The sequence below is a fragment of the Acomys russatus genome, chromosome 28 (assembly GCF_903995435.1).
Source record: "Acomys russatus chromosome 28, mAcoRus1.1, whole genome shotgun sequence".
Lineage (NCBI taxonomy): Eukaryota > Metazoa > Chordata > Mammalia > Rodentia > Muridae > Acomys > Acomys russatus.
The window spans coordinates 1,421,269-1,562,872 of record NC_067164.1 but is presented as its reverse complement, the minus strand read 5'-3'; the positions used below and the strand labels follow the sequence as shown (position 1 = coordinate 1,562,872).

The window sequence follows — 141,604 nt, the reverse complement described above, 5'->3', positions numbered from 1 at the left end:
TCTGGGCTGAAGCTCCAAGCAGGAAGCATTGCACTCTAAGTCTCTTTGAAGATCAGTAGGTGTCCTAAATCACATGTCCTCTACTGTCCTCTCCCAGGAAACTGACAGCAGATGAAACCATCCACTGTGTAAGGGGTCATGAGACCCTAAGACAACCAAGCTACAAAGAAGTACAAACTAGTCCAGTGGGGGAGGGGGGCCAGTACCAGATTGCAATTGATCCTGACAGCCTAACTTGGGTACCCAACATTTAAATTATGACAATGGTTTAACATGATAAGGTTTATATTAAGAATAAAGTAGTAATACTCATTGTCAGTGTAAAACACACTTCTTACCTCAAAGGTAAGTTTATTCTGAGCCAAAAATAAGTGACTATGGCCCACAAACCCAGATTCATGTTGCCCCCAGACACGGGGCATGTTACAGTGTGGAAGTGGCTACACAAACCTTTATAGTCACAAAACAAAAGAAAGTCATAGGTGTAGGTATATGTCAAACACTCAGGGGGGCTGGAGAGAAGACTCAGAGGTTAAGCACACTGGCTGTTCTTCCAGAGGTCCTGAGTTCAATTCCCAGCAACCACATGGTGGCTCAAAACCATCTATAATGAGATCTGGTGCCCTCTTCTGGCCTGAAGGTATACATGTGGGCAGAATACAGTATAAATAATAAATAAATAAATAAATAAATAAATCTTTAAAAAAAAAAAAAAAAAAACCAAACACTTGGGGGCGGGGGACGACATGCAGCAGCTTCCAGCAAAGCAGACAAACCCCTACATAGGTTTCAGATGTTGGCTGACAACATGCTTAGCTTTGGGGCTAGCGTTCTGCTAAGTTAATATATTCTTTTACCTAATAGTTGGGACGATGTTAGATACAGAGGTGGCGTTGAATGGCTACTGAAGATAGCCCACAAGATTCTGGGTGTGTAACCTTGGTCTTCTTACAGTCACAAAGCTCTGGTTAATCAGCTTTGTGGGGTATTCAAAGTGTAGCTGTCTTTTTTATTTTTCCTTCTGGAAACTTCAGTTTGCACCATCAGCCTTCAAGCTTGGAGAAATAGCCATGAGTCATGATGCTGCTTGGTTTGTTTATGCACAGTTAACCAGAAAATAGGTCAATATTGTTCTGGTGGATCTTGATTGCCAGCTTGCGTGGACTGGGGGTTGCCATGGAGATTAATAATGCACATCTCAAGTCTACGATTTGTCTGTGAACGCGTCTCCAGAGATGGGTCAGTCACTGAACATGAGGGTTCCGACCTCATGACTGGGCAGAGGGGAAAAAAAGAGAGGTGGGGCCTTGTTGGAGTCAGCAGGCCATTGTGGGATGCCCTCTTGAGTTTAGATCTCGCCCTGATCCATTTCCATACTCTGTTGGGGGTTGGTCTGATGTATTTTGATGTTAATTAATAAAAGGCCTTTAGATGGAAGAGAAGCACGTGGCTGGTGTGGATGGAGATTTTGCCCAGATGAAGAACACTAGCAAGTATTTGGGACTATGGATGAGAGGTAGCTTGATAGAAATTATTAAAAGCGGATGGCATGGGATTGGGGCAGGGATCCCATACTTGCCCCGCTAAGGGAAGTAGCTGAAGGTATTAATATCCGCCCTGCCCCATGTTAACTAAGGCTATTTTAAAATATAACAAGTGTCGGTGTCTTGATTGGTTGCTAGCGGGTTATACTGCCATAATAATAATTATAGGCCTGATAAGAAACAATTATGAGGACATGCTGAAAATATAACCACAACAGCACTCCTCCTCTGTGCTTCCCGTCATGCTGTGAGACGCTCTACTCCTGCCGCCATGATGGACTGAACTCTCCAAGACTGTGAACCGAAACAAATCCTCCATGCTTAGTTGTTTACCAAAGCGATGAGAAAGGCAACTAAGGCAAATATATGCAATAATAGGGTATTAAAATCAGCTCTGAGGGCGCAGCAGCCTCAAGTGCTGAGTTGGGAGCTGGGCTACGACAGAGGTACCGTTGGAAATGACCTCCTTGGCATGGATAAGGGAGCATTAACATTTACTAAATTTAGTCTCAGGTTTGCTCTCTGATGTAGCCAATACAAATCATAGTTTCCATTTATTGATTGTTGACGTTGAGGCCTGGGCTGTTGGTGTTCTGTTCAGGAAGTTGTCTCCTGTGTGGATGTGTTCCAGGCTTTCCCCCACTTTTTCTTCTAACTGATTTAGTGTCTCTGGTTTCATGTTGAGGTCTTTAATCCATTTGGACTTGAGTTTTGTGCATGGTGATAAATATGGGTCTAATAGAAATTTTCTACATATAGACATCCAGTTAGACCAGAACCATTTGTTGAAGGTGCTATCCTTTTTCCATTGAATAGATTTGGCTTCTTTGTCAAAAATTAAGTGACCATATGTGTATGTATTCATTTCTGGGTCTTCAATTTGATTCCATTGATCAACCAGCCTGTTGCTGTGCCAGTGCCATGCTGTTTTAATTACTGTTGCTCTATAGTACAGCTTGAGATCAGGTATGGAGATTCCTCCAGAGCATCTTTTATTGTACAGGATTTTTTTTTTTTTTTTAGCTATTCTGGGTTTTTTGCTTTTCCATATGAAGTTGAGAATTGATCTTTCAATGTCTTTTAAAAATTGTGTAGGTATTTTGATAGGGATTGCATTGAATGTGTAAATTGCTTTTGGTAAGATGGCCATTTTTACTATGTTAATTCTCCCAATCCACGAACAAGGGATATCTTTCCATCTTCTGATGTCATCTTCAATCTCTTTCTTCAGAGGTTTGAAGTTTCTTTCAAACAAGTCCTTTACTTGCTTGGTTAAAGTTACTCCTAGATATTTTTTTTATTGCTTGTGGCTATCGTGAAGGGTGTAGTTTCCCTAATTTTGCCCTCTGGACGATTGTCCTTTGGATATAGGAAGGCTATGGACTTTTCTGAGTTAATTTTGTATCCAGTCAATTTGCTGAATGTGTTTATCGGCTGTAGGAGTTCTTTGGTGGATTTTGGGGGTCACTTATGTACACTATCATATTCTCTGCAAATAGGAATAATTTTATTTCCTCCTTTCCCATTTAGATTCCCTTGATCTCCTTTTGTTGTCTTATTGCTCTTGCTAGAAGTTTCTGTAAAGCAGAAAACACTGTCAACAGAACAAAGCAACAGCCTACAGACTGGAAAAAGATCTTCACCAACGCTACATCTGACAGAGGTCTAACATCCAAAATATATAAATAACTCAAGAAATTAAACACCACCAAACCAAATAACCCAATTAAGAAATGGGGCTCAGAACTAAACAGAGAATTCTCAACAGAGGATTAGCGAGTGGCTGAGAAACACTTAAAGAAATGTTGAACATCTTTAGTCATCAGGAAAATGCAAATCAAAATTCCATCAGAATGGCTAAGATAAAAAACTCAAGTGATACCACATGCTGGCGCGGATGTGGAGAAAGGAGAACACTCTTTTACTGCTGGTGGGAATGCGTACTTGTACAACCACTTTGGAAATATATCTGGTGCTATCTCAGAAAACTGGGAATAGAGCTTGCTCACTCCTTGGAATATACCCAGAAGATGCTCCACCACACAACAAGGACATATGCTCAACCATGCTTATAGCAGCCTTATTCATAATATCCAGAACATGGAAGCAGCCTAAATGTCCCTCGATCGAAGAATGGATAAAGAAACTGTGGTACATTTACACTATGGAATACTACTCAGCTATTAAAAACAAGGAAATCCCGAAATTTGTGGACAAATGGATGGGTGAGTTCACCCAGAAGCAGAAAAACTCACATAGTATATACTCACTTATAAGTGGACACTAGCCCAAGGGGCATGTCCCATGAAAATCTTCACTTACCAGGAGATTGGGATAGATGTGAGGATATCCTAGTGGGACTCTAGGTGAGAGAAGTATAGGAGATGGGGAAATAGAAAGATCCAGAGGGTCCTAGAAACCGACAAGAACATCAGGATGGGCAGATCTGGGCCCAGGGGTTCTGCCAAAACTACTGCACCAACCAAGGACTATCCATACAGTAAACATCAAACCCCTACCCAGATCTAGCCAATGGACAGGACATTCTCCACAGTTGAGAGAAGAGCAGGGAATGACTCTGACACGAACTCTGGTACCCCGTATTTGACCACTTCCTCTTGGTGGGGAAGCCTGATGCCACTCAGAGAAAGAATAAGCAGGCTACCAAGATGAGACTTGATAGCTTGTGATAATACAGTGGGAGAGGAGGTCCCCCTTGGTCACAGACATCGAGGGGGGAATATGGTGAAAGCAGGAGGGAGGGAGGAACGGGAGGATACAAGGGATGGGATAATAATTGAGATGTAATCTGACTAAATTAATAAAATAAATTTTTTTAAAAATTGCAGTTTCCATCCCAGACCCTGATTTTAATTCCCTTTCTTTTATAATTTGCTAAGCCACCACTGTAAATGAAGGCTCCTGAAAAGTGCTGCATGTCCCATTGGGCCTTCTGTAAGACTGCTTAACTGACTGGAACTTCACTGTGGAGAGGTGAGAGTGTTGCGAGTCCAGAGCCACTTTACCTGGGAACATCCTTGAGACCTTTGAATTCAGCCATTGACTGTTGTCCTCTGTCTGTGCCATAGCATCTTTGTGACCATTAGGAAAATCCTTTGAAATGCGTAAACAGACCCCTAGTTTCCAATCAACCAACGGACTAAGGATTCCTATTGGTAAGAGAGCTGTGTGCTGTCACTTTTATGACAACTTGATACATGTTACAATCATGTGAGAGGAAGAAACCTTAATTGAGAAAAATTCCTCCTAAGAACCTGGCTATAGGCAACCTGTAGGGCATTTTCTTAATTAGTAATTGATGGGAGAGGGTCCAGTCCATTGTGGGTAGTGCCACCCAGGGCTGGTGGTCCTGGGTTCTATCAGGAAGCCATGGGGAGCCAGTCAGTAAGCAGCACTCCTCCATGGCCTCTATGTCAGATCCTGACTCCAGGTTTCTGCCCTGACTTCCCTGCATGATGGATAGCCTGTGTGCAATATGGAAGAGAAATAGAAACAACCCTTTCCTCCTCAGGTTGCTTTTGGTAGTAGAAACCCTAACCAAGACAGGATAAAGAGCCCAATGTTTTCCTGGGGTCAGCTACCAGGTACTTAAAACCCACTGATGCTGTGGTCCAAGAGGCCCCAGATACTGCTCAAGTTAGCAGCTGGCCTTGGCATTAGACATGTGATGCTGTTTTTGCATGGACACAGAGAGAGTTGCAGGATCATAAAAGATATTGGCAACGTGTGGCAAAGTTAAGGTCCCTGCAGCTGGGATGCATGAAGCTGTGAGGCTGAAGGCCAGCCTGCAACAGAGACCTCAGAGTGTTAAAGATACCAACAGTGTGGGAGGTCTGAAGAGGGAAGCCATGGGCAGTGAGTAGACTCAAGCAGGAGGAGACCAGGTGGAATGGGGCTGCCCACCCTCATTGGAACCCATCTCGTCACCACATGCCCCCAGATAACGGGCATGGAGCTACAGGATTGAGTGGCTGCACGACTGGGCTTGGGTGTTGCTTTTGTTCAGTTCTTCTTTCCTGTTCTCCCATCCCTCCTCTTTGGGATGGGAGTATTTACACAGCATTCTGGAAGTATTTTATAGAGACCCACAGGTTTAAAAAGAAATGTCTTAAGTCTCAGAAGAAACCCAATCTGGATTTTTTTTCCCCAGAAATGTCAGAACCATTAAGGTTTTGAATAAGGTTTTGGAGATGGCCTAAATGCATTTTGGATTATGGGATGACTAAGTGCCTTCAGTGACTGGAGGTCAGATGGATTATGACTGGAATGCAGAATATGTCCCTTGTGTTTTGGATGCTCATGCTCCAGATGCCAATACTCTGCGGGAAGGAAACAGTGAGAAGTCTGGCCTAGAAGAAGTGGTCACTAGAAGTGCACCTTGGAATGTCCATCGCGTCCCCAGTCTCCTCACTCTCTCACTCTCTACCCCTGCTTCTGTTTGCATAGCATTCTGCCCAGGTGCCGGTACTCACGGGCTGAACCTCTGAAACCAGGAGCCAAAGTAACTCAGACCCTTAAGTCCTTTCCACCTGGGTTTTTGTATCAGCAATGCAAAAGTAACAACCTGCCCATCCGCTTTCTCTAGCATATTCTGTGCTGTACTGAGAAAGGATGAAAAACATTGAAGGTGAGGGTGTTGGATCCTCTATATAGTGAGTTCAAGGTCACCCCCGAACTAGTAAAATGGCCCGTGTGCTGCTGCAATCTGTGTCCTGAGGCATGTAGATTTGGAGCTCACGGCATGTCCTGGATGTTTTTCATCAACTTGACACAAACCTAAGATGTACCTGGGGAAGAGAAAATGCTTCTGTAAGATTGGCCTGGAGGTAAATTTGTAGGGATATTTTCTTGATTAATGTTTGAGGTTTAAGAGCCCAGCCCACTGTGGGTGGTGCTGCCCCTAGGCAGGCAGTGCAGGGTTGTACAGAAGAGTGGCTGAGCAAGCCATGAGGAGAAGCAGCACGCCTCTGTGGTCTCTCCAGGTGTCTGCGAATATTGCTGCCATTTTTCGCAGCTCAGCAATGAGTTTCCCATTCGAGTTCAATGATTTGATCACTTAGAAATTGCCTGAATGCACCTATGAAGAAAACCTCGAGTTACACCTTCATTGACTGTGGCAACGCATCATGATAAAAATATCACATTCTAAGAGCCGGGACTTCCGCTGGACCACACCTTGAGGTCACTTAAGATTGCTCTCCGCTGTGTACTCAGCCTGTTTGTTTAACCTGCCGTGAGAGAACAGTGCAACAGCCCCTGGCCCAAGAGTGATGCATGTATGTTTGCATGTGTGTTATGATCACCATTTGCTGAAATCAGAGGAAACAACCCTATAAAATAAATATCCACCATAAGCTTTGAATGCAATATACGGATATTTCGTGATAAGCAATGATGTTCATAATATCATTTGTTATTTAGGCCAATTGTAGTCAGTAACTTAATCCCTTGTAAAAAAAAAAAACAAAAAAACAAAAAAAAACTCCTTTAAATATTTCTGGAAAGCATTTCTCATCCTTTCCCCGTATGATACTTCCTACCCTCTTCAATAAGAGAAAGAGTAAAGCCCTTTGTTAGTGACCGGCACACAGGGACAGAGTCACATGACAGCCTTCCAGCAGGCACAGATCCCAGCTCATAACAGACAGCCAGGGATGATGGAAGACACAGGAAGAGCTGAGAGAGTGCACAACTTGGTTGCCCTTGACGCTAAAGGGAAGCACTTTGATTTATTTCCTTAACGTAACACTAATGCATTATTGGTGACTGTGCCTTTATTATAAATCTGTTCAAAGTAACCACACAATTGACCATGTACTTTTTAAAAAAGTTATAACTGTTGTGTCACTGATGATAAAAGTCAGGCCCTCCAGGATGCAAGGCTAGCAATGGACTCTGAGTTATAGCCCCAGGACTAGGGACAGGTTTTGGATATTTCCAATTAGCATTTTTCCGGAATTTGTTTTCTTCTCTCTGAATATATTTTTCTGTCTCTGAAAAAATATTTATATAACATATACACACACACACACACACACACGCACACACACACACACACAAATGAATCTGTTTGTTTGTTTATAAAGCAGGCTTCCATCAAAATGAAAGCCATCCTCCTGTCTCAACCTCCTGGGTGCCGGGGTTACAAACATAAAGAGCTACTCCTGATTCACAAATTTGAATGTAATAAATGTTACAACACTCCTCAGATAGTGGGAGAAGATGTGCATCGCACCCAGAGCCTAGGTGAAGGCACACGCTGTCAAATATTTTCCATCTGAAACAATATTATAGGTGTTTCCGGATCCTTCGGACACCTTGTCAACAGGCTAACTGCCTCAACATCACCTCATGGATGTTTATCACATTGCCTAGGTGCCCTTCTCACACCCTCCAGCAATTAAGGAGTGCAATTGTGATGCTGGCAGGTGGAAAGAGATGTGAGGATTGTGCAGAGAGTAAGAGCACACCACCTTTCCCCTCCATGTTCTGGCCCGCCCATCTGTTCTTTCTCACAGCTGCTGTAGACTTGAGCTGCCACTGGAGTCGCATTGTTGTGCCTTGGAGCAGCTCCTAGTAAACAAGAAGCTCAGACTGAAATAAGCAGCCATTGACAAGAATGTGTTCTAGACTGTAACATTTTGTGCCCGGGTGACCTCATTAGCTCTTGTTTCCAACCAGAATTCTCTTGGGGTGCTTGGCATCAAAGGAGGTTACCCCTTATCCTCACCGCCACTGCCTTTGCTGTTTGCCTGTCCACTGGCCTTGTTAGGGAACTCCAGTACCAGGGGATTTTAAAAAGACTCTTGGCAGGATGTCGCAGCATGCTGCAGACACTCTTTCCTGGAATAAGCAGCTATCTGTGGTGGCACTTGACCCTGACTGCCCCCTCATGGCGACAGCTGGCTATATGTCCTTGCAAGTGGGTTTCAGCTACAGTTCCCAGCCTGAGCCTTCATGGTCCTGCCATCTCAGATGACCTGGTAGCGCCCACTTCAAATGTCGGGGCTTCTGCCTGCTTCTCCTCCCTCTCCATCACTCCCTTTCAGATCTGGGGAGCCTCGTGGCTCACTCCTCCCTGCTTCCTGCAATGCACCCCACTGGGTTTCCCCCAGGTTCACCTGGACACAAGCTGTACCAAGTAGCAGCTATGACCATGAATGGAGCATCAGTTGGTCCTTCCTCCTTCTCTTTTATTTTTAGCAGCTCAGGTGTGTTAGTTCCAAAATCATAACTGTCTCCATCAGCGGCAAGGCAGCCAGTGAAGGCCTTTCTCTCTAACACCCGTCTGTCTGCCTCCTGATCCTCATCTCCGCCAGCCCAGCACCACTGCTATACCCAGCCAGCCTTGCTCCCTTCCCAAGAAAAGTCCAAACAGATCAGAAGATGCCGAGAAAGGAAAATGTTCCATCCATTCCCTCCTGTTTCCTGAGGGAGACATTTAGCCAAGAGTTCTGGCTGCAGCTATTTTCTTCCCTTTAATTCATGCTGCCAGATTCAGCAAATAAAGACACAGGCTGCCCAGTTAGGTTTGTGTCTCAAGTGAACAATACTTTCTTAATATTTAAGCATGTGCTACGCATATTACATCATGTGTTGCTTATTTGAAATTCAAACTCAGCTTCGTGATCTGTATTTTATCTGGCAGCCCTATTTTTAATATTCAAACAAACAAACTGAAAAAAGAAACAAACCCTCTTGGGTGCAATGTGAGGAGCATTTCTGCACTCGCAGGGAGGGTGGAAAGGCACGAGCATCCCTCCCTGCAGAAGTGCCCAGCTGTCGATCTGCATGTGGCATCGGACACGCCTGAGCAGAAATTCACACACACACACACACACACACACACACACACACACACACACACACCTGAGAGGGGATCTCAGAATACCAAGTCCTCCCCGAAATTGCCAAAACAAAACAAAACAAAACAAAAAGGTAAAGTTGGCAAAACAGAACAGTTGTTTCTTGCCTAGAAGCAGAGTTACCCAGAGACGGGAGGGGGGTGGGAGGGAGGGGGGAAACGCGGATTAGGTAAAACTCACAGTTTGCAGAGAATTTTCATGAGATCCTTCTAATCTATTAAGTGCTAACCCAAGACATCAGAGCCTTTACCTCCCTGTGCAACTGGTGGCTTCCAAATGCATCAGCCCACCTTCCTCTATTCCATTCACTATGCAACATGCAAAAAGCTACACTGCCAGACTGGGAACATCGCTATGCTGCCAGGCTGGTGACACGGCTATGCTGCCAGGCTGGGGACATCGCTATGCTGCCAGGCTGGGGACATCGCTGCCAGGCTGGGGACATCGCTATGCTTCCAGGTTGGGGACATCGCTATGCTGCCAGGCTGGGACATCGCTATGCTGCCAGGCTGGGGACATCACTATGTTGCCAGGCTGGGGACATCACTATGCCACCAGGCTGGGGACATCGCTATGCTGCCAGGCTGGGGGACATCGCTATGCTGCCAGGTTGGGGGACATCGCTATGCTGCCAGGCTGGGGACATCGCTATGCTGCCAGGCTGGGGACATCGCTATGCTGCCAGGCTGGGACATCACTATGCCACCAGGCTGGGGACATGCTATGCTGCCAGGCCTGGGGACATCGCTATGCTTCCAGGTTGGGGGACTCGCTATGCTGCCAGGCTGGGGACATCGCTATGCTGCCAGGCTGGGGACATCGCTATGCTGCCAGGCTGGGGACATCGCTATGCTGCCAGGCTGGGGACATCGCTATGCTTCCAGGTTGGGGGACATCGCTATGCTGCCAGGCTGGGACATCGCTATGCCTGCCAGGCTGGGGGACATCGCTATGCTTCCAGGTTGGGGGACATCGCTATGCTGCCAGGCTGGGGACATCGCTATGCTGCCAGGCTGGGGACATCACTATGTTGCCAGGCTGGGGACATCACTATGCCACCAGGCTGGGGACATGGCTATGCTGCCAGGCTGGGGACATCGCTATGCTTCCAGGTTGGGGGACATCGCTATGCTGCCAGGCTGGGGACATCGATATGCTGCCAGGCTGGGGACATCGCTATGCTGCCAGGCTGGGGACATCGCTATGCTGCCAGGTTGGGGGACATCGCTATGCTGCCTGGCTGGAGACATCGCTATGCTGCCAGGCTGGGGACATCGCTATGCTGCCAGGCTGGGGACATGGCTATGCTGCCAGGCTGGTGACATCACTATGCTGCCAGGCTGGGGACATTGCTCAGCTCAGTAGTGTGCATGCCCCACCTGCAGGAAGCCCTGGATCAATTCTCAACATCACATTACCGGGAAGTGACGGTGCGTGCCTTTTAACCCCAGCACTCAGAAGATGGGGGAAAAGAAGTCCAAGATCACCCTGAACTATGTGAGAGCCCATCTCAAAGAGAAAAAGAAAGAAAACCCCTACACTACCATAAGCGTTTCTCTGGCTTGCTAAATTGTAGGGGAACACTCCGGTATTTACCATCCAATCAAGCTGAGCAGCTCTAAGGTGCACAGTGCCCATGTCCACCACACACCTGCAACCTCGGGATGCGGGTGGGATGCGAAGGAGGCAGGATGTAGGGACTGGATCAAGTCACTACCACCTCCAGAGATTTTGCATTCTTAGCATTGGTGGGAGAGATGCCTCAGAAATGCAGGCATGTGGGGCTGAGGGAGCTCAGCTTCAGGTTTGGGAAGGAAGGGATGAGTAGAGGGGAGCAGGAGTGAAAGCAAGGGGGGTGCAAGCCCATGTGCTAGACTTCTGCCCATATCTTAATATAATTCATGGATTTATGCAGAAGGAATGCCAGTGTATTGTTTAGAGCATAGATTATAAATAATAGCAGAAAATTGCATGCAGAAGAAAATGGGTTACGGGCCCACATGGGTCACTAAAGGGGAAAATCAATTTGCAAATTCATGAACAAAATCCTATTTACATTTAGTTATGAAGACCCAACAACTTAAGGCAATCTGAATCTACAGAAGGAAGCGTGCGGAAATTCTGTCTTTGTGTTGAGTTTATGTAATATTATAAAGCTCAATATGTGGGCAAAATTCAACACACTGGAAGAAATGAAAATGTGCATTCATTTGTCTTCGAATAAGATGACCATTAAGCAAGAAAGAAAAGAACCCCGTTTAGAGCATTGTGAACCCTGAGCCCGAGCACAGATGATCTTACTCTCCTCAAGAACAGCTGCGGCAGCATTTCCAGTGGGCAGCCTGAGCAAGCCCCTGCCCTGTAGAAAACCTTCTAAGTCAGCTTCTCCCACTGCCCATGATGCTCTTTGCTAGTTGCCCCGCCCATCTCTGCCCTGGCTTTATCATTTGCTGTGCTCCGGGATGCACCACTTGGGGTGAACCCACTGGCTTCTCTCTGCTCCTGGATCGTGGCAGCTGCTGCACCGTCTTCTCCACATAAAACACATCTGTCATTTCAACTACGGCTTCTCTGAGTGTGCGTTTGTGGGGGGTAGGGGTGGGGTTCGCGTGTGGGTTTGTATGTATTGTGCACATGGGGCGAGAGTCAGCCTCGAATGTCATTCCACGGGTCCTAGCCACTCTGTTTTTCGAGATGCAGTCTTTCCCTGGGATCTGGGACCCTCCAATTACATGAGGCTGGCCAGTGAGTCCTGGTGATTTTCCCGACTCTGACTCTGACGTTGCTGGGATTACAAGTTCGTGTACCACACCTGGATGTGGACCCTAGGGTTAAACTTGGGCCTAATGCTTGTGGGGCAAGCGCCTTATGAACTGAACCCCTGCTGCTCTGATTTTGTTCTTTTGGTTTTGGTTTTTTGTTTGGTTTTGTTTTAATTGTAATGAAGAGCGTAGCTCAAACCTCACTTCTGTACACGTGCCCTTCTATCCTACCCTGTCTGGGATAGTAAATCGTAAAAACACTCTCCATCTGCTTCGGTGTTTACTCTCTGCACACCCCCAAAGTGGTATACAAACTTACACTTTCTTCAGCATCTTCCCGGTAAAGACAAAACCGTTATGTCCTATAGCAGACATAAGTAAGTAAGCCAGCCAGCATTCTCAGGCCAGGGATAGTGGACATACAGTGATTACTCAATACATACTTATTGATTGAACAAATAAATCTGAATATGAATGAACCAAATAGAACCCACGCTTTTCATTGGCCAAGGGAACCCAGAGAGGAAGGAGGCTGTGTCTTCTACACCAGCGTGGTCTCTGCCTGGGGTGGTGTCACTTCATCCCTCAGGCTCCTACCTGGAAAGCGGCCCGGAACAGGGATAAGTGTCCCACCATCATCAGATGTTCAGGAAGGATTTGCAGGGAATTGCATGGCAGTCACTTCCTTCAACAAGGTCACCAAGGACTAGATTCAGAGTTTCTTCCATTGACCCAGACCACAGACTTGGCGAGGAGGGAGGATGTGGAGAGTTGGAAGTGAAAGGTCAGGAAGCTGCTCTTTCTGGGCATGGAGGATTATGGGAAATGGTAAGAAGAAGAAGAAGCCGTAGAGTGAGGTGGAGATCAGAAAAACACTGGAGGCCCCCCCGCGAGAACTCAGGGGAGGGTGTGCTGTGAATACCTCAGAATCTCTACAAACACAGCGGCCTGGGCAAGAAGAGCCCCAGCACAGATGAGAAGGCTCAATGGTGTACATGATACGGAAGGTTGGGGAGCAGGTGGAGTGTTTCCCAGCGCAGCCATTTGTTGCTCCACAATGCGGCAGCAACTCTCAGACTCAGGCAGCCCTGCAATGAATGACCGAACCAACAGGTTAGTCAGGACCTTGGTCAAAGCCAACACAAGTGACAGCCACTGGACAGCCCACCAATGTGCTTCCGGTAAAACCAGATCGGTCGGTCATTCTCCACGCCCCTCAACAGAGCCAACAGAGCATGGTCCCCATCTCCTCGGACCGAGGGGGAAATGGAGGCTGGGTGAAAGTCAAAGAGATAGAAGCCATCAGGGAGAGCCTGTCCCAGCAGTGGTGAAAGAAAGTCAATTAACTTTAAAAGATTAATTTGATGGAGAGGCCGGGTGGCATTCAGAGAAAGAATAGGCAGGCTTATGGACAAATGGATTGAACTAGAAATGATCATAATGAGTGAGTTAACCCAGAAGCAGAAAGAGTCAAATGATATATATTCACTTATGTCTGGACACTAGCCCAAGGGGCATGTCCCATGAAAGTCTTCACTTATCAGGAAAGTGGGACAGAAGGGAGGAAATCCTATTAGGACTCTAGGTGAAAGAAGCATGGGAGAATAGGGAAATAGAAGGATCCAGAGGGTCCTAGAAACTTACAAGAAGAACATTATGATGGACAGATCTGGGCACAGGGGTCCTGCTCAAACTATGGCAACAGCCAAAGATAATACATGCAGTAAACTTCAAACCCCTACCCAGATCTAGCCAATGGATAGGACACTCTTCACAGTTGAGTGGAGAGTGGGGTCTGACTTTCACACAAACTCTGGTGCCCCATATTTTATTTACCACATCCCCTGGATGGGGAGGCCTGGTGGCACTCAGAGGAAGAATAGCAGGTTACCAAGAAGAGACTTGATACCCTATGAGCATATACAGGGGGAAGAGGTCCCCCTCAGTCACAGTCATAGGGGAGGGGAGTAAGGGGAAAATGGGAGGGAAGGAGGAATGGGAGGATACAAGGGATGGGATAACAACTGAGATGTAATATGAATAAATCAAAAAAAAAAAAAAGGATAAGCAGGTTACCAAGATGAGACTTGATAGTCTATGACCATATAGTGGGGGAGGAGGTCCCCCTCAATCACAGACCTAGGGAAGGGGAATAGGGTGAAAGTGGGAGGGAAGGAGGAAAGGTAGGATACAAGTGATGGGATAACAATTTAGTTGTAATCTGAATAAATTAATTAAATTATTAAAAAACTTTTGAATAAAAAACATAATTTAGACGGAAAGATTTAGGAGCAGATTTTGGTGATTAAAGTGTGTGTGTGTGTGTGTGTGTGTGTGTGTGTGTGTGTGTGTGTGTGTGTGTGTGTTAACTAAAGTTAACATACTGTTGAAGAAATGCACCTTAGAAACAGGGCACAAGGCCCCTGAGCTGGAACTGACCTGAACACCTCCTCCCTATGGACGAGCTTTAACAGTACCAGAAGGTGCCACACCAGCTTCCAAAGGAGGGAGACAACCAATAGCCCTCCCAAGCGATGGCACTGTCTTAGTTAGAGTACCACTGCTGTGGTGAAACACCATAAACGAAAGCAACTTATGGATGAAAGGGTTCGTTTGCCCTATGCTTCTGTCATGGTCAGGACAGGAACTCAAGCAGGGCAGGAACCTGGAGGCAGGAGCTGATGCAGAGGCCATGGAGGGGTGCTGCTTGTGGCTTGCTCAGCCTGCTTTCTTATAGAACCCAGGGCCACCCCCAGCCCAGGCGTGGCCCCTCCCACAATGGGCTGGGCCCTCCCACTTGAATCACTAATGAAGAAAAAGCCTTACAGGCTTGCCTACAGCCTGATCTTACCAAGGCATTTTCTCAGCCGAGGCTCCCTCCTCTCAGATGACTCTTACTATGTCAGGATGACATAAAACTAGCCACACAGACACCTATGAACCACCACAAAGACTAGCGCAGCGCAATAACCCTAAGTAACTACATGCAAACTGGCAGTTTTCAAAACATTTTTTAATTAAAGATACTCCATAAACAGGAAAGCCAAAGTGATAGCCAGATAGAGTTCGTGGGTTTCCAGCTCGTGTTTGTCATTCCCAGAGAACTGCTTATGAGGAATCCTTGGAAAGCAATGCTTCTCTCTCTCTCTCTCTCTCTCTCTCTCTCTCTCTCTCTCTCTCTCTCTCTCTCTCTCTGTGTGTGTGTGTGTGTGTGTGTGTGTGTGTGTGTGTGTGTGTGTCCCAACCATTGCTTCCTATAGATTAGCCAAGTTGGGGTATCTGGAAACTTTTTCAGATAGATTTCCATTCCTTAAAATAGTCTCAGGTGTCTTCTGTTAGAATTACTTTCAAAATAGAAATTTACAAATCACCCAGACTAATTGGTAGCTATATATCTTTTTGCTTTCTTTTTTTTTCCATTTTCTTATTTTATTCATATTACATCTTGATTGTTAGCCCTTCCCCTGTTTCCTCCCATTCTTCCCTCCCTCCCACTTCCCCCCCTTCTCCCCTCCCCTATGTCTGTGATTGAGGGAGACCTCCTCCCCCTATATATGCTCTTAGAATATCGAGTCTCTTCTTGGTAACTTGCTATCCTTCCTCTGAGTGCCGCCAGGCCTCCCCATCCAGGGGACGTGGTCAGAAAAGGGGCACCAGAGTTCGTGTGAGAGTCAGATCTCACTCTCCACTCAACGGTGGAGAATATCATGTTCGTCGGCTAGGTCTTGGTAGGGGTTCGAAGTTTACTGCCTATATTCTCCTTGGCTGGTGCCTTAGTTTGAGGAGGACCGCAGGACCCAGATCTGCCTGTCATAAAGTTCTTCTTGTAGGTTTCCAGGACCCTGTGGGTCCTACTATTTCCCTATTCTTCCATGGGTAGCTATATAGCTTGATTTTTTTTTTTAATGGAACTGGCCATCCCTGCACTGTTCCTACCATCCTCAGCAGCTGTGGCCCTGGCTCGCTTCTAGCTATTTTCAGGACCTGATTGTGCAATGCTGTTATACCACCCAGGGAACCATTCAGGGGAAAGTGTCCCAAATCCATTGAGCTTGGCTCACAGCCTTCAAAACAACAGTATTTAAGGATACACATCAACCCACCTGTTCATGTTTTCATTAGTACAAGAACAACAACAGCAACAAAAAAGCAGTCACAATATAAGCCTTCATCTCATTCATTTTACCTGGGCTGGAGAGTCTGAGTCATGCTGTGATATTACCCCTTATAAATTCTGCCCTAGGAGATCAAATCATCTTTTATTCCGGTGCTAAGACTTGTCCACAAGGTACAGAGTTTGAATGATTAGTGCCCACAGTGGGGCAGCACCTGTAAAACAGCAGAAGCCTGAAAGGAGGATCAGCACACAGTAGGACAATAGGAGAAATATAAAAATAACAAGTGTTGGAGGGGATGTGGAGACACCAGAATGCTTGTGTGTGATCAGTATGGATATCACATGGTACAGGCACTGTGGGGAAAATGCAGGCTCCTCAAAGCACGGAAAATATAATTATCATAGGATTCAGCCATTCCACTTCTGGGTCTATAACCCAAAGAACTGAAAATGGGGACAATCATGGTAACACTCCCGCAAGAGCCCAAAGGTGGAAGCAATCCTGTTGTGTGTACGCCGATGTAGCAGCAGATAAGCAAGTTGCCCTGGTTAACTTTAAGTGTCACCTTGCATGCTTTTTTTACTCCCCAACTCCAGTCACTTGGGAAAGGACTCTCAAATGAGGAATTTTCCAGATCAGATTGGTGTCTGTGGGGAATTATCTTTAGTTTTAGTTGATGTAGAAGGGCCCAGCCCACTATGGGTGGCACCATTCCCGGCCTGTATCAACAAGAAAGCTAAGTGTGAGTCTGCAAGCCAGCCAACAAATACTGTTCCTCCAAGGTTTCTGTTTCAAGTACCTATTTGATTTCCTGCTCTAACGTATCTTGGTGATATACTATAGCCTGTAAACTGAAATAAATCCTTTCTTCCCTAGATTGCTTTTGATCAGAGTGTGTTATCACAGTCACAGGAAATCAACCTTTAAAAGGGAGGGAGCTGGGTATGGTGGCTGGCTCACACCTGTAATCCCAGTACTCTGGGAAACTGAAGCCACAGTGCTGTGGTGGTCAGCCTAGGTACATTGTGAGGTCCAAACCAGCTTGAACTATATAGTGAGGCATAGTCTCAGAGAGAGAAAGACAGACAGACAGACAGACAGACAGACAGACAGAGAGGTCCTGACAGCTTCATGAACTCGGAGGCTATCACAGTATGTAAGCTGAGATGGTAAACACAGTGGCAAATGCTACGTGATTCCACTTACACATAGTACCCAGAACAATCAAGTTCACCAAGAGGGAACATGGTGATTGGCAGGGTCTGAGTAAGGAGAGAACTGAGAATAATTTGGCGGATAAAGGGATTTGGCTTCTAACGTGAGAAGGTCCTGGAGAACCACTGCCCATGTGGTGGTTTGAATAGGTTTGGCCCTCATAGACTCTTGTGTGTGAATGCTTGGCCCATAGGGAATGACACCATCAGGAGGTGTGGCTTTGTTGGAGGAAGTGTGGCCTTGGAGGAAGTGTGTCACTATGGGGCTGAGCTTTGAGGTCTGCTATGCCTGAGCTATGTCCAGTGTGGCACAAAGTTTCCTTCAAGATCAAGATCCTGCTCCAGCACCAAGTCTGTCTGTACACAGCCACGCTTCCCACCATGATGATAACGGACTAAACCTCTGAACTGTAGCCAGCCCCAGTTAAATGTTTATAAGAGTTGCCGTGTTCATGGAACCTCTTCACAGCAATAAAACCATAACTAAGACAGCCTAACAATGTAAATACAGTAACACTACCAGCCATGTCCAGTGGCAAAGATGAAAAGTTTTATGTTGTGTGCGGTTCACAAGTAAAAACAAAACAAAATAAATAAAACCACCAGCCTCCTTTTAAAAAGTAAAACCTTACACGAGTATGTCACTCACATCACAGCAGGCTGACCAAGCCTTCCCCCAAATGGGCATTACCCCAGGGCCTGGTTGGGAACCTTTGGACCAATAGGTTTCATGCCCATGATGGGGACATGCGAAGGGACAGAGCAAAGCAACAGAAAGGAGCACGGGTGTCAGGGCAGCTCTGTGGGAGGAGCCTTGGTATGTGTCCCAGGCAGCAGAAGCATCTCAGTCTCAAGCCATCCTCGGCTCCAAATCGGCTCCAAAGATTCTGTTGATGAGAGCCTTCCAAGGAAAGAGGAGTCTGTGCACGAACGCCAAAGTCACTCACCATGGCCAGGATCTGGAATCATTAGGGTGAATACCAGTTCAACACCAGCCCTATCTTTTAGCTTCTTAACTGTGGTCCTTCTGAACTTTTCCCAGTCTGCCACTATGGACCAAGAGCACAGTCTGTTCTAGAAGGTTGGTGAGAGGAAAGAAAGTGACCTGGATGAGTACCAGGAATGAGGGAGGGAAGGGAGGCCAGTCAGCAGCTAGCCTGGCAGGAAAGCCTGGGAAGAGCAGGCAGGTCACAGTAAGGATGTGGGCAGGGAGGAGGAACTGGACCGAGAAAGTAGAAACACCTTTCCCCTACCCTTTCTCCAAGGGCACTCACACCAGCCCAGCATAAATAATTAACCTTACAAACTTTTAAACTAAGGACAGCAACTGTTTTCTCCCACCACTCTGGTAGAGCTTATACAGAATTGTAAAGCATATTTTGGAAGCCAGCAAGCCAATAAAATGTCTGGTTGCTTCAGGGAAAAGTCAACACTCATGCATATTCAGCTCACTCAACAATGTCCTGGCATCCCAGGGTTATAGCCTCATTGTGACCAATCTCTGCTTCCTCCAGAGAGAGGTGAGTACAGCGATGAGGGGAGGGCATCCTTGAAAGCCAGCTGTGGGTGGAACCCAGTGTAAGAGCTCTTGCCTGGCATGCGCAAGGCCCTAGGTTCAACCACGGCACTCACAAAGAAAGGAATGGAACATAGTATAACAGAATGCAAAGCATCCGCTACGGGGGTTGAGTGGCGCGCAGAGCACCTCCCACAGAGGAGCGCTGGGCTTCACATTCAAACCTCCTCTCGCCTAATGTGGCTGAAAGGATGCACCTCACATCTGTGTCCAATCGCATGCTTAGGCGGTAGTCAGACAGAGGCATCTAGAAACCAGCACATTGCCAGAACAGCAAAGAATTGGTGGAGAAGTGGACAGTAGCATCCAGGCTCCTGCAGTGGCGAGGCAGCCTGGCAATGCTGACTTACTAACCCTTCCTGCCGTGTGTGCTTCCTCTCTTTCCTTGATTCATTCTCCAGATTCATGATTTCTAATAGGGCTGCAATATAGTTGGGTTTGACTAGGGATAGGAACGTGGGCATAGGGGCATTACCTAGAGCATGGCAGAGCCCAGTATGATGTTTGCTGAGCCAGTGAGGCATGGGTTAGAGGAAGAACAGTGTGGAGGGCGGCTTGCTATGTCCGGGGTCTTACAACAAAGCATCACCAACCAGGTAACTTTTAATAGTTCTGACAAGACTTTGTGTCTGAAAAAGGCCGTTCTCCCTCTGCAGATGCGACACCTTCTATGGGTCTTCACTCACTGAAAGGCTCCAATCTCACTCATGTCAGAGGGCAATCCGATACTTCCAGAATTATTACTCATTGATTACAACACAGTGGGATTAAGTTCTTATCAGAGGATAACAAATAACAGTTGGATACGGTACAGACATTACCTCGTTTTGTAGGTACTATGCTCAAATGTGGGAGAGATGTAGAGGCAGTGGACTGCCGGCAATTATTTGACAGGCAACCTGGGCAAAAAGGAAATCCTGACTTGTAGTGTTCGCTAAGTTTCACAGTCTAGATAGAGTTGCTGTGACCTATTGAAGTACTTACCTCAGCTGGCACGGCCATGAGAGTTCAGATCCCACGGTACCCAAGTCAAATGCTGTGTTGGCATGGCAACTGCCTATACTTTCAGCCTCAGTGGCAGAGACAGGGATACTGAAAGCAAGCAGGCTAACAAGACTTACCATATCTGTGAGCTCTGAGTTTGACTGAGAGACCCTTCCTCAATGGATAGTTTGGAAGAGCTAAGGGGGATGATTCATGGCATCAAATGTACATGCACACATGCATATATGCCCATTTGCATACCATTCACTTGCACATACACACACACACACACACACACACACACACACACACTATGTGTATACACAAAAATGGAAAAACAGAAAAGGGCTTATTACTTACAGATTCCAGAGAGGGGAGGGAAGTCTGTCTCCAGGATCAAGGGGGACATGAGGCATATCTGGAATTGCGCCCTCAGACACTGGGCAGGAAGAAGACAAGAGATATGAGCAGAGGTCTGTGGGCTGGAGCCTTTACCAGGGGCCAAGGCCTTGCCTAGGTGGGTTCCTGTGCCAGGCTTAGATTGCTTAACCTGATTTAATTTTCAAGGCTGAGCCTGGAAACTTGGGATAAGTTAATCCAGCCTGGCTCAAAGCACAAATAAGGTGGACAAGCTGGTCAGGTAATGGCTCTGTCTCTATAGAATATGAGACCAACAACTGGGTGGAGAGTGTCTCAACCCTTCAGGTCAAGAGTGACAAGCCAAAGACAGTAGCTGGAGCCAAGCAGCTCTCTAATGAATAGGCATGTTGGCCATCAACCACTGAGATGGTGAACTTGCCCTGGTCCTTCTGTGCCAGCTAACTGACTGGCAAAGCTCTTGCCTGCTCGCTGGGGGCAGACTCAGGGCTCAAACGGAGACCTCACTTTCGTTCTTGTGGTGGTGGTGGTGGGTTTTTCTTTGTCTTTTTAATTTGTTCACTTTACATCCCAATTGTAGCCCCTTCCCTCATTGACTCCAGATCCCTCCCTCCCTCCCTCCCTTGTGTCCTCTCCCTCCCTCCCCTAGCCCTCAGAAAGGGGAGCCCTCCTCCCCTAACATCTGACCTCAGACTGTCTAGCAAGTCTCACCTGGATGGCATGTATCTTCTTCCTCTGTGGCCTGGCAAGGCCGCCCTACTGGGGGGGGGGGGATATCACCTTCTTAACCAAACACTCTAGCACTCAAAACGTAGAACTGCCCTCCGCCCCCCCCCCCCCGGGGTAGCAGCTATGTCAACGGAGAAGGGGAGGGAGGATGAGAAGCGGTTTGGTTGGTTTGTTGCTTGAGCCACCGGGAAAGACAAATATTTTTCTCATCCAGGAAGTCTGAAGAATCAGAGATCAAAGGTCAACAACCACTTCACATCCAGCTGCCCATGGCAGGCTCCTCCTGAACAGAGGTTTTCTGGGGGGATCCTGCTGCAGCCTGACAGGGTCCTCTCAGGATAATGAGGAGACTGCATGCAATGCTACCTATGCCATGGAGGGCACCACATGGAGGGGAACTCTGTGACATCTCTTGAGGTCATGGGGTTAAAGAATTAGTTTTCTGTGAGCCTTCTGAAGCCACGTCCTACGATGGTGCTGGCATAAACCCCAGATCCTTCCTCTTGCTTCACTGTGGCCTTCTGCACTCAGCCTTGGTCACTTGGGGAGATCCCAGGCTTGATTGAGGCCATGGACACCTGGTTATTTGGTGCTTGTTTTTTTTGTTTGTTTGTTTGTTTGTTTTGTTTTTTTGTTTTTAACTTTCCAGGGTTTTTAATTGTCAAACGCAGCGGTCCAGTTCATTTCAGCTCCTTCCCTGCCAAGCCAGGGGCCAGGGACTGCCTCAGCTTCTCCACAATCTCCTTATCTGTGAGGACCAGGGTGTAAGGGCGCCTCAGCTTCACCTTCTCCTCGTCTGTGAGGACCAGGGTGTAAGGGCACCTGCTGCAGCAATCCTTACCCTTCACATTCTCCCTTCTTGATCGTGACAGCTTTGGCATCCTTCCCCTGGGCTATGAGCAGAAAGTCTTTGATTTCCTCAGTTCTCCAAGGTATAGTGATGGGCCCTCAGTGTTGCCCACTGTGCAGCAGTAAGAACTAAAAAGAAGAGGAGACACTGGTGCTTGATTTAATAACCATGAAGTTCCGTGTGACTCACTAGAAGAGATTTGGATGGCATTCGAGTCACAGCCCTGACCAATGCCCAGTGACCTTGGCTCCAGGACTCTATGCTCATTTTTTATTACTCCTTGCTCCACCACCAGCTGCCCTGCTTTAAAAAGCTATGATTCTGTGACACTTAAGTATTTTCACTCCCTAAGTGATACACTTGGGGCAGAAGCTGGAGGTTATTAGTGCCAGCACTTAGCAGATGCTCTGCGCACCGTGAAGACTAAGCAGCACTCCCATCTGGGCCGCAATGTATTATGTAGCACAGGGCTTTCGGGACGTGCCTTGCCCTCAGTGACTCCATCTTGTAAGGCAACAACATGCTCTATTGTGAGTGCTCAGCAGAAAGACCCTGTATGTTGTCTCTGTGCCTGAGCAGCCACCATCTCCCCAGCACAGACCACAAGGTGCAGACTGGTTAATAACACTCACAAATGAATTATGAACACTCAGGAATCCATTCCACAGAGGACACAAACCAGGCCTATAATGGTGCTGTCCCCTCACGTGGACAGTACAAGAAGGAACATCTCTTGGGCTAGAGAGATGGCTCAGAGGTTAAGAGCACCAAGTGCTCTTCCAGAGATCCTGAGTTCAATTCCCAACAACCACATGGTGGCTCACAGCCATCTATAATATGATCTGATATGCACAGTATACATAATAAATAAACAAATCTTTAAAAAAAAAGGAACATCTCAAGATTGAGATGTGGCAAGGAGACTGACCCCTCACCTAGTCACTCATCACAAAACTCATTTAGAAAAGCCAGGCATGGTGGTGGCACACGCCATTAACCCCAGCATTTGTGGTGGGGCGCAAGCAGGGGATGTCTGTGAGTTTGAGGCCAGCCTGGTCTACAAAGCAAGTCCAGGACAGCCAGGGCTACACAGAGAAACCCTGTTTCACAAAAGAGAGAGAGAAAAAGAGAGAGAGAGAGAGAGAGAGAGAGAGAGAGAGAGAGAGAGAGAGAGAACAAAACAAAACAAAACAAAAAAACCTCATTCAGAAAATGTGCCACAAGTAAAGGGCCTCCAGCGCCTGGCCCCGATTCCAGCTCAGGTACAGTTTCTCCTATGTGGGACACACAGTCTACTTCAAACTGACACTTGAGATGGCTGCCACCCAGATGCATATTTGACAACTCTGCGCCCTAAATAACTCTAAGCCAAGTCCAAGTCCATGGAGACTGTGTCTGGACCATATTAGGAGAGGCAACTGCCCTGTGGTCTGACCTAGTGTCAAGAACACAGTCCTCTCATCTCTGTCCCAGGCAGCTCCTTTGGGATGCAATCACCAAGGAGGTGCCTGAGGAATGAAGCGACATCTTTTCCAGCAGCAGACTATGGAGGAGGCAGACTCCTTCTCTCGGAGTTCCCTGGCCGTGACACAGGCTGCTCCTCCCCTGCTGCAGGCTACCTGGTGAGCTTTTGGTAGAGCTCACTGAGACTGCTTGCCGGGCTGCTTTGCCAGCACCCTCCGGAGAGTCTGCTAATTCACTCTCACTCTTCCGCACTGTACTGGACATCTCTGTGGCATTCTCACAGATCTCAGTGGTGTCCCGAAGCAGCTCCCCTGCTCGTGCCTGCTGCTCCTCAGAAATACCAGCCTTCCTTGGGTTTCAAGTCAGCTGTTGGTCTTGCAGCCCGGGCCTTCTGATGGGACTCAAGAATAGCTGAGATTGAAGATATTTCTGTCTTTTCATCATTTACCATAAAGTCCCCAAATGTTCAAGAATTGTGCCCACAATAAACCGACGGAGTACACTAAGTCAGTAGGAAATGTAAATTGGAGAACAGATGAAGAATTGGCAAGAGAAAGCTCTTGGATATTAAAATAGGCCATGGACCAACCTGAGGGTGCAGATGGCTCTGGGTTTTCATTAAAAGACTTTGTGAAGTATGAAGTTCATTGAACCACATTCGCGTTATTTTAATAAAATGCTGGTGAAGCTATGGAAGGAACAGAAAATTTTAGTTATCACTAAGCCATCAGGAGTAAGCAAAGGACCTCAGTTATACATCACTGGTCCTCTGCTTCTGTCTGGGGATGGTGTCAGCCACTAAGAGCTTCCGGGTCAGATGCCTGTATTGCCTTCAAAGAGCCCTTTCATTCAGCAGAATTAAACTGTATAGTGCAAGCCCTGAGCACGCCCATCGCTTTAATCTCCTGCCCTTGCTTTAATCTCCATGGCTTTACCCTGAGTATGTTTAGGAATGGACTGTCCCTGTATGAACACGTGGAGGCCCCCTGACTGAAGCATCCAGGATTCCTTCATTGGAGGGGAGCATTGCTGCAAGTTTTAAATCTTTCTCCTACCCCTCCCAACTTTTTTTTCTCAGCTGTGCTTATTTCAGCTTTGTTCTTACCGATCTTTGATCTTTACCCATCTTTGGTTCCAGCTGTATCAGAACAGAGCGCAACTTGTTAAGATAATCCAAATCAACTCCTGTCCAAGAAACCAATGTAACAAAACAAAGGGTCTACAGCTTCTGCACTTGGCATTTCTAAGACTCTGTTTTATTGATTTGATGATTGAAAAAAAAAAAAAAAGGACTTGGTTGTTACACCAACTCAGCATGTTGGGGTATCTTTAAAATTAGTTGTCCTGTGATTACATTGCATGAGACAAGCCGTAAGTAGCAGGTCTTGTGTGTTGAGATCACTCCCTGAGCAGTGTTTACAAGAGTCCATGCTGCTTCATTCAAGCTTTACTCCAGTGAACAGATGCTCAGCTCTGGGCTGATGCCCAACTGTTACCTGGATTGGAAACAGAGTTCCCAGCCAGCCTGGCACCCTAAGCAGTCTGAGCCAGGCCGTCTTCTGGATGAACCCTCCCATAGAACTTTCTCTAAGAAAACATTTCCAGGAACACAGGGCCACATGAAGAAGCGAGTCAACGTGATCTGGTGATGTTCCATTGGCAAACAAACTCCTCGGTCACCTTCCATTGAGTGTCTTAGGCAACCGTCAGAAGTCGCTAGGATTCACTTTCTGTAAGAGGAAGTCCAAGCAAGTGGACTTGGCTGTGAGGCTGTGGGAGGTGGGGAGTGTTCTTAAGAACTGTCCAAATCTATGTCCTTAGTTCCCAAATTCCTGGGATGGCCCGGCAGCTCACAAAAGAACAGAATGAAAGGAGGACACTCACTTATTTCACATACCCAAATATACAGACCCACAAAAGCTAAAAAAAACTCAGACCAAAAGAAACTATATGAAGAGTTGCACAGAGGAAAGTCTTATGTTGCAACTTGTCCCTCTTTTCAATTTGTTCAGGAGTCTCTCTCTGTCTCTGTGCCTCTCTCTCTCTCTCTCTCTCTCTCTCTCTCTCTCTCTCTCTCTCTCTCTCTGTGTGTGTGTGTGTGTGTGTGTGTGTGTGGGTGTGTGTAATGTGGAAGTTTTGGTTTCTTTAACAACTCAGTTATGTTATGTAATTATGTTTTCGTTTTACTCCCAAGTGTGGGATATGGGGCTGCCTTACTTTATCCACAGCTGGTAATTGCTTCATGCGACTCAGGGAGGGGCATGGACTTTCCCAGCTGAAGAGAGTTTAATTCTGAGGATTCGGAAAGGGTAAAAATATCAGAGCCCAGAGGGAGAAGTTGCATTGAAGATTTCGAGGAGGCAAACAAAGGAGGAAGAAGGCTGCTTGTTTATCCTGCTGCATTTGCCTTTTTGCTGTTGCTACACTGCTGGACATCCTGACGACTGATATTGGTATTTTCCTAAAGAACCCAACGACCCTAACCAGCCGGGACTAAGTCTAAAGAGGTCTACATCCTCTGTCCTTTCTAACCTCCTTTATCTCCTACCTAGGGTCAGGGGCGTTGGAAGGCAGGTAGAGGCTAAAGGAAGCCCAAATAAAAAGTTAAAATATAGAACGTGTGTGTGTGTGTGTGTGTGTGTGTGTGTGTGTGTGTGTGTGTGTGTGTGTGCGCGCGCGCGCGCTCCACCCTGTTCATTTGAGGCATGCTCACTAACCTTGAAGTCCACTGTTTTAGCCAGCCTGGCTGTGAGAAGCTCCCAGGGTGCTGCTTTCTCTGCATCGCCAGCTCTGAGCCACGCTCAGGGTTTTTACAGAGAGACTAGAGATTTGAATTCAGGTCCTCATGCTTTCCCACAAGTCCCACCTACCCATCTCCCAGTCAGGGTCATGAACAGGAAAGTGCTTTGCAAAAAGAGAGGACTTTGCTACCATTTAGAGCTGGAATGTCTGCCCTAGTTAAATGTATATATTCATACATATTATCTGTGTGTATACACTCGTATATGCACATGTGTGTGGAGGCCAGAGATACAGCTCAGACGGTCTTCCTAGCTCTCTCTCCATCTTGTTTGTTTTTGAGATAGCATCATTTGCTGAATGTGGCACTCACTGATTTCATCTAGGCCGTCTAGACAAGAGCTCCAAGGAGCCAAACATCTCCGCCTCCACAGCAAAGCACTGCTGGAGTGTGCCATGATGCCTGGCTTCTCACATGGGTCCCACTCTGCAGCTCAGGGTGGCCCAAGCTGTCCTGAAGCTCACAGCTATCTTCCCGTCTCTACCAAGTCTACCGACCTCACTTCCTGCCTCAGACACTTTCATCCTTTAATCTTAAGGGGCTGGAAAGGGATGAAGATGCATTTTCTGCAGCTATTTCCAGATGACGTTGGGGGCTCCTAAGTGCTGGGATCCCAGGTATGAACCATCAGGCTTGGTTATTTCCCTTTCTTTTGGAAACACAGCTGACTTCATGGCCTTTCAAAACTTAAACCAAGTTTTCATTCTTAGAACAAACCTAATTTGATGATGTTATATTTTTGTTCAATTTAATTTTATAACATTTTGCCAAAGACATCTGCACCTATATTCACCAAAAACAAACAAACAAACAAACAAACAAACAAAAAACTCTTGCACGCTTGTCTTTCCTATGAAGTTCTTAGCTTATGCTGACATTCTCATAAAGCATTTCAGAACATTTGTGTTCTTGCTTCTTAAATGTTGGACTTTGCTGCTGAGCGAGCAACGAAGTTGCTGTTTATTGTGTTTTGTGGGCAGAGTTTGGTGTTATCCTACTGTTTTATTTAGGGTTACTACTGCTGTGATGAAACACCATGAATAAAAAGCAAGTTGGGGAGAAAAAGCTTTATTCCACCTATGCTTTCATATAACAGTTCATCATCAAAGGAAGTCAGGACAGGAACTCAAGCAGGGCAGGAATCTGGAGGCAAGAGCTGATGCAGAGGCCATGGAAGGGTGCTGCTTACTGGTTTGCTCCTCATGGCTTGCTCAGCCTTCATTCATGTAGAACCCAGGACCACCAGCCCAGGGATGACACAATACACAATGGGCCATTGATCACTAATTTTCTGTGAAACTAAGACGCCCTGAGTTCATGTCCCCAGCATCCACACAAAAACCTGGGCATAGCTACATATGCCTGTAAACCTAGTGTTTGGGGAAGGCAAACAGGTGGATTCTGGCAACTTTCTGGCCAATCAGCTTAGCTAAAACGGTGAGCTTCAGGGTCAGTGAGAGAACCTGTCTCAAAAACAAAAACAAACACAAACCCAGTCAACCCAAAAAACAAGGTACAGAGCAACAGAGGATGACAATATCCTCTGCCACTTGCACATGCATGTGTGAATACACCGCACACACTGAACAACTACTGAATTCTTGGAGTTTTCATTGGTAGACAGCTATTGTTGCACTAGCTATACAATAGGCTGTAAGCCACTGTGATGTTTGTGTGTGTGTGTGTGTGTGTGTGTGTGTGTGTGTGTGTTGTGTCTGTGTGTACGTATGTGTATTCTTTCTATCAGTTCTGTTCTTCTCAAGAACCCTAATACATCCAGCAAAAATGCACTATTTGTAGCATCAGTGGCAGACAAAGATGTTGTTTAGAGCCTTGGCAAGCCCTATTTGGGAGTCATCAAGGCTTTGCCATCTTCTGCAGGTAACTATTTCTGTCTTATGAAATGCCTCTTGAGCAAGTGCTCGGCCTGAGTAAACACTGAGTGCTTAAGCACAGGTACTAAGTTATTAGGAGACCTGAACTGCCCACCACAAGCTGGGTGTTGCCTGATCCTGCAGACCATAAAAGTGAGGCATATGCACTCCGGGACTTCATCTTCAAACAGAAGTGGAGTGTATGAGGCCAGGCCTGAGCAGCCTGAAAGGCATACAGAAATCATGTAAAGAAATGGCCCAAATGGCCACAGGTCTCTCTCCTGCTACTCCGCTTTCACTCTTCGCACTGTCCCTGGGTCCTTGAACAGGAATCTCTCTGCTACCTGCTGACAATGGAACAGGGATTTAGGTCTTCTTTATAAATGGCTCTTTTGATATGTAGGGAGGGACCACCTCCAAGAAGGCAGCTACAGCCTCAAGACTTTTCCTGAGACATCTCCGAAGACCAGTGGTAAAGGGAGATTCTCCCAGCTCTTCAAAAAGGATCACCATACATAGTATTACATGGGCTATGACTAATGTGACTGGTGATCAGAGATTGGGGAAAAACAATATTGTAAAATCAGAGACAAAGAAATGGATGGGCAAACCCAACTTGAGCACTTCCCATATGAATGCTCACCAAAGGTGACCTCGGCAGAAGACTTGACTACTTAGGAAATAATTGAACTTCCTTGTGGACCCCCATTATCCTTGATGCCAGACAGTCCTGTCATTGTCAAATTCATTTATGAACAAATGATTGTGGTAGCAGAAGTGGCAAATTATACATGGGCTTAGCAACAAAGGTGGGTTTGGTTAAGGTCTCCACTGAGTGGTCAATGTGCCAGCAGCAAAGGCTAACACTAAGCCACCAATAAGGACCACTCTTGTGGGTTGCGTAGCAAGCTATCTCGCAGCAGGTGGATCACACTGGACGGCTTCCATCACAGACAGGACAAGTTTTTGTTCTATCAGATTAGACACTTAACTCTGGATATGGATTTGTCCTCCTTACGTGCAGTGTATTCACCCAAACTCCCATTCGTGAACTTACAGAAAGCCTCCCTCACCATCAGAGGCATGTCACACAGCCTTGCTTGCAATCAAGAGACTTCATAGTAAAAACAAGTGCAGCCAGGGGCCATGCTTATGGAGTTTACTGATTGTGTCCCCCACCTTCCTAAAGTAGCTGGCACAATGGAACTGTGCAGCGGCCCTTTGAAAACTCCCACGAGAGCAATACTTGGCAGATCTGGGACAAGGTTCTCCACAGGGCTGTACACGTTCTGAATCAGTTGTGCTATTTTCTGAAAGCCAAGATTCATGGGTCCAGGAGTCAATGGGTGGGAACGGGAGTGGCACCATTCCTTATTACCTGTTGTGACTCACTTGCAAAATGTGTTTCCTTAGTCCGTGGCCTTTGCTCTGCTGGCCAAGAAATCTTGATGCCAAAGAGAAAACATTCCCACCAGAAGGTAGAACAATACTTGCATTGAGCTGGAAGTCAAGACCACTGCTCACCGTTGTGGAACTCTCATTCCTAAGAATTGGCCAATGGGATGACAAGTGGTGTAAGGTCACCAACGCTGTCAAGGAGAAACCACACTTTCTTCTCCTCGATGGTGAGGGCACATTCAGTAAATTCAATGAGCATGGCTCATGGCTGCATTTATTTTTCTGTGAGGTAAGTTTCTTGATTGCAAGCAATGCTGTGCACATGCCACTGTTGGCGAGTGAGGGTTTCTCTAAGTGCACAAAGAGAAACTCCACAGTGGAAGCAAGGAAAGTACATCAGAAGCCAGGAGACCCCTTAGGCATTATGTCTCACGAGAAATGATCTGGGGCAGCCGCTCACCTGGAAGAGCCCTGGCCTAGGATGCATACAAGCCCTGGGCTCACCCCCCCCCCCCACAACATACATTGGTCATGATGGTGCACACCTGTCATCTCAGCACTTGGCAGAAGAAGGATCACAAGTCATCTTCTGCTACGTAGTGAGTCCAAGGCCAATGTAGCCTACATGAGAACCTATCTCAAAACAAAGTAGAGCAATGAAGAAAACCATGATACCCCAATGTAGGAAAGACTCCTAACACCGAGATGCTCCAAGGAGGAAGGTCTGGTCCATTCTCTTAGTAAATAGCTATGAGCAGCTGCCATGCTTGCTGAAAGCATAGGGGATTCAGGATGGGTAAGACGAAAAGGCAGCTATAAATGTCAGGCTTCCATATGACCAGTGACAGACAAGAGGTTTGTGACTGTCACCAGCATTTCCTCCCTGTCACAATGTGAGCATGTGTGCCAGTGTTATCAATCAGGGCATCTATAACAAAGTACAACACACCAGGTGCCTTATAAGCAGCAGAAACACACACCTCACAGCTCTGGAAGTTCAAGGCCAGACAGTACTAGCACAATCAGATTCTACTAAGCACACTACCAACTTTTTCTTGGTTTCTCCAGTGACAGAAAGGATACTCTTTGGAGTCTTTTTTTTTTTTTTTTTTTTTTTTTTTTGCATAACTTTCTTTTCTATTATTTAAAATTTTTTTATTATAATTTGTTAAGATTATACCCTGATTGTTATCCCCTCGCTTGTATCTTCCTGTTTCCACCCTCCCTAAAGGTGATGATCCTCTCTTGACCCAGATACCTCCAAATGACCTCATACTAGTAGTCGGAATTCCAACATTCATATTTCAGGGCAGCCATTAAGTCATTTCTCTCCTTTCCTCTCTTTCTCTCTCTCTCTCTCCTCCCTCCCTCCACATTCCCTCTCCCCATTTCTCTTTTCTTAGTCCCTTATAACACTTGTGAAGTTTATGTTACATATTTAAGTATTAATTTTATATCTAGTATTTAAGTCATGGCATATACCAAGGAGGGTAGTTACTATTAGATTCCATTTATATGGCATTCTGAAAAACTCAGGGAGGGAGGAAAGGATGAATCAGGGATACCAGGGCTTGACAGAAGGAATGATGGGTATTCTCTTTGCCGATGAAATGACAATTCAAGCCAAAGTAAAGTATAAAGGCAACTTCATTGGGAGCAACTCTTGGGCAGGTTTGTTGGTCCTAAGGAACCGGGGCCAGGGATGCTGCCATGCAGAGTGGGAGACAGAGATAGGTTGCTGATAAAAGCTGTGCATACAGAGAAATGTGAAGGGGGGGGGGGGCAAGTGTCTGGATTATATAGTGAAGAGCCTCTGAGAGAGAGGAAGCCCAGCCTCTGGGCTGCAAAGCTCAGGATAGAGGGCAGGACGTGGCAGCCATGCGCTGTAACAGGTAAGAGACTGAGGGATGCTGGGAGAACCTGGAAGCCCGGGCCACTTTGGTTGAATAGGCACCTCAGCTGCTTGTCCTGGGTCTGAATCCCAACAGGGGCTCTTGTAAAGGGCATGTGAGATCCTTACATGAACCAAGCAGCCCACAGAGATAGCCACTTCAGTCCTCGTAGTTCCTGGCAGATGTCTGTGGTATCTTGTGCCTTCCTACCAAATAGGAATGGAGAGAAATCTCAGCTTCCCAGTGGTCAGATACAGGACTTAACTAAGAAAGAAAGAAAGAAAGAAAGAAAGAAAGAAAGAAAGAAAGAAAGAAAGAAAGGAAGAAAGGAAGGAAGGAAGGAAGGAAGAGCAAGCTAGATTCTGTGTTGGAAAAATGAATCATTTTTTCCTGACTCATCCTGACAGCACAGATGACTGTTGAGAGCAAACACCAGCTAGCTGTCCTATAATTCAATTTTAGTGCCATTTCCTAAAAATAACAGCAGATCTCATAGTTGAGGTTGTTTCCAGGACTGAGTCCTTGACTTCCAAACGGCAGTCATGAGCTCTGGGTGTTTTACTGGTGCTTTTAATTGCCTGGCTGTTAAATGGGTTTTGCTACCTTGAGTTTGATACCTTTGCTCGTTGCTGTGTGAGTTCAAAGGACTTGGGGATACATACACTCTACTTACCAGTTTGTTAGAAAGGTTACTCCAAAGGACACAAATCAAATGGCGGTGGTGTGGAGCTCCTAGGCCCTCTCTGGGGCCATGACAGCCCAGTAACTGCTGTATGTTCAGGGGTTCAGAAGCTCCTGTGCTTTGGAGTTGGCTGGGCCTAAGTGAGGCAAGGGGGACTGTGCTGAACTGTGGTGGGAGAGGAAGTGTATGACCTAGCATCAGTGGGCTGGGATGGACAGAACAAGGCCTGCGCAGATTCTTCTTGGCCTCTGGGGTCACATTCTTTCCAGATTATAGGGCAGCACTCCTCTAGAAAGAGTAAGTCTACGGCTATCAGATCAAGTCAGATAAGTGAGATAAAGTATGGCTAATCCAAGATGGAGAAGCGGGGAAGACCTTCCATGACTTAACCTGGGTCAGAGATATTCCAGTTCCTATATGGCCTGCCTTGGGGAGGGGTAACTCAGGAAGCATGGATGAAAACCAAAACCTAAACATATCATCCCCTTCACTTCATTTTCTCTACACACTTCCTCAAATGTTACAGAGTAGTCAGTGAGACCAGTGCAAAGGGTAGTGTCTGACTTAACCACCTTCTTCTGTTCTGTAACTAGCTGTCATGTTAGCAATCCACCGGCTAGACTCAACCACACCTGGGAACTCACAGCTTGCACACATCCAGGCTTCAGACTGATTAGCTAGCAAAGCTAGCTTCACGAGTGTGCACAGGACCTCGGAGGAGACTCTCTGCATCCCGCACTCAGCTCTCTACCTACACGGCAGGATGTCTCAGTGGAGACGAGTCAGTCCGTGACTTTCTCATCTACTGTGGGCAAGTGGCCTGTGCCCACTGTGGTTTGAATAAGAAATGTCCGGTGAGCCTTGAGATTTAAAAATCTCACCCTATTTCCAGTTCTCGTTTCAGTTTTGTAGTTAGGGATATGACCTTTCAGCTTTCTGCTTTGGTCACCATGACTGCTCTTTGCCAAGACTCCCTGTCATGATGGACGTGTTCCTCTAGAACCATAGCCCAAGGAAACTCTTGTCCATGAGTTACTTTTGTCCATGGTATTTTTTTTTTTCCTTAGTAACAGAGATTAACTAAAACATCTCTGGTTTAAGACTTTCCTTTAAGGATGTCAAATACAAATAGCAAAAACACCAATAATGTAACAATTCCTGATTGTGTCTTGGGTCTTCTTGTTATAGGTAGTTTATTGTATATATGTGCAATAAAATAAATGTATATGTAAAAAAGAAACCAATTGCAAAATCATATTTATAAAAATATAAAAGAATATTTATTCACTGTATAAGCAATGTACTGAATATCTAAATTGTGCTAGAACTACTCTGAGTGTAGTAGGACTGCTTGATATGAGACCAAGGCTATACAATCATTATGTATTTCTGTGTGATAGCAATAAAAATATGGAAAAAAAAGACTTCCCATTCATAGCTCTCTCATTCTTCAATCTGTTGTTGACTCTCTACTTTTTGGTCCTTTCTACACCCTCTTACCAATTTCATATGGAAATTCTGCTGGATACACAATGGAAGTTTGATGATTACAGTGAGAATCTGAACATCAACCTTGAGTGGACGAGTAGATGTGAAGGGTTCGTGACACTGAGGGTTCATGACACTGAGGGTTTATAAACACTGAGGGGTCCTGAGCTCTGAGGGTTCATGGCACTGAGGGTTCATGACACTGAGGGTTTATAAACACTGAGGGGTCCTGAGCATTGAGGGCTCATAAGCTCTGAGGGTTCATGACACTGAGGGTTTATAAACACTGAGGGGTCCTGAGCTCTGAGGGTTCATGGCATTGAGGGTCCATGACACTGAGAGTTCATGACACTGAGGGTTTATCAACACTGAGGGGTCCTGAGCACTGAGGGTTCATGAGCTCTGAGGGTTCATGAGCTCTGAGGGTTCATGACACTGAGGGTTTATAAACACTGAGGGGTCCTGAGCTCTGAGGGTTCATGGCACTGAGGGTCCATGACACTGAGTGTCCAGGACACTGAGGGTTCATGGCACTGAGGGTCCATGACACTGAGGGTCCATGAGCTCTGAGGGTTCATGAGCTCTGAGGGCTCATAGGCTCTGAGGGTTCAAGACACTGAGGGTTTATAAACACTGAGGGGTCCTGAGGTCTAAGGGTTCATGGCACTGAGGGTCCATGACACTGAGGGTTTATAAACACTGAGGGGTCCTGAGCACTGAGGGTTCATGACACTGAGGGCTCCTGAGCTCTGAGGGTTCATGAGCTCTGAGGGTTCATGAGCTCTGAGGGTCCATGAGCTCTGAGGGTTCACGAGCTCTGAGGGTTTGTGCCACTGAGGGCTCCTGAGCTCTGAGGGTTCCTGAGCTCTGAGGGTTCATGACACAGGGTTCCTGAGCTCTGAGGGTCCATGAGCTCTGAGACATGCAGATAGGCTGCCAAGGGGCCTGTGCTAGTTCACTCATGGTTTCAGACTGTCAAAGGATACAGCCTCACCTACCCTCACTTTAGGATGGACTAGAAAAGAGCCACTGCAGGCCGAGGAACAAAAACGAATGACTAAGTGGAGAAAGAAAACACCGGATGTGACTTGGGAAGTGGCCAGCCTTCAGTGCTGCTCTTCACTGGTGAGGAGGACGGTGCAGCATTCTCCTCACATACCCCAATTCTGGAGAAGACAAGTCTGTAATTTTAGAACTTCAAATTGGTGGCAATCTCAAATGTCACTGTTACAAACTTATGACGGGAGAAACACCCAGGGCCTGTTGAGCTGACTTTCCCAAGCCCAGACTCAGGACTCACCACAGTCTTTATTTTTTTTCTGAGTGGCTTCAAATGTATTTCTTTGAGCGCTAAACACATTTTTTAGGAGACATGACTTACTTTCACATGCTTTTTAAAAAAACAACATTCCAATTATTTACACTTTTTTGTTTTTCAGTTTCCAGTTCTCATCACGGCTTGGGTAGCAAGACTTCTAAAACAAAACAAAACAAAAAACCGTACTTTTTTTTTTCATTAAAGTGATTGGAGATTAAATGCCATAAATGAATTCAAACCAGGGAAAAATTAGGTTTTCTGGCAAAGGTAGTATGTGTGCCCTTATTGGGTGAACCTCTGCCTCACAAGCTTAGGATGGGGCCAAGATGTCATTTCCACATGGGACATTTGTTATCGCTCTGGCTGCAAGAAACACAAAGACTACTTCTCAACTTAATTCCTTGTTACAAGGTTATTTTTAATTCACTGGTATGGAATTTTGTATGTAGATGCAAAATAAGTTTAATTTTAGATACACTGGTATAGAATTCAAAAAAGATTATTCTTCACACACATTATATATATTTCTACTCTAATATGCAGTATTGTACCCATACGACTCAATTATAATACAAGGATTACTTCCAATACTTTTTTAAAAAGATTTATTAATTACTATTACATATACAAGTGCTCTGCCTGCATGTACACCTTCACACCAGAAGAGGGCATCAGATCACATTACAGATGGTTTTGAGCCACCATGTGGTTGCTGGGAATTGAACTCATGACCCCTGGAAGAGCAATCAGTGCTCTTACCCTCTGAGCCATCTCTCCAGCCCTTACTTCCAATACTTTCAAAGTGCTATTGCAGGCTATTTAGGATAAGGAAGTTATACAAGTTAATTGTTAGTTGATCAAAGAATGGTCATATCAATTACCAGTCTATTTTTATCACAAGAATATACATCCTAGGTGTAACAGATAGATATGACTCTATAGAAAGACAAGTCCTTTCTAATGACGCAGAAACACTTCTCTTGGATCGTCTGCATAGAAGTTACTTTTCACACAGGGATTTGCAGATGTAAGATCGGTACGAAACAACACACACACACACACACACACACACACACACACACACACACACTCACCTACAGCATCTATGAGAAGCGCACCATGATTTTATTAGGCACAAACCAAGTGTGCATGGTGCCAATTTTCCTCCTTTCAGCAGCCCTAAATTTGACCCAATCTTCATGTTTGTTTTTTAATATTTTATTAACATACTATTTCCTGTGTATGAAAGTTTGTGGGCCATGTGCATGCTTAGCCCGGTGCCTACGAAGGCCAGACATCAAGTCCTCTAGAACTGGAGCTACAGATGGCTGTGAGCCACCGTAGGACACTAGGACTTGGATCCCCATCCTCTGAAAGAGCAGCGAGTACTCTTGCCCACTGCGTTACCTCTCTAGCTGTTTCTTTTTTAACTTTCTCAGTCAGAGTCTCAAACTTTTTTTTTCCCGAGACACAGTTTTTCTGTGTAGCCTTGGCTATCCTGGACTCACTTTTTAGACCAGGCTGGTCCCAAACTCACAGTGATCCACCTGCCTTTGCCTCCCGAGTGCTGGGATTAAAGGCGTGTGCCACCACACCTGGCTCAGGGTCTCAAACTGTAAAGAGGCCGGCCTAAAACTCATGGCAATCCTGCCTCAGCCTCCCAGGGCTTTGAGGCATGCATACTGCTCCACACTGCAGTCTTGAAAACTCTACCATTAGGAAGGTTCTTCTTCCTAATGCTGCAACCCTTAAAAACAGTTCTTCATGTTGTGGTGACACACCAATCATAAAAATTACTCCCATTGCTACTTCATAACTGACTTTTACTATGGTTACGAATTACAACGTAAATACTTTTGGAGCTAGGTTTGCCAAAGCCATCACAACGCACAGGTTGAGAGCCACTGTTCTCATGTGTGGTACTATTAAGCAAGGCCTAGTATACACTAGGCATGTACCCTACCGCTAACCTGTGTCTTCAGCCCCACCCCTACCCCCGCCCCACTCCCAGCTCTCTCTCCTCCCATTATTTCAAAGAGCATACAAAATAAATAAATAAATAAATCCCTGAGAGCCACCTTCTTTATAACTTTTGTCTCCGTCTTTATGTCTGCCATGCACCTCAGTTGGTCTACTAGGCCTTGGTGTTGTATTTCCTATTCATTTTGGTCCAATTATACTGCTGGAAAACTTGACTCATGTGGAGGAACACTGCCCAAGACTGTGTACTTCTCTGCTGCAGCATACACCCCAGGCTCCTGTGCTGCCAGAAGCCAGGACAATGAACTTCAACTTAAATTCAGTATTTAGATATTTAGATACAAATACATTGTCTACTTGCCATTTGTCTCCCGAATATCTGGAAAACGGCTTTCTTGGACTTTGGACCAAATGAGTTACCAACTTGAAGAGTATATATGCTTGGACTTGCTTCTTGGCCATCTTGCTATCTTCTCTCTCCCCAACGCTTACGAGACTTCAGAAACTACCAACCTCTTCCTGGTCTTTCTCATTTTCACATCAGGATCTTCCTGGATTGTTTTACGTGCTGATAGTGACTTCCTCCTTCCTCCCCCATACACTTTCTAGTCCTCCGGGATGTGCCAAGGCCTGTCCTCAGCTCACATTCTGGTTCAGGTCACAGAGTGGAAAGCAGACCGATGTACACAGCTTACCTGGATGGTACCCCTGGGGTAGTGAAATTATCACGCCTGCCTAGCTCTTGGCCCGTATCATTTATCATTAGCAGTCAGTATTTAGAAACACACCAACAGATTGTAGCATACTGGAGTGTTTATAATGCCCTTAGCAAGACATTTAAGATGCTCTGTGTGGAAACATTCTTATTAAAAGAAACCAAGGAGACACGACAAGCACTGTTTTGCTTTTGAGACAGGGTCTCACTGTGTGTCTGCAGTAGGTCTGGAACTCACTCTGTATTTCAGGCTGGCCTCAGACTTCCTCTGCTTCTGACTCTAGGACGCTGAGACTAAAGGTCAAATACATTTTTTATCCTTGGAGAGAAAATTAAATACTTAGAAAGACCACTATTGGTACAAGTAGGGGGGTCTTAACTCTGGGTCGGGTAACATGACCATTGTTAAAATGCTTGAGTGTGATCACTGCATAATTGTGACCACTATACAGATTGCACCTCACCCCAAATGCCACTGTGACGTGTCATGGTGTAACAGAGAAGGGGGGGGGGGAGCCCTAAGATAACAGGAATATACATGTTCATAGTATTACTCTTGGGTTTGTCCCCTGAACCTGTAAAATTTTTGTATAGAACAGACTGAGAGAAAGCAAAAGGATAAATAATAATAATAATATTTAAAAGTACTTTAAAGCTACCCTAAAATGGTTTGGGCAGAGAAACCAAGAGGACAAGGAAACCACAAGTCAGTTCTGAAACCAAACACAAATGTTTATTTATAGGATATCATTTTACATTAATTCCATTAGAACCTAAAACCAGTTTGCTGTGCTCAGTTAGGTGGCATAACAGTAATTTAGTTAAGCTGGGAGTCACAGGACTTGCACACTTTTATGAATGTAATGCAAATACTGACGACAAGGCATTCACAGTCACAGGCTGGCCGCTGCTCATTTCACAGCAACGCCCAATAGAACTCATTTTATGAAAAAAAGCAACCCACATTTTGGTCTCATTTACAGATAGATACCCAACATCTCAGTTGGTCAATGAATTCTATACAATTTTATACAACATATGAAAAGATAAAGGATAAGGCTTACAGAGGTATTTTAGCAGTTGTAAAAATAAGAACCGAGGGCACAAACTAAGCTCTTAAAGCTTTCTGTAAAAACGTCAGAAGTGTGGTTAGGATGGAGACTTCAGGCAACAGAAATCCATTAAACCAGAATCAAGAGGTTTGTCTAGTTGAGACTTATAAATACTGAACTCAGAGTGCATGCTTCAGAAGAGGCGCGCCTAAGGCTACCTAGTGCAGTGTAAACGTCTACAAGCTGCACTCCCCAACAAGAGGGCACTGCAACGCACTGAAACGCGAGTGGGAGGAAGGGTGGACGAGCTCAGGTGCTGGAGAACCGAAGGCGCCCCGACTTCTTCCAGCGCTGGCCGTAAGTGCTCTTGGTGATCGCTCAACTTGCGTAACTTGGCAATTCTTCAAGAAATGGTGTCTTACAACTTGTCCGGACCCCCCTTAAAAAACAGCTCTGTAACACGGGGAACACCAGGGGCAAGCAGTCACGGCGGCTTACTTCTCAGGGAGGTTTAGAGAGTATCTGGGGTTCTGAAGATGGAGTCTCCCCTCTGGAGTGCTGACTTCCATGTATACATGGTTTTTAACTTGAGTCTCTGTCATCGAAATGTTCGCTGTGGATGAAATGTAGTTTCTCAACCTGGTAACAAGCCTGCACTCGCAGATTCACTGTGCTTGGTGCTTAACACATTCTCCAGGTTCTCACACATCTGAAGCCCTCCCGTCTGTGATCCACCTTTGCACTGAGGCAATCAAGCGACAGTTTATCCAAGCCAAGCACGGTCACCCTGAAAGAGGGACCCCCCCCCCTTCACCTCAGGTACGCCTGGAGAGGAACCATTCTCCACGAGCCTGCCTTTAGCCAATCCCTGCTGCCACACACTGGCACGCTCTGGATCCCCTTTCACAGAACAGCTCAGCAGCTGTGGCTTTCCCGCCAAGTCTGCACTGTGTTCAGATATTAATCTGTGCATGACTACAGACAAGGATGATTAAGTATGCTAAAGCACTGTGGAGCTGTTGGTGTTTAGACTTCCGGTTTATTTCACAGCAAACCAAACCTCATTATTTGGTAGGAAAAGGCAAGTGGTTGCATTCTACCACGTCATGATTTTGTAGATGCACTCACACAATATGTACATATAACGTTTCTGTCTTTGGTGGTTCAATCAGGAAAAGAAATAATATGAAAATCGTGGTGCTTTGAAGGAGAACTGAGAGACAGTGGTCACGGGTAGCGCGGTGTGCCTCATTTCGTTTAACGCCATTTAGAAGTTCACATTTAATGAAGATTTTTTTTTTTTTCCTTTTTGGCTGATAATCCCAACATCTTCCAGTCACCCACCACCTGCCTGGGTGGGCACAGATCTTACCCCTCTACCCCATTCACCCAGCAAGTAAGCCATTAGCTCAATACTGGGCTCAATCTTAGATGTATTTTCACAAACTACAGGGACTGAGTGAGTCGTAGCACCAAAGAGTCGGGAAAACCTGTCAACCATACTCTTCCTCAAGAGGGGCAAGGCAAACACCACAAATCTTAAAAATAAGACATGAAGTACAACCTTAGAAACACCATGGTGTTTGCTCTGGTTCTTTTATCCACATAATGGCTGTTACCCTTCTGGACATGTGACTCGGGGAATGACCAGCGGCCTCTCTGGGAAAGGCCTCACTGTGAGCAGGGTTAGCTCAGTGCTGGTGGTTTTGAGTCCACTGCCTGCAATGGACACGCTGCCAGGAAAAGCCTAGCACGGAAGAAACAAAGGCAGAACACAAACAAAACACCTCTCACTTATGGTCTTTAAAACTAAACAAAACAAAAAACCCAAAAACAAAACAAAAAAACCAAAGAAACAAACAAACAAACTGGGCTACCACAGACAGCATGAAAGAGTAACTAAAACTCAAGCCTCAGGTCAAAGTGCTTTGCAGTTAGGCAGCCAGCAGACCAGCAGGCTCGTGGGGATGGCAACGGACACTCTACCTACAGTGGCACAGAGAGCTTCAGCAGACCCGACACTGCTAGAGCGACACAAAGGGGCAAACGGCGAAAGGTTTATGGAAACTTAAGCTTCAAATTAAAATAAGGAGCAATTTCAATTTGTTTGTTTGTACTGATGGTCAAGTTACCAACAGTATTAACATTAAAGAGGAGGAGGAAGAGGAGGAGGGGGAGGAGGAGAAGGGAGGGGAGGAGAAGGGAGGGGAGGAGAAGGGAGGGGAGGAGGAGGAGGGAGGGGAGGAGAAGGAGAAGGGAGGAGGGAGGGGAGGAGGAGGAAGAGAGGAGGAGGGGGAGGAGGAGAAGGGAGGGGTGGAGGAGGGGGAGGAGGAGGAGGGGGGAGGAGGAGGAAGAGAGGAGGAAGAAGAGGGGGACGGGGGAGAAGGAAGGGGGGCCATAAACCCATACCTTTGTGTTACAAAATGCTTTGTAGCATGTTATAGGTCTGTGTGCTCAAATAATTATAGTGTTTGTCACTTTAAAATACCAAAGTTGTCAAGGAAACCAGGTCCTATGTGGCTTATGCCACTGTAAGTCACAAGTCCTACTTCTGCCAGTTAGGCCCCTAAGCCACCGGTAAGGGTCATTCTGGCAATATTTGCTCGTGGGGACAGTTATAATGTCTTCTGAAATGCTACATATTGAGACCAAATAAAGTATAACTGGTTCATTTGATGGGGGGGGGAAGGGACTAGAAATATGCCACAAAATTATTTTTACAATACATTTTTGCAGAAATAATCTCTAGGTGAAGCTTTTCCTTTATACACATATACAAAATTTAAACATCAATATACACATAATCACAGTGAGGACGTTGGCAGATTCACCAATCTGTAGTGTGAAAACGAACTGCAGAGCAGCCTCCAAGAGAACAGTGCTACACAGCAAGCAGAGCGCAGCAAGCAGAGCGGCCCATTCAACAGCAAACACCAAAACACCCCTGCGAGAGGGAGACAGCGCAAGGAAAGCAGCATGCGCTTCGATACAAACAGCAGTTTATGGCTAATGGGTGACATAACCGTGGTAACAGTGACTCTCTCGCTGCTATGCATAAAGTCCTAGGACATCTGTTTGTCTTTATACCATTCCACAAATTCGTCCAACAAAACTGGCCCTGGGGAGACAGAGAAAATGAACAACAGTGTGAAGACTGGAGACAGGGCTGAGGCCGAGCTTGCTGCGTGCATGGGGCCCTCGGTTCAGCTGGATGGAAAGGGGGGAAAGGGGTGAGGGAGGATGGGAGGGAGGTGGAGGGAAGAGGGAGCAGGGTGCACTGGGGGTTCTTCCCAGGGAGGGAGATGTACCATGTACCAAGCCTGGGAGGAAGGGGCGATCACCCAGCACCCAGTACTCACATGCTCCGTCTTCATCATAGTTGCTGAGGTCGAGACTAATTGTCCGGCTGAACTCCAGCACATTGCACCACTGGTCTTTGTTTATCACTTTATATTTTGATTGCTGATGGGGGGGGGGGGAGTACGGTTAGTGACACGGTGAACAAGTGGGACGGGTTCAGTTTCTGTATGAACCAAGTTAAGAAAGTTCCTGTAGAGTTAACTCAGCTGAAGCATCAATCTGGCACACGGCAGGAGACAGCCAGAGTACTATTTAAAACGACACTTTCTCACTGCAACATCATTGTAAGGATGCATCTAAGGCAGCAGTGCCCACCCCACAGCAATGCTGCAGATTACACGAGGGACTATACAGTTCGCAGCAGCATTTCATCCAGTTCTTGGCACAAGAAAGAGCTGAACAGGGAGCAGTGGGTCCCAGCCCAGCCCAGCCCAGCCCAGCCCCGCTCCCTGCCAAGCTGCTGGATGGAAGCACGTGCCGGGCACCCACTCGCTGGGACCCACGGAACTGCTGCCAGTGGCTCAGGGCTGGGAGCTCTCACCAGGACTCTCATCGGAGAAGAAACTGGAATAACCAAGTGCTTGCTCTATCACTCTTAAACGAGAAAGCTGCTGCACGTGGATTAATACACTATGCTAGGGACTCAAAAGCAAACCCCAGAGCTAACATTTTAAGAATCCTCATGGCAATATAAATACATAAACAAATAAATGAATAAATGACAACCAGTAAAAAAAAAAAATAATCTTTTTTTTAAAGGCAAAGAGTCAAGCCAACATTTTGAGGACGCAGGCACAAGACTGCTGGAATAGAAGGGAGGGTTGCTACCTTCTCCTAAAATGAAAAATAAACAGTTGCGAAGGAGCCAAGCAGAGACTTGAACTCCTAGAGCAGGAACAAAGCAGCCAGGTCTGTACCTGGGGCTGAGGAATGTCAGGGTTACACACAGCCCTGTCTTTTAGCCAAAGGACCCTTCTCCTGAAGGTTCAAATCCTACTACACTCACTACATACAAGGACTCACTTCTACTGCAGTTGCAATAGTGTGAGGGCGGATCCCACAGGACTGCCGGAAGCTAGGATCAACCCTATGCAGAACGCCCATTGCGCCCACAAGTACTGCGAAGCAGCTCGGATTAGCTCTCTTATGGAGTCCCACTTCATGTTACATGTGGTTCTAACAGCAATCCTTAAGGAATTTACATCGACTGTTAACTTTTCTGGACCACTACGTAAAGCTGTAAGAAAGATTCTTTCAAGCGGCAGCTAGAATTGGGCAAAGCACAAGGCTTTCTCACAGACCCCACACTCATCCTTGAGAGCAAAGGCCATGTTTTAAAGGGTTTGAGTAGGGCAGACGAAGCAGATGCCACACGTGACAGCCGAGGCAACTCAAACATCTGTCCCTGCTTCCTTTGGGTTCTGCAAAAGGACATTCAACAAAACTCACCATAGCTCAAAATTTCAAACAGCATCAATGTAGCGACATGCTGCTTGTTTCTGACATTGAGCTAAGTCCACATAAACTGAGGACACTGCCTTCCATGTGCCTAAGCCAGTGCTCACAGCTGTCCATGTACTGGGATGTGTACTGGGAGATGAAAGCAACCAATTACAAACTAGTTTTAGTGAGAGGGACATGGCCACCATTTTTAATGTTGGCTTAAAACTGGAAATTCATCTGAACAAACCCTGAGTTCCACTGTTACAAAGAGTTGGGCATCTAAGACCAGCAGAGTCTCCTTGGGGCTGGGGGGCGGCGGAGGGAACACTGTGGCTTTTCAGAGGCACATGACTTTGACACAAACACATGGATGCATCTTCCACATGCTGACTGACAGCAATCAGAGAGCCATAATTCCCATGAGCAAAAAGCTAAGGCAAATAAGAATCACATAAAATGACATGTGTGGTAGTTCTAAGCAAGCAAACATAACATTTCATAAAGGAATAATTTGTTACCTCTAAGAATTGGTGAAAAACTGGAAAAAGGGGCCAGATTTTTCCTAATAACAGTCCCAACATGCACTTGGCAGTGTTTATGTCTAGGCTGCGCTGGTCCTTTTCCTGTTTAACAGACAAAAACAAGGGTAAGGCAGATGCTTCTGATTCACGAACTCTAATAATCCAAGCATGCATTCACTTCAGCAAGAAACCGGTAAACAAACAGCTCGTTTACTCCACATCATAAAACCAGGAAGGGGGCTGAGAATGGTGGCCAAACACAGTGGAAAAACTGACACTGGAGTGTCCCATAGAAATTTAATTTGAGAAAGACTGCTGTCATGTGAGTAACTTTACCCTAATGCCGAATCTATCACGCAGTACTATCTACAATCATTTCCCAGGCAAATAAACACACAGCCTGCTTGCTTTATATTCTGAGAATTCCTGAAAGCCCTCAGGTGAACTCAGTGGCATCCAAGTGTTTTGCTTTTGAGTGCTTAGAATTGGGTTTCTTCCGAGACTCCTTTTTCCGACAGCTTTACTTCATGTGGTAAGTGGTTTTCTTCTAACTAAATATATTGGAACTGAATTCAACTCCTTGGAAGGATTGGAGCCCTGAGCGTCTCTCACCAGAAGACATGTCTATCCACCTGCTCAAGGGAAGCAGTATCTCTATCTCCTTATGTCCCCTTACACCACCTTACCTGACGTGGCTTACTTCTGACTCCTAGCACTATGGGGGTGACTATGGGAAACTAAAAGACAGAACATCTGTACACAGAGTAAGCTTACTCCACTTTTATTTGTAATTAAGGATTCTATTTGCCATTCCAAACCTTAGGCAGGCAGTTCCTACGGGGTGGGGTGGGAGTGGGGGTGGGGGATGTGTTCTTAAACACTGCAGGAAGGGGCACACATCTACAGCTCTCCTTCATGTGGTCCGTCAAGTAGAGTGGGAATCTGCAAAAGGGCTTTCCCACAGAGGGGTGAGGTGTTGGCTAGCCCACCGGAGGCAAACGTCGGTGCTCAGCACATTAAGGAACACTGTAGCCGCCCGTGGCCATGCGCATCTTCTGACACGAGCGGCGAAGTGCTGGTAAACACATTGTGAATTTCCTGCCCACGGCCACTGGTCTTCAGATGACACAGAGTGCTACAGCAATAGGGCTTGCTCAATAAGATAACAAGGGAAGAGAAGGCACAGCAAGTTGCCACTTTGGAAGGTAATAGCTTTCTGGTCATAGCTGTTAAGTATACTAGCTGCTTATGAATGGGCCAGGTCAAATGGCACGGCATGAGCCATCCCTGTTAAAGGCTAGTACACCACTTGAGCCCAGATGCACATTTCTTTGCACCTGGGGTGGAGTGGTCCCTTCTACAGTTTCCCTGGCAGATGATCCCATCGTGTCTTGGCAGCACTAACTCTCCCAGGGAGGAGGGTAGGGGAGGTAATGTAAAGACTGACAATCTGCAGCCAATCCTGGTTGGTGTATCTCATCTCAGCTTTTGGGATGCACTAGAAAAGTGAATAAAATGTCACTTAGCCTGAAAAGTGGGTGTGGCAGACAGTAACAGTGTGCCATGCCATGATGCAAGCCACAAAAAAAATAATAAGAAACTTATATGGGACCCCAATATCTGGCCAAAGACCATTTAACAAGTGTGCGTTCAGCGCTGCCTGACCGCACTGGCACCCTAAGAAGTTTCCTTTTGCTGAGTTTAGAACTGTTCATTAGCGCACACATCTCTCATCTGTTCTTGCAATATCTCTGTCTTCTCTCTGACAAACTGACGTCAGGAAAGGCCCTGCTGCATGTGCTGGGCAGCCATGCCAGGACATGGAGGGAGGGAGGCATGAGACTCACACAAGGACAGCTGACCAGCACTCGCTCACTCCTGCTCTGCAGGGTGCAGCCAGCTGCTCCCAATCACTAACACCACCTTCTGCCTGGCGAGTAAGAGAGAGGCATTATGGACGCATGCCACCAGAAGAGGGGCATCTGACAACCAGCAGTGCACATGGGCGGCCTTGTGGCCAAATGCAGTGACATCACAGTGGACAGAGCCCACAGCGGGTGCCTTCTCGTGCACTGAAACAGGCACTCCAGGGTGTACCAACAATGTACCAACGATTCCTGCAGCCTTGCTCCACGATGGAGCTCCTCATTCAAGTGAAACCGGCTCTGCCAGGACGCCACCTTTCAAATTCAAGGAACACAGCAGAGACATTCAAGAGCTCTCTGCAAGAAGTAACCGCCAGCTTGGGAGCTGCTGTTCCTGGCACTCAGAGAAGCATGGGCAGACAAGCAGGTCAGAACAGAAGCTCAAGCCAGCTGAGATGGCTTTCACACACCCCAGGAGGCCCAACAGGACAGAAGGAGAAGGAATACAACCCTTCTGTCTCCCCTCCCACCTCCAGACCCAAGGACTTTGTACACTTAAATTCCCTAACAGAGAGAGTAAGCCATGCCATTTTTCAAGTAACAGAAACCCGCAGGTCTGGATGCTACCCTACATTCTGAGAGATCCTGTCTTCCTCAGAGTAAGTGCAGGAGCTGCATAGCAGCAGGCGCTCCAGTGCAGCACTCAGACTCAGGACCTTGGTGAGAAACACCAAGAGCACTGCCTAGAAGGAACACACTCCGGAGGCCAAAGACTGGTGACTAATGCAGAGAAATAACTGGGTTTTATTAAGGACGGATTTTTTAAGCGCCTTTGATTATGTCAGAGCATCCTGGTGCAGACCCTCTTGGGAAGAGTGAGAAGTTATTTTTTTCCTCAAGAGGCACAAAGGACTCACAAAAACCTAAAGAATTTTCAGTCTGTAAAAATAACTCCAGTGTTACAAAAACGAGTCTTTAAGCTTTATGTATCTGTATTGCTTTATCAGAGTCCCCTAACTGTTCCTGGCTGCCTACTATAACTTTTCACCTTTTAGTGGCTTGGGATTTAGATGGAAAAGAACAACCTCAGGTGATTAAACTTACAAAATGAACATAAAATCTTCAAAGAAAAAAAAATAAGTCTAAAGTTTTTGTTTTGTTTGTTTGGTTTGATTTTCCGAGACAGGGTTTCTTTGTGTAGCCTTGGCTGTCCTGGACTCACTTTGTAGACCAGGCTGGCCTCGGACTAACAGAGATCCACCTGCCTCTGCCTCCCAAGTGCTGGGATTATAGGCATGTACCACAGTCCAAAGTTTTTAAAAAAGGCTTTATTGATCTCAAAAGAACAAAAACAAAAACAACAAAAAGAAACAGAAACAGTTTTGACTCCTAAGGTGGGTGGTAGAAACCAGGCATGTGAAATCAAAGGCCTCACTAAAGACCAATCCAAGTGTCCTGGCACAGGGGAGGGGCGGCCCTTCTCAATGGAGCCAAGAAGGAAAGAGAAGTTGAAAACAGGCCTCAGAAGAGCTTGAATCTTCTGCACTGTGGCTCAGCTTATGAAACTTGAAAATATGATGGCCCCATGTTTTGGGGATGGAAGGTTTTTTCAAAGGCACCAAACCCCAAAAAGGTCACAAACTGTGAGGAATATCCTCCCATTGAAACAAACAGACAAAAACCTAAAAAACTAAAAAGAACTAACCATGCTGTTAGAACTGTGAGGCAACAGCATTCATTAGCCTACACAAATCACAACGCTTGCAAGGCAAGCTCAAATTTCACCCCCAGCTCATCTCACAGAAGGAAGTAAAGTGACAGTTGGTGGTGGTAGAACTTGGAAGTCCACACTCAGAGGTCTATTCCAGTTCCAGGCCTGAGCGCTTCCCTGGGCAGCGTTAGGAGAGCTCTGAGTATAGAGACTTCCAAGCCAACTGGCTGGACAACCAACTGCTGAGCAAACTGCAGCCACAGATGAGTCTAAAGCTAACCCTGGTCACTTTTCAGGGCTGTGGAGCTGAGAGCAGATGGCAGGCTCATATTTTTTCCATCCTGTTCAGCAGTGAGTGGATCATCAAGGCCTGACTAGCCTGTTCCAGTTACCACACGATCTAACTTGCCATTTCTCATCAAACTTCTGTGTCTTCTGACTCCGTAAGAATCCTCCATTCAAATGCTATGGCTTATTTCAAGAAGTAGAAAAAAAGAAATCACACACACACACACACACACACACACACACACACACACACACACACACACGCATCATTCTCTCTTCTGCCGGGTGGCTTTCTTACTTAGCCTTCCTTCCTCATCTTGAAGGCCTACCTCTCTCCACATATCACTCCTTCCCAAGTGCCACCTCAGTTCATCTCTCTCACCCCCACCAGGCTCCTCTTAGCTCCTGGGCTCCAAGCCCCCACACTCCTGACTTGAGCCCACGGCTGTTCTCCATCAGAGGGTAAGAGAGCATGCTGGAGGAAGGCCTGCCACGGTGGACCATGCACAGTGGCCACACCGCAAACTCAGGGCATCTGCTCTTCCCAGGCCTTTGCCACCACTGCTAACAGCGGCCTCACTCCACTCAGCACTCACCTTTCTCAAAACGCCAACCTTCCTGACTGTCATCACTGCCTGCCTCCACCAGGCAGACTAGAAAACATGAAATACACTGACTGCTCTCACATCAAAATGAACAGTTACTCTACCTAGCTTTTTATCTTGTTTCTTTATCAAGTTGTTTTCACCAGGTGATTTTCAAATAAGGAACAAGACCAGCTGCAGCAGCATGTGCAATTGTAGCCGTTTGGGAGATTGAGGCGCAGGAGGACCAGTTGAACCTGGAGTTTGGGATGAGCCTGCAAGCCCAGCCAGACACGTCTCAAAAAGCTCAAGGGAACTGAGGGCAAACGGTGTCAACTGGGAAGATGCCACATGGTACCAGTTATATAAGAAGCACAACTTACACCAAGGGGGAAAACCTTGTGCAGAAAATACTAGGAGAAAAATTTAGTTATGTAAGAGAATTGTTGCAGACTTTGTGGGTTTTAGTCTATTTCCCCTTATAAGACCCAAGTTGGAGACTAGGAAGGCAGCATGGCTCAGTGGAAAGGACTGGCGGAGCAGAGGCTTTCAGCTGCCCGTCCCGTCCTGTCTGGCACTACCTCATCGCCTGGTACTTACACGGCTGGACCAAGTGGCCTCTGAAGTTTCACAGTTTTATGGGATCTACGAGACCACAGAGGACTGAGAACCAGAGGGAAGCGATACAGAAGCTTACAGCTGAATCCATTTCTAACTGGCCGCAAGTTTTTATCTGTAAACATTTTGTGTGTTAGTGTTTGCCTGCATGTACGTCTGTGCGCCACATGTGCGTGAGTGCCCTTGTAGAAGTGGCGTCCCAGGCAGTTGTGAGCCACCACATGGGTGCTGGGAACCAAAGCCAGCTTCTGTGTGAGAACAAGCGTTCTAAACCACTGAGCCATCTCTGCAGCACCATCCGCTACCAGTTTTAAAGGTGAGAGAAACAATCGCTCTCCTGGGACTACAACTGTGGTAAAGCAAGGTCAGGAGGGCCAATCCATCATTTTCTAATGTTATATGACAGCAGCGGTTCTCAGCCTTCCTAAAGCTGCAGCACTTTCACACAGGTCGTACTGTGGTGACCCCCAACCACAAAAATATTTCAATGGTACTTCATAACTGTAGTTTTGCTACTGTTATGAACTGTAGTGTCTGTGTTTTCTGATGGTCTTAGGTGACTCGTGAAGGGTTGTTTGCCGTCTTCAAAGGGGTCGGGACCCACAGACTGAGAACCATTATAGTCTCTTTTTGGTGTATTAAAGTATCACTCAGAATATTTAATGAATCAAACACTGTTGCTGTTTTGCAATATTTAAGATATTAGTAACACTGTCAGTAGTTCAATTTTCATTAGAACTGCAGTGTAAAAAAGATGTGCTGTCTTACCTATAACATGATTTCTTGGAGTCATTTTTTTAGCAGGAAAAAACAAAAAACAGAAAAAAACAAGAAACCATGGTGGAGAAGAGGTTTGGGTTCTACTTTCAACCAAGACTGAAGTCTACTTTCATATGGAAACAACTCTGCTTGTGTTCTGAAGCAGGAAGACAGGAAGTGCCTGCTCTCCACCCCGCCAACACGGGGTGTAATTTCCAGGAGGGAGACAAGGGAAGGCTGGCAGAACATCTCGGCACCGGGGTGGTTTCCAGGCCCCAGCAGAGGAAACCCAAGCACAGCCCATGGGTTTTCCTGAGTTAGAGGAAACAGGTGATAAAAGAGGAAAAAAGAGCTGAGAGCCACAAATTGAAGGCCTGGAAGCCACCAGAGCGGTCTCCTGTAGTCTTTGGCCATTCACTACTTGGTGTGCACATGAGCAGCGTTACAAGGATTTACGGCAGCTGCTAAGCAGCGACTGAGCTGACAGAGGACTGAAGGCGGTGTTTCCACAGCCAGCATATGAAGAGCTCACCTGGGTACTGAGAAGGCTCTGACTTCACACACCAAGGCACTGCTAGGCTAAAGCTGCTCTGATCACACCAAGGCACTGCTGGGCTAAAGCCACTCTGGTCACACCAAGGCACTGCTGGGCTAAAGATGCTCTGATCACACCAAGGCACTGCTGGGTTAAAGCCGCTCTGGTCACACCAAGGCACTGCTGGGCTAAAGATGCTCTGATCACACCAAGGCACTGCTGGGTTAAAGCCGCTCTGGTCACACCAAGGCACTGCTGGGCTAAAGCCACTCTGGATCACCCTTTCAAAGCACACAACTGATTCCAAGTAGGAGAGGCAAATCCAGCAACCAGCGACACAACTCATAGCATGTTCCAAGGCAAGGGCTACAGTGGCAGCTAAACGCCATAGCAGGAGTCACAATCAAGAGCACGTGCCCAACACACTACACAGAAAAGAAGACGCAGATAAGGCTGGCAAGCATTTCCATCTGATAAACACACCACAGACGTTTAAGGAGGTACAAGGACACTGTCTTGAGGAGGAAAATAGAAAGCATTAAAAAATAGAACTTCTGAGATGAGAAATAGTCTTTGTAATAAAAGATGTCAAAAGAGATTTAAAAAATGAAAAGAAAAAAATTAGTAATGGAAGACACAGTAATAAAACTTTACAGTAAGCAGAATGTGGGACAGTAGCAAGAAACAAAACAGAAGCTGGGCATGGTGGCGCACGCCTGTAATCCTAGCACTCAGGAGGCAGAGGCAGAGGATCTCTATGAATTCGAGGCCAGCCTGGTCTACAAACTGAGTTCAGGACAACCAGGGCTACACAGAGAGACCCTGTCTTGAAAAAAATACAATGAAAAAGAAAGAAAGAAACAAAGAAACAAAGAAAGAAAGGACAAACATTTTGTATTTGAAAAAAGAGACAGAACATAAAAACATTTGGAGGGTACTGCCTAAGAGATTTCCCACTTTAATATCAACTCTGAACCCACAGATTCAAAAAGCTCAAGAAACCCCAACTGGAATCATAACCAGGAAAACTGGGAGCATCATAGTCTGCTCACCAGACAGCAGAGAAGAGAGAAAACTATCTCAGTGCAGATATCATGCTCAGAGGATAAAGACGGCAACGCCATCAGACACTACAGTGCTGGAGATGACAGAAAGACATCACTGCCAGGGCACAGTGCCAGCCTCCAGGTCTTTACCCAGAAAAGCATCTTACAAAACTGAAGGCAGGAGCCAAAATCACAGTGAGCAGGAGCAGGAGCGGGAGCAGCAGGAGCAGCAGCAGCAGCAGCAGGTCCGTCCTGCAAGGACTGCTAAGGAAGCTTCGCTCAGCAAGAGGAAAAGGGTACAGAGATCTGCCTGGATGAGAGGAAAGAACTCCTCGGAAGTAGCAGTCCCTGGGTACCTGCAACAGACACATTCACCTGTTTAATACAAAACATAGTGTAAGACTCACAGCATGAGTAAAATACACAAAGTATGCAGGGCAAAAACAGAGTTCACCGTGGTCAAGGCTCTTACACATCTGCACACGTACAACACTGAAAACTGTAAACATCAAGGCCGGGCCTGCGGTGAGCAGCAGAAACAGTACAATACAGATGTGGGTGCTAAAGCATGAGAGAAATAAGAGCCTCACAAGAAACAGAAAACCCCACCTCAGTCCCAGAGGAGGCACGAGAAGAGGGCAGAGCACGACAATGACCTTCTCTCTTCCTTTGGAGAACAGGTCGGACAAACAGGAAGAAGTGGCACGGCAGGAGGAGAGCGTTAACATTCACACCAGACGCGGCATCAGACTCTGTCATCCACATGCACACTTCTGTCAGAAATCCAGCCTACGGCCACGCCCATGGGCTAAAGGAAGGGGACGGAACCGACAAAGCCATGCCGGACGGGCTGCTTTCCTCACACAGTAAGTTCGGAATGAGGAACAGACACCCTTCCTAACGCAACGTGGTTAGTTCACCAGGACGCAACGATGTCCACCTAACATAAGAGCTTCCAAACAGATGGAGGGGAAAGACACGGTGACAGAGTAACTTAGAATTGAGGAGCTCGACACTCCTCACATGACAGAACCAACAGACAGCAGTCAGTAAAGACCTGAACACCATCAAGCACCTATCTAAGAGTCACCAGCCAACAGTGTATGTGACAAACGGTCTCAGAACGGGCCTCGTTTTGGACCATATATTAGACTGACTTTGTACTTCTCTGACTAACAGAATTAAACTATGTATCCATAATACAAAGAGTACCTTGGAAATCTGCAACACCTACAACATAACCAACATAGTTCTAAATAATGTGTCAAAAAGAAACCACAAGGTAGCAGGGCTGAGACGGAGGGTTACCAGTTGTGAGACAGGAGGGTTACCAGTTGCTGGGCTGTGCAGCAAGAGCTCATCCAAACAGAACCTAGCAATGTTCTAGTTAAATGCAGATGAAAATACAACTTCCCCAAACTTGTAGGATATAGCTAAACAAAAGTTTATTAACAAGTTCACTTTAGTATATAGCCAAGCCAAACTGAATGGCTTTGGTAATTAAATGATAAAACGTGAGTACTTGTCATTCATTAATATATAAAAAGGGATAATTCACCAGTATCTGTTGAAATGTCCCTTAAAAGCAAAGCACTCTACTGAACAGAGAAAATTCACAGTCAATCTTCCAAGATATGAACAGCTGGTACCCAAACTCCAATGTTACATCAAGCAGTTAATGGGGCTATGTAAGTGCCTGTGGCTCACATGCTGAGAGATGGGCAGAAGTGTGGGAGTGCAAACAGGCTCCAGACAGCAGTCCCTCATGAGCAGAAACAGAAAACAGAAAGGCATCAGGCTCAGTGAGCCAGAGAATACAGTTCCCTACAGGCATCACTGAACAACTTGGGACGTGATTATGTGGGGCTGGAGGAACAGATTCAAGTCCTGTTTCAGTGGGACACCTACTGTCCATTAAAAGTGTGACAGAGGCCAATTTCTCCACTTCCCTCTGGCCCAGTGTCCTCCTGGCTGCTATGGGGGCAACTGCACCCTCCATATCAGGGCGCACATGCCAATATAAATGTAGTGAGAGGTACTGAAGGCCTCAGGAAGCCAGGGAGGGCCAAAGGAAGGCTGACGACTCCGTAGTGACCTAGATACTGGCTCAGTGTGGAAAGAAGGCTAGCAGAAGAGGCAGGTTAGGAGCAATAAGGGCTTTGATTGAGAAGCTTGTAGTGGAGTAAAGACACTAAGAAAGAGACCTGAGCAGCCTCTGCAAGGTGCACCAGTGGCTGATGCAGAACAGACAAAGCCAGGAAGGAGCAAATGAGACCTGAAACACAGAGGGAAGCCAAGAGACTCTGACACCTGATTTGGGTAAAGTTAGGCTATTCCTGAAGGGACCTCTACAAGTACTATAAAAATGGAGGGGGAAATTATGCTCTGAACGATTTAACCCGAAAACTAGTATCTAGCCTCTGGCTTCTACGTAGCATTACATAGGTGCCATTCCATCAAACATGACATATGAATCTCACCCCATAGTTTCTAGCATTGGTTAACTCCACGCACACTGTGACTCCACTAGATTGCGGATTCCGGGTGACACGAAATAGGGCTCCACACAGCACTACTTATTAGCGCATCACCACAGACACACTCATCGGGGAATGCATTTTCGGTGCTAAGCTGGTAGAACCAAAGAGTGAAAAATAAAAAAAAATATCAGCACAGAGAAGGGAAGAATCATTCCTCACTCCACTAAAAAAAGAAAATAGAAATATTAAAAAATCCAGCCAACTAATGTCTCGTTATCTGAGCCCTACAAACACACAAATACAGAGAAAACGCTGATCTGGAATAAAGCAGGCTTGCAAGGGCTGAGGCCGGGTCTCTGTGAACATAACACCAAGTCCTCTGCAATTTGCTACCTGAAGTGACCAGGCTTTTACTCACCCCCAGGGAACTTGGGCTTGATTTACTAAAACTAGCCTTGGTTTGAATTCAGATTCTTTCCAGATACAGTAACAGCCTTCAAAGTGAAAGTAGATTAGGTATGGTCAACCTTCTCATCCCGTGAGGGGCGAAGGGCTGTTGTGGAAGAATGGACAGTCTTTCTGGGTGTGTCTGAGAGTTCAAACCGTCACAGGCTCACGCACAGGAGCCAGCGAATGGCTGCCACTGACGCTTTCAGCTAACGTACACACGGCTGCCCAGAATCCATTTTTCAAAGCATTAGAAACACTAGCTCGTGCCCTTCCCAAGGTCTTTGCTTTGGTGTAGACGGCAAACCTCCAGAGGCAGTGACCAAGGGCCGGGGGGTGGGGGGGGAGGGAAGGGGGACATCTGGACAGGCTCCAGAGAACTCACCCGTGCAAAGTCAAACGCGTATCTGTAAATGAGCTTAAAGTTTGTTGTATCGTTTAATAATGATCTTAAGTAATCCAAAGTAGTTCTGAGTTTTTCTGTTGTATCACATCTAGGAAACAGAATAAAGGTAAATTACAACCTGAGTGTTTTGTTTTGTTTTTTAAACTGGAATAACACAAACACCAAAAGAATAAAAAGGCAGAAGCAGGACTGTGTCCACAGTGACCAGTTGCTTTTTGCACTTTTTAATACATGTTAAAGGCATAGTAGAGTGGATACACAGCAACCACACACACATTCACACACACACCCCTTCACACTTATGCTCTTATTCTTGAGTGTCATGTGCTGGGCAACCTGTTAGCCTCAATGACATTTCCCATCAACCCTCACAGCATCTCAGCATCCTGTGTTTACCTTCTCAGCAAGCACACTGTCTCCAACTGCTCTACAGAGCCTTTGTAGCTGTCTGCTAAGAGACCATTGCAGTTGTCTTTGTAGCATGTGTCATTCTGTCAGGTAAGTTCCCCGTGGTTACCCATGTTGCTGATGGGAACATGGCACTGTGTTCTCTTGTCCTTCCAGGCCACACCACGAGGCTCACCTTAACTTGTATGGCTGGGGGGGCGGTATGCACCAGACTCTCCACTTATTAATTTGTGTGTTCATATACGTGTGTGTGCACATGAGTGTGTATGTATGTGCGTGTGTGTGCACGCACACACATGTGGGAGCCACGACGGGACCTCTCACTGGCCTGAAATCTGAGTGAGCTGGAACGGCTGCCCACTGAGGACCCACCTGTCTGCATCTCCTGGGCTGGCAGTTACACATGTATGCCACTACACTTGCCTTTTTACATGGGGCCTGGGGATCAAACTCCGACCCTAATGCTTGTGAAATAAATACTTTATCAACTGAGTCTCCTCCCCAGCCCTAAGGTCTCCACTTAAAGTACTTTCGCAGCTTTGAAAAAGTAGCCCGTGGGATGACACCTCAAGACTTTGATTACCTAGTTCAATTTTTTTCTTCAACTTGCTGTTTTCCTAATGCCTCAACACCCCCTTAAGTAGGCTGTATATAAACTTACTGACCAGATGCATCAGTGTGGTGGCATGATCCTGACTGTGACACAGTGACATTCAGGCACATCAGGGACAGCCCCACCTGCCTTCTGCTAGTGTTCTCTCATAGCCCCTAAGGAAGGCACGTGTGTGTGTGTGTGCACGCGCACACACGCATCACCGCAGCTTCTGTCACCTCGCATGCCTCTCCTAGCAGCATGTGCAGCTGCTGAACACCCCATCTACACAGGCCAGTTTTACACCCCTGCTAGGGTCACACCTGAACTGCAACACACTGTTCCTGGCCTGTCACACTCCTGTGAGGAGCTCTGAACACTCTTCTCACTCTTACTTTGAATTCAGTGTGCTCCATCCCTCGCTGGCGTTAGCCTCTGCAATGTACAAACTGTCCCAGTTTGGCCAGGGGACCCTTGAACCAGGCTTCTGGCATGTCCCCACCAATCTCTGCATAGTTCCTTGCTCTCCGGCACAGAAAGTTCCAGCCTACATTTTGTACTTTCTCTTCTAAGGACTTGAATCCAGCTGTTGCTCCAGAGAGCCCTGAATGATCACAACCTGCTTTTACCAGGAAGTGACAGTGTTTATTTTTTATAAGGAAGCACGCTGATTTTTATTTTTAGAGATTAACTTTCTGTTTAAGTCAGCCTTAAAAATGAGAACCAGGCCAACAAGATGGCTGAGTGGGGGAAAGGAGAGGGGCAGGGGGAAGGGGAGGGGGAGGGGAAGGGGAGGGAGAGGGGGTAGGTGAAAAAGCCCTTGTTGCACAAATCTGGTGGTCTGACTCCACAATGGCCTCCTCTGACCTTGTAACAAATGGTATGTTGGTGACTCATCATGTACTCTTTAAACTCGAGAAGCTGGCTCTGAAAGAGGGGTTCCCGGTCCTCTGGTCCCGTTGTGTGCACACACACCCCTAATGTACTTATGCCAATGTCATCCTAGACTCCTTGTCAGGGGATGGGTTGCCTGCCCCCAACTGTGTCAGGGATTAAGGAGAACAACAAACAGCCCAAGAATAAAGGCATGGTGCTCTTAAAGACTGCTGACCCACGGCAAAGCATTTCCACAGAGGTCGCCATGTTTGCTTACCCTGTAATATGAAAGTGCCTAAGGTGAGGGGGACAAACAGGTGGGGGAGGGAGAGAAGCTGGAGGGTCAGCCATGGACACTCAAGAGGTGGGTGTGGGCTCCACTAGACTGCCTCAGCTTCTCCAGCAGACACGGAGAGCAACAGATCTGGTGACGTTCCTGTTTACTTGAGTGACGCTCTTTTACTTGGAAACCCACCGAAGGAGACGCCGTTTCGCCTAGACTACCCAATCGGGAACTACAGCCGAAGCCTTAGTGGAGCTTCCCGTCAGTTTCTCGGGGGAAGGGGGCGCTGAGGCCCTGGTGTGATGAGGCTGCTTTCCTGCTGTTCTTGCTCCTTTACTTAAGCCTTAGCCAAGGAGAGACGCATCTCCTGCATCAGGAGTCCCAGCTGAGTGCTTCAAGTCTGCTGAACAGGCTGGGCCCAAATTGATGATGCGTGTTGCTAACTATGTTCTTTTACTTTCATCTGTTATGATCTACTTAATAAACACACTCGTTCACAACCAAAAGAATGGCTATACAAGTCTCCCATGGACCACTGGGAAAGGTTGTACATCGAATCCTACAAACAACAGAGGCAACCGCCCACCATGGGAGAGACCAGGCTTGGACCCTCCTCAGCAGCTCGTCCAGTCGCTGAACAGGGGCTGGGGAAGGAAGAGATGCTGGGAATCTACCTCTAGACCTAGTGTCAGAACCCAAATAAGGACGGCCAAGACGGGAGCATGGGGGACAGGTGTGGCAGCTGGCAGGCATCGGGTGTACTACTGGAGAACCAAACGCTATTAAAGAAATAATTAATAATGTTAATAAATAATTATGGGGAGGCTGAAAAGAGGAAGCCAGTCCAAAAACATGTAGGCCGGGTTCCTTCTCATCCGGGAAAGGACCCTCAAGGGACAGATTTAGACAGGCTGTTTAGTTTAGTCCCGGGTGACTCTTCGCAGATTCGGGTGCAGGAACTGGAGCAGTGAGAGCTGCTGAGAGAGAACACACATGGCTGGGTCCTGGGCCAGAGCAGCACACAAAACCAAAACAAGATCCAAGCCAGGCCTGGGGGTACCTTTCCACCCCTAGGAGAGATGCCCCTGTCTGCAAGACACCTCCAACTGTCAGAAATGAATAAACCTCATATTGAAATGAGACCAAATATCAAATGCAAATGCAAAACTGCACCTCGTGTATCCATTATGGTGCATTCTGTCCACGGACTCTTCCCTGTAAGCTCAGAGCTCATGCCACTAAGCAGAGAGAAGGCTCTGAGCTGCCCTGCCTGGAACTACAGGTTGCCATCTAGTGGCCACTCAACAGGGACCCTTTCACAATATAGACAGAGGAGAAACAGGTTTGGGATGGTCAACCCAGAGGGTGTTCTGGGAAAGTGGCCATATTTCCACCTCAAGTATAAGACACAGGGTAAGTCACAAAACTCAGCGAGAGAAACATAGCTCTAAGTACAGACTGCTTTCCCCACAGCCCCTCAAAGCCTGTGTCCAAAGCTGTTTTTCTAGCTATTTTCTAGCTCATCAAGAGTTTTACACAAAAACTGGCTACCGCTCTAGCCTCTCCCCAAACTCAAGGTGCTTCCAGTTCAAGCACACCCCCACCACGGGGAAATAACGTCCTTGAGAACCTGTCTTTTTCCCCAAAGGTCAGACTGTTACCGTCTCTCTACCTGTGTCTGCCGCTCTCTTCCACTCAGACACGCCACCAATTTGTATGCTGAAATCTTAGTCCCAAATGCAAAGTATTAAAATGTGGGGCATCACATGTAGGCACACAGGGAAAAATTAAGATTCAGGGGTTGTTAATAACCAAATAAATAAAATAATAACAGTAAAAAAAGAGAGGATGTTAAGTTAGGGGGGAGACGGGACAAGGGTCACCAGGGGAAAGTGGAGAGGGTAGTAAACGGCTGTGATCAAAACACACTGTATAAATGTTTCATACTTTTGAACAATAAAAAGTTTCATCTTTAAAATTTTGGATGTGAAGTTTGGACTGAGTCGTGAAGGCAAAACCTTTATGAATGGACCAATGTCCTTAAGAAAGCAGTCTAAAGAAGCTTCTATGTCCTGCCCAACACATGCACATCCCTTGACAATCCAAATCCAAGCTGTCGCTAGATGCCAAAGCCGCTGGAGCCTTGGCCTAAGGCTTCCCCCAGAACTGCCTGAAACCAACTACTGTTCTTCCTAAGCAACTCTGCCTGTGGTACTTTGCTCTAACAATTTAAAATGAGTTTCTCTGCATAAAAATACAGGTTTTTATCATATACACGTGAGTTCCAACTTGAATCGAAAGCATTTATGGGACATATTTAATAGAATGAAGATGAACAAAACCAGGGGGAGGAAGTGAAATCAGAAGAAAAACCAGACAACTAAGATGACAGCCCACTTCCATTTTAGTGCGTACAAACAGCTGCCCTGAGAGTGAGGCTATGCACTAGGTAAACGCACCTTACAAACACAGGACTTGGTTGAGTCAACTAGAAGAGTGACCGAAATACTACTGAGCCTTCTAAGTATGATTTCAAAGTCCTACTCGACTTTGTCTTGGTGACTGTTACCTTCTGTGTTGACTGGCTGCACTGAGACCCCCACACACAGCCTAACTTTCAGGGCCTGCAGAGGGAGGTGTTTCCAGAGAGATGACTCAGGGGCGAGCGCACCCACGCTGACTATGGGTGGCACCACCCCACAGGCTGGGGTCTGGAACTGAGCCAGGAGGAAGGAGGACGAAGCTGAGTGTGTGCTGGTGTTGTTCATTCGCTCCTGGAAGGGACTTCCTGGGGGAATGTGGAAGAGTTTGAGGCCATAAGAAGAGCTGGCTGGGCAGGCTGGGACTAGAGTGCCAGTGGAGCGGCACACAGGAAAGAGAACGCCACTCACTTGCCAGCTCTGGTGCGGAGGGCACGGAAAATGTTGGGAACTGGATTGGAGCCAGTCATATTTGCCAAGGAATTGGCAACAATCTGTTCATGTCCCCATAACACAGAGGTTGAGTTGAGACGTAATGGTCCATTTTGTCTGACGGAGGAAACTTCAGACAGTGCAATGAAGTTCCAGGCTGTGGCACTGCCTTTGCTTCGTTTACAGTCAAAACAGCATGGCTAGAGCTGAAGACAGAAATGCGCTAGTCTGGCAAGGAAGGGATTTGAACTGTGTTAACACTGAGATTAAGATGAGAACTAAGCAAGTACAGACCGACTAGCGGTAACTGTTAAGACTAGCAATGCTGTTGAGAGCGACTCTCAGATGTTGTCCCTCACTGGTTACACTTCAATAGGTAGCAATGCAAACTCATTTGAAAACTCTTATTTGAAGAGAGTGACTGATTAAAGAGGCAGCCTGGAAGAGGGCCACCAAGGAAGGTCTTTCCCAGGGTTCAGCTTGGAAGGCACACAGGGGCAGCTGGAGCCAGGTTGTATTTAGAGCTGGCAACACAACTTGGCACTGTCCATGTGTGCTACTTTTTCAGGCATGCAGAGTAAAGGAGCTACGGAGTCATGGAGAGCTGCCCCAAGGTTCCCTAAGGACACCGGGGCCAGGCAGCATGGACTAGGGGACTCTCCCTGCACAGAACTGCGAGTGGGCTGTGCATCAAGCAGTCGAACTGAAGCCCAAGTTGAGATGCGGATTCCAAAATACCGCAGATGCCAGGGACGTGGGTGTGTTCACCGAGGACCGTTTGCAGGCATGGGGAGAACCTCCTCGTGAGCCACCGCTCACACAGCCGGAGTGCAGGGCTACTCCAGCCAGGTGGAGCTCAGAGGATGCCACAGGGCACAGAGCTTCAGGGTTCTATGTTCATTTAGGATTTCCGGTCTTACTCAGGCCATCTTTCCTGCTAGCCTCTCATTCCTCCATTTTGGAATATAAGTGTTTACTCTATGCCATAGCGTATTGGAAGTATGTTTTTTTATTTTCTTAATCTTACAGGGCCCACAGATGACTGATTGCCTTGAGTCTCAAAAGAGACTTTAGACTTTTAAAAGGTGCTGGGGCCCTGAGGTTGTGAAGACATTAAGTTGGTCTAGATGCACTTGGCATTATAAGGTGGCCAGGGGCCTATGAAGAAGCCAGAGGAGGGATGCTAGAGCCCAAATGCAACATGCCCACCACAGGCCTGTGCTTGGAACCTTAGTCTCCAGGTGGTGGCATGGTCATGAGAGGGTGTGGAACGCACGGCAGGAAGCGGATCCCACACATCTCTGCTGCCATGCGCTCCACGTGTCAGCTGGCTGCGCACACAGTGCACCAGTGTAAATCTCTCCTCTCTCCAGCTGCTTCCTGCAGTAGCTAGTTTCCTGTCATTTTGATAAAAACATTATAATCAGGGGAACTCGGAGAAGAACAGGTTTACTTTGGCTTGCAATTCCAGATGGCCAAGCGTCCATCACGCGGGAAGGGACAGCAGCAAGCAGGAGGCATGGTGGCAGGAGTAGGGAGCTAAGAGATCACATTTCAACCACAAGCAAGAAGCAGAGTAAGTGAACTACAGGTAAGGCGGGCCTATATGAGCTCAACGCCTACCCCCAGTGGCATATTTCCTCCAGCAAGGCCATACCTCCTAAATATCCGCAAATAGTGACTGGCGACTGGGGGACCAAGTGCTCAAATGCTCTGGCTGTGGGGCACATTCTCGATCAAATCACCACACTTCTTGTGAGGTCATGGGGATCAGATAGAGCAGTGGCTCCCAACCTTCCTAACGCTGTGGCCCTTTAATGTAGTTCCTGGCATTGTGGTGACCTCCAAGCATAAAAGTATTTCATTGCTACTTTGTAACTATGAATTGCTACTGTTATGAGTTGAATGTAAGTATCTGTGTTTTCTGATGCTTTTAGGCAACCCCAGTGAAGAAACCCCTAGGGGTCACGACCCACAGGTTGAGATCCCCTGAGACAGAGTCTTGCTCAGATAGTCCTTGCCCAGGACATGGTACCTGGCACACCCGTGCTATTCAAATACTCCTTAAACAGATGGCTAATCTAGGAAGGGCTGTAGAAAGGTTCCTAGAAACTTCAGACTGCATGCTTGAACTGCAAAGCACAGTAACTGTATCCTGGATGACTGCCTCCATGTTGGTAAGACAACCAATCTCCAAATCCTACACTACAAAAAAGACAGCCAATTCCTCCACCTTTACAGTAGACCATACATATCACTGAACCCTGCATTTCTAGAACTAGGTCGTAGTCACTTCTAGAACCCACGTGTCACCAACTGCACCACATCACACAACAGAGCTCACAACTGAGAAGGTCACGGCACCCCATGTCCCCTTACAATGGAGACACAGGCCTCTTTCAGGAAGTGCAGCGCCCAAACACATGGGCAAGACCCAGCATAAGTAAGAAATTTTATAAAGATAAATTTCTGAGAGAACCTAAGACTATATATAAATGGGTACCATCCCCTCTAAGAACAAATAAAAATGGGCGTGAGACATGGTGGTGCAGCCACAAAGCCTTGAAGAAAAATCTTAACATGGCCGTGCATTCATCGTCACAAGAACACTTAAAAGGAACAGCCATGAAACACTCTCTTCAGAAACCAATAGGGAAAAGCATCAAGAAAAATGATGAGTCATCGGGCTTCAATATCATATGGTCAGGCTGGGCGTGGTGGTGGTGGTGCACACCTTTAATCTCAGCATTTGGGAGGCAGAGGCAGGAGGATCACTGTGAGTTCGAGGCCAGCCTGGTATACACAGCAAGTCCAGGACAGCCAAGGCTACACAAGAGAAAAACCCTGTGTCAAAAAACAAACAAACAAACAAACAAAAAAGCATACAGTCATATTCTCCAGTGTGACAGACCATTAAACGGGGATTTCAGAGGCCATTACACCAAAACTGTAGTGCACACAGACAGGGAACCTGTGCTTCTAAAAGGATGCTGACTTTCGCTTAAGAGTCCTCTGCACAGACATCGCTATAGCAGAAGAATGTGAGTTAAGAGGTAAAGTCTTGGTTTTTCTTCCCAGCTCCACTTTGACAAGTGACATATATTTCTCTCTAAGCCCTCAGTTTCCTCATTTGTGCAGGGCCAAGTTCTGTGCGTTCCAGGCCAGCCTGGTCTACAAAGTGAGCCAAGGTTAGGACAGCCAAGGCTACACAGGGAGACCCTATCTCAAAAAACAATAAATAAATAAATAAAATAAGAAGCTAACAAATTAAAATTTAAGTCTTCTATCCATAGTTAAGGGGAAAAGAAAAAGAGAAAAACATTCCTGGTTCTTAGACCAAAGCCAACTAATGCTTCATCTTAGACACATCATCTGAATTGTTGTTCCCCTCTCCCAACTTTCTCCTTCCTAAATAGCAAAATAATCTCTAGGCAAGCAGGCGTTGCACGCGCACGTGCAAGCACACACGCATACACACGCGCGCGCACACACGCACACATGCACACACAATAAATATATAAAGCTACTAGTTTTCTTAATGTGGATTAAGGGGTCCAACATGGCTAATAAAACTCACTTGATGGACTAAGAATGTAAAATACACACTACATTTTTAAGAGAAAGGATTTTAAAAAGAAAGAAAATATAAAAGACTTTAATTTTTAAAAAAGCATTACTCTGTGTTGGAGCAACATGTTTTGGGTGTCTGTGGTTAAATAAAATGTATTGAAACTTTTTTTAATGTATCTATTATAAGATTTTACATTACACATGTGGCTCCCGTGCATGGGGAAAAGGAGCCTCGTGTCCTCCAGAGCGTGGTCAGAGAAGTCCTAATGCTCTCTTCACCACACACACAATACATAACGCTCCAGTTATGAAAATGCACCCACCAGTGTCCTCAGGATGGGTTGCAGTCTTTCCATCTCTGACAAAAGGGAGGCTTGCCACACTGCAAGGCCTCTCTTCCCTCACACTCTACCATGTCCTGAGTCCCCAGGGGTGGGTGACCAGCAGAGGCGACCAGGAGAGCCCCCTCCTTTATTCCACCCACCTTCTCCGCCCTCCACCAGCCACCCGAGACCCTCACAGCCCCAGGACTTACTGCAGAGAGGTCATTCCTTTCAGCCATTCCTGTAGAGTAAAATAGCCCATGTTTTGTGCATCTAATTTCCAGGCTAGGACAAGCATAACTACCTGTTAAAATACAAAGATACAGTGGCACATCAGACCCAGCAGCTGCCCACTCCACAGCGAAACACCAGACCCAGCGGCTGCCCACTCCACAGGGAAACACTAGACCCAGCGACTGCCCACTCCACAGGGAAACACTAGACCCAGCGACTGCCTACTCCACAGCCAAACACCAGACCCAGCGACTGCCCACTCCACAGGGAAACACCAGACCCAGCGGCTGCCCACTCCACAGCGAAACACCAGACCCAGCGACTGCCCACTCCACAGGGAAACACCAGACCCAGCGACTGCCTACTCCACAGCCAAACACCAGACCCAGCGACTGCCCACTCCACAGGGAAACACCAGACCCAGCGGCTGCCCACTCCACAGCGAAACACCAGACCCAGCAGCTGCCCACTCCACAGGAAAACACCAGACCCAGCGGCTGCCCACTCCACAGCGAAACACCAGACCCAGCGACTGCCCACTCCACAGCGAAACACAGGGAAACACCAGACCCAGCGGCTGCCCCTCCACAGGGAAACACCAGACCCAGCGGCTGCCCCTCCACAGGGAACACCAGACCAGCGGACTGCCCACTCCACAGGGAACACCAGACCCAGCGGCTGCCCACTCCACAGGGAAACACCAGACCCAGCGGCTGCCCAACTCCATCAGGGAGGAGGAAACACCAGACCCCAGCGGCTGCCACTCCACCAGCCAAACACCAGACCCAGCGACTGCCCACTCCACAGGGAAACACCAGATCCAGCGGCTGCCCACTCCACAGGGAAACACTGGCTGCCCACTCCACAGGGAAACACCAGACCCAGCGGCTGCCCACTCCACAGGGAAACACCAGACCCAGCGGCTGCCCACTCCACAGGGAAACACCAGACCCAGCGGCTGCCCACTCCACAGGGAAACACCAGACCCAGCGGCTGCCCACTCCACAGGGAAACACCAGACCCAGCGGCTGCCCACTCCACAGGGAAACACCAGACCCAGCGACTGCCCACTCCACAGCGAAACACAGGGAAACACCAGACCCAGCGGCTGCCCACTCCACAGCGAAACACCAGACCCAGCAGCTGCCCACTCCACTCCAAGAAACAGACAGCGGCAAAGAACACAGACCCAGCGACTGCCCACTCCACAGGGAAACACCAGACCCAGCGACTGCCTACTCCAACGTCCTGCTAGAGTTTCTGCCCACAGCAGTCCAGTCGCTTAGGTGTGAAGGGTGGCTTCAAAACCGAGTTGTCTGGGTTTGATAATAAAACTAGTGATAAAATTATTTTTTGTTTTAAACATTAAACTTAAAAAATAAGAAGGGCTTTTTAAATGAAAAAGAGATCAGCTATGGGTAAATAAGGGTAAAAAGATACAATTAAGAAAACTTTCCCTGCAAAGGGCGCTATCAGTTCTTCATATGACCCACAGTAGATTTTCTCCTCAGCTCAGAGCTGTCCCGCAATTCTGACATGTTAATATCAATTTACTCAGGTGAACCAAACCACACCATTAAGTAAACTACACATATTATCGAACTAGGCCTCTGTTTAGTCCTCCACCTCAAAGACTAACAGGAAACATGAGCTGACCGTGGGCGGGCTGAGGGGGAGAGGCAAAGCCTAGGAGGCCTCCACCCTACACCAAAAACTACAGGCAACTAAGCAGTGCTAGTGAGGACTGTGTGTGTGTGTGTGTATGAGAAATGGTCTTCTCTGGAGAAGAGTGTACACACACACACACACACACACACACACACACACACACACACCAATAAATAATGGGGGAAAAGGTCATGAAAGTGCAAAGAAGGGTATATGGGTGCTCTTCACTCTCACCTGTTTATTAAACCTGTTTTTATGCAGAACTTTAAAAACAAACCATTACATTATCTCCCCTTCCCCTTCCATAGTGACCCCTTTGTAAATGAAGGGAGACTTGAGGTTTGGGGCCTGATAAAATTTCCTAGCTATGACAATCAGGAGGCAGGGTGTCAAAGCGCTTGCCAGTAGAGGGGGGAAAGCTTTACAAACAGTGACCTCAGCACTTGCTTTGCAGGGTGCAGCCCATAGACCATTAAACACACTTCTTCCTTGAGGATACAAAACACTACCCCTTCTGGCCCGTCCCAGAACCGAAGCCTGTACTTGGAAAGAGCCCAGTTCTGAACTTAGTCTTTTTAGTCCTCCACATAATCTTACATATCAAGACTGTCTCACTCCCCACAGAAACAGTTCTAAAAGGTTCCTAACTGCCAACAAGGATGCCAGGAATAGCTGCCTTTTCTTGAGAACTGTTATGGGTGAGGAACAGCAAGCACTTTCCTTTTCCAGGCAGAATCAACTCCAGGGCATCCCACGGGGAGACGGGCTGTTGGCCTCAGATGGCCTCTGGTCAGATGTTCAGCTCATCCCTCCACAGCCTACCTGGGCTCCCGCTCTCCTGTGACCGTGGCTCCCCCTGCCAGGCCCTTCCACCCTTCAGCTAGCACCTAGAGAAACCTGCCTCCTGCAAGCCAGCGGCACCACTGCCCTGGTCCCATGGGCACCTCTACCAGGTTAGATACCAAGGGCCTGCTCTTCTTGAAACGTTTACACCAAGGCAAGTAATTTATCAAAATGTTGGAACTAGAACGCCTTAAAATAACTTTTTTAAAATGCAAAACAAAAATCCATATAATGAACACATTCCAAAGGCACCTTGGAAAATTTAGCTCATTTCTTGGTGAGACTGTGGGGAGGGAGCAGCCAGCAAGGCACAGGAAAGGCAAGAGGAAAAGGGGGAGACAGAGACCGAGGTGTAAAATCTCAGTTCCTCATTTTCATTAAAGCACAGCACACACCATGGGCACCAGATGTCTTTAAAATAAGTCTCAACAAAGGAGTTGGTCCCCTGACACCCTTTCCAGACCACAGATGCTATGTTTGCTGTGCTGGCACCCAGGGCACATAGGTGAGCCTAAGTTTTCATGTTAGTATAATGTATGTGAGGACAAGAAAGAATATTTAACATTATCATGACGCAGAGGAGGAGGAAAAAAACAATTAAGCATATATAAAATAATTCCAAATTCTAAGGGAAATATTTAGTACTTTTATATTAAAAATCAGTCACTTTCTGAGCTAAGTTCAATTAGAAGTAAACGACTGGAAAATGTATGGTAATTACCACCTACTCAAACCTTTATGAATAATTACTTAAAACCTGGAGCTTGTTACTAAGTTGGAACAGGTACTGAGGGGATAAAGGCACACAGCACACAGGGCTTGTCCTCACTGTTCATCCAGTACCGTCGTACAGGTGCCTGCACCCTCTTACACATCAAGACTAAGCACGTAATGCACCTTTTAGGTTCAGGAAATAAAATCAGTACAGTTACACCACAACACTTAAAGGGGGCAAATCGGGCTGAGCAGTGGTGGCGCACACCTTCAGTCCCAGCATTCAGGAGGCAGAGGTAGGTGGATCTCTAGTTTGAGGTTAGTCCCGTCTAGAGAGTGAGTTCCAGGACATCCAGGGCTACACAGAGAAACCCTGTCTCAAAAGGAAAAAAGAAAAGAAAAGAAGGAAGAAAGGAAAAAAATCTATTTGTAAATCAAACTAGAAACAGAACCTATTTCTTAGCAGGCCTCACACAAACCAACACACAATTACTTCTTCTATTACTGCTTTACTTGGAAAAAGAGATAGAGGTAGGAAAGAAAGACCATCCCACACTGTCCCAAAAGCTTGACTCACATTTTCTGGTTCAACTCCAATGTCTTCGCAGAATTTCTCCATGCCTTCAGGACCCACCACGTCGTCGGTCCCTGTAGTGAAATGTGGTGTCACATGACTTAAATTTGACACTCTCTCAAATACAGCTGAGAAGAATGTAAGGTTTAACTAACTCCTTTGGGAAGAAATCAAGTACAAATTGGAAAATATTCAATTAAACCCCTACGGATTAAATCTTAAGGACTCTACTGTGGATTCTCTTTGGAATCCTCACCCTCAGCCTGGAGAGGGCAGTCAGCTCTATCTAAGGACAAAGCTATTCCAACAACTGCTTTTTAAAGTATCTAAAAACCCTATGTTCTTCTTAGGTAATGAGACCTATAATAAATATATGTAATGGTTTTTAGAATCATCACAAAGAACCACATACTAGTCTCTGTAAAATAGAAAAAATGACATGTTTTTACATAGCAAAAAAAAAAAAAAAAAAAAAAATCAAATACAGTCCTACATCTCTAAATCGACCAATTCAAAAGTATTTGGAAAAACTATGTCCATACTAAATTTATACTGTTTTTTCCCTTGCCGTTATTTCCTAAGTAGGACATAATATCTACTGACACAGTATATACATTATATTACATATTTAGTATTATAAATAATATCTAGAAATGAGGTTTTCACAGGTAATATGATCCACGCACTAGCTCACAGGAGACATGAGTGGTTGTGGATTTTTGGTCCCTCCAGTCCTGGAACCAATGTCCAGAATGGATCATGGGACATACGTCATTTTGTTCACTTTTTATGAATATTTTTCCCTGTGTGTGTGTGTGTGTGTGTGTGTGTGTGTGTGTGTGTGCGCGCGCGCGCGCGCGCGCGCGCACGTGCATGCAAGTGTGTGTGCCTTTGGAGGCTCAAAGAGAGCCCGGGATCTACCTGAGCTAGGCTTACAGGTGGTTCTGAGCATCACGAACGGGTGCTAAGCACACTCCGTCCCCTGGGAGCTCACTCAGCTCTGCAGACAGAGTTATGTTTGATGCACACCATCTCCTCAACCCCCAGTTCTAGCTGCTTCTTCCTGGAGGCTGCCTGTGCCACTGCAGGTCACATTTGTTCGTTACTGAAATTTGCTCTTTCCTATACCTATCTTTCCTCTGAAACTCTTGCCAAAGCCACCAGTGACTCTCTAGCTGTCCAGTGACTCTCTAGCTGCCCAGTGACTCTCTAGCTGCCCAGTGACTCTCTAGCTGCCCAGTGACTCTCTAGCTGCCCAGTGACTCTCTAGCTGCCCAGTGACTCTCTAGCTGTCCAGTGACTCTCTAGCTGTCCAGTGACTCTCTGTCCATGACTCTCTAGCTGTCCAGTGACTCTCTAGCTGCCAGTGACTCTCTAGCTGCCCAGTGACTCTCTAGCTGCCCAGTGACTCTCTAGCTGCCCAGTGACTCTCTAGCTGTCCAGTGACTCTCTAGCTGTCCAGTGACTCTCTAGCTGTCCAGTGGACACGTCCCATCTTTATGTTATTCGATCTCTGCAGGTTTGAAGCAGTTCTCTACTCAGGAAACTCTCCTCCCATGGCTTCCAGAAATGTCTTCTCGTCTGGTTTTCCTCCTCCTTTTTCGCCTCTTTTGGCTTCTCTGTAGGTTCTTTTTTTGCTCATAAAAGTCAACCTCAACCTCTAGTCTTTAGACGTTAGTCCAGAACGTTAGTCCAGAACGTTAGTCCAAACCATCGGAAGTTTTAGCTACTACCCAGCTCTCATCCTAACTAACTATCCACAGCAGTGCTTCTCATCCACCCTGATGCTGCGACCCTTTAATACAAGTCCCTCCTGTTGTGATGACCCCATCCATGAATTTATCTTCGTTGCTACTTCATAACTGTAATGTTGCTGCTGTTATGACTAGTATATAAACATCTTACATGCAGGAAATCTGATATGCAACCCCATCAAAGGGTTGTTTGACCTCCAAAGGGGTCACAACCCACAGGCTGAGAATCATTGATTTACAACGTCCACCTGACTCCAATTCCACAGCTGTAACTAGATCCCTCCCCCCCCCAAGCTCCCTCCCCACACCCCCCCAAGCTCCCTCCCCACACCCCCAAGCTCCCTCCCCACACACCCCCAAGCTCCCTCCCCACACCCCCCCAAGCTCCCTCCCCACACCCCCCAGCTCCCTCCCCACACCCCCCAGCTCCCTCCCCACACCCCCCAGCTCCCTCCCCACACCCCCAGCTCCCTCCCCACACCCCCAGCCCTCCCCACACCCCCAGCTCCCTCCCCACACCCCCCAGCTCCCTCCCCACACCCCCCAGCTCCCTCCCCACACTCCCCAGCTCACTGCTATTGCATTTCACTCAGCAGCACCTCACAGGCGCTTGCTCTCTCTCTGCCAAGCCTACACACCTGGAAACGAGCCTGGGAGGCTCTCTGTCTCCTCCCTCACTAGCCACCTGATACCAAATGCCTTCTCAACGTTACTTAACACGGTGCTCCCCACCCCCCAATCCAACCCTGGCTCCAGCTCCATCCCCTGAGACCCCTGAGCAATCCTGCACATGGCACTATGAAGTCCTCCTCAAGGACAAACCCTATGCTGCCTTAACTCTGCCAGTGGCTCTTCATCACCATAGGCCAAGCCCAAGCCTCTAGCACATCAGCTAAGGGTCTCTCTCCATGGTTTAACAGCACCAACACCACCATTATTTTCCAGCTCTGTATCTTCCTACTGCAGAGAACACTTCTCAAAATACATCAAACACTGACTACTGCTGAGCGAATCAAAATAAGGGAGCTGGGGATACAACGACGGCAGAGCACGTGCCTAGCATGAGCAAGGCCCTGGGTTCAATCCCATGTGATCTCTCTCACACACACACACACACACACACACACACACACACACACACACACACACACACACACACTCCCCTATATGAAGGCAACATGATGGTCCAAGACAGTAATCCCAGCACTCAGAAAGAGGAAGATCAGGAGCTCAAAATCAGCTAAACTGACAAGGTGAGGCCAGCGTGGGTTCTAAGAGACCTTTTCTCAAAAACTGTTGAATGGATGGATGGAATGAAGCTCCAGAAATACCTACTGACCTTTGTGAGGTTCCACTGTGCACTACAAACGCCAGAAGCCATGGTGCACTGCGTGTCTCGGCCTGTCCCCTCCTCCCTTTCTTCCCTGGGTAACTCCCTCAAAAATCACCGTTGAGAGTGAAACCACACAATCTCTGCCAACTCTCACCTGCAGGCCACATAAACCATGTCACTGTGACTCTGCAAGGCTGGGGACAGTTCTCCAGCACACTGCATTCAAAAGTGTCAGCCAAAAAAAAACAAAACATAATAATAATAATAATAACAATAATAATAATAATAATAACAACAATAATAATAATAATAATAATAATAATAATAATAATGAGTGTCAGCCACCTTCCCTTCCCAGAAAGCTCAAGAGCTCACCCTATTCATTCTTCCTACAACCTCAGCATTAACCTGGTAGTCAACAAGTGAAGCCAAAATCGGGGAATCCCTTCTGAATCTCCTTTGGTGTCCGAGGCCAGCAAGCCAATGAGTCCAGCAGAATCTATCACCTTCCTATATCTCTAGTTCATTAATAATGTTTATGGAACAAGTCATAGACTGTGCACTGTGGCCGTGCTTGGGATGCTAAGGGGGACAGTGGCACCTTGATCCCGCACCCTGCCTAAGGAGCAAAGCGTTAGAGCAGTGTCACTACAAGGTGATGACTAAGCACGATAAAAGCAGTGTTTGTTTTCCAAAGACGAAAGTGAGCATCACGGGAGCACCTCCTGCAAAGGCCTGCATCACTTCCTGCTCAAGCTCAGTCTCTTCCGCACAATCTCTACAAAGAAAAGCATTTTCTATGTAACACTGTCTTCTCTTTATTCACAAATTTTTTTGGGTTTTGTTGTTTTGTTTTGAGGAGCAGTAGAACTTGACGGTGGGTTCCGTGGAGCAGCACTAGGACTGCAGCCTCTGGAGAGGACACTAGCTACCACAGGCTACCCTAGGCTACCCCAGGCTGTGCCTGGCTCACCTTCACTTCAGGTTCAAGGGCAGGGAGTATGCATCTGTCCTCAGCCCAAACCCTCCCCTGCCCTCAGGCCATCCTCATGGAGCCTCACAGCCTTGACCTACAGACACATCCTACAGCGTCCACCAAAGTCCACCCTGGCGCCTCTCACAGCCTGTGACCAGCCTGCACTTCCAACAGTCAAAGTGAATGTGGCGCCCGCTGGGGCTTCTGGTCGCTCCCAATCTGAAGCCATGGCTCCCACTGATAAGGCACAAGAAGACAAGACCGAAGTGGGGAGAGAGCTATGGGACTAGGAACATGTGGATAAGCTCAGCTCCCCCCCCCCCCACCACCGACACATATTCTGCAGGGATAAATGTCTACAGCTACCCAGGAGGGACCCCAAAGTGTCACCTTCTGAAGTCAAAGAAAATCAAGCAAGAAATCAATTCCATCCTGACCTCTTTTCAAGAAAAGACTGCCCTGCTTTTAAAGAAAAGCATGTACACACACACAAAAATCAAAATAGCTGTGTTACTATGCTGGCCTTTGTTTAAAATTTCCATTTTGTAACATATTTTCATAGAAATAAAAGTGAATCAGTACAGGCATTCAAAATATTCTCCTAACACAGTAAGAATGTGGACGCCTCTCCATCAACGCAGCCCTTTTCAGAGCCTGTGGAAACTGCCAACAATTTTAGATCCAATTACACATGTCTTCAAAGATTCGTGCTCCAATACCATCAAGTGTTTGTACCAGGGTCCATGTCCTGCACACAAGATCCAGCTGGGAGTTTGCTAGACCTACAGAGGTGCTTCACGAAGGCTCTACACTGAGTGAAAACTAGAGGAGCCAGGATTGTGTCCCTTCAACACACACAGACACACACACAGACAGTCACGCACAGACACACACACAGACACACACACACACATGCAGACAGAGACAGACACACACACAGTCACACACAGACACACAGACACAGACATACACATACACACACACACCAGACACACAGAGAGTCACGCACAGACACAGAGACACACACACACAGACACACACACAGACACACACATACATACATACATACACACACACACACACACACACACACACACACACACACACACACACAATGCTCTTTTCTCAGTGCATACCTGATCACTGGGTCAGTCTCTGTAGTGAAAGGGGCAAAAGGGGGAAAAGGAAAATATAACTTTTATACTCGACGTTCGACAAAACAAGTCATGCCCAACATCCAGAGGACATAGAGAGAAGGCTGTGTTAGCTGTGGTAATTCAGAAGCCCCAGTCTGGACTTCACTGGTCAGCAAATAGTGGTATGAAGTAGAAAGAACAGTGACTGTCAGATGGGTAAACAGAGAAAGCACTGCAGCAGAGGGACGGCTGAGCCAGCTTGAAGCAGGCTCAAGGCAGCGGGGATTTTTAATTGGCAGGCAGGGAAGGGATACAGGGAATGGCACACAGGAGCTGCTCTCTCTGTTCATTTCTAAGACAACCAGAGACACAAGAGACTTGGTCTAGAACCAAGACCAGTGACAGGAAAATGGGTGCGAAGATTGTTCCAACAGTCAAGATGAAAAAGCCTAAAACATGGTGAGGAAGACAGAAGGTCAAAAAAACTGAAGGCCAGATGACATTCTTCCTCACCCCCTCAACACCAGGCAGGGACCACAGGCCCTGGCCACGGCCGTGCTGTCCAACCAGGCACAGCAAACTGCAAAAACACAGCTCGACTCAAAGACATTTTAAAGGACAAAGCAAACATTTTCTGCTGGATGATCTTTCAAAATAGACACTGGATATAAGGAAACCCCGCTGCACGCAAAGCTTATTTTAACTTCGATGCTTACACCAAGTAATTACCCGTTCCCAGTATTCTAACTAGGTTCCTTAGCAATCCGAAGAGTTACTCCCAAGTGCATTTCCACTTCCTGTCTAGAGTCCTGAATTCTTGGGCTTAGCTACTGGCTATAAATAGGGTAGTTACTGATCGGACCCAACTACACCCCTCTCTTCCTCTCTGTACCCCCCCCCCCACCCCAACACACATATACAAAACACATACACACACACAATGTACAAAGTAAATGTTCTGAAATTCTGTAATCCCCTCTAAGATGCTCCTTATTTCCCTGAGGATTGGTTCACAGGACACAGGTCATTTCCTACCTGCATATTCATAAAACCACTCCAGGCAGCGCTTACTGGAGAAGGCCTCTTCTTCAGTCTTTATTCTAGTTGATTCGTATTTCCTGTACATGCTACAAATTGAAAAAGCAGTTTTATGTTATTTAAAGACACTGGGTCTGGCTAACAGGTAATTTTCACTTTGGCTGACATCAGACATCTGTTCAACCAGTGTTTAAGTGTATTTTAAACATTTTAATTTCTGCATTTTCAAGCATTAGCAGTTTCATAACTGGAGCTGAAATATACTCATGCCTTAATAAAGAATTAAGCAGTAAGCATTTACTATGACTATCTTATCAACAATCAGTAAGAACTGAGTAGGTTATTTCATAACTTTCCTTTGCTATCTAGAATTCACTATGGAAGATTCTAAGTGGAATACGGCAATAATAGTGACCCTTTAGGAACATTAATTATTCCTATCTCTCCACCACATTCTCCCGCTTTCTGTGTCGTGAAAGGCAGGGTAAGCACAGGCACAGGCTAAGGAGGAATGTTAGTGGTCGTAAATGCCAGAGAACTCCGTGTAAATACAGAGAAACGTGACTCATGCCCAATCTCGCAGAACAGGGCCAATCCAGGGGAAGGCTGAAGGAGCCTCTGGTGGTTCCTGGAGCGGGAACAAGTCCCTGGCTCCCCTGCTCCGCTCTGCAGTGAGCCTGCTAGGCGGACAGGGCAGAGCAGCCTCCTGCCACTCGGGAGTCCCTCACTTTGTAGCAGACCTGAGGAAAGCTCCCCACATGGAGCAGACAGGAGCAAGAGCTTCAAAATGTGAGTTAGATACAAAATGTGTACATATTTTAACCTATCACATATACCCAGACATATTAATATTTATGGACATAACTTGTATTATATAACAGTATAATGATCTTAGATAATTCTCATGAATTTATGCATGAACATTTATTTGTGACCTACACAAATAAACCTAGATTGATTTCCTGTGTAGACTCTGATAGGAATTCTGGTGTCTCCTAATCTCTAGAGCATCATGCTGGAAGGTATGAAGTTACTGAAACTACAAATCCCAAGTTCCCCTTCTCCTACACAAGGTAGGTTTCCTAGCTAGAGATGCAGCGGACAGAAAGGGAGCGAGCGAGCATTCCTCGTTTAGCTCCACGCCTGCTATCTGTCAATAAACTTGTAGTTCAATGATATGGCAGCATAAGATAAGAATTCCCTAAAATTAAGACTCGCCCAAAACCATACAATGAAAAAATAATGCAGCCACTAAAAGGAATAAAATCCTGGTGCACATTACCATACAGATGAGCCTCAAAGACATTATGTTCATGCTAAGACATGAAACACAAGTCCACATAGACAGGATGTTGTACAGCGAATCCATGCTGACATAAAGAAGAGCGCTGGCCTGGGGCTGTGGGGGACCTGGGGCTGTGGGGGACCTGGGGCTGTGGGGGACCTAGGTTGTGGGGACTGACTGGAATGGTGGAAATGTTCCAATGGTGGGTTGTAATGACAGTTTATACAACTCAACTAACTTTAAAAAAAAAAAAAACAACCACATTATACACTTAAAAATGTATCACCTTTATGGCATATAAATAAAATCATTAAAAGCCCAAGAATCAAACTTAAAACCATCACCTGAACTGCCAGTTTTTAAGCCAGCTTTTTAACAGTACATTAATATCGTACCAAACTATAATGAAAAAAAAAAAAAATACAGCAGAGATGTCTACACGGGGCGCCCTGACGCAGAGCGCTTAGCTGTGTAAGTGAAAGCCACCAGCAGAGATAGCTAGAAGTCAATCTTCTTCTGGATAACATTTTCTGCTGAGGTACCAACTACGGCATTGTTTTCATTTTTGCTGTCTCTGCTCCTCCAACTGAGTTGCAACAAATGAAGCATCACAGCAAGAAAGGAACAAAAATCAGCTAACTCCCTCCATTCGAGGATGAAACTGAAGCCCACCGAGGAAACGGCGCAGAGTGGGAATGAGGGAAAACGGCAGGGGAGGGGGCAGGGGCGATTCACGACACAAAGCTTGTCACGTGATGAAAGGAACTGCTACAGATTAAGACCAGGGCAAAACAATAAAGATACCTGAGAAAAACTGACAACATGCTGTCCTTGGCATCACCGTAGTTAGCACGTGACCTGTCTGGGTGTGATTTAAGTACCCTTGTTTTTCAGTTCTCGTTAATTCCTCAGCCCTGTGAGAAGAAACTTCAACTGGCTAATACTCCTCCTGGTAAGGACACTCAGAGCAGCTGCCTTGCTCTGGCCCTGTGGCTGCAGCTCGTGAGACCCCTCCCAAGGACAGACACCCACCCCTGACAGGCTTTACCAGGCATTTTTCAGCGGAAAGAAGCTGATGCTGCCACAGTTCCATAGGATCAACTGATTAGATAAAACTAATTTCTAATAACTCAATTGCTTATTTTCCTAAGTTCTGTAAACCAAGATATAAAATAAGCATCCCTGGATAATTACACTTCCAAGTGTCCCCCACAGAAACAATGAGGCTTCCAGGTAGCACTTGCAGGCGACAATGTGCCTTGCTGCGGGAGGCAGCCCTCCACACCTCCACACGTATGCTCTGGAACAGCGGCCTTCGTCTCCTACCTGTCATGCCTGCTCTTCTTGGCAGATAAGTCATCTCCAGAGGCAGGCCTCCTCTTTTTCCTTGGTGGCATCACTTTACTAAAGCAGTCCGAAGAACTGCAAGACCGCAGGCTTCCTAGGGAACAAATTTGGACCACACAGAATTAGGGAATGGCACACAGTACTTCCAAACAGTGTCACCGCTAAATAACCAACTCCATGGCCTGCCTACCCGGTGAAGTGCTTAGATGTTATCAGTCAACACCATTACACAGGAAAATGTTATGGTCAAGAAACAAACCTTGCCATTACACAAGTGAATAGTCCCCCACCCAACCCTCAAATCACAGTAGAAACGGAAGCGATTTGGCTGCAGAGATCTCTCTCACGGAAACCACCGAGGAGCTCTGCTTCTTACGTGTCAACGCTCCTTCAAGACAAACTGCCTTGCCCTCACAGACACACTTCATGGGGCGAAGCAGACCAAGCAGAAGTAGGATCTACACAAGCACGCCAGTCCCAGCACAGGCTTCAGGGGATCCTGGGGCAGGGGGGGGGGGGGGGGGGGTTGGGAGGGTGGCTAGAAATGTTACTTCAAAACAGAAGTTTCACCGTCACTGCTCCTTGTTTCTGCCACTTGAAAATGACTCCCTCCTTCAGACAGGCCTTGTGTGAGGAAGTGTAACCGTAACGCAGAAAAGGATATGAGAATGTGGCAAGATTCAGTAACACCACACATACACATGCCTGCGGCCCTGTTTTTAACCCTTGCATAAACTCACTCTGTCAAGCTTCTAATCACAAGGACTTATGAAGAAAGAGGCACGGCTGTGAAAAAAAAGAAGCAAAGTTAAGTGGCAAAGCCAGGACTCAAATCTGGGCAGTCTTACTGCAGCCCATGCTAAGCCATAAGTAGACGCCATTAAATACCCCCATTCGGGCATGAGTGCCACCAGACATGCCGCTTAGTTCTCACAAGAACCCTGCACATGATAGGAATGGTAAATTCTCTACATATAGCTAGGGAAAACCACAGCTCAGGACTCAGTGGCTTTCCAAGGTCTCTAAAATGACCACACTCCATTCCTCCCTCCTGCCTTCCCCAGCGTTTGGTTGAAGGCCATAGACAGCCATGCTGGGAGCACACTAGGCTATGGCAGTCCATATTCAACGGACACTCAGTTTTTCAGCTAACCCCGCAGTACAAGCAACTGCTAGCCTATTTTAGACCTCTTAGTCATTGGTCATTTGAAGAGCTGGAAAAATGTTCTCTCTCGTTCACTCTCACAATTTTCATGAGAACAAAGATCCATTCAGGAAACATTTGATGACACACACTGTGTGTAGGTGTGTGCAGCCTGAAGGGAGTGGAACCTGCGAGGTGAGTGGCAAAGCCAGCTCTCAGACACCACCAGCTGCAAGTTCTGTCACCGTAACCCTAGAGAGGAACAGCTATCCAACCACGGAGCTGCAGAAGCTGGCAGAAAAGGAAGTTCACAACTACTACGATGACAGAAGGCAGAGGAGAGTCTCGGGTACGGGGAATGGTGCCATGGCCGCACGGAGGCCATTGTGTGAGGAGCAAAGGCCTGAGCTACATTCAGCAGTAAAGAGCTAGGACGATGGATAGGGGCCACATCACTGTCAGCTGGGAGGTGTAACAGGCAGGAGTGGTCAGCAACCAAAGCCAGGACCTAACTGCGAGCAATGAGGAGCTGGAGCCAAATGCCTGGTCACTTTTAGGCTTCTTCCATTCTGCTACCCTTCAGGGTCTCCCAACTGGACTCATGCCCACAACGCACACTGGAAAGTCCTGGGCATCAGAACTCGCTTGCTCCCTCAGCCCGGAACTGACATCCAGCAGGCTGAGGCAGATCACACCCAGCTACCCTACTGGGAGCCAAACTACTTCTGTCCGAGAGTGGAAGGTTCCTCAGAGAGACAAAGCTCTCTACCTCGCACAACAGCAGCTGAGAACAGGAAGAAAGCCAGGGAGGGTGGCACCTACCACCCTATACTCTCTGTTCCCTTTCCCTACAGAAAAGTGTCCAGTTCTCAAGCCACACCACAGCACGTGCAAAGGCTCAAACACTGCAGTGCCCTAAGCTTCTTCAGACTCTCAGCCCTGAGTGTGATGGTATCCTTGCCAAGCGATGCCTTGGGTAAGGCCCGCAGAAGGAGAGTGTTGGTGCTACCCAATCGGAAAGCTGAGACAGTGTCGGGAAATGGATGGGGGGTGCCTTCAAGGCCCTGGATACAGACACAAGTGAGGGAAAGACACTCCCTCCCAAGAGATCTGGTCTAGCAGCAGCCTTTCCCTCCCACAGTGTTTACAGCACACAGGAAAACGCACTTCTCCACAGCACTGGGAAATAATGTCTCGCAATAAAACATAACTCACTGGCCTCTTCACCAATGTCAGCAATGTCTACTTCCATGGACCCCGCTCACGCATTTTTGCTAAGCAAGCAACATCTTAACATCAACCAATTTCCTCACTTCTTTCTTACCGAGTGTCATAGTTTGGGTTCTGTTGCTGTGAAGAGACAGACGCCATGACCACGGCAGCTCTTTTATAGGGAAGCATTTATCTGGGGCTGGCTTACAGTTTCAGGGTTAGTCCATTATTGTCATGGTGGAAAGCCCGGCGCCATGCAGGCAGCATGGTGCCGGAAAAGGGGCTGAGAGCTCTGCATCCTGATCCACAGGCAGCAGGAAGAGGCTGAGGCACGCTGGGCGTAGCCTGAGCATAGGACCTCAAAGCCCACCCCACAGTGACACACTTCCTCCAACAAGGCTACACCTCCCAATAGTGCCACTCCCCATGGACCAAGCATTCAAACAAATGAGTCTTGGGGGGCGGGGGGAGTGGTCAATTCTTATTTAAACTAACACACAGAGGGATGCTTTCTTCCCAGTTTCTTTCACAAATCGATTTTTCTCATATCTGTGTAGACCTTGCTCATATCCTCAAGCTTAGCATTTTACTTTATTCAAAACTTTTATCTCCTAAGAGACCCAGCTATCTTTTAGTTCTTTCTGTTCTAAGCATCTGCATAAGCGAGTACCTGTTACTGGCCATTGTCCACAAACACGCTATGTCTACTTGTCTCTCTGATGACCACCGCTGTTCAAACACTCTGTGCCTGCATAGCTAGTTCACAGGACAGATGGGGGAAACACAGATCCAGAGAGACTTTTCTAGGCTACAGGAAAAGCAATGTTTTGCATGTTTACTTAAGAGAACAGTTTACCAACAAGACCCGAGTCAACAGCAAACACAGGTTCTGCCACACATCTGCTTCCACCTCCCCGAGATGACAACCAAGAGAAAGGACTCCAGGACTCTGTAAACTGCACACACAGGAGTGCACCTTGGGCAGGAGTGCGCAGTGCCCATTACCTCAGCCTACAGTCACAGCACGCAGGAGGCTGAGGGAGAAAGGCTGCAACTTCAACAGGGGCTACCCAAGAGGTCAAGGCCAACTTGAATTAAAGATGAAGACAGACACGCTCTCAACACAACAAAAATACAGGGAAGGGGAAACATACCTCTTTGTTTGTGGCTTCCTGGTTACTGGTATATAGAGAGCAAATACAATAACTTATAATAGAGAAAATCTACCTTATTGAGAGTTCTATAGACAATTAAGTACTTACTGAACAAACGTGTTCCTACAGTGTGCATAAATCAAGTTGCTTAAAATCAGAACATTTCCAGATACCTCAAACACCTATGAGCAAATAATGCACCATCAATTCTGATTTAGCTCCCCTTCGTCAGCAAAACTGACTCCATGTTGACTGGCAGGTGCTTTTAAAGTTGTTTTTTTTTTTTTTTTTTTTTAACAATTAAAAACAACAACAACAAATCTAAATTAATATTGTATTCATTTTAATTTATTTATATTAATAAGTTTAGGCTTCAAAGCTTGAAAACATACTTTACCTCAATGCACATATTTGCAGAAAAAAATCATAAATAGGCAATACAAGCATGAACTCCTATGAGCCTATTTGCTACCTGCCCTTTTAGTAGAGGGGATTCAAGGCCATGGCTTTAACACACTCACAGTCACAGAGTATTTCTTTTCCTTACAGCACGGACTCAGTACCTCATGCAAGCCAGGCAAATGCTCTACTTCTGACAAGCATCCCAGCCCTTTGAGCTCCCTGAGACAGATTGTCCTTGAACTCCTGACTAGGTCAGGCTGACCTTGAACGCTCACTCCACTCTCAGCCTCCAGGATGTTGGGACTACAGACACACATTTCTTCTAAATGGTATAGCACTTAAATAATCGTTAGAGACGATAAAAATAAAATGTAGTCACATCTAAAGGATGTGCCAGCAAAATGGCACATCCACTGACGGCATTGCCATGAAAACCTGGCAGCCTCAGTTTGATTCCACATAAAAGTAGAAAGAACAAATCTATTCCAGAAAGTTCTCTGGCCTCTACACATGCACTTTGGCATGTGTACCTATACACACATACATACATACACACATCACACAAACACGCACACACACACATATGTGCGTGCACACACACACGCACAATTGAAAAACCCAATTGTATTTGAACATTTTACGTGAAAGTTCACAGATTCTTTTTTGTTGTTGTTGTTCAATATTTCAAGAAAACAAATTTTTGATCTTCTTAATTAAGACAGTTAATGTATTCTTTCTCCCCACATTCAACAGTTTAAAATAGTGTTTTAAATTCTCTTTCTTTTATCTCTAAGTCACACAGACTCTGACATATACGATCATTCTTCGGACTTACTTTCTTCCCTCTGTTTTTCTTTTGTTAGTTCATTTCTGTATTTTGGAGCTACTTTTCCTCACGCTCATCTCCCTATCTCCCCTGTGGAAGCTCAGGGGCACAAGGCAGCTTGTGGGATGCTCCACCTTGCGGCACGGCGTTGGCTCGTCCACACACAATGCTTATGGATGGTGCTCAGACTCCCACTGGGCCAGAGAGTCCAAGAAACACACTTGCTCACATCTCCAAGCCTCACTTGTTTTCCACTGTCTAACTTGTACAGTGTACACTGTAGAGCAGGAAAACACAACAGATGCCACAGCCAGACGTGAAACTGTGGTGACAGACCAGCAAACAAGCCCTGGTCCAGGGAGATGGCCCCATGGGTAAAGTGCTTGCCCTACAAATAAGAACCTGAGTTTGGATGCCCAACACGCACATGAGAAGATGAGCCGGGTGGTGAGTGCCTGTATCCTTGGCCCCGGGAGAGCAGACAAAGACAGGTAGATCTGGGTGCTAGTGGGCCAACAAAGTCTAGGCAAAACCAGTGAGCAAGGTTCAGAGACACCAGTTTAAAAAACAGGGTGGAGAAGCAAGTGAAAATATCTGTCAACCTCTGGCCCCTACGTGCTCACCCATACAGTACACCTGCATACATGTGTGCAAACATTATACACCATATATATACACACACACACCATGAGCACACACACATCACTAGCACTAATCAACACTGTCCAAGCACTGTGGCATGTCTGTGACCAAATCTCAGACACAGCTACAACCAGAAAGCAGACCTGGCTCAGGACCAAATACATTTTCCTCCATCACCATCCTCACCTTAAACTTAGTTATCATAATGCCATTTTCTTGGCTTTCTTTTTCTTTTTCTTTTTCTTTTTCAAGATAGGGTTTCTCTGTAAAACAGCCCTGGCTGCCCTAGACTGGATCTGTAGACCAGGCTAGCCTTGAACTCACAGAGATTCACCTGCCTCCGCTGGGATAAAAGATGTGTGCCACCACACCTGGCTTCATCTTGCGTTCCTGGACTTTATAATCACAAACAGCTTGGAGAAATGGTTCTCAAGTGCCCTGGTCAGTGGCATCAAGAGATGGGTGCCAGTCAGATGGGCAAACACTGAGACCACACCTTAGAGTTACAGAAGAGAGGGGGAACACGGAAACCATAACCCTACTTAAATCTTGGGGACCACTGGTGGAGAATACAACTTTCTGAGACCTCAGGATTGGGTCTCAAATCTATTCTGAACCCTCAGGGTTGGGTCTCAAATCCTGGGGACAAAATTGAAGTGTCCATATAACATAGCAAAGCTGGTACTGGCCACCCGGTTCTCCCAGCATCCCTCAGTCCATACTTCACAGGGTCCTTCTGGCTGGCATTCCCGACCCCTACCCTAAATTCCTCCAGCCCAGGGATTGGATTGAGCTGCTCTTTCCTTGGCTGCGCACTCTCTCTCCTTGTTCCCCTCCTCCCCCCCCCCCCCCCCCCCACCCTTCCCCTGACACATACATCCCCTCAGCCACTTTGGCTCCCATTCCTTTTTTGGCCTCTTGCCCTCTTGTTTGCTGTTACTGGTCCCCCTCTCCCCTCTCCCCTCCTCTCCTTTCATGGCCCAGTTCAGTTGGCCGGCCATGTTCAGTCTTTCAGATGCCTTTATGTTCTCCCTCCCATCTACAGTAACCCTCCTCTGCCACCACAGGTGGGAGCAGTCATGCTTTCACTCACTCAGGACACAACCGCAAACACCTTTCTGACCCTCTCAAGACACTACGCTGTGCAACTGAAGCACACCTTTTTTGGGCTGTGTCACTAGAGCCTTTCAGCACGAGCTGAGGCCCTTTGGTGAGAAAAAGGACTGCTTCTGAAAATTACCGGAGAGCCTTCAGGCCCTTTGAAGAGATCAGAGCTCAGCAAACAGACTCCCTGCTGGGAGGGAGCTGTACCCTGACTGCCTTCTCACCCCTGATCCTGTTAACTGAGAGCGTGCTAGGACGGTAACTCATCTGTGGCCGTCACTTTCCTTGCACAGTCACATCTCGGCGTGTTTATTTAAGAGGCAACAGTGTTCACATTTACCTGTTTGGTGATCGTCTTGGCCAACGTCTTCTGTCAGATTCTGTAAGAAATACGATCATTAACACCAAGAAATTGCATGCCCTACGGTGAACACGAAAACTCTATTTTCATAAGCAAGTGATAAGCCACAGGGTAAATTCTTTTAGCAAATGCACTTGCACAAAAGGACTGCTTCAAAGCCGGCAACTGTATCTTTAAAGACTGACTTACTAGCTTGTTAAGGGTATGGTAGATCTTATGAATGTTTGCCAGTGTTGAGAGATGAGAGTTCAGCTGAAAGTCTTTAAAAGAAAAGGGAAAAAAAGAAATCAGTGTTAGCTGTTTCTCAGACAGCAAGAAATTTCAAAAGCTCAAAAGCAAACGTAAACAGTTTGTTTTAGTAGCTTGACTAACAGGATACTTACAAGAAAACTACAGCATGTAGCTGCTGACCCAGGCCCCAGGAATCAGTTTTGACAATAAAGTCAATTCTCTAGCCAAATGCTAAAAGTCATGGGAGTTCATGTCAACTCTAATGTAAAAGGAAAATACTGCGATGGCTGTAAAATCCTGCTAGCAGCTAACCTGCATTTCCTACGCGGATATAAATAATGTTAGAAACTCAACCGATCACACAAATAGAAGACCTCAGATCTCAGAGGAAATAGGCTTGCTTTTCCGTCCTTCCCCAGCACGGCGGGCCACTGCTTGGCACTTTATAACCTTACAACCCATTTCTTCTGTGGTTCATTACACAGGACTATCACAGGAGGCAACCTTCCACCTCCCGCAGATAAAGAACAGTCTTTTCAACTGCTGATCCCTCTTGGGGGTTGGTCTGCTTGCTGCCCAAATGAGCAGACTCACGTACCCTAAAATGTCTGTAACCTTGCCTAAAGCCTTGTTCCTGTTTGACCAAGAAAAGCCAACACACCTGGGCAGGGCAAATGGGATGGACATAGCTAAGGTTCCTGGGATTTTGGGAGAGAAATCGGAAGAGATGAAGAGAAGCTGGAGGAGGAGGAAGAGCAGGAGGAAGAAGCACACAGCCGGCGTGGATGGAAGACTCGGCCCAGATGAAGAGCATTAGCAAGTATTTGGGAATTTGAAAGAAATTATAGGAGCAGATGGCATGAGATTGGGGCAGGGTATAGGGTACCTGCCCTAATACAGGAGGTAGTTTAGGGGATTAATATCTGCCCTGCCCCAGGTTAACCAAGGCTATTTTAGAATATAAAGGAGTCTGTTTAGTTGATTGATAGCAGGTTAGAAAATACCTCTGTAATAGTAATTATAGGGCTAATAATAAGCATCCGTTTAGATCCTACTTCTAAATTAACCACAGCAGGTCCCAAAGCACAGGGTAGTGTGCAATACCCCCTCGGGCCCTGCAACAGTGGAGAGCACCACAGATGCAAAAGCCGCCCTCCAGAGGAAGCAGCCCCAGCGCAGAAGCATCCACACAGCACCTCTAAGCACTTCAGAACTGCGCCCTAAGTCAGGCATGAGACCCCCAGAGGCAGCTCCACCCCAGAACCCTGCATAGTACAACTGCAGCGGCCTATCAGGCTTTGGAACATCCCACCTCAAATGTTTTCGTAGCTGAGGATACAGCTGGGTGGTAGAGCCCTAACCTGGCATGCATGAAGCCCTCGCCGATCCCTAGCGCCACGCAAGCGCCGGCAGGCTTTCATAAAGCATGCTCACTCGGGCTTTCATAAAGCATGCTCACTTACACATAGTCAAGCTACACAGAGGCACAGAGAGGTTATTAATACTTTCATATTTGGAAAAGCATCAGTATGTATTTTTATAAATACCAGAATTTGCATTAATTCCACTTCTTTCCTATCACAGTCTTAGACTGAAAGTGGTCTAGAAAAGACACTCTCAGGCCACAATGCTCTAGGAGGAAGAAGCAAGTCATTTCACTGTCGGGTCCCTGCTTTCTAGGAGAAGGCAGGAAGTCACTTCACTGTTAGGTCACAGCATTCTAGGGGAAGGAAGCAAGTCACTTCTCTGGATACACACCAGATGTAGAGAACACACCCAAGGGTCACTCGATCCTGTGAGCTCCTCCAGGCTGTTGCTCTCAATCTGTGTCAAAATTCTCACATGCACTAGGAATGCAGTCATGGGCAACCTGGCAGGGCTGGGAGCGAGAGGCAGGCAACAAGATGTCCCTGACATTCATGGTGGGCACAGGAACAGGCGACACATGTGTACTCATGTTTTACCTTAGCAGTCACTGCCACACAGAACCAGTGCTGGCTGAGTGACAGCCAGAGCAGACCCTCAGCCTCTGCACCAGCCTCACAGACAGATTCACGGCCAGGTGTCTAAATCCCTCCCCTAATATCGCAGCACATTGCAGGGAGGAGGACAGAGCAGGCAGGAGCATAGCGTGTTCAAGACCCACTCCTGCAAACACACACAAACAAGAGCTAAGGCCCCTGCTAATTGGTTCTGTCTGAATAATCTAGCCATGCCTAAGGTAAATGGCACAGGATCTATGCAGATGACCCACTTAGCACACTGCACAGGAATAGTTCAGAAAAGCACACAGGTGAGAGTGTGCATGTGTGCATGTGTGTGCACACTATACATACCCCCTCATGGTTATATTTAATTAAAAAAAATGGATGAGGATCTCCAAGCAAGAAACAATGGTGCTCACTTGGTCTAGAAGAGGCTGTGAGAAACTGAAACACACACACACACACACACACACACACACACACACCCATGCCCTTCTGCAGCTGCTACCAAAGCCCAGCCATCTTAGTATTGTTTAGAAACATGAAAACAGGCCAATACATTATCACTTCGCTCCCCACCCCCATCCTAAACCAAAGCTGAGACAATGGACTGCCTTGCCACTGAGGACAGGAGAAGGAAAGGCAAAGAGGACATGTCAAAGGCTAGCACACGTGTAGCCCGCATCCCTGTGGCCACCATGTGTCACTTCACTAGCTGCGATTTGGACCATGCCAGACTCTGCACACGAGTGTCAAAACAAACTGAGGTTGTCAAATCTCCCTCTCCTTGCAGGAAAGATGGAGCCACAAAAGACAGGAAATACGCTCTCCTCACCCTGAGTCCCCAGACCCTGTCTCTCATACTGGTCCCACTTCGCACGGGTCTTCTGCCAGATACACTCAACGCGGTCCACGTGCCGAAAGTACCACCACGCTTTGCACTCTGAACTTGGGGTCTAGAAGTTGGTCCAAATCTCCAGCCCACCAGTTTAGTTCATTTAACCCAATTTTCAACTTCATCTGTAAGATAAGAAATGTTTCCGTATATAGTGCCATAAGGATGAAGCTATGCAACTGGCTGCCTACCACAACGCCTACGTGTGTGAGACCCCAGTCACGGTGCCTAGAATACACAACGTGCTCAAGAAGAAATATCAGCTCCACACCAAGCAACCAGAGAACACAGTCTCTATTTTTGTAGGTCTAACCATAGCCCTGTATCAAAGATCCCCAAAGTTAGTGCGTCTCTATGACAGAGGCGAGTGGCCTGGTAACATCTCCACAACCTATGGCAGTATTACTATGCATGAAGGCGTAGGTATATAGGCACATATTGATGGTGGTGGAGAATCTCCACACACTGGAAGCTTACAGTCACATTCCGTATATGGAATTGCACTTCATTAAAGGCAACACTGTTCATGTCACAAGTCACATACTATGTCAATTAACCATTTCTATACCCAGTTCCTACCACAACCACCAGGTTGTCATTGCGCTCAAAAGACTAAAGGAAAAGCAGATGAAACCAATAACATGAATGGCCCTTTAGTCTCACAGTTTAAGAAGACAAGAACTTAGCAGGGAAAATAGCAATAAAAGATATCTTCACAAAGATTAAGAGATATTGGATTTATGGTTCATCTGTTCCATGCTCAGGGCAAGTAATAGACCTTGAAATCTAAAATAGATTTCACATCCTTAAGGCAGAGATGTCAGGGTAAAGATCAAACGCTTTACAGAGAATACATCCAGGAAAGCACTAACTGATTCATAAAAATCTCCCGCTTGTCTTTCAATTCCAAAGGATGCCAAGGTTAAGTCAACTGTACTCCATGACACAGAGGCTTCCCACAACGAGCAGTGGTGGTGTGACACTGAGGGTGGCAGGCACCTCTCGAGTCCACATTAAGACAGCCATCAGCTCTGCAAAGCAGAGCCTGCCTGGTAAACCTAAATTACCTTCTGGGTGTTTTCAAAACCACCACCAAATGCTGACTGGCTATGAAAATGTTGTTTCATTTAATTACTATTTGCTGTGATCTGTGCAAGAAGAAAGGGAAGAGAGGAAGCAGGCCACTCTGCTACACCACTGCAGCCATTGAAGCCTACAACAATCAATCAAACAATATGGGAACTCAAACAATTTTGGGGGTGAGTTCAGACATGACTATCAAATAACAACAATTTAAGTTCTAATAGTTTATATCTCTGTAGGAATCAGGAACAATTTAACTACACAATATGCAAAACCCTTCCTTTCTGCCGTAATGCCAATTGTAAAATGTAAATGAGAGATCTCAATTATAATAGCATCAAAAAGCAATAATGCATATAGAAATGAACTTCAAAATGTGAGACAGAAATCAAGTTTGGTGAAAGACGTAATTGTAAAGATGGTGATTCTGGAAGGGAAGGGCCAACATTATGAAGCCAACGGCTTCTCCCTTCAGTGAACTACAAATTAAAGACAATCAAATCCCTATTCTGCCTGCCCTGCAGTTTTTACACCTGCCCTGCCCCCACAGCCATCCCTACTCCTGGGAAAATGAGAAAGGTTTAGAACCAATTCTGAGAAAAAAAAGATGGCAGCCCTGTCAAGCAACTGCTGAAATGGACAAGGAAGGACTTTCTCCTCAGTTATCAACATGAAGCATGGAGCAGAGGCAGAAAATAATGGGGGGCAGGAAAGAGGGGGCAGCACACTGCGTGTCTGGAGCTTTGTGTGCAACTATTTGGTCACTGCAGCTCAAGTGCAGATAACCAATACATAAACAAAGGAGTGGGCTGTTGGCTAGTAAAATGTCATTTGTAAAAACTAGGAGGTAGGTAGGGTTTGGTCCCTTAGGCCACTGTCGGCCGGTGCCTCGTGGAAAGGTGCAAGAGTTACAGCAGTGGACTGTGCAGGACTACAGATGGATAAAGCCAGGTCTCTGTGTATAAATAGATGAAGTTAATTAACATGCTAAAAGAGCCTTTCTTTTTTGTTGTTTTTTTTGCTTGTTTTAGACACGGTCTCTCTACACAATCCTGGCTAGCCTGGAGCTTACTGTGTAAACCAGACTTCTGCCTTGAACTCACAGAGATCCTCCTGCCTCTGTGTCACAAGTGCTGGAATTAGAGGTGTGTACCACTATGTCCCACTAAAATAAAAGAGCATTTCTAATCAATAGAAAGAGGTTGAATTCCAGGAAGAACAAAGAACAATCAGGGAGCATTTGGCACAAACTAAAATTCACTCCCAGCGATGGTGGCAGGGGAAGGTGTTCAAGGCAAAGGCAAGCAGTTTATCACTGGCCCAGTGCCCTGCCCTGTCTTACCTGCATCGCAGTGACTCATGCTCTGTGCGTGTCTCCTGATGCTCTACGAACGCGCCACACACGTACACCTCAGGGCCTCTGCGCATGCTGTCCTGCCTTGAGTTAACTTCCCATTAAGAACAACATGGCTTGTTCTCCTTCCTAATCGGACCATTTAAAACCTTCGGCACAGAATCTTGCGGACCAACGGAGAGGCTGTCTTCTGCACTCTCTGGCATGTTGCATGCTCTGCTTTTTTCTCTGCTGCGTTTGTTCCGCATCCCGTGTGCTTATAAACTGTCTCACGACTCTAGAGAGGCCAGGACCTTGTCTACCACTGTCTTCCCAATGTCAAGAATACTACCTGCCCATATAAAGTCCTCAACAATGACTCAAAACAGCGAATGAATGAGGCTACGGAGCTGAAAAAACTTTAGTATATTGTCAGGGTGTTTCAAGTCATCTTCAAATGTGGCGAGTGATGAGCTTGTGAATGCTGCTTGAGTTTAGACTGAGCATCCTAAGACTATGCCGTCCCTACTCTCCCACCAGAGGACAGGCAAATGCAGCAGGCAGCAATGACACATTCAGCACTAACTCCACCCAGTGGCAACTTACCTGCCACAACTTTATATGAAAGCAAACATGAGCATAGCCCAAAGCTGCACATGGAGCCACGAGGGCCCCGGAGGCTGGCGCATGCGCCCACTGTACTAAGCATGCAGGCCAGCTGCTGCCGGGAGCTAGCTCCTTTCAGAGAACACACACTCTTGAGGCCAAAACAGTTTTTAGTGAGGAACTTAAGAAATGACCTGCACATAACTCTTTATTGGAATGCAGGGGGATGGGATTACACCGCGATAGCTTGCTTTGTGTCCCCTGCATTCACTTCCATTTAACTACCACAAATAAGGGTCAGATGGTGGCGTTGGCCAACCTGGGAATAAGTCACACTTCCTAACCGCTAGCCCAAGGCTACATCCCCCACTCTACCACCCTATGAGACTAAGACCACAACCCAAATAAAATGTACTATTAAGTATACAAATTAGGGTGTCTCTGTGTAGCCTTGGCTGTCCTGGACTCACTTTATAGACCAGGCTGGCCTGAAACTCACAGCGACCCACCTGCCGCTGCCTCCCCAGTGCTCGGCTGAAAGGCTGCACCCCCATGAGAGGCTAACCAAGGACATTTTTTTTTAATGGGAGAAAATGGACCAAAGCAGTAAGAGAACAAAATAAAGAACGTGAAGCAGGGGAGGAATCCAAGTTATCCACTTGCAGACAAAAGACTGGACTGCTTAATTGACTGAGACAGATAGATAATTAGGTAATTGACTAAGTGATGCCAAAAATGGTAAGAACGCATAAATTCAGTAATGTCCCAGAATACAAAACAACATGAAAAGATCAATGCCTTTGTTATGCACCAAGAACATGACTATGAGAGAGAAAGAAACCAACAGAGCAGTATCATCTATGATAGACACAAAACCCAAAGACCTGCAAGGAAATCAACCATCACTTACACTGAAAATCAGAAAACTGGTGACACTGGAGAGGCCATGGAACAGAAAAATGTCCCATGTTCATGGACTAGAGCATTGTTAAAATACCCATGCCGCCCACAGAGGTCTCAAGACACAAAGCAATTCCTATTAAAATACTGACATCCTTCACAGGAATAGAAGAAAAAACCATTTAAAACTCTGGGGAACTACAAAAGACCGAACAATGAAAAAAATCCTGAGCATAAAGGGAAAAAAAGCTTGAGACTCTAATACTCGACTTTAAAACATTCTACAAAGCCAGGAAATGGTGGCACACATCTTTAAACTCAGCACTTTGGATGCAGAGGTAGGTGGATCTGTGAGTTCAAGGCCAGCCTGATCTACAAATGAGTTCCAGGACACCCAGGGCTATACAGAGAAACGCTGTCTCAAAAACACAGAAACAAACAAACAAAAATAAAACCCACAGTAAACAAAACAATATAACACTGGCATAAAAACAAGACACACAAGTCAATAAAACAGACTAAGAATCAAAAAATAAATCTACATACCTGCAGCAAGGATATACATAGGATAAAGCCTCATCACTAAAAAATACGGGGAAAATCAGATACCCAGTACAAAACATACACACACACAGAGACACACACACACACACCAAACAAACAAACAAACCATATTTTAAAGGAAAAAAATCAAGGCCTGTGCATGCCTTTGGTCCCAGTACTCTGGAGGCTAAAGCAGGTGGATCTCTCTGAGTTGGAGTTCAGCATGGTCTATATACATTGTGAGTTCCAGGACTCCAGGGCTATATAGTGAGACCATGCCACAGAGGTGGTGGCACACATCTTTAATCCCAGCACTCAGGGAGGCAGAGGCAAGAGGATTTCTGTGAGTTCGAGGCCAGTCTGGTCTACAAAGTGAGTCCAGGACAGTCAAGGTTACACAGAGAAACCGGTCTCAAAAAAACAAGAAAGACAGCTGGGCGTGGTGGCGCACACCTTTAATCCCAGCACTCAGGAGGCAGAGGCAGGCGGATCGCTGTGAGTTCGAGGCCAGCCTGGTCTACAAAGTGAGTCCAGGATGGCCAAGGCTACACAGAGAAACCCTGTCTCAAAAAAAAAAAAAAAAAAAAAGAAAGAAAGACAAAAATAAATAAACAAAAAATAATAATTAATCTAATTAAAAATCAATTCAAAATAGGTCAAAGACTTAAACACAGACCTGAAACTATGCAACTACTGTGAACACATAGGGAGAATATTTCAGGACACAGATCTGGGTAAAGATTTTTTTAATATGGCCTGCCATAAATAAGTAGCAAAAAAAATATTTTTTGACAAATGGCAGTGAAAATCAATGAGGAGAGACAGCCACAGATCAGAAGGGAGTACCTGCAAGCCTCTTTACCTGCCTGGGAGTTTATTACACCTGAAAGGTCTTAAGCACAACAGCAAAAAAGAAACAAATAAGAAAAATCGTATTTAAAAATAGATAAACAACCTGCACTGGCTCAAGAGATTTCTTAAGAGATTAAGACAAATGAGTAACATGTGCCTGGAAAAAAAAAGTCAAAATCAGTAAGCAGGGCAATGCCATTCAAAGTCATAATGAAACAGTGTTAGCAAAAAGACAGAAAGAAACTGCTGTGCAGGCTGTTGAGAAGAGAACTCATACATGAATCTGGGGGAATAAATTAGTACTTAATTACATTACTAGTTTAATTATTAGTTAGCCATTAAGAAACTGTGGAACTCCTCAAAGGCTAAGAGCGGGAACCCTTGTACGATGTGCCACCTCACTGCTGGGACTGAAGCGAAGGGAGCACAGGAGGTCTCAGCCTATCTACCAGGACACTGCTAAGATGTGCATTCACTTCAGCATCCACCAACAGATGAATGCAGAAAACATGGTACATGTACACAGCGGAGCACCGTACTGCAGGCCCAGAACGGAATCCACCGCCTGCAGGAACACAGAGGGAGCTAGAGGACATTTAAAGAGATATAAGGCACAGAAGAGAAATACTGCATATTTTCCCTCGGTATTACTTGACTAGGGCTACACAGACACCATCAGCTTTTCTAGTCTTTGTGCAACATATCCCTGCTAATGATGGTGGAGAGGCTTATGATGAGATGGCATGGTGTGCAGTAGATAGGCCAGATTTAAGGCATTTTAAAGAGTCTATTATGCAGTATGGAATGCATTCATCTTTCGTTAAACAAATGTTAAGTAACTGGGCTACACGGCATAGACTTATTCCCCAAGATTGGAAGGGATTGGTGTCAGCTGTGTTAGAAGCTGCTCAACAGTTACAGTGTTTATGGCGGTAGAAAACCGAAGCCATGAAAATAGAACAACAAAATCTAACAAGGGGGAATAAATGTTGTTAAAGATCAATTGCTTGGTGAAGGGTGTTATGCTGACTTACAAGAAAGAGCCCCGTCCAAAGATGTAGCAATTGAACAATGTCCTGTTGCAGCCTTAAGGGCTTGGGACATGGCTGAGGAGCCTGGTGAAACAGCCACATCATTTACTAAGGTAATTCAAGGCCCTGGAGAAGCCTTCACAGAGTTCTTACAGAGACTGGGTTCAGCTCTAGATAGAGCCATACCAGACCCTGAGACCAGACAGGCATCGACACTGATCACGGCATATGAGAACACAAACAGTTAACGTCAGAGAGCAATTAGACCATTAAAATCATGAGGAGCCCCATTAGAGGAACAGGTGAGAGAGACGGCTAGTAATGGCTCTCAGGAGCATCAAAACAATACTATAGGACAAGCCACAGCTAGAGGACTCAGATATCAACATACCTGTGCTTTAACTGTGTCAAATTTGGCCATTTACAAAGAAATTATAAGGTTAAAAGCTCTATACCTCAAAATAACAGGTGCATTAATTCTGGAAAAAACGGTACTTTAAGAAGAGAGGGAGGAGCTCCTGGCCACGATGGTAACGGGATGCCAAGACTTCCAGGATATTGTAGCTGCTGTGGGAAGGGGAAACACTGGTCTAGGGATTGCCAATCCAAGACAGTCATACAAAGTAACCTCCTGCCATCGGGAATGGCAAGCTTGAGGGCCCGTAGCAAAAAGTACGAGCCATCTTTCTTTGGTCAGCCAGGAGGTAACAAGCTCACAGGAAGACGGAAACTAAATACTGATGATTTAATCCATGCTACTGAAGGCAGCGCGGCTTTGGATCTGGCCTCAGATAAATCTCTTACACTATCCCCACAGGCTGAATGTTACAAAACAACCATGGTGATTGTGGTTCTTTACCTTCAGGGACAGTAGGAATAATCCTGGGAAGAAGTGGATTAACTGCTCAAGGCTTTATTGTGCATCCAGGTATTATAGATATGGACTGTAATAAAGAAATTAAAACCATGGCCTATGTAAAAAAGGAGATGCAAATTGATGCCGGGGGTGGAATTGCTCAGCTGTTGCTGTTTCCTTACATCAAGGGCAAAGCCGCCCCAGTAGAGAGGACAGGTGCATTTTGGGAGTACTGGAAGATGTGTGCTCTGGCAATACTGGGTTATCAGCAAGTTATGAAAAATAAGAAGTACAGTAAGTTAAAAAAAAAAAAAAAAGTAAAAGAAAAGCCATAAAAAAAAAACAGAAATGGGAAAATATTGTGGAAGTTTTGGTTTACGGGTGAACATGTTTTTGTTTTAATCCCAGGTGTGGGGTCCGAGGGCTGCTTCAGTTTGTCCACAGCTGATAACTGCCTCCTGAGAGGACAGGTGATGTTTGTCAGCTGTGCGCTACCTCGTGCGGAGCCCTGGTCTTTGTCAGAGGGGATAAATGCTAGACCCACAGGGAGACGCAGGGATCAGAGAAAGAAGGCGGCTGCTGTGCTTCCCCTTGTCCTGGTTGCTGTTGATGCAGTCTGACAGGAAGACAGAGAGATCCTGAAATGAAGACTGGATTTGCCCCCAGAGAACCCAATGACCCTGAACAGCAGGAAGCAGCTAAGGAAAACCATGCCCCCCTCTCCCCACTAACCTTCTTTCTCTCCTACCTGGTATTGGGGTGTTGGAAGAGATTGAGGTGGAGAAGAGAGAAAGAGATATAAGGAACCAAAACTAAAGTAGATTTTAAAAGTACGCTAACACAGCAGAGCACCGTACTGCAGGCCCAGAACGGAATCACTGCCTGCAGCAACGCAGAGGGGACTAAAGGGCATTTAAAGAGAAATAAGGCACAGAAGACAAATACTGCATATTTTCACTTGGTATTAACTGACACATGATGTAAGTATTCATGTTTTGGAGGTAATCAGATCAGGGTGGCACACATATCTGTCACCTCAGACAATTGTCATTCCATGCAAATATTCATAATCAGTGTAAAAGCCAAGAAGTTCTGTCTCAAAGTACAGGCCAGGTATGGCGGTGTGTGCCTAGAATATCAGCACTTAGGATACAGAGGCAGGGGGATTGATGAGAGCCCAAAGCCAGCCTACTACCGAGAGAGCTCTAGACCAGTTTAGTAAGCTACAGTGCATACGAGGCCAGCCTGGGCTACAGAGAGAGCTCTAGACCAGCTTAGTAAGCTACAGTGCGTACTAGGCCAGCCTGGGCTACAGAGAGCTCTAGACCAGCTTAGTAAGTTACAGTGCGTACTAGGCCAGCCTGGACTACAGAGAGAACTCTAGACCAGCTTAGTAAGTTACAGTGCGTACTAGGCCAGCCTGGGCTACAGAGAGAGCTCTAGACCAGCTTAGTAAGTTACAGTGCGTACTAGGCCAGCCTGGGCTACAGAGAGCTCTAGACCAGCTTAGTAAGTTATAGTGCATACTAGGCCAGCCTGGGCTACAGAGTAAGATCCTGTCCCCAATGGTACAGAACTGGTCAGTGGAGCCTAGCGAGGATCTGAGAGGAATGGAGAGGGGGTAGCTCAGAAGTCAGCAGAGCTGGACAGGAAGAATCGATTCCCTGAGTTACACAGGACAGGACGCTCCACACTCTTGGCCATATGCCTGACAATTACCTGCATATTTCAAATTCCCTAGCCGAAGGCTTTGAATATTCCCACAGGAATGGTATGTCTGAGGTGACAGACATGCCCATCGCTCTCTCTGATCTGATACCACACGTGACAGAAAGGTACTAAGATGCCATGCCTTAACACCAAAACATGTACAATTACTGCATCAATTAAAATTAAAAATACATTTTAAAGACTTAATACTTATAATGCATATTCTGTCTCCTGGTCCTTGCAAACACTGTCCATTTATTATTCTAGGCCAAGCTGGCCAACTGTCTTAACAGTTATTTACAGCATTTTATGGAGGAACAGTGGTGCAGGGGAGGTAGGGCACTGTCATTCCCATCTCAAGTGCACCATGTTCTGGTCAAAGACTCACAAAGGCATCTGATTATTAAACTCCAGCCTTCCGATCAGTAAGCAGCATGCTCAGGTACAAACATTTTAAATATGCTACTGTGCTCATAATAAATGCCTTTTCTGTGACAATGAAAATCATGAGATAAGCCTGCAGGGGGCAAGAGGAGGCTCAAGGGTGAGAACAGAGTAATAGCCACGCTATTGCCAGAAAACCAAAACCACCTCTCCGTCCCTCCCCCCAGAGCCCAGGCTTCAGGGCAGGGACGGCACTTCTATCCCAACCTTCTGAGGGCACAGGCCTGCCACACAGCAGGTCTGGATACGCAAGAGAGGTGCATGCAACATGGAGGTCACTCACAAGACCTCAGGGAAGCCAGCAACAGTGACGCAGAGGCCTGACCACAAGTAGGCTGAGGGTAGGAGGGTTCAAGATGCATGAAGTGAAGGGAGGGCAAGGGTGCGTGCATGTGTACGTGCGTGCGTGCGTGCGTGTGTGTGTGTACACCGTGCATGTGTGTAGAGCAGTGTATGTGGCTGAGGCCTGAGCTACTTTTAAAATGCCGCTTCCTCCCAAGAACTCAGGAGGCTGAGGCAGGAGGATCCTAAGATCAAGGTCAGACTGGGCTGACTCAAAGCACTGATGTTAGAAAGGCAGGCTGGATCCCAAGTCATTACAGCCTGGAACCTGAGCTCAGAGATGATCAGTATCCAGGATTTGAAAAGTGCAGTATGTAAACTTTCTTAACTAGCATAAAATTAATTCACTTCACAATGACTTGGGACACTATCTTCCATGAAATGAAGCCTACACCTTGTGAAAACTTAAGTGATTTCTAATTCCAATTTACAATTTCATATACAAGTTCACAGTCACTGGCTGTATGTGATGGCACAGGTCAGTCATTTGTGAATCCAAACAGTTTTACTTTTAAGGCAGAGTTGTTAGAACACAGTGATATGTTTTTCACACTGTAAGACTAGGCAGGATAGCCCAAAGGCTAGGTTTACACTTACACGACCTTCAGAGCCAGAAGTAGACATTTCTTTTTCTACTAAATGGCTACGGGTGCCTAACCTCACAAGGATGCTCCAAGAATCAAAATGCTTAGATCAGTGCCTACGGCATGGCAGGTAGCACCGAGGTGCTGGCTATGAGTCATCTTTTAAGAGAGTGTCATCTTTTAAGCCTTTCTCCATCACAGCCAAGCCAAGGCCAGCTTGCTATGCACTTAAGCAAGACAGAAGTAGCCTATATGCCCACAGAAGCCAATCAATGAAAATGGGAGAGTGGATTCTAGTACACAGCCATCACCTGCCAGCAGCCAAAGCCATTCAAACCACCTGGGCACAGCCCGACACTTCTAACCCAATACCCTGCAGCATGGGAACAGAAGGTCGAGACATGGCAGGCAAACCAGCCAAGGAAAAGCAGGCAGCGGGGAGGAAAGTGTTAACCTCATTCGTCTGATCAATGCTCGCTTCTGGAACAAAAAGCCAAAAGAGGGAGCTACAGAAGAAACACTGATAAGCAGGTCACTGTGTGATGCAGCATTTGCATAGAGTGCAAAATCCAAAATTAAATCCATCGAAGCATCCAGCCGCGGCCGGTTTCCTCCTCACTCTCACAGGACCCAGGGAAGGGGCTGGGAGAAGAAAGCCAAGAGGAGGTGTGCCATCCAGCCCACTGTCTGTGCCTGCCACTGCCATCTCAAAGGATCCGGTCACTTCAGGATGCACAGGCTGGCTGTGTTCCCAATGTGACAAGGTACAAAGGACTCCAGATTCCTTCTCCTCACCCTGCCTACCACTGAAAACACAGCTCCACAGGGTCATCAGAGACAAAACAATCATTCAGTCCTGGTAACCTTTCAGGGCCCAGGTTGAGAGGGACGTCAGATCTACTGCACTCTAGGCCAGAGTCCCAGATCTGCCACGTGCCAGCTGAGTTACCTCATCTATCACCAACCTAACTCACGGTGCCTCATCTGTGGAGCCAGAAGGACAGGATCCTCCCACAGGCTCCTGGGGCACCAGGGAGCTGGTGCACAAAGCACACTGACACAGCAATGCCCATACCACACGCCCTGCTAGCTGGGCAAGAAGACAAAGATGAAGGGACAACAAGGAGAAATTCTTTAAGGCCATGTAAGGCCATGAATACAATATCCCCTGGACTGACTGACAACTGTCCTGTCCTCTGTTGGATTGATCAGGACTAGGAATCTATGGAACAGTGGGGGGAATGGAATCTTTAAGAAGACAGGTTAAAAATAAATACTTAACCACACCCAAAGACACAAAAATGGTAGTCAGGGGTTAGCATCCTTCTTATAACAGCTGAGTGGCTCTAAGCAAATTCTCATCTTCTGGCTTTTCTGCAGTGCTGTTCAACGACATCACCTATGTTTTGAAACTTGTGAGAGTATTTCCACATACACCTACTTAAGATGAAATCTCCAACAACTTAAAACTGTTCCAGCAGCAAGTAAGAAAGTACAGAGTACTTTTCTGGGCCATTGTTCTCCAGCAGGATTAAATAAATAAATACGTGTTGTCACTTCAAGTCACCCTGCCAACAGGGGGGTGCAGAGGAGCAAGCTGCAACACCCCAGACACCCTACCAGATACACCACCCCAAGGGGAAGCGTCTAAGGCAAAGGCAGCAAGCAACAATGGGCTCTGGCCTGGCCATTCACAGGCAAGGATAATAATGGCCCCCTCTGAGGGGTAAGTGAAGGGGGGGTGCAATGCTAAGATCTGTCCACTTGCAGAGCACCCCAAACTGTAGTTGGAACACTCAGCTAAATCTCAAGCCACTGTGTATAAAAAGCTTCAAGCTCAATGACCTTGAGGTTGACCTTTCTGCACTCCAGCTTCCTCACCTATAAAATGTGGGTTCACCTGATCTACTTGGGGATAGGGGTGAAGAACACAGTAATAAAAGGTCTTATTTCTACCTTCCCCATGTCCCTTTATACCCATCTCCCTATAGAGGAATTTTAATTCACAACATGGATGCTTTGGCAAGAGATTACATCCAGTGAGTGACGTTCTAGGTCTGTGTGATCCAGCCGGATCTCAGCAACAGAGGCAAGCAGATCTCTGCGTTCAAGGCTGCCCTAGTTTAGAGCATGTTTCAAGTAAAGAAAAGCTTAGGTCCAGTCGTGGTGATGCACACCTTTAATCCCAAACAATGAAAGTAAAATGAGTTTGCAGAAGGAAACACCCATGTTTGAAAATGATGTCTATATTGAGTGGCAGGCAGAGTGACAATCAGAGAAAGACTTGAGAGGATAGGATATGCCCAACTCTCAGGAGAACAGAGAGGAAACGGAAGCTACTTAAGGAAGCAGAACAGAGAGTGAGGGGAGAGGGGGCATTTTACTGGGATAATAATAGGCAGGTTGCAGGGAGAGAACAAGAGACACTCGGGTAAAGACAGAACGAGCCAGAGAATGAGAAGGAGCCAGGAGATTAGAGCAGATCTCTGGAGTTAGTTTGAGGCCAAGCAGAGCAATTCAGAGGCTGAGAGAGAAGCCAGTTTGAATCAGTCAGCTGGGAGAAGAGTTGGAGCCACACAGCTGAGATGAACCAACCAGCCAGAATTCAGAAAGAGAAAGGGCGGGCTTATTCAGCAGTAAGTCTCAGAGGCTGAAAACATTCTAGGCCCAGATTAGATTGTACAGAGGCTAGAAACTTCCAGGACTAGGCCTACATTAGTAGACAGACGATAACTGTATCAGGAGAATAAAAGTTATTTTTACATCTCACCTCCCTTCTTCTTACTTCCTTTCCGTTCAGGCACCCCACAGGTCCTATCCTCTGCCCCTCCTCCTGCACTCAGCTCCCCACCCAGCCACCTGGCTGTCTCAGGTCTGCCCACTCCAACTGTCCCATCAAACCCACTCGCTGGTGAACTCACTTCTCTCCTTCCCCAGTAAAACTCCAAAGGCTAAGCCGACGGGATAACTACTAGCCCTTTTAGGAAGTCAAGCCATGTGCCTCCTACCGGTTCCAAACAACCTGGACATCCATTAACCCAGCATCCAACATCCGTCCCTCTCCTGCCCACTCCCTGTAGCCCCTCCACTCCCTGAAAAGCAAGCTCCAGGTGATTTTGTCTGTTAAAGCAATGTCTGGCAACAACTGAATGTCAGGCCGCTCAAATAACAGACTGTCTCTTTTCCTCAAGGTTCTTGTGATACCACAGCCACCAAGGAGTGGCACCCACTACCAATCACCTGCAACAGAAACACCTCAGATGCCTCAGCTCATGGGTTCCCTGGGACCAGCTCTCTCCCCAACACACTTCCATGCATCCCAGCCTCCTTGCTGTTGCTCACATCAGGCATGTGTAAGTAATGCCTTCCCCGAGCACACCAACATCCAATTGTCCTCAACACATACACACACACACACACACACACACACACACACACACACACACACTTCCTCTGCTTTATTTTTCTCTATAGAACTAATCACTATGAAACGTATTTGTTATCTGCCCCTCACTTACCCCAGAATGAAAACTTGTAGACAAATGAAGAACTGGCCTTGTGCACGGTAGGTACTCAGTGGCTGGCAGCTCCACGCCCCAGAGAAGGTAGTTTTTAATGCATGAAATCTGTGAGCATAAAACCTACAATCTCACAACTAATAATAGATGGCATAGCAAGGTTGTGTGAACCCCAACACTGACTCAAGGGGCTTTACCTACCCAAGCACACATTCCTACTTCCCAAGCTGCCTTCCTTCCACAAAGCACAAAGAAGACACCATCACATCCACAGAACAGACACTGGGTGGCATGTCGCTGGGCCACAGACACGCTACACTGGAAAACCTTTGCACCCATCATGACATACATGGTTCATACAACATGGATGTGTGTGTGATGCTGTAGTGTCTTCATGAAAAGAAAAATAAGCATTCACAAGAAGGACACAGACACAGATATGTCTTAAGAGCTAAGTCCCCAGAGCTGGGGTCTTGTGGAAGCGGTGACTCGTGGGCGGGACATGGGGGTGCTCTTGGAGTGATGAGAATGCCCTGTATCTTAGCTTAGTTATTGCTCTGCCAGGGTATTTGTTTCCCCGTCTATCCAACCATATACTTAAGCAGCTATAATTTTATAATATGTAAATTATAACCTCAATAGAACTACCAGGTATTGTTTTTTGGCTAAACAAAGTACTCTACCCAAGAAAAACCCAGGGACATTTCACGGTTAGTACCCTCAAATCATAGCATGCACTCAGCTTCTCAGCATCCCACCTCTGAAATGGATTTCCCAGAGGCAAGAGAGGCCATCAGTGGGAACAGGAGCACACAGCTGCAGCTGAGACCCAGCTGCTGGCCTGCTTGTGGCTTCCAGTCCTTAATACCTGCAATGCTGGCTCCTGCCAACGGCAAGTGAGGACATTACATGAATCCTTCAGTCACCTCTGAGTGGAGCCTTCAGGCAGCCAAGAGGGGGATCGCTGCTGTTCTCCACAAGAGCCTCTACCAGGTGAACTGACCAGTCACAGGGCTGTGGCTGACTTCTTAAACCAACTATGGTGAGTTTAAACAGAAGTGTTAGTTTTGTTTTGGGTTGTCTTCTAAATAAAGCACTAGACTCACAAGGGAAACTAGAAAGCCAGGCCTGTGGACCACACAACGGAAAGGATCCCCAAACATAGGCACATGGCAAGATTCCCCACAGACAGAACCAACTGGACCAACTCCAGCTCTAAAACCAACAGAGCTGCCTTGGCTGAGCACCCACCAGTGGTTCTCCTCAGGCTACAGCCTCCCTTTGCTCAGGACGGCAGGAGGCAGGAGGGATGCTCTCAAGCCAGAGAGAGCCCTTAAGGACAGGCAGTGTTGGGATACATCACTCTCCGCTCGACAAGCCTGCAGATACAGGCAGCAGGTAGAGAATTTGCTAAACACTCATGAGAAACGAAACCCCCAAAGGACTACCAAAAACAAAACAAAACAAAAAACACAAAACAAAACCAATACACACACACGCGCACGTGAAGAGGTGGTGCTCCCTGGAGGTATGGGTCTTTTTCCTATCATTTAGGTTTTTTTCCCATATATTCACGACTTTCAAAAATGACAGCCTGCCTTCCTAGGTGAATACAACTCGTTTAACATTTTCTAATTAAAAAAAAAAAAAAAAAAAGCAATTGAAACCTCAGGAGGCACTCTACAGAACCATGGACATTCCAGAAGAAAAAAGTCCTTGGCTCCAAAGACATCATGTGACACTTACAAAGCATGCAATTCTATTTTAAATGAATTTCAGTGTTTTTCTTCCTAACATACATTTTCTAAAGTATGTTCTTAAAATAATAATTCTCAAGAGGTACTTGTAACCTGAATTTCACAGTGCCAACCAACTGGAGGAAGCAATCAACACCAGCTCAGGCTCCCAACCAGAACATGGTCCTCTATCAATTTTAGCTTTAACTTACACATTGTAACATAGTAAGTGGGAGAAAGAAAAAAAAAAAAAAACACACCTAACAATCTCATTGTATTATTTTCTATTTTTGTGTGCATTTAATATTTTACCTGCGTGGGTATGTGTGCACGAGTGTGCCTGATGCCTTCAGAGGCCAAAGAGCGTGTCAGACCCCCTGGAACGGGGGTTACAGACTGTGGTTAGCCACTGCGTGGGTGCTGAGAACCAAACCCAGGTCCTCTGCAAGAGTCGCTAGTGCTCTTAACCACCGAGCCCTCTCACCGGGCCTCGTCTCACTATATTGTTCAACAAAGAAATAAAGCCGTAAGACCAGATACGGCCCTACGACAGAGAAAATCAAAACAGCGTCGACCTAACTCCCAGACAGACTTGGGGACAGCTCTAGCCTTCTGTCCCAAACACACGTCTCCTCGTCCTTTGCACATACCTTGAAGCATTTTAATCTCGCAATACTAGACACTCCAATCAAACTTAGCTTATACACTGATATATTACGGCCTGAATGTGAGATGTTGTCAAAAGCCTATCTAGCTTGCTACCCAGCTAGTGGTGCTACTTGGAATGCAGCATTACCCTTGGCGCCTCGAGAGAAAGGAGGTCACCAGCACTGGGTCTTGGGAAGAATAATATTGCCCTGGTCCCTTATCGCCTTGTACTCCGAGGGTAGACAGGGACACCAGGCCTCAACTATGGAGGCCATCCTCCACCACCAGGCTCCTGTTCTGAGGAGGCAACCTGGAAGCCCTCAAGGGTTTTGAGTAGAGAAGGAAATACTAAAAGCAAAGATGATTCAGCTACTGAGAGACCAACGTAGCACAGGCTAAGCCTCACGCAGGAGCACTGGTTGTCACAAAAAGGACTGCATCAGACCCAAGATGGTGGTCATGGGTCGGGGAGAGAGGACAACTGTGGGGATTAGGAAGAGACACAGCCTGTGTGCTTGGATTTGGAATGACATAAGAGCCACACTGTGGGTCTCTCTGGGAGTACACTTTGCAGAGGGGGTTAGCAGAGGACAGAAGACATCCCCTATGAGTGTGGCAGCGCCTTCCCATGGCCTGGGTCCACGAATGAACGGCCAGAAAGAAGTCAGTGGCAGAGAGCTGGTATCATTTCTCCTTCCTATGTACCGCGCTGCCTTGCACTCCTGCCCTCCCTCCCAGCTCTGTATCCTCACACTGTTAGCCAGAGGAAGCCCTTTCTTCTTCAAGTTGCTGTTGTCAGCTACTTGGTCATAGCAACAAGATAAGCGTGGAATACATAGCCCCTCCCACCACAAATCAGAAAAGAGTAAGAAGCATCTCAGGCTCCAACTAGGGTGACTAAAATTACTGTGGCTTCATTAACCAAATGAACAAAAGCAACCAGTTTTGGTTTCCTCTTGCCTAATTACAAAGCTAGGGCCACATATACAACCTCTTTCCAATGTATGGAAACACCTTGGTACACCTCAAGTGTGGATGTCCCTGGGAGTCAGTAGTTACCAAAGGCATCCTGACAGGCTATAAAGTACCAGGCTGTATTTTGTTGCTGTCAGCAGAATTAGTGGGTAATTAATTATTGGCTACAATTGCAAGGGTGACCGTGATAGTGATTAAGATGAAAATAATGCAAACATCAAAACAGGAAGAAGGAAGTAAATTGCAGCACCTCAAGATAAAAACAAAAGAGATAATAAAGTGGTTTTTTGGAGGGGTGGAGGGATTCCATCAAGTACCAAGTAAAGGCCTTCTGTGAGCCAAGAATGGAGAATTAAGAGAAAATGTCCACAAATTCCCAACCGGGAAAAGGATGAGAGCGCTTTCTTCTTTGGCTTATAGACAAGACCACACTGATGGCTGCCCTTGGTTGTCAACTTACCTACAACTGGAATTAACTAAAACCCAAAATGGAGTGGCACACCTGAGAGTGATTTTTGTTTAATATGAAGTAGGAAGATGAATTTCCAATCCAGATCTCTGGAGGTGGGAAGACGCACCTCTCATCTAGGCCATGCCCTCTTCTGGAAGACAGAGGCTTTTGGTTTTTTTTTGCCAGATTGCTCTTGCCTCACTATCCAGTCTGTTCCTTCACTTGACATTAGAGCCTATTTCTTCAGGATCCCAGTATATCCTGAGGACCAGCTGAGGCATCCAGTCCCCTGGACTGAACAACTACTGGGTTCCTGGACCTTCCATACATAAACAGTCATTGTTGGATTAGCTAGACTACAGCTTGTAAATCATTCTAATAGAGGTGTGTGTGTGTGTGTGTGTGTGTGTGTGTGTGTGTAAAATTCTGTAAGTTGTTGCTCTAGAGAATCCTAACTAATACAACTGCCTCCCCCATCCCCCCAAAAGAATGCTTTCCAATACTGAGAACCTTTGAAAAAAAAAAAGTCTTTTGAAATGTTTAAATGCATAGCTAAATCCACAAGAAAATATAGGACCTAGCCAAGGGTCAAAACTCAAAGGTCCCAAACACCACGGTAGAAAGGACAGGCCGATGTTGCTCTAGGGCGTTTTGGGTTTACAGACTGGAGAATGTTGATGAGAAGGGCAACGGGCCTTCAGGATGTGATGCGAACACACAAAAACAGAAGAAATGTAGACTAATATTTTCTTTAGATCTTAAAGACAGTTATAGACCTCATGCATTTTTTAGCCTTATCACGGAAGAGCAAATCCCAGGACTGAATACTTTTTTGAAAAATGTCCATAATACATACATATGTATGACATATATATGTATATGTGTGTGTATACATACTGCAAGAATTGTTTTCCTATAACCATTGAGATGTAACAAGAATAAATTAATTTAAAAAAAAAGGATTGTTTTCCTAAAGCATCACATACTAGGCAGTTTCTCAGACCTTATTTTAAAAGCCATCCTGTAACGCTGGAGCTGGCTCAGCAGTTAAGAGTGCTTACCGCTCTTGCAGAGGATCTGAGTTCCATTCCTAGCACTCATGTTGAGCAGTTCACAACCGACTGTAACTCCAGTTCTAGGGGCTCCCAATCCCTCTTCTGATCTCCACTGCATCACACACATGTGCACACCCACACACATATACACAATTAAAAATAATAAACTTTAAAAAGAACATACGCAAATTCAGAATCGTCTTAACCCTGTTAAGTGATTTCCAAATCTTTAAACTTGTCAGCTAGATATTTACCATTGGGTCATTAAAACACCCCTCTGATAACTATTATCAAGTTTCATAATATCTGATCTACCGCCACACAAAAATAATCTATCACCTCTGAGCCAATCTTATAGTCCCTACATTTGATTTAGGAGTGACCACCAATGAGAAGTGGCGAAGGGTGTGGTGGTTGGAGTCCACAAACTCGGGAAGGCTAGTAATAGTCAAGAGGGAAGGGCTGTACAGCCCGGCATCTAAAGGGCAAACAATGGCCTCGTTTGCGCTGCACTTACATAAAAGTTGAAGACACCATACTTTTGCTCACCTTTAGGATTTCACTTCAGGTCCAGCATGAGACTATTTCAACCTCAAATTCCACTAAGCTTCCATTCTCGATTCACTTCCCCCAAAGCCCCTAATGCTTGGACAAACCAAATAGCCCAAGAAATACCAGTGCAGTTATCTGTATTTTCTTGACAAGGGAGATACGTGTATCTACTTAGTTACCATAGTTATGTAAGGCTGTATACTTCACCCTGAGCTCCCATACTCCGAATCCACTCTAAATGCTCCGTGACAGTCGTTGCTTTAGAATGAAAGTGTGCCGGATGGTTCAAGACTAAACATTCCCTCCGCAAGGCTACCTGATGTAGGGAAATATAATTACTCGGAGAAAGGCCAGGACTTGACCTGGGCTCGCCCTCTGCGGTGGACACTGTCCCAAGGAACCCAGGTACCTCCCCGGAGAGAACGCACTGGGTCTCCGCGGCATAAAGCACGAGTTAGCCAAGCAGGGAGGTTCCAAGGGGCGCGCTGCATTCTGGGACTCGTTTCCACAGTTACCCACGTGCACCCAACCTAACAGCGGCCCAGCGCGGCAGGGACTACAAGTCCCAGAATTCCGCGAGCTTGCCTTTCCCTTCACACCGGCTCCGGGAGCCAGACCCTAAAGGAAACCCCTAAAGCACCCTCCTGTGCTTCGGGCCGAGATCGCTTCTCGAACACCTGGTCCTGTGCCTCCAAAGCGGCCCTCCGTACAGAGTAGCGGGTCCTGACGCATCAGCCTCCACACGTGATGGTTAGAAATTAGACAACTGCGTCACACACTGCCAAACCTACGGACCGCTGGGGACCCCGACACCCCCTTATGCTAATCCCCCACCACCATGCCTCCAGGATCCGACTGGGCTGGGTCAGCTCGCAGACGGCGGCCTGCCTCCCGGTCCCACAGCCCGAGCCCGCGCTGACCTAGCTCCCCGCTGCTCGCTAAGCGCGGTGGCCACTGCCAGCCTCTGGACACCTCCCGGGTACTCGGCCCCGCCCCCTCCCCTCCGCGCACCCCGAGGCTCAGGGCGGTCCCCTCCTAGGCAGGACCCGGCCTCTCCCGGGAGGAAGCGCCTCCCCCAATGCACAGTTCAACGCCCCCCACCCCGCCCCAAGAGCACCGAACCCGGGAATGACAGTCCTCCCAGTCCCCACTCCTCCCCACCTCCTCTTCTTCCTAACTAACACCGCAACCCTCCTAGCCCTGTTTCAGCCACCAAGCTGCACCGCAGTTCTATCCACCATCCACCCCTCCAGGGACCCCACAGTCCCAACACCTGCCCCCAAGCCCTCTGGCCACTCCCCGCCGCCGTCCCGCTCACGGGACTCCTCAACTATCCTATCTCACCGCGGCGCCTCCCACTCTGTGTCCCCGTTACATCAGCCCGCATCCCCTCACCGGCCGGGCCACGGCCCCCGTTCCCCACCCATTGTTCCCGCCCCCCCCCCCAGCCCTCCTTCCCATTGTCCCCGCCCCCCGCTCCCCCTCACCCCCGCCCCCGCCTTCCCCAGCAGACTGCACCGCTCCAGCCCCACAAACCTCACCCTGCACCCGGACCATAGGCCCTCTCCCTGCCCGCTCGTGCCACCTTAGACCCCAGCTGCCAGCGCCCGCCGACGTCTCCACCCCCATGCACCACCGACTCTAGGCCCCCGGCCGTCAGAACATGTCCCCCCCTTCCCCCACCGAGGAAAGCCAGACAGTCCCCACCCCACCTCCCCGTCGCCCCTGCCCCCGCCCCCGCCGCCCGCGGCGTCATGGCCATCCGGTTCCTGGAGGGGGGCGATCAGCCCGCTCCCAGGCCAGGGACTCCAGCGCGATCGGGACGGGGGAAGCGGAGAAGGGAGCACGGGAGCGGACCGGGTGTGCTGGCCCGCGGGCTCTGCGCTACTCACTGACAGCTGCAGCATCCGAGTGCATTTTCGGGCAGCTCACACCCGCTTGCCGCCCGGGCTCCCGCGCTCCACTCGCGGTCCCCCCACCGACTCCCAAACCTTAGCTCGCAGAAGAGGACGGGCGGCTGCCACTCCGGTCCGCCCATCCCGCCCTCCTCATTGGCTGCACCCCACCGCGATACCGCCCCTCTCCGGCTCTCATTTGGCCGAAGGAGTGCTGGCTGCACCACCTGGAGATGGCAAGAAGGCCCCGCCCCCTAGCCTGCAACGCGATTGGCCCCGGCGCCTCGCCGCCGACCGCCCCCGACGGAGGCCACTTTTCGGAGCCGCGGGTTGGACCCAGAGGCTGTCAGTCATCCTGGGGTCCGAAAGCGCGTGGAGGGGCGAGGCTAGGGAATTGGTCCACCTTGACCCTGAAGCCCCGCCCTATGGCGGGCGGATCCTAGCGCGGGAGACAAACCGAAGCCCAACCCAGAGCCCGGGTTAAGCGTCTGAAACAAAGCAGGAGGAGTGACCTGCAACTCAGCTCCGGTGACAGGGACCGGTGTTCCCTGAGAGGTGGTCAGCCAGATCCTGCTACTGCCCGCGCCAAGGTCGCGCCGGTTCTCAGTCGTTTCTCATCGCAGGAAATTAGAAGAAAAAGAAAAAAGAAAAAAAACCCTCCGATTCTTCATATGGAGCAAAACCCTCCCTTTGATCCCACAAGCTTTCTGTCCCTAACTTTGGAAATGCGCTTCTTTTTCAGAGTCATGCATAGCTTGCGTCAAAGGTTTCCAATGCTGCAGGCATTGTCCGTCAGACACATCTGCGGTCCATAGACAGCGAGAGAAACCCAGTGCCACATTAGACTCTAGGGTCAGCCCGGCACTGGGGCTAGCCAGGTCCCCAGACTGTAAGTCTCAGAATTCTAAGTCAGGCCGGGCTGGAGAGTGAACCGTGTTGTTTGACAGAGGGAATCCTTAGTGGGATTGTCCTGAGTCAAAATATTGAGTTATGTTGGATTTAAATGCTGCACCTTTTTTGTTTCTTTGCTTGTTTGTTTTTTGTTCCTCTGTTTTTCAGCATTTGAAAACCAGTTCTCCACAATCTCTATGGTAATCTAATAATGCTAAGTAAGATATGTTCAGGAGGGACGCCCCGCCCCTACCGCAAACACACATTCCACTTCCTCACCTCCCACAGCCTTTGCCCCAACCGCAGCCTAGACATTCTGTAGATCCATTTACAGACAGTGGATACGGCCGAGGATGACAAAGGGGTCAGGTGTTAGGATTCGGAATTCTACAAGCCAGACATGTTACAATACCAAGATTAGCAGAGACCTTGTCATCTACATCACCGTCGTTGTGATGTGCTCCATCTCGCCATCCCCGATTTCTCTGTAAGTTAAACTGCATCCCTATAATGTTACCGCTCATATTTGTCATTCAGGTGCATACGATTTACTTCATCAAATTGCAGAATCTCAGAATTACACCTGAAGACATAATCCTTCACAGAGCATCCCTTTGGGTTCCGTTAACAGGACAGGGTCTTAGCTAAACCTCACAGACAAAGGAATGTACCTGCAGACTCCCAGGTAGGGGACTCCAGTAATTAATAAGTGCTTACTCTGGGCCAGCAACATGTTCCTATGCTCATGTTTCTGTTTCTGATCCCAGCCTAATCTAGAGAACCAAGAATTACAGTTTATCCATGTTTCTGAGATTTTTGTATGTAAAATATTTGTATGTGTGTGAGTTTTCTTTTGCACAGAAAAGTGCTTGCTTCTTGCTACTTCTAACTTAAAATAAGCCCATGATTTATATTAGCTATTAATTTGCTATATTGATTTATCTGCAGCAAACTTTGTCGTTGAGAGATCACTAAGTCTAAAGGACCTGCCTGTTTGCTTTCTCCCTAGCTCTCAGCACTTCCTTGATCCATGCGAGGTATTGGGGGTGGGGGTGGGGGTAGAGAGAGAATTCTCAACCTTTGCTGTTTCTCAGCTTACATTCCAATAGGGTCGGTCTGATTACTTTCAAGTAAAATACGGCTTTAATTTACCCAGATCACAGTAGTGGCTCAGCTAGAGCCTGAGAACTGAGAGGCTATACTTTCTTAGTCAGTTGAGCCTCACTGCTCAAATCTCATGAATAACAAAACAACTGCTCTATGAATAAGGCCCTGATGGTTCAACCACCCCTAAGATTGTAAGTCTTCATGGTCAGGGAACTTGTAGTTATGTTTTCATCTCTCCAGCACTCAGCACAGTGGTGGGTGCTGACACACTGCTCCTGAGTGAAGTGGATGACAACTACTGGGGAATTTTATATCTGAAAGGAACCTGGAGATTACCAAACCCAACTTCCTCATTGTAAGAGTCTTAAAGTTCAAAGGAGGTAAATCTCTGATCCAAGTCATCAGGCTGGACAATAACAAAGCAGTATTTAACAACTCCAGTTTCCAGCTCCTTGTTCACACCTCCCCATCACCACACCGGTCCAAGGAGAAAACCTCAGATTCCCCAAGATGGCACTCTCTCCCACTACTCCAAAGTTCTACCTGGTCAATACAAATTCTATTTGGAATATGGCCTTTTCATGGAATCCAGTAAGGCATTCTTCAATATATAATATTAATATATATTTCAATTTCTTTTCTCGTTCGGTAACATTCCCCAATAGCAAAATCCCTATAGATATGTTTACTGAAATAATATCGTTCATATACAAATCCCAGAAGAGAAATAATTGAGTGTCTTGAGACTCGGATCAGCAGCTTTGGGGTGCACCATGTCACTTCATAGTACTTGGTTACCGATTTAGAATGTTTAGTAACAAACGAACAAATTATGGAGTGTCCACTGGTACCTGACTCAGCAATTTCCCATTTTGTTAGTTATATAATATTAATTTCAACAAAATACATTTTGAAATACCTTAAGCCTATACAAAAAGTTCACATGGAAGTCTAGTGAGAGAAAGAATAGCACACATTTGGGGCTTTAAACTTTCCTCCCAATATCACAGATCCCAATATATGTGCTTGTCCCATGTGCACTGGGTTTGGGACACTGAATGGAAGCCAGCGTAGCCCTGGAGAGTAGAGTAGAATTGGTCCTGCTTAGATTAGTAGCTACATATGTCCCTGGTCAAGCATGAAGAGAGAAAACAGCATGGAGGGACTAACGTAACCTTTGATTCCAGACAGAGCTGTGTGAAACTCAAGTTACCAAAAGTCAGGCTAAGTGGGCATGAGGGATGTGGAGATGAAAATGAGTAAAAACATAAAATGTATTCAGAGAGGACAGGGTAGTTAATTTCCTCAGAATCATAAACAGGTAACTTCATAGAATTGATGTTCGTGGAATGTAAGCTTAAAATACACTTTAACGCACGAAGAAACTTGGGTGGGGGGACTTTAATGACACTTCCGTTTTTCTTATGAGCCAACACTGTATCTGTAATCTACTCTCAACGTGGGAAGCTGGAGAGGTGACTAGTGGTTAGAGAGGATTACTTTTGCAGAGAACAGAAGTTCAGTTCCTCGCACCCATGTCAGATAGCTCATTACAGCCTTTCAACTCAGCTCTGGGAATTCCCACGGTACCTGTATTTACATGCACACTCATACACAGACCACACATACACACAATAAAAATAAAAGAAATCTTTATAACATGTCCCCCCAATTTTTTTTTTTTAATTTTAGGACCCTTCTTAAATCAACTCCTCACTGGACATTTTAGCTTAGAGAGCATGTCTGTCATTTTCTCAAACCAGTGAAAATAATAGGCTCTATAATTGCTTATAATTAATACAGTGTGGTTCAATCTTGTAATGATTGTAAACATTTTAGATTCTGAGTCCTGCAACATAGGTCCAGGGAATGTCCCCTAAGCAATGGTGAGGTTGTTGCTATGGCTACTGCTATCACGTTCCGTCACATGCTGATTCTCACACCACCTCTTTCTTTTACGCTAAAGCTAGCTCCTCGCTGATTAGTGGATATTTAGTTACTTACTGTGCTGCCTGGTTTTTGCCTGCTTGACACACACTAGAACTACTTGGGAAAGTAACTCTTGAGTGCTTGGCTTGTGGGCGTGTCTGTGGAGCATCTTCTTGACTAATGATAGATGAGGCAAAGCCCAGCCCACTGTGAGTGATGCCATCCCTAGGCACATGTTCTTGGGTTGTGTAAGAAAGCAATAATGCCAAGTTATCGGCTCAGATCCTGCCTTGAGTTCCTGCCTTAGCTTTCCTAGATGATGAACTGAAATCTGGAGGCCAAATAAGCCCTTTTCTTCCCAAGTTGCTTTTGGCCAGTGCTTTATGATAGCATCAAAAACTTAACTAGGACACTTGCACTCTTTCTTCTCTGGCTTCTAAAATTTACAGTGAAGACAGAGACGGGGATGCAAGAGCATGCGCACTGGGACAAGTCACCAGTGCAGCCTACTGTGGCGGAAAATGCAAACATTTGTCTAAGGAAGAAAAAGTTGCGTTCATATTGGGAATTCACACAGAGAAGTCCTCTGAGTATGGAAAGTTGATACCCAAAAAACAAGCCAATTAATTGTAGTACATTCTAGAAGACTTTGTATTCCCATAATGAATAACTTCTCCTCTTTGTACTTTGAAATAATGACTCTTCCCTGAGTGCCACAGTTGCCAATATCAAACACTTTGTGGTGTGTGTGTGTAGTGTGCATGGTGTGTGTGTGTGTGTGTGTAAGTGTGCACTTGGGTGCACATATGTAAAGACCACAGAGAGATATCAAGTGCCTTTCTCAAATGTTCTCCATAATATTTTTGCAAGACAGAATCTCCCACTAAACCTGTTGCTCACCTAGACTGACTAACCAGCAAGCCACAGGGATCCATCTGACTCCTCCCTCCCGGTGCTGATATGACATTCATACACTCAGGCACCTAGCTTTTTACTGGCTTCATGCATCCGTGGCAAGCACTTTTCTACCAAGGCACCTTCTTAGTCCTTAAGACACTTTTAATCTAGTAGGATGAACTCCAGCCAATGACTTTGAGCACTATGCATGAGCCAGCCTGGAGCAAAAAAGACTACCATTTACAACCATCAAATGAAGCACAGTGCTACCCAGGAGGCGGAAGCAAGTGGATGACAAGGCCGAGGCCAGCCTAGGCTACATAGCAAGGGCTTGTCCGAAAGAAAACATCTGGGCTTCTCTTTCTTCATCTACAAAAACAGGAATAGTTTCATCAAGGCGTAAGTAGGGACAACAGGGTCAAGTGTATAAAGGCACTTGTAGGACTAGGAAAATAAAGCCAGAAGCAGCATATGAACTCTCACTGCCCAGGGCCTCTTGCTGTTTCCCAATGAGCCTGATGTGTGCCTGTGAGGTACAGCTGGCTACTTCCCAACTCAGGGATAATTTCAACTAAAAATGACTCTTTCCTAATGAAGCAGTCATCTGAAGGATCCCTTAACAATGCTGAGACTTTTCCAATTAGACTTAACATCATGTTTCCGATTTCTTTTCATTTAGCAATGAATTTGTTTTGCCTATTGTAGCAATAAAGGAATTTTCATTTTTTAAAAAAATATTTCTAACTTCCCAGATTTCTTGTCACACAGCTATCAGGTAGCATTAATAGAGTTTTAACTAAGTGTTTTTTTCTAGAGCCGATGTGGGATGCTTAGGTTGGCTGTTTCATTTTTACCCAGGGCCTCTCACTTTGTGGGGATTACACCTGCCTAGGGAATTAGCAGGGTTTGAACAAAAATGTATTTATTCCCTACTACATGGTCTCTGAACTGGATTTTCTCTCCTTGTTCCACACTGAGCTAATCAAGTCCGAATGAAGTTGCATTTAATTCAATCTCAGAAGGAATAATTTTCCAATTCAGTCTAAACAATGCCTGACCTTTGTGGTGACTTCTATGAATATAGCATTTCTTCAATTACTGCAGCTAGCAGGAGATGGACAGAAAGAATAATCATTTTCCCTGGACAATAGCACCTGTGTGTTGTCAGGCTCTTCATTTTTCTGCCTCCTCTAGCCTGCTTTCATGAATACAATGTTTTTTTAACATCCCTCTCAGGGCGTTACAGGAGACCCCATCCATCTCCAGATCTCAGAGGCTGCACGGAAGCCTAGCATCTTACTACAGCAGAGTGAAGCATTCTGGGAGAGTGGATGGAGAAGGCAGACTGCAGTAGGAAAGGGGGGGAAGGAGCTGTGGAAAATGTATGTTCATGTCCTTGGTGATACTACACTATGGGGGTAAGAACTTCCTCTTCTAGAAAAAACTAGCCCACAGGACAACCAAACCTGGACAGCAGGTTCCAGCCTCACCTACAACAAAGTTGAAGCTGCCTCTTCAGGCCTCCAACCACAAACTCTCCCCTAATGGATGCTACGTACAACCTACCATGGGTGTCGTGTTGGTGGAAGAAAAGCAAAGTATCTACACACTCAAGAAAAATCAGTGCTTCCAAACTTGAAATAGACCATGCCAATGCTCAAATGCTCATAAACAACAGAACTCATATTTATCTACCTGAAAATGACTTTCTTTAACAAACCCAGATATTTCCCTATTACTATACTTTCCTGCTTTAGCCAAGATAGGTTAGGTCAATGTCAGCATTCTGTAAGGTCATACCCTTTTCAGAGTCATAACCACCCCACCACCGTCCTTCATTAAGAATATCTAGTTTAGACAGGTACTGCCTTCTTGAAGCCCCGGGGCTTCAGGCAACACTTGGTGGTTACCTGCAAAAGTCCCTTTTATTCGCCTGATTAACCTAGACCTAGTCCTGGGAGCTTCTAGCTTCTGTACAATCTAATGTAGGCCTAGAATGTTTTCAGCCTCTGAGACTTGCTGCTGAATAAGCTTGCCTTTTGCTGTTCTTTCTGAGCTATGGGCTGGCTGGTTCAACTCAGCTGTTCTGGCTCAAACTCCTCTCCAATCTGACTGATTCAAACTGGCTTCTCTCAGCTTCTGACTGAGTTGTTCTTCTTGACGTCAAACTAACTTTAGCAATCTGGTCTCATCTGCTGGCTCCTTTTCATTCCCCTGTTTGTTTTGTCTTCACCTGAGTCTAGCATGTTCTCTCTCTGCAACCTGTCTTATTACTGTCACAGTAAAACTGCCTCCTCTCTCCCTTGTTCTCTGTTTTGCTCGCTTAGTTTCTCTTTCCTCTGTTCTCCTGAGACTTGGGCACATCTTTTCTTTTCTTTTCTTTTCTTTCTGAGGCAGGGTTTCTCTGTGTCACCTTGGCTGTCCTGGACTCGCTTTGTAGACCAGGCTGGCCTCAAACTCACAGCAATCCGCCTGCCTCTGCCTCCTGAGTGCTGGGATTAAAGGCGTATGCCACCACCACCCGGCTTCGGGCACACCCTTTTCTGTCAAATCTTTGACTGTCACTTTGTTTGCCACTCAATTAGACATCACTTTCAAACTACAAACTAACTTTCCATTCATTGTTTGGGAGTAAAGGTTTGCACCACCAAGCCTGGACCTAAGCTTTCCTTTACCTGAAACTTGCTCTATACCAGGCTGGCCTTGAACTCAGATCTGCTTGCCTCTGTCTCTGGCATGTGCCTCTGCCTCCCAGTGTACCTGCATTCTAGCCAGATCACACAGACCTAGAAGGTCTTTGGATGTTATCTCTTGCCAGAGCACCCACATTCTGAATTAAAATTCCTCTATATCTACCTGCAATTCTGTCAGAGTGGGACTAATTTCTTTCTGTTAGTTTCCTTCCTAAGCGTTGCAGACACCTGGGCCTGTGCTCAAATAACCAGAATTTTATTGGGGAGCTGGTAGGTAAGGGCAGTACCTTCAGTGTGAAGATGAGGCACTGGGCAAGAGGAGACGTGTTCTTTGGGACAGAAGTGCCAAGAATAGACGTTATCTCACTCCAGACTTTTCTTCCACCTCCAGCTTGGGCCTGAGCCAGCACAGCTTCCTCTGAGGCCACCGTAGCCTCCAGGTTTCCAGTTCTCCATCTATAGTCCTCACTGCCTTCTCTGTCATCTGATGCTTTCTTCTCCTCACCCCACTGGCTCCAGGACCCCAAATCAATTCCTTGCTCCTCCCCCAAGAGAGTAGCACCAGGGCTCTCCACTGGCCTGCCCCTGTGCTGCAGTAATAGTCCTTTACCCTGGGTTAACCTTGAGCCCCACACTGGCCCACGTTGCATTTTCTATCCCTCCATCTCCGCCATTGTGTCTGGCTCCGAAGCTCTAACATCACAACTTCCCTTTGCATTCCAACACTTCAGTTTTGCAAAACCTTCCAAGATACCACACATTGCAGATTTCAGAACAGTGATATTGCTAAACTCGCTGTTCACTGTGTGCCAGGCACTGTTCTGTACCACCGAGTGAACTCATTCCTCCAAACCACACTAGGAAGTAGGTACTTTTGTACAACCCACTTTACAAATGAGACTAAAGCACACACAGGTAAAGTAACCTGCCCAGAGTCATATGGCTCCTTGGTGTGATGCCGGGAGAATCTAAGCCAACAGGTTTGCCTCTGGTCTTCTCTTTTGGCCGGTGTGCTCTATCATTTCTCTCAACAATCTTTTAGCTAGGACTGCTTGTCTGCCCCTAAAAACGCACTCTGGCTCCCTTGAACTTGGGTGGGTCTGAGTCTCTTCTTCTGGCCCTACGTATGCCGGCACACTGAGCACAGCCCTTGGGAACAAGCCTGCTTTCAGCCCCCATGAAGCGTTAAGGAGCATCATAAACCTCTGGTCCAGGACAGGGACCTTTCCTCCCTTCCTTGTTAAGCAGATGAGCAGATCCAAAGCAGGACCTCACTTGGTGGGATGGAAGAACAGGACCCAAAGCAGCCCTGCCATCTTGGGAGGGGCAGAGCCATGCTCCCATCCCCCTGCCTCCCAGATGCTCAGGATACCTGGAAAATGGCTTTCCCAATGTGATTCGTATTGCTCACCTACCCTTAGCAGGTGAAGGCAAGCCTCCCTGTTTCCTGTTGATAGGGTGAAGAGAGCATCAGCCTAGAGGAAAGCCATAGAGGAGGAGCCTGGAGGATTGGAACGAGAGTATCCAATCTTGACACTCATAGGAAACTGCTGGGTTGTTGTTGAAGCTGTAAGGAACCTCTCCCTGCTTACCGGCACAAGATGGAGTCACTTCACTTCTGCTGCCCGGGTCTCCCTCCTATCCTTTGGCTCTGGATTGCCTCCCTACCCCCCAAAGCCCATGATTTAAAGGCTAAGTCCTTAGTTAGGCACAAAGCTTGGGGGTACAGAGGGGAGGGGAACACACAGGGGACAGGGATGACACTGGCTTGGCCTTGAAAAGGGTTGTGGACTCCAATCTCTCCTTACCCTCTTGTGTTCCCTGCAATGTGTTTCCCACCAGCCATGCGCTCCTGCCGCGGTGTGCCGAGTCACCACAGGTCCAAAATAACAGCCAATTAGTTGCAGACCAGAACTGTGGGCCGTGGGGCCAGGAGGCAAGTAAACCTCTACTCTTTACTATCTCTGGTATTCTGCTTTATAGTAGAAAGCCTTCCAACACAGACATTGGATTGGGGCTACTTTGATGCAGTAAGACTCGGGTCCCAGCAGAAGACAGACCTTCAGGGAACCCATCAGACTGCACACTGAGGGGCAGTTGATGGATATTTTGACTGACTTGGGCCTGTCACAACTTACCTTTCCAATGTCTCATTTCCTCAGACCCTTGTGGATAACAGGCTTGCTGTTCTTGAGTAAACTGAGTTGAGGGAAAACAAGGATCAGGTTAGAAATTGATGGGGGAAGACCGCAACCTACTTCCTCCAGTCACCCCTCAGATCCCTTCGGGTCACTCTTCCTGTTCACGCACCTCCATTAAGCCTTGCTTGATCAAGGCAGTCCACTGGCATGGCTTTATCCACAAGTAGCCTATAACACTGAAACAGAATTTTGCCTCAGAACAGAACCAGGACAAAGGGGATGGAACCATGGGCCTGAACCATGTGAAAGGGGAGCTCTGTGTGGAAACAAGGACCCAAAAGCTTTCAGCACCACCTGTGGAGGTATAAATGGAGGACGCCAACAGTTGCTGTTTAGCACACCCCATCTTTTACTCAGAGGGACACCCCCCTTTTCTGCAAAATTTGCTAAACAAAGCCAGGAACGTAAGCGAAACGAAGTCAGGAAGCCCCACTCCCAAGCAAGCATGTGACCTCAGCTGGACCAATCAACTCCCTTCTCTGGAATTTTAAAACAGGCAAAATGGCGGTTCTGCCCGTGGCCTCACAGCACAGCCCACGGCCAGAACTCCCACCTCAGCAAAGGGCAATCCTGGGGAAGTGGATGACAGAAACTTACTCCTACAGCCATTCACTTATTCATTCTAGAAAAGACCATTACCAAGGGTTTCTGATATGTCAGAGAGCGCACTTGGTTCTAGGAAACAACAAGCAGCCACAGCTGCTGCGCTTGCAAGGAGACATACCTTAAATAGACGTCCCTTAAAGCAAAACGAAGCCAGCATCTTAGCAGGCATTGAGAAGGGCATACCATTTTTTCACAGCGTGTGTAATCAAAGCTGTGGTTTAGCTTCTGTGAACAATTGTACAGTTTGGGCAAAGCTAAACCCACGTGGACTCAGCTCAAGAAGCCCAGAGCCTTGCTCTCCTCCAGGAAGGGTCAGCTGGTCTTTCAAACGTCGATCCTGTCCTGGCAAATATGTCACCCTTTTCTAATTTGTTCTAACGTCATGAGTAGAACAGCGAGAGTTAAGGCGCGATCCAGTCAGGGAGATGAGTGGTGGGAGGGGATAGTCCCTGTGTTGGCTAACTCAGGCGTCAACTTGTTGAGACCTAGAGTCCCCCTGAGAGATCAGCCTCTGGGCGTACCTCTGGGATTATCTCAATTAGATGAACTGAGGGGAGATGAACCCACTGTGGGTGGCACCACTGTCTGGACTCAGATCCTAGATTATATAAAAGGGGAAACGTCTGCTGAGATGACCCAGCGGTTAAGAGCAGCTGGTCTATCAAAGGACCCATGTTCCATTCTCAGCACCCACTTGGAGGCTTACAACCATCTGTAACTGCGGTTCCAGGGGACACTGCATTTTCCTCTGGCATCCTTAAACATCAGGCATGCTCATGGGACACACACATGCATGCAGACAAAACATATATACTATAAAAAGAAATCTTTTTTTTTTAAGGCAACCATATGCTTTCATGGCTCTTTTCTTCCTGTGACCTCAAGGCACCTGCCATCTTGACTTCCCACCATGCGGTGCCTTCAAATGTGAGCCAAAATAAACCTTTCCTTTCTTAGGTTGCTTTTGTCAAGGTATTTTATCACAGCAGTGAGAAAAATAACCAACACCCCGCCCCTGCCCAGGAGATGACTAGTCACAGGGGTAAGGACTGGTAAGCCAATCAGAAGAGCATTCCAAGCACAGGGAACAAACAACACAGTGGCCTTGCCTGGGTGGCTCTGTAGTCTCTGGATCCATTCCCTTCCAAAATGTCTCTCTGTGGTTCAAATCTGTGGTCACTACCAAGGGCTTAGAGAGCAGGGTTTGTCTGGCCCGCCCCTCTAATCTAGCCAGCCTTATATGTTCTCTGCCAGGCTTATCTTCTGATGAAGTTTCCATGGGAACTTTTGCTCCACATGGCCTCCTGACATTCAGTGTAAAATCTCTATGTTTGATGACCTAAAACCGCCTCTAGCAGACAGTGGAAACTCAAGTACATCTCATGAATCAGAAGAATGATTCACTTGTGGACACATTGTCATAGGCATCAGGGACAGAGGCACAGCTACACCTGTATGGACCTCACCTCAGGTAAAACTGGTTTCCTGATTTGGATGTGGAAAGAATTTTAAGACCAGACAATACAAAGCAGAGTTGGAGTCTATTAAAAATAGAAAGAAAGGCACCAGAGAAAGAGTAAGGCAGATCTAAGAGCATGAATTAGGTGTCTGAAAGGAGAGTCATGGCATGCTAGAAGACAGAAGGACGTGAGTTAAGAGGAAGATGTTCTGGGGAAAAATATAGCATGCTCTAGAGTGAGTATGGACTCCTTAAGAGAGAATTGCGCTTAGATGTCTTAGCATTGGCCACAGAGACCATTTTGGTGGTTTCCTTCTTCTCTCTCTCTCTCTCTCTCTCCCCCCCCCTCTCTCTCTGTGTGTGTGTGTGTGTGTGTGTGTCTGTCTGTCTGTCTGTCTGTCTGTCTGTCTGTCTGTGTCTGTGTCTCTGTCTCTCCTCTATCTCTCTGTCTGTCTCTGCCTATCTGCTGTCTGTCTGTCTGTGTCTCTGTGTCTGTCTGTCTCTGTCTCTGTCTCTGTCTCTCTCTGTCTCTCTCTGTCTGTCTCTGTCTCTGTCCCTCTCTCTGTCTCTCTCTCTCTCTGTCTCTCTCTCTCTCTCTCTCTCTCTCTCTCTCTCTCTCTCTCTCTGTGTGTGTGTCTGTCTGTCTGTCTGTCTGTCTGTGTCTCTGTCTCTCTCTCTCTCTCTCTCTCTCTCTCTCTCTCTCTCTCTCTCTCTCTCTCTCTCTCTCTCTCTCTCTCTCTCTCTCTCTCTCTCTCTCTCTCCCCAGAGGTGCCTTGGATGGAATCATAATGTGATAAGGTAAAAACCAGAAGCCATTAGCAGTTTAGGCATGTCTTTCCTTGTAAATGGTATTTACAAGGTCCAATTTAAGGCGCAATTCCTACAAAATGGTAGGTTTGTAACTGGGAAAGAGGAGATGCCGGAAGCCAACGCTGCTAGTGTCAGAGTTCTCGGTTCTCGCACAGCAAGAGGCATCCACCAGATGCTAGACCAAGGGGCTTCTTTCCTATCCACAGTCTTTTTCTGTCTTCTCTTCTTTTTGTAAAGGGGTGTATCAGTCTACTATGAAAAGAAGTGTAGAAACAACTTACATGGTGAAATAGTGCAAACGTTAGTGGACTAGGCAGCTTCCTATGGCGTCTCTGTCCTTCCATCTTTCCTCAATACGTCCACTGTAGCTGGAAGAAGCGGTGATGCCTGAGGGAGAGAGTATCCTTCTCATGCTTCTCCATCACCCACCAAGGCCACATCTGCATTTCTTCTAGGTGTAGGCATCTGCAGTTTGGGCTTGTACAACAACTAAGATGTTAGATGGCTGTGGTTTGTCTGGAGTTTGGCTGTGGACAATAGAGGAATTGGTGTCATGAGGAAAAGAGGCAACAGCCTTTGTACAGCCTCGGTGTGCTGAGAGCCACGGGGCTGCCTTTCAGCTAACCATAGCTGCAAGTCTACAGCTGAATGTCACATCTATGAAGGCCCTGTTCCAGGGTGCCGGTCACCCCCAAATCCTCTGCGATTCTGTCTGCCACGAGAGCTCAGTTTTCCCATCGGTGTTTCTACTGTTCCCATATTAAAGGCAGCCACTTTTCTGGGTGTGCCCTTTGCCTCCCACTCCAAGACAGGAAGGGGTCCAACTTCATGCTGTGTCTCCTGCTGAGCTTGGTTCTGTTAAAGAAGTTTGCAATTGAGGCTTTTTCTTTTAGATTTGTGCTCTTGGGTCTAATGAATAAATCAGCGTCACAGAATAAGAACCTTAGGATTAGGTTGCTGTTCTTTGTTGTTTCAGGATAGGAGGGTTTTGGGAGAGGCTGCCATTCTGTTTGTTTATCAGATTGAGAGGAAGCACAAAGATGGCACCCAACCTATTCTAGTCACGTTTCGTTAACCCAGCACCCCAGGAGTAGCCAAACCCTGAAACCAGACAGCAGTTTAACACCCAGAGTTTGGAATGAAGAGGAGGAAAATTTGGCCACCGATTCTTCTATCCATCACAGAACACATTGCTCGACCCCTCTGGGCAAAATTCCCTTGACCTTCAGGTTAGCATACCTTTGCCTGTTTCTGCTGCTGTAACAAAGTAGTGTAGGCTTGGAGAGTTATAAAAACTGGAGCGTTAATTGCTGCAGTTCTACAGAGTGGACTGCCCAAGATGAAGGCCCCAGGCACTCAGTGTCTGATGCAGGCCTTCTCGCTGAGTCTTCCCGTAGCAGAAAAGGATGAAGAGCACAATATGGGACAAATGCCATGTCTTCTAGTGGGAAGCAGAAGGCCAAAGAAGACTCAGCAGGTTCCTCAAGCCTTTCACAAGGCACTGACCCTACATGTAGGTTCTGCTACCCATGACTTAGCTACCTGTTTGTTTGTTTGTTTGTTTTTCCAAGACAGGGTTTCTCTGTGTGTAGCTGTGGCTGACCTGGAACTCTCTTTGTAGACCACGGTGGCCTTGAACTCACAGAGATCCACCTGCCTCTGCCTCCCAAGTGTTGGGGTCAAAGACGTGCACTACCATGGCCACTCTCAGTTACCTCTTTAAGGCCCTACCTCCCAATATTTTCATGAGGGAGAGGGGTCCTGTGTATGACTTTGGGCAGGACACGTACCCTGAAACCACATCTGACCAAATAGGGCCACTGACCTCACCTTACAGACAAAAATAGATAACACACTCATAGTGTCAATATCCCAGGTCATCAGCAACAAATAAGACAGATATCCAATCAGTACATAAATATGTATTCAAGGGGCTGGGGATTGGTTAAAAGCTTTAGAAAGCTTGAGGACCTAGTTAGAGTCCCTGTGTCAAAACAAGATAGAAAGCTCCCAAGGAATGACATTGGCGATTGACCTCTGGCCTCTACACACCTAACAACACACACATGTGCACATGCCTGAATACATATGCACACCTCCACACCCATACAAGGAAAAGGCATTCAACATCTAATTTTTCAGGACAGTGTGATTGCAAACCATAATGAGATGCTATTTCCTGCCTCCTATGGTGGCTATAATTTAAAGGGCCATATTGCAAATGTTATCAAGCAGGTAAGAGGACAGCAAGTGTTCATGTATGGCTAGTAGAAACCTAAAGACTAGGGCAGCTTTACAGAACAGTTGGTACTTTCTCAAAGGGTTGATCGTGGATATGCCCCATTACTCATGTTCTCGGTACATACTCATGAAATACAAAAACGTATGTCCAGATAAGAACGTAGGAATGTTTCAGGCAACATTGTTTATCCATTAACTAATAAATGGATGGATAAAATGTGATACCTACACAATGGATCATTATTCAGCCATACAAAAGGAGTATTCTTGTATATTGAAACATGAACCTTGAAAGGACTACGGTAACTGAAAGAAGCTACATCTTGCCTAGCTCCAGTTTTATGAACTGTCCAGAATAGGCAATCTATATCTGTAGAAAGATTACTTGATTCTTATGAGAAGATAGAGGCGTAGTGACTGCTAGTAGAAATGGCGTGTAGATGTAAAAATATTCTAAGGCCATAGTGCCCACAGTTGGACAGTTCAACTGGGTCAGTTGTCTAGCCCGTGAATTGAATCTCAAAGCTATTAATATACATGGCTCTAGAACAGTCTTGGGGCTGCAGAGGCCAATTATAAAGCAGAGGGAAAATTTCAGGGCAAGGGTGGGCTACAGCTGAAGTAGAATAATCCAGAAGGCTTCACTAAGGAAGTTTTACGTGAGTGGTGGAGAGTCTCATGAGGCTGGGCAGAAGTGGTATGAGGAAGAGGAGGAGAAAAGGTACTCTCGACAGAGAGGCCCTGGGCCACGCACCTCTCGGTCAGGTTGAAAAACAGAAAAGAAAAAAGAAAAGTAAGGAAACGAAGTCAGAGAAGGGTCTCAGCCATCGTCGGATGGGTTAGGCTTTGCGACCATCTTGCACTCTAGAAGGTCAGCCTGTGTGTGGATAGAGTCATTCTAGCAGGGCACAGGGCCAAGGCATGGAGAAAAGGAAGGAACAGCCCGGTGACCTAGTTGTGGACTTCTGGCAGCACTAGGAGTGCCTTCTGTGGGCTGCTTGGTTTTCTCTTCAGCTGTACTGAGTTGGCATTCGAGTGTCTCTTCGTCGACTGATGGGTCTTTCCCTCCACAGTTTAAAAAGGCATGATCATTTCCTCTCATGGCTTCCAGCACCTGTGTCACTAAAATTTCATTCATAATTCATCAACCGTCATTAAAATATCAACAGGACATGCCATATATTATCCAGATCCTGTATTTGATTGGTGTCCCTCACAGGTCTTACCTCTGTGCTAGTTTTTGATACCCAAGACTTAGGAATCCTTTTGTCTTGTTTTTTTTTTTTTTTTTTTTTTTTTTTTTTCAGGATCTCTCTCTTATGTAGCTCTGGCTGTCCCAGAACTTGCTATGTAAACCAGGACAGCCTTGAACTCACAGAGATCCACCAGTTTCTGCCTCCTGAGTACTGGGATTAAAGGTGTGAGCCACCTTTAATTGGAAATTTTTTTCTTTTTAATCTGGACATTAACTCTAGAAAAATGGTTGTGAATCTCCCTTTTTTCCAGTTATGCATTCAAAAACACGTTGCCATGAGCAACTTGTTTCCCGGGCTTACTATAAGTAAGAAGAAGGCAATTATATGCTATAAGTTTTCATGCATACATGGATGGACCTAGCCAGTTCACCCACCAGATTTCATGCAGCTATGATCAGAATACATTGTACATAAGCATGAAATTGTCAAAGAACAGGTAGATATAGGTAAATTTAACAAAGAAAAAAGAATATCAGAATGCAATGAAACTGATGGTAGAATGAGGATGAATTTTAAATCTATCTAAAGGAACTAGAATGGCTCACAGGATTGAAAGAAAATATTTGCAAATCATATCTGACAAAGGCTTGGCATCCAGAATATCTAAGGAACTCTCCTACCAGGCCTGGTGCAACAACGGGGCTGTGGTCGGGCTAGTGGGGTGGCTGGGGCAGGAAGAACACAAGGTCCAGTCGTCCTTGACAACTTAGTAAGATCCTACTTTAAAACTGAAAGGTGAGAGAGAGAGAGACAGAGAGAGAGAGAGAGACAGAGAGAGAGAGAGAGAGAACTTAGTGCTTCAAAATCCTCAGCAACACGAACACACTCAGAGAATTTTTACAACGTACCAACAACAAACACCTAAAAATTTAAAATGGACAAAAGCCTCAAATACAAATTATCAACAAACAAATAAAATCCTTGCTATTAGCTATTAGGTAAGGATAAGAAGACAACATTTGAGCCACAGAAGAGGACAGGGAAAGAGATCCCACAGGAGTAGGAGGCGCCAGCAGATGGCACCTGCATCGTGGGAGTCCACTATGGGGACAAACATGGCAGACAGAGCTCCTTGAAGAGACAATCTCTTTGGTGTCTGGATTGCAGAAGATGTGTAATAAAAAAGTGTAGGGGGCGCTGGAGAGGTGGCTCAGCAGTTAAGAGCACTTGCTGCTCTTGCAGAGGACCTGGGTTCAGTTCCTAGCCTCAACACAATGGCTCACAACCATCTGTTAACTCTAATTCCAAGGGATCCAATGCCCTCTTCTGACCTCTGGGGACACCAGGCAGGTATGTATATGGTGCACTAACATACATGTATACAAAAAAAACATATGCATAAATTAAAAATAAATCTTTCTTTAAAATCATGGGGGGAATGATAGGTCTTGGCATATGTGTGACAAGGTTGGTATAGGCAAGGGATTCAAGATGATAGCTGTGAGAAAGGTGGAAGCAGAGAATTTGCCCATCTATGTTTTTTCTAGCTCTGTAGATTTTGATGCCAAGAACACAGTTGCTGGTTTGGAGGGCCACCTCAGAGTGTGATGTTGGAGAAAGGGGTAGGTCCAGGCCTAGTGAACATGGCTTTGGCCTACAATATGTATTGAGGCTGACTCCAGTTTAATACAGTGAGGTGTATTTAACTCCAATGTTATAGCAATGAACTACAGGCTGAGTGGCTTAAACACAAATATATATTTCTATACCACTGTGCCATAGAAAGCCTAAGATCAAGATATTGGTCAATTATGGGCTTCTGTTAAGGATCTTCTTTCTGGCTTGCCCCTGGTTGTCTTCTCATTGTGTCCCTGTGTGACAGAGTCATGTACTCTCTCTTCCTATAGGGATATTAATCCCATTATGGGAGCCAACCTCATTACTTTGTGTAAATTTAACTTCCATTCAAAGGCTCTACCACCAAATACCATTATGCCAGAGGTTAGTTTTTATGTTAGTTTGACTGGGCTGGTGGCTTAGAAGCAACTGAAAATGACTTCTTCCTGTTCTAGAGGCCAGAAGTCCAAGGCCCAGGCATCAGTGTACCCAGAAGCTGGTGGGGGCTGGCTTTCTGCTTCACAGATGTCCTCTGCTGGCTGTGCCCTCATGTGGTAGAAGAAGCAAGGTGCTCCCAAGAGATCTATAGATATTCATCCCATTCATGCGGGAGAATCCATTTCTTGACACCATCATATCTGGGCTAAGAATTTCAACATACGAATTGGGAGGCGGGGGTGGGGAGCATTATAAAACACCCAGGGCTTAATACATCATCATGGCCGACCCCGACTCAGGAGACCTGAGAAGACTGTATATTCATTAAACCAAGGGCAAACGACTCAAAATTAAACTGTGTTATTTCAGATAACTGAAGGGTTTATTAATGCATAGCTGAAGGTTTTATTAATGCATTAGAAGAGCAAACCAAGAAGTTTGCCTAGAAGTTAGTAAAAGTGAAACAAAGCCAGTGAAGGAAAAGCAATGTTAAGATTACAGTGGATAATTCCCAAGTTTCCACATTTGGGTAGAAGCAAATAATAAGAGAGGAGAAGAAGCAAGCACAGGGAAGAAGAGGCTGGAGCGGTGGCTCAGCGTAAGAGCTCGGGCTTCTCTTCCAGAACATCCCATTGTCCCCAGAACCCACATCCATAGACTGCCAACTGCCTGGAGCTCCAGCCTTCGGGGATCTGATGCCCTCCCAGACTCATACACACTACAAATAAGAATATTAGGGGAAAGACACTTTCTGATCCTGGACAGGACGAAGGAAACAAACTCCTCACTGAGAGGCAGACCCCCACTGGAGGCATCTCAGAAGGCACAGCTCTTTCTTGTCACGGGATGTAGAGAGAGTTCAGGTGGTTGAGGATTACAGGTTTGTGAGTTGTCGCTCCAGCACCTTAATGGCTGAACTCGCTCTTCCTGTACTCAAGTAGCCAACGATTGCATCCTGACTGATATGCCTCAAGAGGAAAATACTCACAAAAATAACATGTTTAGATTCTAGATTCAAGTGCAAGAGAATACAAAATAATAGCACGTGGGGTTAGTATAATTCATGGAGGAAAGAACTGTTTTAAATTGTGTCTCGCAGCAGGGAGCAGGGGAAGCCTGCTGCTTGTGCAAACTGACTTGATAAAATCTTACTAAAGGGAACTCTGGTAGCACCCCCCCCCCGCACCCCCCTCCTAGTCTTCCGAGACAGTCAGAGGGTAGTTTGAGGGAAGGACTGAAGAGATTTGTAAATCTGGGAAGTGACAGGAGCTGTCTCCGATTTTTTTTTTTAAGCACATATAGAATTAATGTTAGAATTTTTTTGTTGTTCTTTCTTTGTTTTGTTTTTGTACATGGTCTCTAGACACACTGGCCTGGAGCTCTGCCATGCAGACTTTGAGTTTCTTCACGGTCCCTTTCACATATGTACCACCACGCCTGACTTATGGAGCACCGGGACTCAAGCCCAGGGCCTCGTGCACGCTGGGCAAGCACTCTGGTTCACTCTACCAACTGAGGCACATCCCCAGTTCAAGAAGGGTGGGCCTGAATGAGCTGTCCTTAAAATCACTTACCTTCAGGCAGTTTATGTTGTGGTACATGGTGATCTTATGGGATTTGTCTGATTTGCAAACCTTGCTGACAAATTCTATTTTCCACTATGTTCTCATTACAGCATGTAGCACAGCGCTCGTGTATGCGGTCAGTAGACACTTGACTGAACCAGGAAGTTAGTTACTAAAGAGAAACAAGGGCAAAGCTAACGGTCTCACAAGCCTGCACATGCAAGCGTACGGCAGATTCCTAAGGCTACCCCCACATAGTTTGATTTGGTAGGTCTAGATTTGGGGCAAAGACTTCACTGTTGAGGAATACAAGTATAGATGTATGGTCAGTAGCCTTCAGTGTTGCTGGGCAGTGGTGGCTCAAGCCTTTAATCCCAGCACTCAGGAGGCAGAGGAAGGCAGATCTCTGAGTTCAAAGCCAGCCTGGTCTACAGAGTGAGTTCCAGGACAGCCAGGGACACACAGAGAAACTCTGACTCAACAAACAAACAAACAAAAAATGGACTTCAGTGTTAATATGAGGAAAAAGATGATCCCAGGTAATCTAAATGGCGTCTCCTTTAAGTGAAGCCGGCTAAAGGAGGAGAAGGCAGAATAAACCATGTATCTGAGAGTGCAGGAGCACACAGGAATCCGTGCCCCTGAACACGGAGCACACGTGTGAGCATGTGAGGGAAAAGGTGACAACTAAGAGAAAGAGAGAGTGAAGCAATATTGTTACAGGAAGACACTTTTGATTGCATTGTCTGGTCACAGTGACTGCTGCCGGCGCGTTATTTCTATCCATAATAGCATACCTAAATTGGATTGCTTTATTAGGTATTTTTATTGAGGTGAAATTCACATAATGCTAAACTAACTGTTTTAAGACAAATATTAGGCTTTCCCTGAGGTGGAGAAATTGCTACCAATTTCTAGCTCAAAAAATATTCAACACCGTGACTAAAAAAAAAAACAAAAAAACAAAAACAAAAAAACCTTCCCATTAAGCAGCTCCTTCCCGGCACTTGCTCTCTGTAGCTCCTGCCAGCCACCGTGGACTCTGCCTCAGATTTCCTCTTCTGACTATCTTCTCAAAGTTCAGTCATACCGTGTGTGCCCTTGCCTGCCTGGCTTTTTTCACTTATTGGAGTGTTTCAGAGAGTTCCAACAACCAACCTTGGATCTATACACAATCCATTCCCTTTTACAGCTAGTGATATCCTGCTTATGGATAGATGTGTGTATCTGCCCCCACCCCCAACTCTCTCTCTCTCTCTCTCTCTCTCTCTCTCTCTTGAACTGTGCATTGTTTGTGTGCAGGTACAAGAATTGCTAGTCAGATGATAATTCTATGTGTAATTTTTTAAAGGAACTGGCTGAAACAGTTTATGTTGAACCAGAAATAGACAAAGGTTTAAATTTCTCCATACTGTTATTTATTAGCTTTTAACTACAATCATACTCACAGGAGTGTGTACTTCCTTATGGACACAGGCATCACAGATTTCTGAAAACTAAGAATATCTGTGTGTGTGTGTGTGTGTGTGTGTGTGTGTGTGTGTACATGTCCATGTAGGTGTATGTGTGCATATTGGTGTACATGTATACATCTGTGCATGTTTATAGAAGCCAGAGAGTGATTCAGATGCCTTCAATTGATCCTTACCTTATTTGCTGAGACAGAGTCTCTCACTGGACTGAGGCTGCTTGGCCTCCAGGGATCTGCATGTCTCTACCTCCATGGTGCTGGCGTTACAGGCATTCTTTACTGCAGCTGACTCTTACATGGCTACCGAGACCTGAGCCCTGTCTTCATTACTGCCCAGCAAGCACGTTATCAGACAAGCCATCTATCTCCCATCTCCCCAGCCCCTGAAAACTGAGCAATCTTAAACCAAAAAACAACCCTTGCAAGATTTCGGAGAGGATCTTTTCTATCTTGTTAGCAAACACTCAGCTCATGGTCATGCCTAGCTGTAAGAGATGCTGGGAAGTGTATTTTTCTGTGGGTCCATGTGTATTAATTGTGATTAATTCTCTAGCAGAACCAACAGAATGAATGAATACACACACACACACATACACACACACTCCAGGCTGTGGTCTCGCTAATCCAACAAGGGCTGGCTATGAACACAAAGTTCAAGAATCCAACAATTTCTCAGTCCACAAGGCTAGATATCTCAGCTATCCTTTAGTATATGCTGAAATCCCAAAAAAGTAGTCTGCAAAGCCAGTGAAGGAGTGGACTTGGTAGCAAGATGATGCTAAGGCAGCCCAGAGCAAGAGCATCATTCTTCCATGTCCTTACTGAGACTCCCAGCAGAAGGCGAGGCCCAGAGTAAATGTCTCCAGCCCAAATGTATCTTCCTGCCTCCAAGATCTGGATTAGAAGTGTATCTTTCTATTTCAAATTAAGCAAAAATCCCTCAGAGGTGTGCCCTCTATTTTGGGATTTTATTAATTCCAGATGTAGTCAAGTTGACAACCAAGAACAGCCGTCACAACATGTGTCCAGATGAAACTAGAAAGCTCTTACACAAGACAGAGAGGAACAAAAGAATCATGGGACAAGAATCGATCTGTGCTCTCACTGGGGTCTTTACTGGAAACCTATGACTGGTAAAGTGTTCAAGTGTACTAACACACTATTCCAGAAACACATAAATTCAAGGCCACCCCCGTGTTTGCACTTACTCTCTCTTCCTTACGTTCTGGTTAAGTTTTCAATGAGAGGTGGTATTAAGTTAAACAGGTCTGGTCTGGGCTTCATCCTGCAGCGAACTGCTGTTCATATTGCCAACAATTATCTCACAGTTCTTTCTGCCTCTTGGCATTTTGTCAGACCTGAATACGTTAACGAGACAGTGTCATGCCTTTATCTTAATGGTAATCCTCTTGACTCTTTAGAAGAGAGGTGGGGGGGAGATGTTGAGATATCTTACACAGATTGAGCTCTAAAAGGGGTTATCAGTTCTAAAACGTCCACAGTTCAGGGCAGACAAATTCTTTTTTGTGTGTGGGAACTCTTGCAGTGTGTATGACATACTTGGAAAGTCTGATAACAACGACAAGCTGGAGCCCGTTTTCTACCCAGAGAATCGAAATCTCTGGGGCTGAGGCAGAGACTCCCCAGGCGATGCTCATGTGCAGCCAGGGGTCCTTAGTGAACAGCTTTGGTCAAACTTCTCACAGGGCTTGAACCTGCATCCAGCTGCGAGGCTGAAGTGTTCCCGGCAGGAGGCAGAACTCCTGGGTACTTGTTCTGAGTAGCCATCCCTGCAGCTTTATTGGTCGCTCCTTGCAACAGCACGATGCTGCACTGCTGCATCGGCAGCAGCTGGCTTTATGGATATTTCCTGCAGCTTACAATTTCAATGGGAAATTACATGTGACTTTTAAAAATACGATGAACAGCCCATTCAATGCGCTCCCCATCCGCCTCTAGTTGTCAAGGCTTCTGAACAAATAATAAATATATCGCACTTTTTTTTTTCTTCAGTACACAGAATATGCCAATGAGCTTAGGGGCTAATCTATCTGCCCCAACAGGCTAAAGAATATAAATAACAGGCACTACAGGGCCTCCAGCCACACAGAAAGAGAAGCGCGGCTGCCTCGCCTCGTGCTCAAGCTCACTGTGTGTGTACTTTGTGTGTACACTTGGTTCTCACAATAGAGCGGCACAGTAACATCTCACAGTAGGGAGTCGGGGAAGCCCCGAATGAATGAAGTCCTGGGGGAATGTGTGCTGTTGGTGTGCATATAGCCATGCCCAGGACCCTAGTTCCAGACCCATGGGGGCAAAAAGAACCAGAGCCTTTGCCCTGTGGGGAGGCTTAGAGGACAGCAAAGCCTTCCTTGGGTCCAAGTGCAAATGTTGGTAATGTATGTAGAAAATGTCCACCATAGCTTTCTCCCCCTTTATGTTTATGACCTGAAGACGGTTTCCCTATTGAGGCGGCTCCTACTGAGGTTGGCTAGCCCTGTCCCCTTGATCCAGCTGTGCACTGTAACCCTGACTCCTTGTTCAGTTGTATAGAGCAGTGTAGGCTCTGTTTTGTAACAATTAAACTTTATTATACAACCCAACTATCTTACACAAGAGGGAAAAAAGGTTAAAGGGAAAAAAGAGTGAACCTTCCGGTATCCATTCCACGGGACGGGTCCCTAGGTGTCTCTGGCCTGCATGCTGGTCCAGCCTGCTCGCTGATCCACGTGTGCTCAAGCTGGGTCTGAACCTCTTGTTGCTGCTCTCCTCTCCACCTGTCTGTCACATGCGAAGGGCGGTCTCCTTCTCCCATCGAGGGTCAATTAGAAAAACAATAGTCCAGGTGGAGTCCCCAGGTCTCTTTCCTGAATTTCAGGCCATCTGTTCCCAGGGGCTGTGGCCCCTCCATCAGGAAGCCCACTGCCCCCGACCCCCAGCTCCTCTGTATGTCTGAATTTGTCTTTTCTTCATTCTCTCACTGCCACAGTTAGGCCAAGTCCCTGGAGCCCTTCAGGGAATTGGTATCCACATTCTCTTTCTCCGGAGAAGTTCACCCAGGAAGTAAAAGACTCAAAATGACACCCACACCCCGTCCCAGGGCTACCTGTAAGATTAGGAAATAGGAGGAGAATTCATGGCTTCCACTACAGAATCATCTTCAGACACAATTGCCCCCCCCCGCCCGCCCCAGTACACCTCACACATGTGCACTTGTTTACATGTATGTTATATACATTGAAAACCCATTTGCTCTGCAAACTGTCACGGCTACTAGAATCGCATGCAGTTGGAAACACAGATCTCCCAGAATTCCCAGCATGCAGTAGGGCTGAGATGGGACCCAAGAATTTGCATTTTAACAGGAAATACTAACTGTGCTTGTGATTGTCTCCTTGGAGGCATCACTATAAACATAGCCTAAAAATAGGAATTGAAAATATTAGAACGCAATGCGATACAATGAGGAAATGGTTCAGATGGCTCAACGGTTTCCAGACAAACATGAGAACTTGTGCTTGTCTGTCAGAGCTCATGTACAAGCAGCTGCACATGTCGGGCGTGGTGGCACATGTCTGTAATCCCAGCACTCAGGAGGCAAAGGCAGGTGGATCTCTGTGAGTTCAAGTCCCGCCTGGTCTACAAAGTGAGTCCAGGACAGACAGGGCTACACAGAGAAACCCTGTCTTGAAAAACAAAACAAACAGCTGCACACATGCTTATAATCCGAGAGCTGGGAAGGTGGACACAGGATCTTTGGGGTTTGCTGATAAGCCAGTTTAACTTGAGCTCCAGGTTCAGTGAGAGACTCTGTCTCAAAAACTATGGTGGGACGCAGTGGAGGAAGACGCCCACTGTGGACCCCTGGCCTGAACATGCGCAGACACATGAGAACATGTATCCACCACCACCACTACCTCTTGCTCTCTCTCACTCTCTCTCTCCTCTCATGAACAGCTTTCCTGTACCGCAGGCATTGTCTCAGGGAGATCTAGAAGCAAGATGACTTGAGATCCCCATTGCAGTAACCCGAGGCTCATGGCTTTCCTGAGCAGAGAGGCTAGCAGGAAACCCACAGAAATTGTCCAGGCCTCCCACACTGTCAACATAGGAGAAAGAGTGGAGGCTGCCAGGAGGCAGAGGTCACAGTCCCACCAACGCTCCCCCTCAGTGCTCAGTCACCCACTTCTCTTTGTCACCTGACTCTGCTCTAGAGTCTTTCCTTCGCCTTCATTTTCCTCCCTTTATGAGAGCAGCTACCATCACTTTTGAGCAACGCACTCTGTAACCGGCAGTTCCTTCCACGAAAACTGTAGCTGCTGCAACCGCACACGCTGCTTGACAGCCACAAAGCAAAACTGTTCTGAGTGAATAGCACTTTGATTGAACTTGAATTTGTTGCGTCTTTGAAGTCCGGGCTCTGAGTAAGTGATGTGCCATGTACGTGGCAGAGCTACAGCCAGGCGCGCCCCCCCATGGGGCGTCCCCCCAACGCCCTCTGTGTATGACCCAGTTTTTCCAGAGCCTCCTCAGCAATATTGTCATTTGGTGAAAAATAAGGAAGGTCTCCAGGCAGTAAATAAGGTAAACCACAGAGCTTTGAAGAAGGGAGGTGTTTGCAAAGCCTTACAGTAAGCACTTAAGTCTCCAGGATGGTCTGAGAAGACTCCACCAAGAACCAAGGGAAGGCTTAGAGTTTGCCTCTGCTTTCAGCCAAAGAAAGGAAGTTTCTTCTCATAGTTTGCGATAAAGGAAAGTGGAAACAGTTTTATCAGTAATGACAAAGAGCCTTCTGTCAGATAACAGCAGCACTTCCTAAGCTGAGCACAGCAGCAGAGCCATGTACACAAAGCCATTGTGTCCAGTGAGGCAGCTCCCTGTAATCCTGTTCTGCAGCCAAGAGGATTCTGGTGAATTTGAGGTCACCCTGAGCTGTGTAACTGGCTCCTAACCCAGTGGTTCTCAGTCTATGTCAAACGACCCTTTCATGGGAATGGCCTGAGACCCTCAGAAAACACAGATATCTATATTAAGATTCATAACAGTGGCAAAATTACAGTTAGGAAGTAGCAACCATAAAAGAATTTTATGGACGGGGGTCACACAACCAGAGGACCTGTATTAAAGGGTCTCAGCTTTAGGAAGGTTGAGAACCCCTGGCCTAACCAGACTGTGAAACCCTTCCAAAAGAGAAGGAAAATGCCGTCATTGTTACTGGGCAAGAAAGTTGCCATGAAATGTACTGTTGCTTTCTACGGAAAACATCCCAGTTTAAGGACCAAATTCCAAAGAGCTCACCGGTAGGGTCAACATAGCGCTTCACCCTCAGTTCTTCATGCAACGGTGTCTACCGTCTCCATCCCCACCCCGACTCATCTACCGTCTCCATCCCCACCCCGACTCATCTACCGTCTCCATCCCCACCCCGACTCATCTACCGTCTCCATCCCCACCCCGACTCATCTGCCGTCTCCATCCCCACCCCGACTCATCTACCGTATCCATCCCCACCTCGACTCATCTACCGTCTCCATCCCCACCCCGACTCATCTACCGTCTCCATCCCCACCCCGACTCATCTACCGTATCCAGCCACACCCCGACTCATCTAAATCAGCCATGGTTTTAGTCACAGACCAAGAGCCCCTCAGTTGCTCAGAAGGTGAGAGAATCTGGATACGGCAGCAGACACTAAAGGCAGAATCCACCGCACTGCCCCTCCCACCTCCTCTTCACGGAAAAGGCCTCTCATTTCCCCGCTTGCTGCCTCTCTCGGCCCCACCTCGGAAAGACCTATGATGAATGGGAAGAGAGAAGGACTGGAGAGGCACCAGGAGAGATATATAGATGGACGAGTGTCCTCAAAGATCCTCAACCCTATCCCCAGTAACATACGTCACAGGGAGACAGCGATAGCAAAGCCCTAGCAGTGCGTTATGTTTGTTCTCTGGGGACATCAAGGTGTCCAGCAATATATGCAAACCCAAAAGGGCAAAGGACCCATTGGCACGGGGCTCAGTGTCTGCCTAGCCATCTACACAATATGCTGTGTGGGCGAGCCACTCAGTCAATCAAGTCGTAATTCCCTCCTCTAGAGAATGGCAGACTGTCTGTCTCCTGAAATCTACTCACAGTCTATTAAGGTTGCCACCCATCTTAAGAAAGAGTTCAGGAAACCCACCCTTCTGACAAGACTACGTTCTATAATGCTGTTCATAAGGCAAAGGCATGTGTTTGCCCAATAGGATCATACCACACAGTAAGATTTCAAGGCACAAAGTTAACAGGCTCCAAATATGCTGTGATTGTGTGCCAGGTTACATTTTAAGATGAGAAGAAAAAAAAAAAACTCACGACCAATGCCGTGCAGTCACTTTAAAAAAAATCATAACATTCACCCAGATAAACTGGCTTAATCAGATCTGGGGAGCCCACAGGTTATTAGAGACTGGAAGAATGGTTTTCAGGTGGTGTAGGCCCTGTCTCTGTTCTTCCCTGTGTTGGTGCAGGCTTAGCACAAGGGACCCCGAAGAAGTGTGGTCCCATGATTGACACATGTTCCAGGACTGAGGGATTCACTTTGTCTGCCCTTTCTCTTGTCAGGGGCAAAGCACACAGCAGCCTGTTTCCTAACAACAGAATTGTAACCACAGTGTCTACCACATGGGGGACCTGTGGAGATTCAATGGATTTTGTGTTTTATGTAAAAGCCTGCTATACAGTAAAAACTCTAAATGTGGCAGCCGTCACGGTGCCGCTGCACCCAGACCTGTCCTATGGAGGCTCCCAGATCACGCACCTTGCCTCATTTAGCAGGCAGTCACAGGTAGAGAGAGGAAGTACGAGGAAAAAATACTATAATTTCTATTTCTTTTTTATACAAAAATATTAGAGAAAAATCAACTACATATATATATCACATTGACTCCACTGATTTATAATGAACTAATAGTGAGAGTTCCCACTCATTAAAAAAACTAATAGAGTTTCACACATCAAAATGTTTTGAAGAGCACTGGTTTCTTCTTTCACAGAAGTCACTAGAACTAACGCAAGAAAAGAGTTAGACCTCAACCCAGGTGGTCCCTCCGTAGGAACAACAAGCTAATGTCCTCAGCTACACAGGACATCTTGAGTCTGTCCTTTTAGAACTTACCAGAAGCAAAGTCCTATTCTCTTAAGGAAGTAACAAAACTGGAGTAAAAAGAAAAAGACAGCGTGAGAGAAATGGACTCTGTTAGCCAACCAGTGAGCCAAGCAAACTCCCAGTGAGCCAAGCAGGCTGCTTCTCAGGGGTCTCCTTAGACAAGGGAGGCACATTCTCCATAGGATGCTAACGCTAGAACACACTAAATAAAGGAGGCTGCTTAGAAAAGAGTCCCTCCTGAGACTGAGATTTGGGTTTGTGCTAGCGCCTGGGGCAAGAAGGAAGGAGTGAGAAATGAGCTGTGGGTGAAGAACAAGATTTTATTCTGACAGGATGAAGAGAGAGCTGAGGGCCAGATGCAGTTTGTGTGTTTGACACATGCATGAGCCAGATGCAGCCAAGAGCCAGATGCAGCCATGAGCCAGATGCAGCCAAGAGCCAGATGCAGCCAAGAGCCAGATGCAGCCATGAGCCAGATGCAGCCGGAGCACTAACCTCTTCAGATGTCAGGGGACTTTGGGTAGCGGCTAGATTTGTGTTTAGAAATGTCACTTTTCACAGTGTACAACTTTGGACTATATATCCAATCCTCAAGTGGACATTTTCTCTGCTACTTTTGCAGGAGACAAGGTTAGAGTCTGTGTGGAGAGTGGAATGCTAGTCCGGATGTCCGGCAGCCGTCACACGCAGTCCTACTCCTGTTGTGTGTGGTGCCTTGTCTTCCCACAAGTCGCCGCAGGTTTCAAAACTTTGTTTTCCCTCTCACGCCCTCTTCCCCTTCCTCCCCACCCCCCCCCCCCAAGAGCTGAACTCTCAGGCTTCTGTTTCCCTCCAGCCCTATGGAAGGGCTGATGTGGACATTTCCCTATTGATTGCCTCTTATGCCTAGAAACTACATGGAGAGAAAGTGTATTAAGTATATCCGATTATCTGTATCATCAGTCAATACTTGACTTAGTGCCTCCTATTCTTTCTTAATTTGTTTTTTCCTTTGGTGGTTATTTTGAGCCTGCATTTCCCGATCTAGCCTACAATGGAGGCTAGCCTGGAGCCACTTCTGTAACTCTGGCCAAGCACAAACTCACAACTCTCTTGTCAGGGACTCCCTGGTGCTAGGTTTTCAGGTGTGCATCCCCACAGGCAGCTCCAAGTCTTCTTCAATGTCTTTACTTTGCCATCGTTTAATTATTTTGAAGCTCATAAACTGAAAGGAACTCTTGAAAAGCTCCTTAACCCAGACTGCCTTTGTTAGAGAGAATGAGCACATAAAATTACATTGATTAGATTGTAGGAAGCTTTAGTCAAAGTAATCAAATGCTCCTGAAATGCATGAGAATCAAAATAGATACCATAGCCTCCTCCCTATCTTTTATTCATAAGAGATATATCCCAGGACTTCTAACCGAACCTGACACCCCAGACAGTACCAAACTCTGCCTGACTACTATCTATCTATCTATCTATCTATCTATCTATCTATCTATCTATCTATTTATCTATCTATCTATCTATCCTATCATGTTTCATGCTTTACCAACATACGTATTATCTTTATATAGATATTAGTTTCTAAGTCAGGCATAGTAATTTCATAAAAATAACCAGAAGTAAAACAGAATACTATTATTACAGTAGAATATAATCACAAATTAAGAATATTCAGTCTCTTTGAAAATATCTTGTGGTACTTTCCCCTTTCCCTCCTAAAGAAAGTACTTTATGGCTTCTCTTTAGAATACCCAACTTGCCAGAAACCCTGCTCTTGCATTTTGGTAACATTATGAAAACAAAATAGGGGTTACTTAGGCCAGTGAGATGGCTCAGTGGGTAGGTGCACTTGTCACCAAGTCTGATGACTTGACTTGGATTCTGCGCAGTAGAAAAAGAGAACCGACGACCTCAAATGGTTGTCTCGCCTCCACATGTAACGTGTGTGTCCCTCTGCACACAATAAATAAAGTTTTTTAGGTAGAGATCACTCAAACACACTGTGTTTCTGTGACGGTGGATCAGATAATCAAGTCAGCTATTGACTAACAGGTGAGGAGCATATACAGCTCGTATACACTACACAGAGATTATTCTCAGAGTCTCACCACACTGCTCAGAACATTACCCAACTTTAAACATGCGTTTAGTTCTGAAGTTTTCCATTTAATATTTCTAGACACAGTTAAACCAAAGCAACTGAAGTCACAGAAAGAAAACAAAAATAACTATGGACAAGGAAGGCTACTGTACTGCCCCAAATGATTAACATAAGATAGATTCACTACCTCAATATATTGCAGATAAGTACCTTCCTTTTTAATTTAACATCATATTCCGAGGTCGCACAGATGGCACTGGTTAGACTAAATGTATCACAAAACAGAAGCATAGTCAGAATTTTTAGAAAGGGGCAGTAGGGGGCTGTGGGCAGCAGTGGGAAGACGAGAGGGCTGGAGGAAGAGAGCAACCAGAATGCATTACGTGCATGTATGAATTGTCAAAGAATAACTTAATAAAAATTGTAACAATAATCACAGAGCAGTGGTCAGTAGAGACTGGGAAGTAGCCAAACAAAAGACACTGAAACAGCCAGGTGTGGTGGCACACGCCTGCAATCCCAGCACTCGGGAGGCAGAGGCAGGTGGATCACTGTGAGTTAGAAGCCGGCTCTGATCTACAGAGCAAGTTCCAGGACAGCCAAGGCTACACAGAGAAACCCCATCTCAAAAAACCAAAAATAAACAAAATAAAAAAGAAGGACACTGAAGCACAGGTCTGTTTTTCTTCTAGCACTATGCTGTAGCTATTAGTTAAAGCAATCTATGATCGTTTCCAAATGACGACCCTATGCTGGGACTCGCAGCTGGACTCTGGGCAAAGCGCTGTGAGTTGTATGGAAGGACAGGGGCAGGGGGTGGGAGGTAGGGAGGGTCTTCAGGAGCTCCACAAGGAGACTATCAAAGCCTGTGGATCTGGACCCGGGGGGCCCTGCACAAACTGATGCACCAACCAGGGACATCACAAGTAGAGGACCAAGACCCTCGTTCAGATGTAGCTGATGGACAGCTCATTCGCCACATGGGGAAGAGCGTGGCGGGGGTGGGGAGGGAGGGGGACACAACTGCCTCTGACACAAACTATGGTGCTTGAGATGTGATCACTGCCTCTTGGGAGGAAGGCCCTGTGGTGACATAGAGGAAGGGGATGCAGGTTATCCAGATGAGACCTAATAGGCTGTGGTCAGACGGTGGGGGAGCAGGACCCCAGCAGTCAGAGGTCTAGGGGAGAGGAATAGAACAAAAAGGGGAGGGAGAGTGGAAACAGGAAGATAAGAGTGAGGAGATGTAATGTGAAATCATGATGATGATGATGATGATGATGATGATGATGATGATGATGATGGTAAAAGGAACTCCCCCAAAACATTCCTGGTCCATAAAAATAATTGACATCCAAGGCAATAGAAGTGCTTGTCACCCTGGCTAGTATGACAATGTTTGTCATACACTGAGACCATGTATCAAACTATGAGAAGACACTTATAAACATACACCAGTGTTACATTTCAATAGAAAAAAAATGGAGGGAAAACAGAAGTTTTAAAAGAAGCACATCAAAAATAAATGGGAATAGGAAAAAAAACAAGTGTTATTCTCATCTTAAATATAAGAAAAATATAAAACCAACTGTGACATCTTGTCAGCCAGCTGTACTTTATAAGAAAAAAGAAAATGGGTAAGTGCCAAAAATATTAGAAACTGTTTACAGAGATATTATTAGGAAGTTTCTGTTATGGAAAAAAACTGGAGAAATATTTATATAGTATTTTACTGTGCTAACAAGCAGAGCCCACAGGAAACCCTGCATGCTGTTCTTCTCCACACAGGGCAGAAATCTGCTCCCAGAACAACCCATGTCCTGGGTTTAGCCACAGAACCCTGGCTCTGATGGTGTCGTTAGCAAGAGGCCCAGATTTCCATAGGAATGATTTAATCTTTATAGATTGCTTCCAAAATCATAAAATGGCTGCTAAGACTGTATGACATTGTGCTGAGCTCACAGGTTACAGCAGTCTACAGTGTCTCTAAAGCCATAGTCATCAGTTCCCAGGATAGCAGCCCCTCAACTTACTATAGGCTGAGCAGTGCAGTGCCTGTGCTACAAAGGGGCTGCAACAAAGGAAACTGGTCAGCCACAGCTCTCCCTTGCACGTACATTCAAGCCACCAGGGCCATTATTTTGTCCTGGAATCCAGCAACAGCTAGTGTTACTGAAGCCACGATGGTTAGAGGCACAGGAATAACAAACACGAGCTACAGACATTATGTCACAACGCTAGTGCTGCAGGCTTTGCATAGCTAGAGATGTGTACTTGAACAGGGCACACCGCTGCATGAGGTTATCAATGAAGTGGTTAAAATGAGTAACTTGTAGAGACAGCAGGGATATTGTCTGTGTAGACATTAAAAGGTGTGTTTGAGATTTGCCCTTCTGTCTCTCTCTCCACCTCTGGATCAGCGGGGTTTTGTTTTTGTTTTCTGACCTATCTTCCAGTTCACACATTTTCTTCAACTATTTTATTCTGTTGCTAAATCATTTCAGTGCTTTTTTTTTTTTTTTCAGTTCAGTTGTATTTTTTTCAGAGTTCTAGAATTTATTTATTTTTTCTTTTCCAATCTATTAGATCAGTCTTTACGCTTTTAATTTCTTGCCAAAATAGTCAAGCTTGGTTTGCCTTTAACCCTGGGAATTGTAGTTGTTTTAGGGTCTAGACCTGATAAACCCCACCCTGGAAGCCTCATTAGGTCTGCTTTTTTTTTTTTTAATGCTGTTTCTAGTGATAGTGGGTTTTGCTCAGTCATCTTCAACAGTGTGCTGGACAGTGTACCTGAAAACACCATAGAAATCATTTAGTACATATTGTCTTTTCCCTAAGATTATTAATAACTATACAATTATTTTATCTGTGCCATTATAGTGTGTGTGTGTGTGTGTGTGTGTGTGTGTATGTGTGTGTATTCTCTATCTGTGAAGACAGTCATTGACATCATGTGTCTTCCTCTATTGCTCTGCATCTTATTTTTCAAGACCAAGTCTGTCGCTGAGCCTGGCACTCACTGACTGGCTAGATTAGCTGGTTAGTGAGCCCCCCGGACCTGACTCTGTCACTTCCCCACACTAGGGCTGTGGAGGAGTGCTGCCACAACTGGTGTTTTACAGAGATGCTGGGGATCTAAACTCAGGTCTTGATGCTTGCACAGCAAGTACTTTACCCATTGAGTTGTCTTCCCCAGCTTAAGTGTTGCTGTTCTGTTTTGTCTTTGTTTTTTTGAGACAGAGTTACTCTGTGTAGCTTTGGCTGTCCTGGGACTCGCTTTGTATACCAGACGGGCCCAGAACTCACAGAGATCAGCCTGCCTCTGTCTCCCTGAGTGCTGGGATTACAGGCATGCACCACTGGGCTCTAAATGTTGTTAAAACAATCACAAGCCAGTTGTTTCTTTTTTCCCTTGCTCTGCCCTCTTTATTTCTGGCAGTGCTGGAAATTGAACTTAGAACCTCATACACAACAGGCAAGCTCTCTACCACTGAACTACAGCAGCTCCAGCCCTGAGCCTAAAGTTCTTAGATAAGATTCTAAT

The 141,604-nt window shown here is 46.5% G+C and overlaps 1 protein-coding gene across 9 annotated transcripts; it reads right to left on the bottom strand.

The window, feature by feature from the left end:
* Window positions 1-39,192: 39,192 nt before the first annotated feature.
* Dcun1d4 (defective in cullin neddylation 1 domain containing 4) lies at window positions 39,193-107,841 on the bottom strand. 9 transcript variants are annotated; one of them, XM_051170390.1, is made up of 12 exons: window positions 106,729-106,753; window positions 83,668-83,738; window positions 83,458-83,497; window positions 77,374-77,419; window positions 76,613-76,727; window positions 73,999-74,090; window positions 67,768-67,892; window positions 63,944-64,035; window positions 54,747-54,855; window positions 44,026-44,130; window positions 42,064-42,166; window positions 39,193-39,317 (listed from the first exon to the last, which is right to left on the bottom strand). In XM_051170390.1, the coding sequence occupies exons 5-12, from the start codon at window positions 76,681-76,683 to the stop codon at window positions 39,199-39,201; spliced, it is 816 nt and encodes a 271-aa protein (XP_051026347.1). In that variant the 5' UTR covers window positions 76,684-76,727; window positions 77,374-77,419; window positions 83,458-83,497; window positions 83,668-83,738; window positions 106,729-106,753; the 3' UTR covers window positions 39,193-39,198. The 9 variants fall into 9 exon arrangements, with proteins under 9 accessions (XP_051026347.1, XP_051026338.1, XP_051026339.1 ...); XM_051170381.1 differs by lacking the exons at window positions 77,374-77,419; window positions 106,729-106,753 and adding an exon at window positions 107,701-107,841; XM_051170382.1 differs by lacking the exons at window positions 77,374-77,419; window positions 106,729-106,753 and adding an exon at window positions 107,701-107,841 and having other exon boundaries at window positions 67,768-67,838.
* Window positions 107,842-141,604: the final 33,763 nt, after the last annotated feature.

Bases quoted from the DNA above. Each gene is read 5' to 3' on its own strand.
- Dcun1d4 (XM_051170381.1), bottom strand. From the start codon at position 107,725: ATGCACTCGGATGCTGCAGCTGTCA. The intron at 83,739-107,700 runs GTGAGTAGCGCA...TTTCTTTTAAAG, and splicing joins CTCGGATGCTGCAGCTGTCA to ACTTTCAGCTGAACTCTCAT. The intron at 76,728-83,457 runs GTAAATGTGAAC...TTTGTTCCCTAG, and splicing joins CCAAGACGATCACCAAACAG to GAAGCCTGCGGTCTTGCAGT.